The sequence below is a fragment of the Heterocephalus glaber genome, unplaced genomic scaffold, assembly GCF_053883595.1.
Source record: "Heterocephalus glaber isolate CG9 unplaced genomic scaffold, H.glaber_assembly_v1.0 deba00001004, whole genome shotgun sequence".
Lineage (NCBI taxonomy): Eukaryota > Metazoa > Chordata > Mammalia > Rodentia > Bathyergidae > Heterocephalus > Heterocephalus glaber.
Genome location: NW_028258179.1, coordinates 10,590,308 through 10,732,964, shown reverse-complemented (window position 1 = coordinate 10,732,964; position 142,657 = coordinate 10,590,308). Strand labels below are relative to the sequence as shown.

General features: G+C 44.9%; 4 protein-coding genes and 2 long non-coding RNA genes across 9 annotated transcripts; 5 read left to right on the top strand and 1 right to left on the bottom strand.

Annotated features, from left to right (window-relative positions):
• The first annotated feature begins 8,744 nt into the window (after positions 1-8,744).
• Positions 8,745-35,019, top strand: LOC106008016 (uncharacterized). The gene is made up of 2 exons (XR_015450628.1): positions 8,745-9,099; positions 34,488-35,019. It is a non-coding gene; the product is annotated as an uncharacterized LOC106008016 (long non-coding RNA).
• Positions 24,241-29,257, bottom strand: LOC101703018 (olfactory receptor 9S13-like). Its single transcript, XM_087209568.1, has 3 exons — positions 28,131-29,257; positions 27,729-27,865; positions 24,241-27,172 (listed from the first exon to the last, which is right to left on the bottom strand). Exon 3 carries the CDS (start codon positions 27,000-27,002, stop codon positions 26,082-26,084), a length of 921 nt encoding a protein of 306 aa, XP_087065694.1. The 5' UTR covers positions 27,003-27,172; positions 27,729-27,865; positions 28,131-29,257; the 3' UTR covers positions 24,241-26,081.
• Positions 35,020-74,820: 39,801 nt separating the features above from the next.
• On the top strand, positions 74,821-101,337 carry LOC147828590 (uncharacterized). The gene is made up of 3 exons (XR_015450629.1): positions 74,821-75,862; positions 100,225-100,334; positions 101,206-101,337. It is a non-coding gene; the product is annotated as an uncharacterized LOC147828590 (long non-coding RNA).
• LOC147828592 (olfactory receptor 6B2-like) lies at positions 78,190-82,864 on the top strand. Its single transcript, XM_087209566.1, has one exon. The coding sequence runs from the start codon at positions 81,926-81,928 to the stop codon at positions 82,862-82,864; it is 939 nt and encodes a 312-aa protein (XP_087065692.1). The 5' UTR covers positions 78,190-81,925.
• On the top strand, positions 91,803-93,158 carry Or6b2 (olfactory receptor family 6 subfamily B member 2). Its single transcript, XM_087209567.1, has one exon. It carries the CDS (start codon positions 91,839-91,841, stop codon positions 92,775-92,777), a length of 939 nt encoding a protein of 312 aa, XP_087065693.1. The 5' UTR covers positions 91,803-91,838; the 3' UTR covers positions 92,778-93,158.
• A 185-nt stretch (positions 101,338-101,522) lies between the features above and the next one.
• On the top strand, positions 101,523-141,755 carry Ndufa10 (NADH:ubiquinone oxidoreductase subunit A10). Of its 4 annotated transcripts, XR_002390429.2 has the most exons (11): positions 101,523-101,691; positions 105,282-105,450; positions 106,054-106,269; positions 108,435-108,521; positions 108,952-109,073; positions 111,700-111,779; positions 115,507-115,561; positions 117,153-117,238; positions 122,862-122,970; positions 138,793-138,915; positions 141,504-141,755. XR_002390429.2 is itself a non-coding variant. In XM_004868426.4 (10 exons), exons 1-10 carry the CDS (start codon positions 101,617-101,619, stop codon positions 141,570-141,572), a joined length of 1,068 nt encoding a protein of 355 aa, XP_004868483.1. In that variant the 5' UTR covers positions 101,523-101,616; the 3' UTR covers positions 141,573-141,755. The 4 variants fall into 4 exon arrangements, 3 of the variants coding, with proteins under 3 accessions (XP_004868483.1, XP_087065691.1, XP_004868482.2); XM_004868426.4 differs by lacking the exon at positions 138,793-138,915; XM_087209565.1 differs by lacking the exons at positions 138,793-138,915; positions 141,504-141,755 and adding an exon at positions 124,629-124,679.
• The last annotated feature ends 902 nt before the right edge of the window (positions 141,756-142,657 follow it).

Below are 142,657 nucleotides of genomic sequence, written 5' to 3'. Positions count from 1 at the left end.
AAACCAGGCTTCATTGGCTCCTGCCCAGTGCCAAGTGGCCATTCCTGATCATTGTCTTTTCTCCTTCCTGGTTTTTGTCACTCACCAACAACACAGCAGTGCCCTGTGCAGGGCTGTGTCTGTCACCAGGCTGGTTGTCAGGAGGAAGTCATGATGGCACTGTGAGGTCTGTTCTGCATCCTCTCATAGGGACTCGGGGGACCCTGGGCTGGGTGAACTGGCCGCTGTTCCCCACAACCTCTGCAGGGCCCACCCTCATGGAGCAGGGCTATGGTGCCTCGAGCCCCCACCACTAAGTGGCAGACTTTTTCCCTGTGGGCTTAAAGGGTTCAGATGAAGTGGTTCCGTGTTCCTATGTTTGGCAGTTTCTCTTAACAAACGCAACTGGTGATTGCAGTAATGATCACGGCCTCTTCTTTCTGATAAACTGAAAACACGTGGCATGTCGTCCCCAAGGCCACATGTGTCGCTTCACTTCATAAGAGGGAACAGCTGTGTGATGTCTGCAGCCTGCTGAGGGCGCAGGCTTATCCTCTGGTACCAGGGTAAGCAGCTGGCTGTGGGCTGCGGAAGGCGCTGTGCTGCTGGGGAGCTGGCAGAAATGCAGGCGCTGCAGCCCAGGCACCTGCAGCATTGAAACTGCATGATCTGAGGGGCATCCAGGGTTCTGTCAAGAGGATCACAGGCACTGCTCTCATTGACTCAGTGCTTGCCAGGGCTGGGCCGCACCGGACAGAGGTCACCACCTTACCTGCTACAGCAAGCCCTGAGCGCTTTCTGTGCACACAGACTTGCTGCCCCCTGTGCACATGGTCCTCTCTGCTCCTGGCAGCTTCATGCTGCCCTTACCTTCTCCAGGTGAGAGTTAGGGATTACCCAAGACCACACAGGCAGCACCTGGGTTCCCAGGCTCCCTGCTCCTGGGCCTGATCTGTGCAGAGGATGGTGAGGTAGACACTGGGGCCTCCGGCTCCTCCACAGTTCAGCTCTGGGTCCTGAGCAGTGGTGTGGGGACGGAGAGGGGACAGGGGGACACCTGAGTTCTGTGAGGTTAGATGCACAGGTTGTCCTGCACCAGTCAGAAGGCTGGGTCCTTCTCCCTGGCCTCCTTGCCTGTCCCCGTCAGTCAGGCAGCAGGTAGAGGGCCCTGCCTTTGGGGTCACTCTGCTGGGGAGGCTTCTGTCCACCTACTGTAGCTGTGCTGCGATTAGGGGCCTCCGATGGCCAATTATGGAGGCTCTAGGCTTCCGCAGCCTCTGGGACTTCGACTCCAGGGCCCTAGACGCTGCAGCACTGTTTCTGATCTTTGTGCCATCATCGGGGTTGGCAGGAAGCTTGAATTCCTCAGGGACCCCTGGAGAGACTGTGATGAGCATGGCAGAGACAGCTCAGAGGGACCCTGTGTCCTGTGTCCCTCATTGGAGGGGTCACCCTGCAGTGGGGTGCAAGTGAGACTTCCATGCCAACAGCCCTTCCACCTCAGTGCTGCAACCTGGCCATGTTGTGTGAGGAAGATATTTTCACACCTAACAGATTGGGTGGCTAATTTTAGAGAATACATCTTTACCTCCTACAGTGAGGCTGACCATCTTTTTATATCTTTTTGGCCATTGGCATTTCTATTTCTGGGACTTGTGTCCTCAATGACGCTGATGTTCTTGACTCCAGCTGTGAGAGTTTCTGGATGTTCTGAATTCCACGTGGATTAAATAAAGGCTCCTCCCAGCGGGGGAGGGGGGCAGCTGAGCCCGACCTGGGGCAGCCTTCTGCCCCAGACAGTGCCCCAGGGCTCTGTGAAGGTTAGCCAAGGAATCCCAGCCTCCAGCAATCTCAGCAATTTGGGACTTGCAGTGTGGGGTCATGGACATGTTCCTCTTTTGCCCTCAAAGGATGGCCCCTTCTTTAATTCAGCCCAGGGCTTTCATGTCCATCAGCACTTCCCAGAAGGACCAGAGTACTCCTTCTGCGAGGCCCATTGTTCCAGTGACCATGAGCTCTTGAAGTATTCTCATGGACTGAGACACTGCATTCATGATTTTATCTCTAGAGGCACTTAACCTTACATTTCCACCCGTGGCCTGATCCTCTGGCTGGGCAGCTCAGGCAGGAATTTGGACACATGTGGTCTGAGTTTTCCTCCATGCACCAATGTTTCTGCTTCCCATCTCTGTTTCTCCTTTTAGCTCTGCTCTTTTCCCTGCTCTTTGCTTTGTTGTATTAACATTTCTTAGTTCTTCATGTATTACAAACACTTCATAGTTTAGGGTGTTTCAAATCTGTTTTCTAGTCCTTCATTTCCATTCAACTTTGGAAGGACATATTTTTCACTTAATTATTTGACTGATCTCTGAGACCTTCCTTGGTGACTTCTGGATTGGAGCCAGCCTTCCACCTGCACACTGAGAAGAGACGCAACACAACAAATGAATTAGAATCCCTTCTGCATTCTCTTTCCATACTGTGCATGCTTATTGTTCATTTCAACAATTACATGAGCAAAACATGTTGCGTTAGTCAGCTTTGTATTTTGCTGGGACAAAATAACCAGTGCTCACAACTTGAAATGAAAAGAGGTTTATTTAGGCTCACAATTTCAGTCGGTTTAGTCCATGGTCAGGCAGCTTCCAGACAGAAGTAGCATGATGAAAGAGTGTGGCGGAGAAAAGCTGTTCATGTCACGGCTGCCAGAAAACGAAAGCTGAGAGGAGGAGCAAGGACAATAACATGCCTTGCAGCTCACAGCCCCGTTACCTACCTCCTCCCAGATGCCTTCTTCAGCCTTTCTGTGACATTCTCCACTGCCCCAGCACAGTAGGCTGAGAAGAAAATATTCCCTCTACCATGTGTATTCTGGGATAACATATTTTAATTTGGTGTTCACACCCTGAACTCTGTCCAGCTTGAGAGTGAAATGGAGGCCCAGTGTACTGATGTAGCATGGAAGGAGTTGAAATACTCTTCTGTTTCAGCAAATGAGTTTCACATCATTTCTTATTTGTAGAATTCCATTGGAAGGAAGAATCACCATCCATTTAATTCTCTGGATGTTATTATTGGATATGTGGGTAGTGTCCTTGTTTATCATAAAGGATTCCATAATATATATTTGTTCAGCTGATTTGCCATTTATTGATTAGATTGCTTGTTCTTTTGGTGGTTTTTTTATTTCTTTATGTATTCTGGATATTAATAATCTGTCAGATGAGTAGCTTGCAAAGACTTACTCTCATTCTGTAGGTTGTCTTTTTACTCTGTTGATTACTTCCTTGGCTGTGCAAAAGCTCTTTATTTTATTTTATTTTTTTGCAAAAACTTTTTTTTTTTATGTTTATACCCGATTTATTAGAGATCTCTTCAATGTAAAAAGAGGGGGTGTGGTGGGAATGGGGCAGGTGGGGCCTGGACAACATACGGTATTCTGTGGGGCCAGTGGCAGCTGTACTGTCAGAGGGGCCCACAGGTCTGGGCTGGAAGGACATGGCCAGGCTACTGGTGCCACAGGAAGCCGTGCTCCGGATTGTCACACACCAGAACACAGGGACTGGTGATGAGGGACTCCCAGTGGGGTAAGACACGAGGTTTGCAGTTTTTTGTTCTGAAATGGTTCAGCTACATGGAGACTGAGCTGGCCTGGGCAATGGAACTTGTAATCACTGGAGAGGAGGAGGTGTGTGTGGAGGGGATGCTCAACCTGGCCAGGTGGGGCGACAGAGGGGCTGTGGCGACAGTACCCTGGCAATGGACCCCGCAGGGACGGGAGTATTGCACTGAGCCAGGTGTGGAGGTGAATGAGGACAGCTGGGATGGCCTGAGGGGAGGAGGACAGGCTGGAAGGGGACACATGGAAATTTCCATCTTTTTTTGCAAAAACTTTTTAATTTGATGCAATACCTTTGTCAGTCCTTGCTGTTATTTCCTATTTGAGTCCTATTCAGGAAATTGTTGCCTGGCCTATATAGTATGTTGAAATGCTTCCTCTATGTTTTCTTCTGGCAGTTTCAAAGTTTCAGCCCTTATATTTCAGTCTTTGATCCACTTGGAGTGGGTTTTTAAACAGGGTAAGAGATAGGGATGTCATTTCAATCCTCTACATGTAGATATTCAGTTTTTCCAGTACCATTTGCTAAAGAGGCTGACTTTTATTCAGCAGTACCTTTTGTCAAGAATTAGACGTAGCTGTGTAAGTTTATTTGTAGATTTTCTTTTCTATCCTATTGGTGTACATTTCTGTTTATATGCCAGTACCATGCTGTTTTTGTTATTTTGGCTCTAGAATATATTTTGAAATTGGGAATTGTGATTCTGCCAGCATTGCTTCTTTTGCTCACAGGATTGCTTTGGCTTTAGGGATCTTTTGTGATTTCATATGAATTTTAGGAAATGACTTTAATGGAGATTATATTAAATCTGTACATTTCTTTCACTAATCTGGCCATTTTAATAATATTAATTCTGCTGATCCATGAATATGAGAGGTTAGGGTTATGAGAGGTTAGGTTTTTCCATCTTTAGTGTCTCCTTCAATTATTTGTTCATTGTTTTATAATTTTCCTTGTAGAGGTCTTTCACTTCCCGGTTAATTTTATTCCTATGCATTTTTTCAAACTTAGGAGTTATTTTGCTGATTTCATTCTCAATGGGTTACTTATTGGTTTTGCAGAAAAGCCATTGATGTTTTAATGTTGATTTTGTAGCCTGTATTTTGAATTTATGAAATCTAAAGTCTTCTGGTAGAGTCTTTAGGGTCTTCTAAGGAAATGAGCATATCATCTGCAAAGAGAGATGATTTGACTTCTTTTCTCATTTTTTGTTTCTTTTTATTTTGACTAATTGCTCCGGCTAAAATTTCAAGTACTATATTGGATGAGTGGTAAGAGCAAACATTCTTGTCTCATATCTAATTTTAGAGGAAGTGCTTTTAGTTTTTCCTGATTCAGCTTGACATTGGATATAGGTTTGTCATGTATAGAGTTTATTATGTTGAGGTAAAATCCTTCTTTATCTAGTTTGTTTAGGACTTTTATCATAAAGGGATGCTGGACTTTGCTGAAAGCATTTTTGAAAATGGGAATTGCATCCATTCAGATGATCATGTAATTTTCATCTTTGATTCTATTTCAATTTATGTATTGTGTTGTGTATACTGACTTGCATACACTGAATCCTCCTTACACTCCTGAAATGAAATCAACTTAATCATGATGTATGATCTTTTTAATGTGTTGTTGCATTTGATTTATAAATATTTTATTGAAGATTTTTTGCCCCTGTGTTCATTATAGACATTGGTCTATATTTGTGTGTGTGTGTGTGAGTGTGCATGTGTGTATCCTTATCTTGTTTTTATTTTGGGGTCGTACTGTCTTCATGGAATAAGTTTGAAAGTTTCCTTCCCTTTCTATTAAATAATTTGAAGAGCAATGGTGTTCATTCTTAACAAGATATAATAAAAGTCAACAGTGAATATGTATGAACCTGGGGTTTTCTTTGTTGGGAAAGTTTTCATTACTGCTTCAATCTCATTGCTTGTTATTAATTAATTTAACTTTTATATTTTATTGGTTCTATTTTGGTATGTCATAGATGTCTAAAAATTTATCTATTTCTTCTAGGTTTTCCAATTTATTGTCATATGAGTTTTCAAGTTAGTCTCTAATGACCCTCTGGATTTCAGTGGTATCTGTTGTAATATCCTCCTTTTCATGTCTAATTTCATTTTTTAGAGATGCCTTTGTTTTGATTAGTTTAACTAAGGGCTTATAAATCTTGTTATCTTTTCAAAGAGCCAACTCTTTCTTTCATTGATCCTTAGCATTATTCTTTTAGTCTCTATTTCATTCATTTTGGTTCTAATATTTATTATTTATCCTATTGGTTGGGGACGTGGCTTGTTCTCTATTTTCTAAGACCTTTAGATCCATTAGTAGGTTATTTATTTGAGAAATGATTTTTTTTTCAGTTGGTAAACTCATCTTTATTTATTTTTTCCATTAAGTTTATTGGTACATTTTAGGTATGCAACACAGTTACATTCATCATTGGGATCTTGTACCTGTACACGATATATCTTGGTTCTTATTTTTTCCCCATCCCCATGCCGTCACCCTTCCCTATTTACAAAGACTTTGTTTCCATTTTTTCCTTTTCTCATATTTTTTCTTTTCCCTTCTTTCCTTTCCCCTACCCATTCACTTCCCCTACTCCTTTAGACCTTTTCTTCCTATTTCACATTATGAATTTTATATTTTCATCCTTATTTACACTTTTAGTTTTTCACACCAGAGAAACTATTCAGTATTTACACGTGTGTCCTATTTATTTCACTTAAGGGTATGGTCTCAATGTGCATCCATTTAGCTAGAAATATCTCTAGTTTCTCATTCTTTATGGCTGAGTAGTACTCCATTTTATAAAAAAAAAACCCCACATCTTCTTTATCCAATCTCCAGTTGATGAGCAATTGGGGTGTTTCCAAGTTTTGGCTATTACACACTGTGCTGATATGAACATGGGTGCATAGATACCACTGTTGTATGATTCTTTTAATTCATTTGGGAAGATACCCAGCAGAGGAGTAGCTGAGTCAAATGGGACCTCTAATCCTAGTTTTTTAAAGTATCTCCGTGTTGATTTCCAAAGTGTTTGCACCAGTATGCACTCCAACAAACAATGGAGAAAGGTTCCTTTCTCCCCACAACCCCACCAACATTTATTATTGGTTGATTTCTTGATAGCAGCCATTCTTTCTGGGGTGAAGTGGAATCTCAATGTTGTTTTCATCTGCATCTCTTGAATGACCAGTGATGTTGAATATTTTTTCATGTTTATTTGCTGCTTTTACTTCTTTGTCTGAGAAATGTCTGTTCATTTCAGATGCCCATTTTTGGGTTGGGTCTTTAAATTTGGGGGGTCTGATTTTTTTCAATTCTTTATATATTCTAGATAGTAGTCCTTTGTCTGAGGAACAGCTGCTAAAATTTTTTTCCCACATTGTAGTTTGCGAGAAATGATTTTTTAAGGTCAGCATGCTTAGCTATAAACCTCTCCTTAGAACTGCCTTCATTGTATCTCAGAAATTCTGGTATGTTTTCTTTTCATTTACACTTGATTATAGGAATTGTGTAATTTTCCCAGTTTTTTCAATGATCTACTGATTGTTCAGTGTATTGCTCAATCTTCATGTTTGCCTATATTCTGTAGTTTTTCTTACTATTGATTTCTAGTTTTATTCAATTATTATTTGATAAGATGCAAAAAACTTTTCATTTGTACATTTGTTAAGACTTGCTTTATGACCTAAAATATGATCTATTTTGGAGAAAATTTCGTGAACTGCTGAAAAAAAGATTATTCTGCAGTTGTGGATTCAATATTCTGTAGATGTCTGTTAAGTTCATTTGCTCCAGAGTGTAGTTTAATTCATATTTCTTTGTTGATATTTTGAGATGACCAATCTAGTGATAAGAGGGGGTTCCAATATCACCCACTATTATGGTATTGGAGTCTATCTGCCCTTCCATGTTCATTAGTATTTGTTTTATAAAATTGAATGCACCCTGCGCAAGTGCAAGGACCTGAGTTCGATCCCTGGTACCAAAAAAAAAAAATTGAATGCACCAATATTTGTGCATATATATTTATAATAGTTATATCTTCTTAGTTCCTTTTATCAATATTAAGTGATTTTTGTGTTTTCAACTAATTTTAGCTTGAAGTCTATTTTCTCAGATATTAATATAATTACTCTTGCTTGCTTAGAAGGTACTTTCCCATTCTTTGACTTTCAATCTGTGTATGTCTTTACCAATGAGGTGTGTTTTCTTGCAGGCACAGAACAGTTAGGTATTATTTTTAAGTTTGATCCAACAATCTGTGTATTTTAATTTGATAACTAAGACCATTTATGCTCAGATTTGCCAATGACAGGTATGTAATAATTTCTGTCATTTTGTTATTTTTCTAAGTTTTAGCCTTTCCTAATTCTCAATTGATTATCTACTCTTCTAGTAAGATTTATTGTTTCTCATGGTTTTGTTTGTTTTCATTTTCTTTCTGTAGTTTTCTTCAAGTGTCTTCTGTAATATTGGCTTAGTGGTCATGAATCCCATTAGCTTATGCCTATCTTGGAAGATTTTATTTCTCCTTCAATTCTGCAGAATTGCTTTTGCTGTCTGTAGTAATCTACAGTGGCAGTTATTTCCTTTCAGAACTTGAACATCATCACTCGGTGCCCCTTGTTCTTTATAATTTCTGCCAAGGAATCTGCATTATTTTGATATGTTTGCTTTTATGATGTTTCTCTCTTGCATATTTCAAGATTCTTTCTTTATTCTGTACTCTTGGTATGATGTATGGAGGTTCCCTTCTGGTCATCTATTTGAGTTTATAAAAGCCTTCTTTACCTGGATGTCTATATCTTTCCTCAGATTTGGGAAATTTTCCATTATTATTTCATTAGATAATTTTTCTGTGGCTTTAGTCTGTATCTTGATTCCCTTTTCTACACTAAAATTTCATTACTTTGTGCTTTTAATTGTGTCCAAGACTCTTGAATGTTTTGTTTGTAATTTTTATTTTTTTCTTTATTACCATCTGAATGTAATAATTCATCAAATTTATCTTTAAGGCATTGTGAGACCAAGATGAACCTAAGAAACACCATCTTGGCCTGTAGATGAACTCCCCTCATACCCCTCCCCTTATAAAGTAGATTTTTTGTAACTGCTCGTTCTGCTTCTGTAAACTGACTTCATCACTTCTCAGAAATGGTTGGTGCTTGGTGCCTCCTTTTAACCACAAAACATCCTAATCTGACAAGGCAACAAGATAAGATAGCTGAGTGGTGAGCAACTATGTTAACCTCCCCTTGAACTTCTCTTCTTTAAATAGCACCTATAAAAGCTATGCTGTTATAACACCCTATGAAAACCGTGCTGTTCCTGGACTCAGGGCTTCACTTCGCTTAGGGAGTGGAGTCCATGCGAGTGAATAAACTCCTTTCAGTTTTAACTTTGTCGTTTGTCCCAGTGTTTGGTGATCTACTGGCTTGCTTGGCACAGCAGGCATAACATGCTATCATCATCTCTACTTAGTATATTGGTAAGGCTTTCTACTGAGCTTTTTATTTGACTTATTCAGTTTGTTTAATACTAAATTGAATCACTTTTAATATATTATATTAATTACTCATTATCAAATTTTGCTATTATATATTTTAATTCTGTTTGGTTCTTTTTCAGAATCTCTTGCTTTTTATTTAAATGTTATTTCATATCTTGTTTTGTCTGTCTTAATTCATTCAGCTTTAATTGTTTCCTTTTTGAAGTCATTGATCACATTTTAAATTGATTGAACTCTTTGTCTAGCATTTAAGTTACTTCAGTATCTTTAGATGCAGGTACTGAAGAGTTATGGACATTTGAGTGAAACACATTGCCTTGATTTTCACATTTATTGTGTTTCTGTGTTGAGAGGTGTGCCTCTGTTGGGAGGAGTATCTCTTCCACTTCTATGTGAGGGTCTTTCTAGTGAGCAGCCTTCTTTTGAGGACTTGATCCCCAGTGCCACTCAGAGAGGAGAAAACAAACATCAGTAATACCACAGCAAGACAATTCAGATATAAAAATTGAGTAAAAACCAATTAAAACCAACAACTACATCATCAATAACAATGGAAAAGAAAGGAAGAAAAATAATCATAGTAAACTAAAAGGTTAAAACTTAATAAAATTAAAAGTAATAGCAATAAACCAAGAATTTAAAAAAGGGGTGAAAGAAAGAGAAAACTTGAAGAAGAAAGATTTAAAAGATAAATAAATAATCTTGGTGTGATGGTGTCCACCTGTAATCCCAGCACTCTGCAGGCTGAGGCAGGAAGATCAAAAGGTTGATCCCAGTCTGGACAACTCAGTGACTTAATGAGAACCTCTTACAAAAAAACAAACAAAAAAGAAGGGGCATGGGTGCTGGTGATATATCTCAGTGCAAAAGCCCTGGATTTAATCTCCAGTACAGTACAATAAATAAATAAATAAATGTAGAGAAGAAACAGCGGGGGGGAGGGAGAGAGGAACTAATAGTCCAACAGTCCAAAAAATTCCTCCATGGTGTTGTTTGGGTTATATTGAGTTGCTCTTGGGCCTGTTGTACTTCCTCTTTGTTTTCACCAATATGTTGCTGCTATCTGTAGGTTTGGCCTTGTTCCACTTTCCCCACTGAGTCTGGGCCAGTTAATGGTGTCATCTGCCTCAGTACTACATTCACTCCAGAGGCTTTTGGTTTGGTTCCTTCTACACATTCATTTTTAATTGGCTTTAAACCAAACCTACTTTTCTTTTTGTACTGGGGATTGAATTCAGGACCTTGCATTTGTAAGGCAGGCACAGTGCCACTGAGTTAAATCTCCACCCCCTTTCTGCACACTCATAACCATGCTAACCCCAGACAGCTTCCTAGCACGTGAGCTGGATACATGCTGCACTCATTCCAGAGAATGCCCTCCTGTACAGGTGAGGGCATGGCAAATGGCCAAGCATAGTTATGTTCCTGAATGCATCGGAGAGAGAAGGAAACAGACTCTGAGTTCTGTGCTGGAGAGGGGCAACTGCAGGAGCCCAGAAATCCAGTGAGTGGGCTTTCAGACCCAGGCCCTCAGAAAACCACACCTGATGAGTCTCCTTCCTCACCACCTCAGCACAGCCTCTACAGCCCAGACTCCACACTGCTTACAGTTCTCAGCAGATCTTCAACCAAACCTTCCCTTCTCCATGACTGTCCCTCGTGGCTGCCTCACACCTAATTGCTGTGGCAGGGTGCCCCTAGTGACCCTAAATTGAGGCATTCTGTGACATAGGATCTCCAGTGCAGCTTAGTTTCAAATAAGCCCCCTCTCCAGATGGCTCCTAGTTATAGCACAGGAAGATATGACAAGCACCGTTGTGCATTTTATTCGCCAAACGTAACCTGCCAGCAGGAGTCACATTCAGACCAAATCCCTACAGTGAGTTTCCAGCTTACACTATGTAAGTTTTCCTGTGACCAGGACTGGTGGTTTGTGGGCTATCAGCATTATCTGGACTTCCCTTGTGCTTGTGGAGTTAGGTTCCTCTCCAGCTGGGGAGCTGAAGTTGGTGTTGCGGACTACTTCATACTTTTCTCTATGTTGCCTTTCTGCTTTTCCATCACCTCTTTCTTGGTATAAAGAGCTCTTCATATCTTTCTCTCCTTGAAATGTAGTTACTCTTTCTAACTCTAACTCTGCTCACTTGGAAAGTCATGTTACTTCTAGTCCATCATCTTACCTGGAAGTCACTCCTGTTTTATTCTTTTTGATGTTATTGTAAATAGAATTTTTTTCTTAATGTCTTCCTTGAATAGTTCATTGCCAGTGCACAGAGATACAACTGATTTTTATATCTGAATTTGTGTGTTAGTTCTAATGCTTTTTTGTCAAGTCTTGAGAATTTGCTCTATATATGATCCTGTTATCTGAACAAAAGAGATGATTTAACATCTTCCTTTCTAATTTGGATGCCTTTTAATTTTTCTTTTGTCTAAATTCTCTGGCTAGAATGTCTAGTACTACTTTGAGTAAAAGGGCAAGAGCAGGTATATTTGTCTCATTCCTGATCCAAAAGGAAAAATTTTAAACATTTTGTTACTGAGTATGGTGTCAGGTGTAGGCTTGATATGTATGGCCTTATTGTGTTGAGACACATTCTTTCTACACTAATTTGTTGTGACTTTTGAATCATTAAATGATGTTTAATTTTGTCAAAACATTTTTCTGCTTCTATTAAATGGTCCTATGATTTATATTCTTTTTTCTGTAGAACGATCACGGCATCCACAGGTAAATCTGCACTTGATTGTGGGTGGCGATCTCTGCAGTTTGCTGTTGAGTGAGGTTTGCCAGTATTTTGAAAGTATTTTTACACCTGTCTTCATCAGGGATTTAACCTATAATTTTCTTTTCTTGTGTCTTTGTATGGTTTTCTTTTCAGGGTAATTTTGGACTCATGCTTTTGGAAGTATTCCTCTTTATGTTTTGGAAAAGTTTTTAAAGCATCAACCTAAATAACAATCAGAGAAAGATTTTCTAAAGAATAATGACATTTATTTGGAAATATTGGAGCAGTGTAATTGGAATGTGTGTCATAGTATACTATGAGTATGTTCAAGGAGGTTAAGTTAGGGAACATTTTCAAAAGTTAAATGAAGAGTATCAAAAGATATTTTGAAAATGATCTTTGGCTGCAAGGATTCATAACAAGAGTGGTGCCAGTAGGAAGCTGAACAGGAAGTGGTGGGCAGACATCCTCTCAGAAGTATCTTCTCTCCAAGGTTGTGGTTCTGGAGTTCTTTACGAATAGTTCTTGTTATCATGCAATGTGCATAAAATTCCTGTTTCACAATGTCCCAGCTTTATTTATTTATTTTTGTTAGAGCTGGACAAACTAATTCTATGTTTTAAACTTTCATGAAAGAATTAGTATTTATTCTTCATTAAATATTTACTGAATTTGCCTGCCATGTGGTTCTATAATTCTATTTATTTGAAGATTTTTTATTCATGATAAACATCCTTATTCATTGTTAGTTTGTTCAGATTTTCTATTTCTTCATTTTTCAGTCTTTTATGTATATATTTATGGGATTCATCCATCTCCTCCAGGTTATCCAATATGTTAGTATATAATTGCTCATAGTTGTTTCTTATGATTCTTTGTATTTCTGTGGTATCAGTTGTAATGTCTCCTTTTCTATTTCTGATTTTATTTATTTGAATCTTCTCTTTTTTCTTAATATAGATGAAAGTTTGTCAGTTTTCATTTAGCTTTTAAAATCATCCCATACTTGTTGATTTTCTGTTGTTTTTCTATGCTTTATTTCAGTTCATTCTGCTCTGATTTTGTTATTTCCCTCTTTGTGAAAACTTTGGGCTTAGTTTTAATTGAATTCTTTTTTCATTCTTTATATTCCTTGCTATTCATTGCTATAAACTTGCCTCTTAGAATTTCTTTTGCTACATCTCATAGAGTTTGGTATATTACATTTCTATTTTGTCTGTCTCAATGTATTTTTTAATTTCTTTCCATTTATTTTTAGAATACAATGGTTATTCAAGAATGTGTTAGTTAATTTCCACATACTCATGGATTTTCAAGGTTTTATTCCTATTGTTGATTTCTCATTTCACATCATTCCTGCTGAAATGGATACTGGGTATAGTTTCCCATTGTGGGTGTCATTTTCCCTTGATTTTTCCATGTTCGGTCAAGACTTGCATTGATCTCTTCACTTTTCAAGAAGTGTTCACCTTCTATAGATTTTGCTGACTGGCTTCAGGAGAGATAAAAGTCCATCCTTCAGCCTGGCTTGGGATTCTGAAACTCTCCCAGAGTTTGTTTTCTGTTGTTGAACATTCTCTTGTTTCCTTCTGTGAGGGAATTCTTAAGATTGTATGCCCTCTCTTGATCTCATAAGACCAAGCCTATGAGATGGGAGCCACCTGTTTCTGAAATTCTCATGTCTGTGTCTTCTCCCAGCCTCACAGTCAGGCTGGAAATCTGCACATGCCCAAAAAGTTGTCTCTGAGGGCAGGACATGGCAAAGGGTTTGAGGCATGTGATGAATTAGCAGTGCCCATGGGCCAGATGAGAGGCCATAGACAAGCATTCTAAGTGGCCCAGGGGCTGGTTTTCTGGAGTCCAAATAGCAGCAAGTAGAAGCAATGGACACATTTTTGCGCTCCACTTGCTTGCTGTAGTGAATCCCTTCCCCTCTTTCCTGCTGTCATCCTTTCCCAGGTGCTCATGGTGATCACATCAGCATTCTGAGTGGAGTGAGAGAGAAGTGGGCCTCTTGGCAACAGCAAGACAAGAGCTTCCCGGACAGCGTCCTTCACAGCTGGGGAAGATGGATGCTCCTTCTTTAGGCTCTCACTTTCTCTCGCGGGTGTTTGCAGGTTGAGGGTTTCTTCCGGGGTACTGGTCTGTGCTGCTTTGAGGAAGGGGACACAGGGGTAAAATGAATCTGTTCTCCCCCCCTTGATGTGTCTTGTTTTTAGGATTTATTTATTTATTCTTTCATTCATACTGTTTTATTCTGATGATGCGCTGGAATTTTTCTGCTGTATTCCTGTTGCTCTTGTGGGCATACGAACATAGAAACCTCTTATTCTGCTATTTTAGGGATATCTTTTCCCCTCCGTGTCTTTCATGACTTCATAGCTCATCTTTTTAAACACTGAATAATATTCTAATCTCTAAATATACCATATTTATTTATATATTCACCTACTGAAGGATCTCTAATTTTGGCAATTACGAATAAAGCTGCTGCCTTGGTCAGCTTTCCCATCGCTGAGATACAATACCCAACAGTCACAGTTTGAGGGGGGAGCGGTTTAATTTAGCTCACAGGGTCAAGTAACTCAGTTCCTGATTGGCTGGATCCAAGGCAGAGATATTCTGGTGGCCAGGAATCAGAGCTGAGGAACAGCACCAGGGAGGAAGGGGAGAGGGTCCAGACAGAGCCCATCACCATAACCCACACAGACACGCTGAGAAGTGTGCTTCACCAATGCCCAGGCCAGATCCCAATGCTAATTAAATTGACATTCCACCCAAACCACCATATTATTTACACATGCTATCAAGTCTGTGCGCAAGATTTTACATGTACATAGTTTTGAGTACAGACCAGCAGTGCAATTGCTCAGTCACACGGTGAGAGTATGTTTAGTTTTGTAAAAACTGTCAGGTCATCTTCCAAAGCAGATGATGTACTATTTCACTTCAGACCAACAGTGAGTGAAAGCTCCTATTGGCCTACATCAGTGTCAACAATGCTAGATTATGGCCATGCTGATAGGAATGTGGTGCATCTCATTGTTGTTTACTCTGCATAACTCAGATGTCATGTAGTTTGAGCACTATTTTCAATGTTTCTTTGCCATCCACGTCTCTTCCTTGGTGAAATTCTGTTAGGTCTTTGGTCAAGTTTTTAGTCAGGTTGTTTGTTTTCCTACTGTTGAGTTTCAGAGACCTATTTTGGGCAGAAATCCTTGATCAGAAATCCCTTTTGCAAATATTTTTCTTAGTCTATGGCTTGACTCCTCATCCTCTTGACAATGTTTTTTGAAGAACAGCAATTTTCGTTTTAATAAAACCCAACTTATCTATTATTACTTTTACAAACTGTGATGTTGATGTTCCATCTAAAGTCATCACCGAGGGTCATTTAGGTTTTCTACCATGTTATCCCCTGGGAGTTTTCTTTCTGGCATTTTGCCTTCATATTTATGATGCACTTTGAGTTAGTGTTTGTGAGGTGGTTAAGGCATGAGTGTTTACAGACTCATTATTTACATGTGCATGACAGTTATTCCAACACTATTGCTGAAAAGACCGTATTTACTCCGTCTTATCACCTTGGCTCCCTTTCCAAACATCCCTTCACTATATGTGAGTTTCTGTTTCTGAATTCTATTTTATCTCATTCAATCATTCCTTCACCAACCACATTGCCATGCTTACTGTATCTTTGCAGAGAGCGTCAGTTGTTGAATTCTGTTATTCTCATTTTAAACTACAGTTACGTTGGGTGTTCTGGGTCTTTTTCCTTTCTACACATTTTAGGATAAGTTTGTCAGTGTCTACTGTGTTAGTCAGCTTTTTATTGCCATAACAAAATACCAGGAAAAAAATCAACTTGAACAGGGAAAGATTCATTTTGGCTCATAGCTTTGGGGGACTTGGTCCATGGTTGATGAGCTCCATTGCTTTGGGGCCTGTAGTGATGAAGTATGTCATGGCAGGAGCACATGGAGAGGGAGATGCTCCCCTCATGGCAGCCAGGAAGCAAACAGCACAAGGGTCAAGGCTACACAATCAATGGCATTCAAAGGCACACCCCAGTGACTGAATTTCCTCCCACTAGGATCTGCCTTCCAAAGGCTGTGGCCCTTCTTGATAGTGCTAGGACCTGAGGGCCAGGCCTCCAACACACGACCACGGAGAAGATTCCAGATCAAGGATAGCATCCACAAAGTACCTTCTGGGATTGTGTCTGGGATTGTAGTGAATCTATAGATCAAGATAGAAAGCTCTCATTCTGACAATATTTGTCTTCCTTCCATAAACATGGATTGCATCTCCATTTACTTAATTCCTCTTTTTTTCATCTTAGGACTATTTTTAATTCTTTTTAAAACTATATTTTATTAGTGCATGTTCATATTATATGATGATGGGGTTTATTTTGGGAGACTGGTGGATGCATTTAACATATCTTGGGTAACTTCAATCCCCTGTCTCTCCTCCCCAATCCTGCTTATCCCTTCGCCATCTCCAAAAGTCACCTCCTGGCTTCCTATTTTCTTTACTCTTTGATTTCTTTCAGTACTATTTTGCAGTTTTCCTCCTATAGATCTTATACGTATTTTGTTAGATTCACAATTCATGATTTCATTTTGTGTAGTACTAGTTTAATTGGTATTGTGATTTTAATTTCAAACAGTACTTATTCATTTTTGGTACATAGAAAAATGATCAAAATTTTGCATATTAACATTGTATTCTGCAACCTTACTGTAATGGTTTATTAGATCAAGGAGGCTTTTTTGTCAAGTCTTTAAATTTTCTACACAGATGACTATGTCCTCTGTGAAAAAGGGCTCTATTTTTCTTCCATTCCAAACTAAATACTTTCCTTTGCTGTCTTATTGTATTAGCTATGAATTCCAATGTGATGTAGAAAAGAATTGATGAAAGGAGATATACTTGTCTCCTTGTTCCTGATTTTTGTGTAAAAGCTGTTTTCTATTAAGTATAATTTAGGAAATTGTGGAAATTCTATATTAAGTTAAGAAAGGTTTTATTGATGCTTAATTTGCTGAAAATGTTTATAATAAATGAGTGTTGTATTTTGTCAAATAGTTTTCCTGCGTATATTGGTGTGATATTTCTATTTTAGCCTGTTGATGTGATAGATCATATTAACTGATTTTCAAATGTTGAACTAGCCTTGCCTACATAGAATAATGTACAACTTGGTTGTATTGTACACCTGACTGCATTTTTGCATTTGGTTTGATATTTTGTTGATGATTTTTGTGGTTTTGTTCATGAGAGATATTAGTTTGTCATTTTCTTTTCTTGAAATATCTTTGTGTGGTATTAGGGTGGTGCTGATTTCATAGAATCTGTTAGTATTCTCTCTCCTTCTGTCTTCTGAAAGAAGTTACAGAGAACTTGTGTAATTGCTTCCTGAAATATGTGGTAGAATTCGCCAGTGAGCCCACATGAGCCTGAGCTATCTGGTTTGGAAAGTCATTAATTACTGTGTCAACTGCTTTAATAAATTAAAGACCACTGAGATCATCTGGTGTTGTTTTTGTGTGTTTTCTCAAATTTTGTTTTTCATCTAGGTTACCCATTTCAAAGAGTTGCTCTTTATGCTCCTTTAGTATCAATTTAATTCTCATGGGGTGTATAGTAATGTGCCCTCGTTAGTGCCTACTCTTTATAATAGGTGTCCTGATTCTTTGCTTCTCTGTTAGTCTAAGGGTTATCAATTTTATTAATGTAAGGGTTATCAATTTTATCAGTCTTTTCAAAGAATCATCTTTGGTTTTCTTGATTTCTCTACTGGTTTCCTATGTTAAGATTTGTTTATATATACACTTTTGAATTGTTTCTTCTCTGCATTCTTTAGATTTAATTTCTCTTCTTTAACTAGTTTCCTAGGCTTAGATGATTGACTTTAGGTCATTTGCTTTTGTAAAGTGCATATTAAATACTTTAAATTTCCTTCTAATCTCTGCCTGCACTGCATTCCAGAGGTTTGATTAACGTATTGTTATTTCACTTAGTTCAACATAGTGTTTAATTTATCTTAAGAAATTATTTGACTCATAAGAAATGTGTTTTTTAATCACCATGTAGTTTGGAATTTTCTAGTTCTTTTTATCTTACTGACTTATAGTTTTATTTTATTAGGTCTGAGAATAAGCCTTGTATTATTTCTATTTTTAAAATTTGAACAGTGTTCTTAATGATTTTCTACAGGCTGTATCTGTCCATTTTTTATAGCGAGATGTTGAGCTCTCCAACTGTACTAAAAACTGCTCTTTTTAAAATTAATGTAGCTGCTCCTTTCTTTTATTTAATTTTAGACAAATAATTCTTGTCTATTCTTTTACTTTTAATCTCTCTGTGACTTTAAATTGATAGTATGCTAATGTATGTTTATGTATATATGTATTTACATTGGAACAACATGCATGAATTCAACTATTCAAAATAATAACAGCAATGTGTTCAAATATATATGCTCCTGTTCCTTTCTATAAATGAATACAATGCTATTTTTAAAACAAATTCCTATCTATTAGGTCTATTAAAGTGAAAAAATAAAATTTTAATTTGACCTTCAGTATTCCTTCACATCTTTGCATATTCAATACCAATTTTGTACAGTTTTCCTATTTATAAAAGAGAAGGAAACACTTTGAATTTCCTTCATGGACCTAGTATTACCCCCATTGAAACCAGGTAAAAAGAGTAGCAAAATTAAAGCAACATTGCACGTGAATTTAGACACCAGAATCCTCAACAATACATGAGTAAATGGATCCAGCATGTATAGAAATAATTAAACACTGTTATGATTAAGTGGGGCTTATTCTTGGTGTTCAAGGCTGGTTCAATATTCAAAAACTGACCAATGTAATCCACACATCAACAGGATAGAGAAGGATAATCATAAATTGATGCAAAAGAGTCAGTGGACAAAATTTTAACACGCATTCATGATAAATATTCCCAGCAAACAAGGAATAGAGAATTTTCTCAGCTTGCACAGGGGACCTACAGAAAAAGATTTATGGCTGTAGTTGCACTTACTAGTGAGAGGTAGAACGCATCCCTCTAAAATGGAAACAATCTGCTTTCATGACCCTTATCTAATATAGTTCTGAGAACTCCAGCCATTGCAATTAGTCAAGAAATAGGAATAAAGGCATCCACTTTGAATGTAAGGGAAAACAACCCTCTATGTAGAGGACATAACTGTTGACCTAGAAAAATTATCTTCAAAACTCAATAGAATTAGTGAGTCCATCAAGACTGCAAGATCAAATAAAATATTACCTTTCTCTGTATTATGGTTCCTCCAGGCCAAACAATAACACACATATACATAACAATTTGTATGGATTTCAAGGGAATTCTGCTAACTGAAATAGGCCAGTCTCAAAGCATGACATACTGTGTGCTTCTATGTAGGCAGCATAGATGAAATGTGAACCGTTGTTCAAATGAACACAAGATTAGTAGCTGTTGGGAGTTAGAGAGGGGAAAGAGGATAGCTATGGCTCCCGAGGAAAGACCAAGGTGTCTTTGTGATAGAAATGTTCTGCATCTTCATTGTTTTGAGGTCACATAAATCCACAATAGTTTGTAAATTGCTTAGAGCCACGTTCAAATACATATCACAAAAATAATGCATATGAAACTCAATTACTAAGGTTGGTGGATATTAATAGTGTCATTTTCTGTGTGTGACAATGTACTTTAGTGTTCTGAGATTTATTGAAGAAAATAGGTGAAGACTATATTAGATCCTTCTGCATTACAGTACAGAGTTGCATGTAAATCTATTATTATAAATTTAAGAATAAAATAAGACTCATCACCATGGTACTCTCCAAAATAAATTCCATTAAATTTTTAGTATGTTATTCAAAACATTCAAAAGTTAAAGGAACAGTATGTATCAGAAAAGTCACAGCCAAAGACTTAACTCATAGAATAAAATCTTGAAAAATACATCATTGGTAGTAGGATTTTTAAATACCCAAATGGAGGTTAATGTGCATCAAAATCAAATGCATATGGAAATCAAATAATACAATCCATTATAAAAGCAACTCACCTATTATTTGAAATATAAAATCAATGAGAAGGATAATATTTTTAAAGACATAACATAATTTTCCTGCAGTGAATGAGAACATTAATTGCAATTGAAAAGACAGTGTAATTTTGAAGGTGAGAGAATTATGAAGAGAATTTTTTTTTGCTTAAATTCTTTTATTGGTACATTTTAGGTATACAATACGTTTACTTTTATTTTTGGGTGCTTGTACCTGTACATGATGTATCTTGGTTCTTATTTTTTCTCCATTACCTGTGCGCCCTTCACCCCCTTCTTCCTTCCCTATTTACATAGTCTTTGATTCCATTTTTTTCTTTTCTCATAATTTTTCCTTTCCCTTCCTTCCTTTCCCCTTCCCCTCCCACTTCCCCTCCCCCTTTGGACCTTTTCTTATGAAGAGAATTTAACACTAAGATATATCCTAGTTAAACTGTTTTCATGGCAATTTTTAAATATTGAAAAAAGTTGAAAGAATAGTATGATGAATCTCAGATACCCACCACCCAGTAGTAAGAGCAATCAACTCATGACCAAATTAATACAATTATTCATTTCCCCCACTCTCAAACCATTTACCGTTGTACCTCAAGTATCAAATATAAGTCCTTCCACACATTTCAGGTTGCATCTCTAAAATATATGAACTTTTATTCCCCAAAATATGTGCACAGTGCCATTGTTGTACTTAAATGGATATAGCTCCCTAACACCAAATGTTTATTGGTATTCAAAGGTCCAACAGCCACACATAGAATGTCTTTTTTAAAATGATGGTATTGAACCAGTGTCCAAAAATTATTTCCTTCATCTTTTCTTCCTTCCTTTTCTTTTTTCATAATAAATGTTTTGCAAAACAAAATGAATATATTTATTATGAAAAGTTGCTATCGCATCATATTCTTTTTACTTCCCCTTGCTTTCCCTGCTCTCCCTTCTCCCTACATTCCCAGACCCCTCATCTGCAAAAGTATACCTCACTGTTTCCTATCATTTATCTTTTATTTTGTTCTTTAAATTATATATACTTTAGGTTCCTCATACAAGAGAAACCTTGTGATATTTAACTCTGTATCTGAAATACTTTCTTTTAAGAGGTTCACTGAGATTGTATTTAAGTCTGCAGGTACCCATTCCATTCTTATTGATATTAGTATCTATTTAAAGATTGGGTCTTTGTCCTGTTGAATTTCCTATAGACTGGGCTTGATCATTTCACCCACTGGTGCTCTTTACTATGTTCTTCTGTCCTATTCTATTATCAGAAGTCAGATCTAGCACCCTGTTTAGAATCCAGTTGTGATGATGATGATTATATTATTGTCACTGTTACTGACCAGACGATATATCATGGGAGGGATTGTGCTCTTCTCCCAAGACAAATGTGATGATCATATCATTGATTTATTCACTGGGTTCGGCAAAATGCTGACACTCTAGCCGCAGTGCTTTGCTTAGCTGCAGTGGTTTCTGAAGACAGACTTTACCTGCCAGATAACTGCTGCTCTGCTTTTGAGAAACAGCTTTTGCTCACTGAGAGTTGGTACAGAGGGAATGTTTATCTGCAGTCCACCATGTACTCAGCGGCACTCACACAAGAAAGGCAAGATAAATGCTCGATTTTTCTCTTTATAAACCATTTCAAAATGTGGAGCAGCTTCCCAGGATGAACATTTTTATATAGTATAAGTCCATTACATTCAAACATTGTTGTGTACGTCAGTCTGTCATTGTCATGGTGCTTGCTGATGCTAACACATGCCTTCTCTAATCACTGAAATCCTCAAGTTGGGACTGTACTCAGTTAAATATGTCTATTATAACAAAATATTGTAAACACATATATAAATCCAAGATCAAAATATAAGAGATTACTTTTGATCTAAAAATATAGAAAATATTAAAATAAGTGACAAAGTAATTTATAGCATGGATGCTTATGAAAAAGAAATGTATGATCATATGAATATCAACAAATAAAATATTATATTTAAAAGTTTATTTATAAAAGGACATTTTAAAATAAGTATTTTGAATCCAAGCAAATGATATGAAATTTTAACATTTTATGTAGTAAAGATTTAGAACATATAAAGCAGAATCATAGATTTTAAAATAAAATATACACATCCAAATCACTAGAGGATATAAATTAAATGCAAGAGAGCTGAAATTATACCACAGCTCTCTTAGTAACTGAGCAAAGAGACAATTAACACTCAAATTTTAGAAGTGAATAAAAAATATTGGGCATGGGAATGAATTGATATGTACTGAACTTTGCATTCACAACTACTGAATATAATTCCCTTGAAGCGCATGAAACATGAAGGAATCACCTCACCCCACCACTGTTCTTGTAGACGAGAAAAGGACATAACGCAGAGGGAAGAAGGGCAAGTAGAGACAAGGTGCCAGGTTGAGTGATGAGAATTCAAGGTGAGAAGCACTAGAAGGTGCTACAAGCTGTGGACAGACAAGGAAGAAGTTAACAACTTGGTTTTGAACGTCTGTCTCCCAGATCTGTCAGTGAATATATCTCTGTCCTTTTTGTGACAGTTTCTTTAGGTAATGAATAGAATATGACAGGGAAGCAATTTGGTTTTGCTGGGAAGGTCAGCAGTATACCCTCACTGTTCTGGTTTACAGGTACTTGAATTCTCTAGCTCTAAGTCAAAATTGAGCCTACAGGGATCTTGATCACCTCTCAGGATCCTTCCGTATTCTACTTCATTTATTTCTACTATTTTAGACATCATATAGATATATCCCCCATTTATTTGTGGACTCTTCTATACTGGGGGCTGCACAACCCCTCAACCCCCTGACTAAGGGTATGGCGAGGATAAAGAATAATACAAGAGACAAAGGTTTGCATAATGGGGTCTGGGACTGTCAGACCCCAAGACTCTGAACTTGCCACTATTTATTGATCATACAACATTGCAGGGGGGTAAAGGCAGATACAGGGAGTACCAGGGACTGAGGCACTGATGAGAGCCAGGCTTGTAAAAGGGAGGAGCGATGCATTCCTATGAAAGAGAGGTCACAATTAATGAGTGACCTGCTTGTTTTCTTTAGCTAACATTTGTTCTGGGAGCATGGCTCCACAAGAATCATAAAGCTCTCAGCTGCAGTGTTTTATTTCTATCAGAGGAGACGCAATGTCACCAACCTTTGAGGCCTCAACCATGGCCGTTGGCCAGCTGAATGCTCATCTAGCAAGTCACGTAGGCCTAGGACAGACTCACAATTTAATCAGTAGCCAATTCATAAGCCAACTCAATAATATTTTATAGTCTGCTCAGAGTGGTTTCAAGCTGGTCTCCTGCACTTCTGCTGAAGAACAATAGGGTTAATTTCTTTTTTTCCCCTAGAGTTTCCTAATATAGCGTGATTTTTCCCACCAAGTTTTTCGTGTAGACATGCACTGCACGGTAGAAAGCCAAACCCCAGGAGCAGTCTGTAATTTACTTGGGTGACCATCGTGAGGGCAAACTCCAGGGACACAGGTTATTCTGTCCTGACCCTTGGCTTTTCCACTCTCCTTTCTTCACCAAATCTTTGTGTGTTTGCCTGTCTGCACTCATACATTCCATAAAAAGAGAACGCTGGACCCTTTTTGTTATAAATTGTTGTGGGTTTGACTGTTCCTGGTGAGAAACTACATGGCATTCAATTCTTCTTTCTTTGTTTACTTATCTGGATAAACTTCTCTCAGAATAGCTGAACCAGCGAACAAACAGCACCCTCCGGGTCCCTGTTTTCTCTGTCCGTTCTCATTTGGGGAGTGTGTTAAATCTGTACCATTCAAAACTTCAAACCCTCGTCGCTGTGGACTTCCAGTGACTTTTCAGGGTTTTTCCACCACTTGAGAACCTGATGTACTTCCCATAGATATATGCCAACACTTTTGATTACTATAGTTTTGAAAAGAGTCTTTAATTATCTCAGGACAGGTTCCTTCCTCTTGCTTACACCTTTCAGTCCTTTGACTATTTTTCATCATGGTCCATACAATTTAAATCAGTTTCTTCAGGGTTAGAAAAATCTGGTCACGTAGGAAAACAATGAGTTTACAAATTAAGTTTAAAAATAAAAATATTTATGGTGTTGACCCCTGTCACTCATTAACATGGGATATAGTATTTATTCAGGACTCCTTTGATGCCCATCAATAACATTTAAAATTTATATTTCTCCTCTATATTTTAGGAAAGTGCACATCTTTTTTTGTATTTACTCTAAACTGTTTTATAGTCATGATTGTTTTATATTTTTTGACAGAGAGACTTCCTGGGTTTTTCTAGATTGTATTTTTTATGTAGCATGTTTTGATTGTTACATTTAATAATATATCACGACAGTGTCAGGATATACAATAGTCTAGTGGGAGAATATGGAGCCTAGAAACACATCCACATGGACATGGACACTTGGCTTATGAGAAAGTGGCTTCATATTGTTCTCATATAGTGGAAAGTGCGGTTTCCTCTGCAGATGATCAATAGATAAGTGGCCAAAAACAAAAAGAAAAATGGAACTTGACATTACTTCAATTCAGTCGTGAAAATTAATTTCAAATGAATTGAGGTTGATTACAGGAAACAATAAGCAATCTAACTTCTTAAAGACAAAGTTAGATTCTGTGACTGGAGTAGGCACAGATTTTTCTTAACATGAGACATAATTCACTAACCATAAAGAGGCAAACTGGTGAACTTAAAACATTAAATGTAAGAACGTCTGCTGAACAGGTGGCACGAGACCATTAGACAGTGGGGGAAAAGCTACAAATGAAAGGAGATATTTGAAAAATCAGCTAATCAACAAACTGCTCGTATCCAGGATATGTGAACAACTCTTACAAGGAAAAGACAGAGAACAGTCCCCAAAATGTAAACCATAAAACTACCCCAAACAGGACATCTGAATGGCTCCTAATATATGAAAAGAGGTGAGCATTCACTAGCCAGTAGGGAAATATAAATTAAACCTAAGAAAGTGTCAGCAGAAGTGATTGAAATTAAATTTTGGCAGCTATACAAAATGCCCACTTATGTCTACCCCATTACCAATCAATTACACTCCTAGAAATTTCCATCAGAATTCCATTTTGTGTACACTGAGAGATATGTGAAGGATGTAATAGCAGTATTGTTTTAAAGGCAATAACTGGAAACAGTGCACACGTCCCTCAGGAGGGGGACAGATGGTATCTTCCTATGCAGTGAGAAAAATCAAGGAAATCTTATAGACAATCACATGGACTTGTCTCACAAAGATGATGTTGTCCCACAGGCAGGGGCAACTGTGGTCAGGGTCTGGTCAGGGGCTGGGTGGGTTGGAAGAGGATGAAGCATGAATGGGAGTAATTGTGGGATTGGGCACCTTTTTCTTAACTTGAGTGGGGCTGGTCTCCCCAGACTGTGCAGTTATGACTTTGTGATTCGACCATACGTATGTAATTGCCCCCATGTTCACCCCAGACTCACTCCTTCCCCAGAGAGGCTCTGTCTGTCAGATCAGCTACTGATGACCAACTCCTCACAGGAAACGCTTGGCCATATAGTGAAATTGTTGTTTTAAGTGGGTCTCTTTGACAGTGATGTGGAATATGAGCTGAGAGAGTGAAGGGAAGAAGCCAGGAGGGCTTCCAGACGGCACTCATGGACGGCCACAAGAACAGGGGTCCATGCAGCTGGGCGAGGTCTGGAAGGGGGACTGGCATGGAATGTAATTAGAGATTTTAATTTTCTTTTTCAAAACTAGATATGTGAAGCCCAAATGTCAACTCTCTTTCATAGAGAAAATCCCTTTGAATGCCAACAAAGGTAAGTATTTCTGCCTTGTACCGTAACAGAAAGTGACTTGCTCTATCTCTGCACCATTTATTTTCTGGAAGGAAAAAACATGATTGATTCCTCTTAGTAAATATCTGCTCCATGATATGCTCTCAAGAAGTGCTGCCTAAATGGATGGATGGATGAAAGAAAGCTAGAAAGAGGGAAAAGAGAAAGAAATGAGGGAGGCCGGGAGGGTACAAAAGAAAGGAAGGAAGGAAATCAATGTCCTCAACTCACACAGTGGTCCCTTGGAGCCATGTTCCTGCCCCAGGACACTGTCTCTCACGGACCACCCCTTCACAGGGCCGCCTGCCTCTGTCCCAGCCTCCGCAGGGCGTCCTTCACATCCTTGTTCCGCAGACTGTAGATGAGGGGGTTGAGCATCGGGATGACCAGGGTGTAGAAGATGGAGACCACCTTGCCCTGCTCCATGGACTCCACAGCCCCTGGCTGTGCATACATGACAAACACTGTCCCGATGAACAAGGACATGGCTGTCATGTGGGAGCCACAGGTGGAGATGACCTTTTGTCTCCCTGACCCTGAACGCATCCTGAGGATGGTCACTGTGATGTAGCCATAGGAGATGAGGACCACAAGAGTGGTGCCCACAATGATGAGTCCACAGATAGCAAACATGACCAGCTCATTGAGAGCCGTGTCGTCGCAGAAGAAGTGGTTGATGCGGTTGGAGCTGCAGAAGGGGAGCTGGAAGGTGAGGCTGGTCTGCACAATGGAGTTGAAGCAGCCTCCACAGTAGGTTCCCATCACCAGACGGGTACATCTTGTGGGGCACATGGTCATGGCATAGCTCAGGGGGCTGCAGATGGCCACGAAGTGGTCATAGGCCATTACTCCCAGGAGGAATCCCTCAGTGGTGATGAGTAAAGAGAAAAAGAAGAGCTGGGTGGCACAGCCAGTAAAGCTGATGACCTTGGAAAAGGAGAAGAAGTTAACCAGGGCATTGGGGGTGATGACAGATGAGTAGCAGAGGTCCAGGAAGGACAGGTTCTTGAGGAAGAAGTACATGGGCGAGTGCAGGCGGGCATCCAGGCTGATGACTGAAATCATGGTGAGGTTGCCCATGACGGTCACCACGTACAGGGCCAGGAAGATGGCAAAGAGCAAGGCCTGGGTCTCCACGCCTCCCCTGAATCCCTCCAGCACAAACTCCTGAAAGGGCATTGCTGAGAGGTTCCCATGTCTGTGAGTTGTCATGGCCCTGAGATGGGACAGCTGTGCAGAGAGGCCGGTGGAGGCAGGAAAGGGAGAAGGTCATAGTCTCATGATCACACATCCCATGGGTCACAGGAACCTGTCAGTGCCATGCTGCCCATCACCAGGAGCTGCTGCTTCCTGAGTCCCCTTCCAGGTGAGCTCACTGTGTCCTGAAAGGGGAAATGTGCTCTGAGTTACTTAGTCCATGAGTCAGGCCTGAGCCCTGTACATGGTGACCATCACATAGTCCTGTGTAAGGGACTTTGCTTTGTGGAATGCAAAGACCTGTCCAGAGCTGCATGTCTCTCAGCGCTAGGACAGTGTTCTGGGTTGGCACCATCTCTACACCATGTCTGCCTCTGAGCAGCTGCCCTGCTACCCTGAGGGAGGCTCCTCAGCAGCACCAGTGTGCATGGTCCCATCCCGCACTGCCCAGGTCTCAGCTCCTCTCTCCTCAATCAGGAAATGGCTGTGAGGACCTCCTGTGCACCAGGCCTCTGGCCGAGTGATCACACCCGCTCAGGAGTGGTGCTGCTGACTCACTCTGTGCTGCACACTGGCCCGCTTCCCCTCCTGTAAAGCCTGGAACATCCATGAATCCCCCAGGAGGCCTCTGCTGATGACAGTGTCCCACCTCTCTGGGTTCCTAGCTATCCAGGGAAGACTTTTCCTGACTCCAACAACTTGCCCCTGAGGTGTGAACCTTGGTGAGCAGTAAGCACTGACCTGAGCTCAGTAACCAGTGGTGTGACGTGGAGAGGGAGGTGTCTCTCGGCTGTAGACCGCGATCTGTGCCAGACCGGATATTTGGGCACAGGCGAGGACCAAGGCCAGGACAGACTGTAGGCAGGCTGATGCCTAGGCTGGAAGCAGAGGGACATGGCTGGAGCTGAGCTGCCCTTGCAGGGTCCCTGGGTCCCGGGCCTAATACCTGGGTGCAGTTTACCCAGGGAGTGGAGTGGGCATGGGGCAGGGGCTGCTCTGCACATCTTGGACAGCAGCTCGGGTGACACCCCAGCTTTCCTCAGGTCCCCAGCCACTGCCCCCACCGACCTCTGCACCCCCACCCTGTTGTCCCCCACAGGAGGGACCCCTGTCACCAGGGCGGCCCGTCTTCTCACTACCCACCTGCAAGTCCCACAAGCTTCTCAGCTTCATGCCTCTGGCCGGTTCCCAGGACAGCCTCGTCAGGCTCTCGGGTCATCCACTGCGACCACCGAGAAAGCCTGTGCCAGTGTCCCAGGGGACCCTGGCCCTTCTACCTGCAGAGCAAGTTTGCCCTTTGTTTTGGAACAAGAGGCACACACAGCGCCTGCTGGTGCTCAGGTGATGGGGCTGCAGCAGGGCCTTCAGTAAACTGGTCCACTCCCTGGGCTGATGACCATCATGCTGGGCGGTGCAGGAGGAGCTGTATCCTCCTTGCCTGCAATGGCTCTGTCCTGCCTGCCTGCACTGTAAACTCTTACACCGGCCGTGGCATGGCCATCACCCAGAGCTGACTGCAGTAACCCACACTCCACTGCCCCCAGATCTCTTCCTCCCACACGGAGCCATGAAAGGGAGAGCTGGGTGCTGCCAGGTGCATCCCCAAGAACGGTCTGTCAGTGCTGACCACGCCCACACTCTGGCCCCTGTCGGCGGGGGCGGGGGGCTGGACTCACCGAGGCCTGTGTGCTTGGGGTTCGTGCTCCCCATCCTGGTCTGTGCTGAAGGTGGTGAGGGGGAGGGGAGGCCTCTGGGCTCCAGCACAGGTCGGTCCTGGGTCCCGAGCAGTGCAGTGGTGTGGGCAGCAGCCAGGGTCCACACTGGGGTCCCAGCCGCAACAAGCTGTAGGTCCTGGGGAGGGGGCACGCGGGGCTCCTTCACCCTGCTCAGCTCCTGTCCCCCTCAGGCAGGCAGTGTGCCGAGGCTCCTGCCTCGGGGTCGCTGCTGGGCCGGGTCCTCTGCACCTGGCAGCGCGGGGACTCGGGCCTCTGATGGCCAATTAGGGAAGCTCTCCTGGGTCCCCCGCCACCACCTGGTCTGGCTCCCTCTCTCCTGCGCCACTGGGACCAAGCCCAGACAGAAGTCCCTCGGGCCTGGAGGGGAGGCGGGAGACGTGCCCTTCGCAGACCGTGCAAGTGTCTCTCTCCCCAGAGGTGGGCAGTTACCCAGAGCTTACCCTGTGTGCACTCTGACGCTGGTCTCAGTATTTCCTGGCCGAAAATCAACACTGAGCCCTGGGACTGTCAAGTTGCTTTCAGTTTTAACCCTAGCGTCTTAATATAGAAAAAGCACAAGGATAATAAAGTAATGATTCACAATTCCATGCACAGACTTTAAAATCATAAAATAAATGGTCAAAGCAACCAATTTCAACAGCAGTAAAAATGTAAAATGGGAAGGAAGGGCCATCCAAGGCCTCACCCCAGCCCGGCTTGCCCAGGGACGGCGTGTGAGCTCCACATCCTGCCCGGCTCACCCACACCTTGTGGATGACACTGCTGTTTGGGCCTCCGCCTCCCCACTCATTCACCCTCCGCCCGCACCCACGTCGCCTCCCAGAACAATCCCGCTCTGAGCCTCTGCTGGGTGCTCTCGGACACGAGTGGGAACGGAGCCTGGGCCAGCACGTGTCACCAGTGTCACCAGTGAGCGGGTGGACACGGGGCCGCGACCTCCCCCCGAGAGCGCCTCTGCCCGGAGTGCCCTCCTCTGCAGGGCTGCACTTCATTTCCCTGCCTTCTTTGCGCCGTCCTGCCTGGCCTGGTCCCTGTTCACACGTCTGCCTCCCGACTCTGCTCGGCCACTGCTGTCATTGCCGGTGTGCACCGGAGCTCGCCCAAGAGGGCAGCGCCCTCGAGAAACGCTCAGCAAGCACGGGATCCAACACACCACACCCCTCCCCCGGGTGTGTGAGGTCACTCTGGGTGTGGCTACTCTGTGGGCCTTGACCAACGTCCAGTGACTCATCCACCCCGAGAGTCACACAGCCGCCATGCTGCCTGGCATGCACTGTGGGGGTGTGGGCTTCCCTGGAGAGGTCGCCAGCGTCCACCGCCCCCCGCAGGACCTCGCCAAGGCCATGCACATCAGGTGCGGTTTTATCATTATTGCTACAGACAGCACTTTGGCGAACATTCCTGGTCTATGCTTTTGATGTAGTTTTATGAGTACACCTATTGGGTAAATGCTTAACAGTGGATTTGTTAGAATGTAAGAACTTTAGCATTTTGGCAAGCAGCACGAAAATCCCTTCAACAGTGCTTTGTCCACCAATTACCACTTTCTCCAAAAGTACTGCTTCTACCCTCCAGGAAATGGTGGAAAACTTATAATCTTTTAATCCGATGGGTGAGAAGTTCTGTTATTATTTTGGTTTGCATGTTAAAATTTTGAGTACATTAAATAAATACCATCATATCATCATAGCCTATCACATTGCTATAACAAAACACCTGACGCTGGCTCATTTGTAAACCGTGGCAACTGATTTCTCACAGTCCTGGAGGCCGGAGGTTCACCATCGGTGATCGGGCTCTGGTGAGAGTCGGTTCCTCACAGATGGCACTGTCTAGGTGTCCTCAGAGAGCCAGAGGACAGAAGGGCACAGAGGTAGGCAAGGTCCCACACACCTTCTCCGGGCTTCACACTCAGGACTCTGCTTCCAAAAGGCCTCCTCTCTTCATGCCACCATGAAGAAAATGAAGCCAGCACTTGGATTTCAGAGCAGTTGTAAACATCCGAGCCACGGCAGCTGATCATCTGTGCTTCTTATTCATGGAACTACTTGGGAAATTTTTAACTTAACACCCCTTTCATTTCATTTTACGAAAGCACCTTTATTTTATTCATTTATACATTAATTCAACCGTCTTAAGGTGTTAGTACTGGGATTTTTGTTCGGTAATTTCTCATCACACAGCTTTTTCACACAGCTCTTACCCATGATGGTACATAATGGCTCCCAAGCTCCCCCTTCCTTGGCGATGCTCTTTCTTCATAGAGTAAACACTGCCACGGATAAATATGGAGGCTTCCCTTTGTCTGGAAACTGGTAAAGGAAATGTGAATTTGCCTACAGAAAGCATCTCAAAACCTCTTTACCGATGATGCTGGTTTGACAGATGGCTTCAGAGCTGGGAGGACAATAAGGAGGGGCAGGCCTGGGGAGAATGTCAAATAAAGGCTCTAACCACTGCTCAGCTCCAGTGGCTATCGCTGGAGAGAAACGCAGGTGCAGTGTTACCAACCCTCCTGCATTTCCAGAGGAAGCGGGGCCCAGAGCTGCAGCTACCCGTGCCAGCGGCAGGCGAGCCAAAGTCATAGAAAAGCTGGCCAGAGCCCACAGAGCAACGCACTCTTTAAAATAACAGAAACTGTGAACTTTAAATCATGTAAGAATGGTTTCTAATTTTAAAAATTTTAAAATAAAAAGGAAGGAGGATGAAATAAGAATATTTACCAAAAAAGTAAAACAGTGAGAATGTGGGACCAGCAGGAGTCCACTAGAGGAGACACTAGAGTTGGTCTTCAGGTAGCAGAAAGCTGACCCTGGTGGGTGGAAGCAGAGAGGACCCAAGTGTGTGTATCAAGGAGGGATGGAGGCAAACAGTGCACCTGTAAAGGACCTGAGAGGTCAAGGAAAATGTCCTGAAAGTTTGATGCAGAAATCTATAAATACAGACCAGGCTTAATCATTGTGTTGTTCATTTTTCTGTGTTTTAATACAATTACCCTTAATAGCTTAACCCATAAATAATTGTTTAAATCTACTATTATGATGGTGGAATTACAAGAATCTCCCTACTTATGACTACTTTGAAGCTATTTTTTTATATTCTTACATGTTTAAAACTGTTTTATCTTATTGTAAATTGCATCTTTTTTCCCCCAATACTGGGGATCAAACTCAGGACCCTGTACTTGTGAGGCAGGAGTGGCAACACTGAGCTACATTGCCGGCCCTGCAAATTGAATCTTTTAGCACTGTACAGAAGCCTTCTTTGTCCAGAGTACGGTGTTTTGTCTTAAAGTTTAGGGTTTCTCCCAAAATATATACCGTTTGCCAGACTTTTTGGTTGCTAATTGCCTGAAATACATTCTTCTATTTCTTTAAACCTTTCCATGGCCTAATGGTTTAAGAATATTTCTCATGCATATCATGTAGCTGGATTTGCCCTTCTTGGTAACTATTTTACAATTTCTGGTATTGCTACATTCATGTGAATATAAATATAGTCAGAATTGCATAACGAGTTTACTTCTTGGTTTACTGTTTAATACCTCTGAACTCACGGGTGAGGTCTGGGATAGGCCCACTCCATCTTCTCACTTCCTAAGTCTGTGGAGTCCTACTTCCTTGCATTCAGGTGGATCCTGCATTTCAGTCTCATGAAATGTGGGACACGGTTATTACCAGACTCCCACTAACCAACAACTCATCCTTTCCAAGGCTTCTCAACTCATGGAGCCGACACACTCACTGCAGAATCTTGGGGCAGCTCGCCATCCGCCCCACCCAGTGTCCAACCTGTCTTCCACGGCCCGCTCCTAAGTTCCCACACATATCCCCAGCTCTGGGTAATATAAGGTAGTGGAGCGTGGGTCACCTCCTCCTAGGTGAGGTGTTGAACTTGTACCTCAAGGACACTGACTATAGCTTTGGACCCAGAGGACAACAGTCAGCCCCCTCTGGCCACGGCCTTGGGTGTGGTGCCTCCCAACCCTGCTGCAAGCAAAGCCTGGGAAGCTGTCTTCTACTGTTGTGGAGGTGCAGGGAGATTTGGGTTAAGTTCTTCAGCTTAATCCACATCCACCCACATATTCCCATTTCAAGTTTGAGCACCAGATTCCTTCCCAAACAATCCCCCGTGTAAGACTCTCGCTGAAGCCATAAATTCAACTTACATGGCATTTCTACAGAATGTGTGTTTAGACTTAGGGGCATATTTGCAGTGACTTTTGCCCTGTGACTTCAAGAAAAACAGGAACTCTGAGGGGCTGGGTAGACCCTGTTCCACTCCCTGCCCTGGCCCTCTCTGAGCACACGAAGCCCTGAGCTACACTACTACTGCAAGGCAAACTTGCCAGTGTTCTTCCACCTTTGCTTCAGGGTTTTCTCCACAATGGCAGTCTAGGATTTTTCCATATGTAAAACTTTTAACTTCAGATACCGTGACTTTAACCTGTGTACATTCAGTTGACTTTTTACTTTTGTTCCACACTGGCTTTATCATGGTTGCACACTGTAGGAATGTGTTTCCTGTGCATCTAAATTTTAGGTGGCATGGTTTTTCATGCTGCCCTCTTGTCATTTTCATTAGCCTTTAGGAAGAACAAATTCTTAATGTAGTTGATCCTTTTTACTGGATATTCCTTTCCTATTTCACTAATTTCTATTCTTGTCTTTACTCCTTTTCTTTTACTTTCTTTGGGTTACATTTGCTTTTCTAGTAATTTCTTGAGATGCCTTTCATTATTTTCACCAAAAAATGCAAATAATTGTCTTGTGAAGATATGGGGTTTTTTCCTATGGCTGCCTTTACAGTTTCCTTTTTAATCTTATGTTAATGATCTTAACTGTGTCATGAATATCTAGTTTATTAAAAAATATTCTACTTGACGTTTCAACAATTATGGAAAGATCTTATCTGTGACTTCCTCAAATATTCTCCTCATCCAACCTCTTAGTCCTTCATTCAAGAATTCAAGTCATATATATATATTGACCTAATTACCTGATCTCCTAGGTCTTTTTTATTCCTTTCTAGCATTTTTATTGTTGTGTTAGTTGACAACTGAAAGGAAGAAAGTTTGTTCTGGCTTACAGTTTCTGAAGTTTCAGTCCATGGTCAGCTGGCTCCATTGCTAGGGTCTGTTGTGAGGCAGAAACATCATGGCAGAAGGATGTGGTGGAGCAAAGCAGCTCAGCTCATGGCAGGAAGGAAGCAAAGAGCAGAGGAAGACCAGAGAGGAGGGGGCTGGGGACTAGATCTACCCTTCAAGGGCACAACCCTGTGACCTGAGTCCTCCAGCTGGCCCACCTCCTAATAGCCTATCCAGCTATGAACTTGTCAGTGGATAAATCTGTCCATGAGGTTAGTGTCATCGTGGCCCAAACATCTCTGTAGGCCCCACTTCTGAACACTGCTGCACTGGGGATCAAGCCCTCACTCTATGAGTCTTTAAGGGACACTTCATAAACCATTAACAATTATTTTGTTATTTCATACGTAGATATATTTTGATCTGTATTCCACTTTACTAATTCTCTCTTCAGCTATATCAAATTGGTCATTAAGCCCATCCACTTACTTTTCCAGCAATTATTTTACTTTTTAATTCATAATATTAATTCCTCAAATGTTCTATTAATTCCTTGAACATACTGATACTTGTGTTGAAGCCTAGGATATCTTTTTGTCTGTGTTTCTAATGTCTACTTTTCTCCTTCTTTTCTGTCTTGCTTTTCTGAATGACTGGTTCCTTTTGATTAATTAACAGGCAGTACATATGTTTACATGCGTGGATGATTTGAGGCTCTGGATGATGCTAACCACCCTGCACTCACTTCGGCAGGAATTACCTTTGCTTCTAGTCAGCTGTCAGATCAGAAACTCCTGACCACATGAATCAAAACAGAAACTAGAAGATTGGAATCTGGGAGACGGAGCAAGACCCCATGAACTCTGCTCTCCTTCCATGTTATTGCTCTCTCCAGCACACTGTCATCCAAATGTCTCCTGCTAGGGGCCAGTTTTGTCATCCCAGGTCCACGAGTGCCAATCACTCCAGCATCTCGGCATCAGCCCTGGCAGATGACAATGTCCTCAAGGGAAGAAGGCCAGGGAGCTTTCATCTCACCACCGTGGCCTCAGCTGTGTCCCCACCTTAGCTCCAAACTCTCGCTGCCCTAGCAGCTGTCTAATGCTTGGAGACAATTGAAAAAATATTGAAAATTGTTTTATAGTTCAGAAGAAAAGTTTGTGTGAAGTGGTTTCCCCACTGTCAAAAATAAAATTCTCCCTGTATCGTGTTCCTTTCTTTTCTTTCTGAATTTCCAGAGTCATTTTGTTTTAGCTGTATGTTGTCTATGAAGTATCAAAGATCATGTAGGATTTTTTCTTACCATTTTGAGACCCATTTTCTTGAATACAATAGCTTCCTTCATTCCATTTATCTTTGTTGTGCCTTTTCAATACGTTAAAATTCATGACTCATATTTTCTCATATTTTATGTTCATGGTTTTTCTTAAATTTTCTCTTATTAAGTTTTGTACAAATAATTGAAAATATTTCTTCTACTTTTTCAGAATTTGTGAGCTACACATTTTTCATTTATTTTTTTTCTCATTAAGTTTATTGGTACATTTTAGGTATAAAATACAGTTACATTCATCATTGGGATCTTGTACCTTTACATGAGTATCTTGGTTCTTTTTTTTCCCCCTTCCCTTGCCCTCCCTTCACACCCTCCACCCTTCCCTATTTGCAAAGATTTTGTTTCCTTTTTTTTCCTTTTCTCATATTTTTCTTTTCCCTTTTTTCCTTTCCCCTACCCCTCCCACTTCCCCTGCACCTTTAGACCTTTTCTTCCTGTTACACAATATCAATTATATATTTTAAAATTACAATATCAAGATCTATGAGACATTACCACAGATTTTACAGAATTTAAAAGGATAAAGAAAGCATATTACAAAAATCTTTTTTGAAATAAATTTGACAATTTCTAAGAAGTACCTTGGAAGATAAATTAATGAAACTAACTCTGGAGGAAATACAAAATTTGGGTAGCAACTATTTCTTTTTTTTTGGTACCGGGGATTGAACTTGGGTCCTTCCGCTTGCAAGGCAGGTGGCAGAACCACTGAGCTAAATCCCCAGCAAAGTAGCACCTATTAAAGAAAGTATATTCCTAACTTGAAAACCTACCTGTATGACAACAGCAGGCTCATATACATTTTAACTGATAAGTTATATCAAACAATTAAAGCAGAAAAAAGAAGGAACACTTCTCCCATCATTTTAGGAAATCAACATTGTGCTAATCCTAAAACTTGATAAAGATAATAGAAGAAAAAAGTATGATCATGGATAGAAATTTGTTTAACAAAAGAAACTATCTGACTAAAGTCAGATCTGGCAGTATGTAGAAAGTGGTTTTGTTATAGGGATGGCAGTGTTGGTTCAGCATTGGAAGATCCACCCCCAAAAGTCATCATTTTAACAGAGGAAAGGAAAAAGCCATATGATCCTGTCACTAGTTGGAGAAAAAGTATTGGACTAAATTCTACAGCTGTTCATGGTAAAAGCTATCAGGAGTCTAGAAGTAGAACAGAACCTTCTCAACAGATCAAAGACATGTACTCCATACTTCCAGTGAGAACACCTTATATGAATGGAGAAGATACAATGCTTTCTCCTTAAGGTTGGGAACAAGGGCAGATATGCTTACTCTTTATCTGTCCATTAAACTTTGAAACCTAGGCCCCACCAAAATAGTCTGTCAATAAAATGACACAATTAGGATAGGATTGGCAAGGTAGAAGCAAAATCTTTATATGTAGATGAAATGATCATCTACAGAGAAAATACTAAGAAATCTCTAGAAGCCCCTGGAACTTGTATTTGAATTTAGCAGGATTAGAAAACACAAGGTATATATAAAAATTCAGGTCAGTGCATACTTGCTATAAATGAAGAACTGGATACTGAAATTTAAAAGTTATGTAGGAGCACAAAGGACCTAGAAAAGTTTTTAAAAAACAAAAAAAAAACAGTTTTGGAAAACGTTTAGTACCTAATTTTAAGACTTCTTCTAAAGCTACAATAATCAAGGCAGTGTTGGTGTAAAGAAAGACATATAGATCATTGGAATAAAACAGAGAATCTAGAAATAGAACCACACATATATGGTCCACTGAGTTTTGAAAGATTATTTACCATTAGCATTTTATAGAATATAAACTCAATTCAAGAGCCAAGAAAGAGATAGTGTTTTCAGCAAATGGCACTAGAATGCCTGGTATCCATACATAAAAAATTAACCTCAACCCTTTATTTCCATACATGAAAATTACCTGAAGGGATCTATGAACCTAAATATGAAAGCCTAAAAGTATAAAACTTTACGAAGAAATTGTAAGGGAAAATGTTTACGAATTCAGGGTAGGCAAGAACTACCTAGTATACAAAAGACATGATGTATAAAAGAAAAAAATTGATAAATGAGATTCCATCAAAATTTAGAACTTTAAACGACATCATTAAAATGAAAAGTAGTCCTTAAACAGACCATATTTACAATGCATATAACCTATGACCAGAATATATAAAGAATTCTTAGAGCTCATTAATAGACAACCCATTTAAAAAGTAGACATAAGAAGATGATAAATAGCCAGTAAAGCACAAGGAAAGGTGTGCAACTCTAGAATCAGAAAAATACTAATCAGTACAATAACAAGATTGAATTGTACACTCATTAGGGAGATGAAGTTAAAAGTTTTAAAAGCCTTGTCATGACTTTTTCCTTTTGTTGGATTCTTCCCCTTTGCATTTAATTTGTCATGCCCAATGGATTCATTCTGCTGGGTTTCCTGGGGTTGTGATCCTCATTGTCTTTTCCTAGAATATTGTCTAAAATTTTTTGGAGTTCTGGTTTGATATTCATGAAGTTCCTGAGGTGCTCTTTATCATGAAAGTATCTTATTTCTCCATGAATTTTGAAAGATAGTTTTGCAGGGTACATCATTCTGGGATGGAGGCTGTTGTCCTTTAGGGCTTGAAATACATCACTGCAAGCTCTTCTTGCCTTGAGGGTTTGCATTGAGAAGTCTGCTGTGATTCTGATGGGCTTTCCTTTGTATGTGATTTGTTTCTTTTCTCTCACTGCTTGTAGAATTTTGTTCTTCTGTTGGATTTCTGGAATCCTAACTATTATATGCCTATGTGTAGATATTTTTTGATTCAGGCTATTTGGAGTGCTATATGCCTCACTTATCTGTATGTGAAGTTCTTTTCCCCTGCTTAGGAAGTTTTCTGCCATCGCTTCTGTGAACAGTTTTTTTTATGTCATCTGCACTCTCTCCTCTTTCTTCATTGACTCCAATCAGTCTTATGTTATTCTTCTTTGCATTGTCTAGCAGCTGCTGGATTGATTTCTTGTGTTCCTTTACAATTTTAAAACAATTTTTCTTTTCCTGGTCACTAATTGCAATCTTTTCTTCTATATCTGAAATTCTATCCTCACATTGGTTCATTCTGCTGCGCAGACTTTCAATGGAGTTTTTAATCTCCTGGAAATCTGTTTGCATCTGTTTTATGGATTCCATTTGTTTCCTATGTTGGGATTCCATCATGTTCCTCAGATCTTCTATTTTTTTATCTGTGTCCTCTCTAGATTTATTAATCATGTCTTGCACCATGAGCAAAATCTTTGCTGTTATCTGAGTAATTATTTCTGATTTCATTTTTCCCAGATCCTCTTTTGTTGCCAGTTCAGAGAGTCCAGGTAGTTGAGTATCAGAGTGTTCCATCTCGTTTCCCTTTGGGGTTGCTGTAGGTGATCCAGAAGTCTGTTTTTGAGGCTTGTTTACGTGTCTTCTCATTTCCATGTGGGGTGGGTGGTGCTTCTGGCGCCCTCGAGGCTCACCTTCTCTGCCCTAGGAGCTTGGGATGGCAGCGGGGGGAGCTTCCTTCTGGGTGCTGGGACTGGCTCAGCTTCTCTGCCCTCGGAGCCTGGGATGGAGGTGGGGAGCTTCCTTCCGGTGCTGGGACCAGCTCACCTTCTCTGCCCTAGGAGCTTGGGATGGCAGAGGGGGAGCTTCCTTCTGAGTGCTGGGATCAGGTCAGCTTCTCTGCCCTAGGAGCTTAAGATGGCGGCTGTGAACTACACATTTATTCCCATTCTCCTACCTACATTTTAAATGCATGTTATGTTTTGTATTTATGAGTTTTCTTTCCTCAAGAACAGAAGACATTCCCACACTCTTTCCATTAACCCAGCACTCAAATGCTAATATCATTTCAGAACTAATTTCATTTAAAAACAACACTGTGTTACATTCCTTATCAAAAGTCATGAGGGCTCAAAATATATTTTGCTTTCTTATTTTTTTCCAAGACTTCTTTTGTCCCTTGTCTTTTTGTTTTGTTTTGGAGCCATTTGTTTTTCTGCACTACGTAATGTACAATTATCCCATTGTTCACATGATGAACAGGATGTAGCAGAGTCTACTCTTTTGGAATCTGAGCTGCCTACATCTGACCACACCTCTCTGGCTCCATTTTTTATGAAAGACCCCTTTAACCTGAAGACAGACACTGCTGTGGACCATGGGGGCACCAGTGAGGGCTGATTGGTCTGCACTGGTCACTCTGCCTTGTGGACCTCCATGGATCCATCTCCTGTACACTCAGCCACTGGGCTGCACCATATTGGTTACTGCACACATCTTTTCCTTTCTGAAGAATTCTTCAAACTGCCCACCTGCCAATGACATTCTTTCTTGGTTCTCCAAATTGTTGTGCATCTCTTACTTTTCACACACTATCTTTTGTATTATGTGATGAGATTTGGGTCTGGGAAGAAAAGAGACTCATGTGCTTTTTCAGCTCTTAAACCAGTACAGCTTTAAATTGAATAGCAGTGTATTAGAGGACACCGACGTCAGCCAGGTGTGAAGTTTTGTTGTAATTTTCATTAGCTTTCCAATTAATTAATTGTCTGAGTAAGGAGTATTCAGAAAGAGGCAAATGTTACCAGTGCTTCACGATGCTCCCTGTCTGTCTAGAGACGACACAGCCACCTGGGCCCCAGCACAGGTTCTCTGGCCCACCCTGTGCCGACTCCAACAGAAACCACCATGGGCCACTCACTTCCATTCCAGCCCTGTCGCACACGAGTCAGCGCCACCTTGGACTGAAGCTTGTTTTTCCTATCCCTGAAGTAGCTGCTCCCCTGGGCTCTACCTTCACATCACCCCTGCCGCTAATAGTCTGGAAATGCCCGCCTTGTTACAGAGTTTCTAATGAGCTCATCAAAACGGTGAGCTGGACAAGGAGAGGGCCTGAGGACTCAGCCTGGACACCCTGAGGAACCTAACGAGGCTCGGCTGGCAGCAGCTCCCAGGGCGCACACCCAGCTGAACTGCAGGCACTAATGAGCCCTGGCTTCCAGCCCTGCCTCAGGCAGCCAGTTTAGCGAGCTGCATCCCCAAAGGATTTCAGACTGCGAGCATCTGCAGAGTTAGGCCTCAGCATGTGCAGACCAGGTGAGCAACCTGCCCTTCTGAGAAGTCCGCCACCTGTCTAACCTGTCAGAACCCTGGGGTCTAAATAGCTCAGTGTCACAGGAGACTCAAATCAGAGACTTGGACCCTCCATATAGGGAGGAGGCATGGACAGAGTGAAATTTGATAAGCTGTGTAAACTCCGATGATGTCAATTATAAAGAGAAAAGACAAAAATGAATAAAACAATGTGAAGGGACACTAACATGTATTATAGAAATAATGGTATCTGGTGCTCTTGGTGCCTAGTGAAACATCCACTCCCTGTCTTATCTGGGTATTATTTGCCTGCCATGGCAGAGACTGAGGGCAGATTCTCCCTCCAGCTTCCCATGCAGCTGGGGCACCTCTATTCAGTACAGCTGAGCCCAAGGAGACCAAGGGACATACCTGGGAGAAACTTTCCTCAGGATAAGAAGTGAGAGGGTGCAAGAGACACTTTACAGGACCAGTAATCACTCCGTCCTCCATTGCCTTTTATTGTGCTGCACCGGATCCCAGTTATGAGCTGCTCCCAAGGTCCCACAGAACAAAGACAGTGACTTCCAACCCGTCTTGAAGTAGTTGTGGCCATGTACTAAGTTCTGATGGATGCAACACAACAGGAAGTGTCACTCAACAGCCTCCCAGAAACTTCCTTCAGAGCAGCACACATATCCCTGTCCTCTTATTTTCTCCTTCTCCACCCTGAACTCATGATGCAGGTGCTGCCATCTTGGACCAGGATCTCAAGCTCAGCTGTGGCAGAGCAGAAAGGCAGACAAGCATCAGTTACTGTCACATACCAGCCCTGCACTTCCTGCATTACACGTCACATAAAAATAAAGGACACTTTTGTCTTATTTAAACCACTGGTGTTCTGAGGTTTCTAACATTCACAGCTACTGCAATCCTAAAGAATATGGGCTCCTCTCCAGGATACATTTTCAGGAGGATGCAATATCTGGAGTTGCAGCAGCCATCCTGATACCATGAGCCAACAATCCTGAAAATATAAGTCAGCACTCTGACAAATGGTGGGAAGGAGGACGGAAACATCTGCATCTGTGAGCAACTTCCAGTCCAACTACTCCTGGACTTGTGCCTGGCAGTAAAAATACTGTTGTTCAAGCTACTTTGAGTAAAGTATTTGTATTTTCAGCCAAAACCATCCTATGTGAATCAAATACATTAGTTAACACTGAATTGTTGGCAAGACTACATAACAGATCAGTGGGACAAACTCTAGAGTCCAAAACAGACCGGTGAGACAGTAGGTTTGGGACAACAGGCCCTTCATTTGGTGGGAAAGTTAGGATCCTGTCTCACAAAATGGAAAAAAATTCCAGGTGAATTAAAACTGAAAAATACCATAAATAATTGAAGATAATAGAGAAGAATATTTACTCAAACTAGATTGTTCCCATTTAAGATGAAAATTTTAATCATTAGAACAGCCACTAAGAAACTTATTCTAGAACTATAAGAAAGAAAAGGAACTAAAGGGCACATTAGGAAATATCTATCAGTATAGAAGAAGGTGGTAATGGAGAAAGAGATGGACAAAAAGACACAAGACATATAGAAAACCAATGAGTAGGCATGAGCCTGGCCATAGTGATGTTACTGTAAGTGTGGATGTATTAAGCACTCCAATCAAAAGACAAAGATTAGCGAATGGATTTTTAAGGGACAGGATCCAATGAATATGTGGTCTGCATCACACACATTTGAGAACACTTGTGGATTGAAAATTAAAGAATGAAAAAAATGAAACATTCAAATAGTAACCGAAAGAGAGGTGGATTAGCTATGTTACTATCAAACAAATAGACTTTAAAAATCAAAACTGTACCTAAAAAGAACATTTAATATTTTAAAATTAATTTCATTGGTACATTTTAGATATACATGATGATAACATTCATCATAGGGAATTTGTACCTGAACTTGATACATCTTCCTTCATCTTTTTTTCCATTTGCCTACCCTTTCTTCAACCCTTCCTCCCCTCCTTATTTACAAAAGCTTTGTTTCCATTTTTCCTTTTATTCTGTTTTTTCCTTTTCCCTTTCTTCCTTTCTCCCTCTTCCCTCCCTTGTTCCCCTTCCCATTTGAACATTTTCTTTTTATTTCACAATATCTATTATACATTTTAGTCCTTATTTATGCTTTCAGTTTCTCACACCAGGGAAACAATACTGTATTTGAATATGTGTGTCTGATTTATTTCACTTAAGAGAATGGTCTCAAGGTGGATACATTTACCTAGCAAGTCTCAAGTTTATCCTTCCTTAAGACAGAGTAGTACTCCATTGCATTAAAAAAAATCTTCTTTATCATTGATTGGTTGCTCGGCATTTGGGCTATTTCCAGGATTCAGCTAATACAAACTGTGTGGCTATAAACGTGGATGTGCATATATCACTGTGGTATGATTCTTTTAATTCTTTTGGGAAGATACCAAGAAGGGGAATTGCCGGGTCAAATGGAGCCTCTAGTTTTAGTTTTTTGAGGAATCTCCATACTGATTTCCACAGTGGTTGCACCAGTCTACACTCCCACCAGTAGTGGAGTAGGGTTCCTCTTTCCCTACAGCCCTTGCAGCATTTGTTATTGGTTGATTTTTTGATAACAGCCATTTTTTTTCTGGAGTGAGATAGAATCTCAGCATTGTTTTAATTTGCAACTCTTGAATGACCAGTGATGTGAATACTTTTTCATACATTTATTTGCCATTTCTACTTCTTCATCTGAGAAGTATCTGTTCATTTCAAATTCCCATTTTTGTATTGGGTCTTTAAATTTGGGGGGGGTCTGATTTTTTGAGTTCTTTATATATTCTGGGTATTAGTCCTTTGTCTGAGGAACAGCTGGCAAGACTTTTTTCCACACTGTAGGTTGTTTCTTCACTCTGTTGGTTGTTCTTTTTGCTGTGCAAAAGCTTTTTTAATAAGAAGATCCCACTTGTTGATTGTCTGGGATATTTTCTGTTCAATCAGCATTTTGTTCATAAAGTCACCAATGTGTTCAAGGGTTCTACCTATTCTGTGTCCTAGCAGGCTTAGTGTTTCTGTTTTAAAATGTATATTTTTCATCCATTTCTATTTTCTTTTAGTGTATGGTAAAAGATATGGGTCTAATTTTAATCTTCAGGGTATGGAAAGCCAGTTTTCCCAGCACCATTTATTGAAGAAGCTATCTTTCCTCCAGTGAGGTGTTTGGCTCCTTTCTTAAAGATAAGGTGGCTGAGTGTGTTTGGAGTTGTTTGTGCATCTTCTAATCTGTTCTATTGGTCCTTGGGTCTGTTTTCTTGCCAGTACCATGCTGTTTTTATCATTGTAGCTTTGTCGTAGAATTTAAAGTCAGGGATTGTGATGCCCACTGCCTTGTCTTCATTGCCCAGAATTGCTTTTGCTATTCTAGGTCTCTTCTGGTTCCAAATGAATTTTAGGATTGATTTCTCTAATTCTGTGAGGTATGCTATTGTTATTTTGATAAGGATTGCATTAAATCTATATAAGAATTTTGAGAGTATGACCATTTTCACTATATTGGTTCTTCCTACCCAAGAACAAGGGTTATCTTTCTATTTCTGATCTCTTTTATCTCCTTTTTCAGAGTGCCGTAGCTTTCAATGGAAAGGTCTTGTACTTCCTTCAATAGATTGAGTTCTAAGTATTTCATTTTTAGGATGCTATTGTGAAAGGTATAGTTTCCCTAATTTCTCTCTCAATGAGTTTGTTATTTGTATACAAGAATGCTATTGATTTTTTGAGTGTTGACTTCGTATCCAGCTATGCTACTGAAATTGGTTATAAAGTCTAGAAATCTTTTGGTGGAGTTTTTTTGAGTCTTCTGTGTAGAGTGTCATGTCATCCACAAATAATGGTAATTTACCTTCTTCCTTTTCTATCCTTATTTCTTTTATTTCTTTCTCTTGTCTAATTGCTGTGGCTAATGTTTCCAGAAGTATATTCAATAGGAATGGTGATAGTGGACATCCTTGTCTTGTTCCTGATTTTAGAGTGAATGCTTTTAGTTTTTGTATCTTTAGTATTATGTTGCCTGTTGGTTTGTCATAGATGGCTTTTATCAGACTGAGATAAAGACCATCTAATCCGATTTTCAGTAGGGTTTAAACATAAATGAGTATTGGACTTTGTCAAATGCTTTTTCTGCATCTATTGAGATGATCATGTGGGTTTTGTCCTTGGCTCTATTAATATTATTGATTTGCATATGTTGAACCATCCCTGCATCCTTGGGATGAATCCTACCTGGTCATGGTATATAATCTTGATGATTTGCTGCATTTTTTGCCAGTATCTTATTTAAGATTTTTTCATCTATGTTCATTAGGGAAATTGGCCTGTGGCTTTCTTTTTGGTTGGATCCTTCTCTGGTTTTGGTATCAGGGTAATGCTTGCTTCTAGAAATGAGATTGGGAGTGTTGCTTTCAATTTCATTAAAGTGTTTGAGAAGTACTGGCATTAAATCTTCTCTAAATTTCTTGTAGAATTTGGCAGTGAATCCATCAGGACCTGGGATTTTCTTTGTTGGTAGGTTTTTAATTACATCTTCAATTTCATTGACTAATATTAGAATACTTAGAATATTTATACCTTTTTAATTCAGTGTTAGTAAATCATATGTATCTAGGAATCTATCCATTTCTTCTATGTTTTCCATCTTATTAAAATACAGGTTCTTAAAGTAGGTATTAATGATCTGGATTTTTGCAGGATTCATTGTGATTTCACCCTTTTCATCCTTTTCTTTTTTTTTTTTCCCTTAAATTCTTTTATTGGTACATCTTAGGTATGCAGTATGTTTACATTTATCATTGGGTGCTCATACCTGTACCTGATGTATTTTGGTTCTTATTTTTTCCCCATTACCTGTGCTCCTTTAACCCCCTCCACCCTTCCCTATTTACACAGACTTTGTTTCCATTATTTTTCTTTTCTCATGATTTTTCCTTTCCCTTCTTTCCTTTCCCCTTCCCCTCCCACCACCCCTACACCTTTGGACCTTTTCCTATTTCAAATTATCAATTATTCATTTTAATCGTTTTAATCCTTATTTACCCTTTCAGTTTCCCACACTAGAAAAACTATTCGGTATTTACACATGTATGTCCTATTTATTTCAGTTAAGAGTATGGCCTCAATATGCATCCATTTAGCTATAAATGTCTCTAATTTCTCATTTTTTATGGCTGAGTAGAATGCCATTTTATAAAAAAACCCCACAACTTCTTTATCCAGTTTCCAGTTGATGGGCACTGGGGCTGTTTCCAAGATTTAGCTATTACTAGCTGTGCCGCTATAAACATGGATGAACACATATGGCTGTGGTATGATTCTTTTAATTCTTTGGGAAGATACCCAGCAGGGGAATAGCTTGGTCAAATGGGACCTCTAGTCCTAGTTCTTTGATATCTCCATACTGATTTCCATAGTGGTTGCACCAGTCTGCACTTCCACCAACAATGGAGAAGGGTTCCTTTCTCCCCAACCCCGCCAGCATTTGTTATTGGTTGATTTCTCGATGGCAGCCATTCTTTCTGGGATGAGGTGGAATCTCAGTGTTGTTTTCATCTGCATCTCTCAAATGAACAGTGATGTTGAACATTTTTTCATATATTTATTTGCTGCTTTTACTTCTTTGAGAAAAATCTGTTCATTTCAGATGCCCATTTTTCAATTGGGTCTTTGAATTTGGGGTCTGATTTTTTCAGTTCTTTATATATTCTCGATAGTAGACTTTTGTCTGAGGTACAGCTGCTAAAAAATTTTTCCCACATTGTAGGTTGTCTCTTAGCTCTGTTGGTGGTTTCTCTTGGTTTTTAATAAGATGAGATCCCAGTTGTTGATACTTTGTGCTAGTTCCTGTGCTACTGAAGTTTTGTTCATAAAGTCTTTTCCTATGCCAGTGTCTTCAAGAGGTCTACCTAACTTATCTTTCAGCAAGTTTAGTGTTTCTGTCTTAATATTTAGATCTTTAATGCACTTTGATCTTAGTTTAGTGCATGGTGATACATATGGGTCTAGTTTTAATCTTTGGCAGGTTGAAATCCAGTTTTTCCAACACCATTTATTAAATAGGCTATCTTCCCTCCAATGAGAGTGGTTAGATCCTTTGTCAAAGATGAGGTGACTGAGTATGTCTGAAGTTGTTTCTGCATCTTCTAATCTATTTCACTGATCCATGGGTCTGTTTCTTTGCCAGTACCATGCTGTTTTTATCACAGTAGCTTTGTAGTATAATTTCAAGTTGGGGATTGTGATACCCCCAGCCATATCTCTGTTGCCTAGAATTGCTTTTGCTATTCTAGGTTTCTTCTGCTTCCAAATGAATTTTTGGATTGCTTTCTCTAGTTCTGTGAAATATATTGTTGGAATTTCAATTAGCATTGCATTAAATCTATATAGTAGTTTTGGAAGTATGACCATTTTCACTATATTGGTTCTGCCTACCTGGGAACAAGGGATGTCTTTCCATTTTCTTATATCTTCCTTGATCTCCTTTTTCAGAGTGCTATAGTTTTCAGTGTAGAGGTCTTTTGCTTTTTTTGTTAGATTGATTCCTAGATATTTCTCTTTTTTTTGGATCCTATTGTAAAAGGAATTGTTTCCCTAATTTCTCTCTCAGTGAGTCTGCTATTTGTGTATAAGAAGGCTATTGTTTTTTGAGTGTTGACCTTGTATCCAGCTACTCTACTGAATTTGTCAATTAAGTCTAGAAGTCTTTTGGCTGAGTTTTTTGAGTCTTCTATGTAAAGTATCATATCATCAGCAAATAATGACTGTTTCACTTCTTCCTTTCTTATCTTTATTCCTTTGATTTCTTTCTCTTTTCTAATTGCTGTGGCTAATGTTTCCAGAGCTATATTGAACAGGAGTGGTGATAGTGGGCATCCTTGTCTTGTTCCTGATTTTAGAGTGAAAGTTTTCAGTTTTTGACCATTTAGTATTATGTTGGCTGTTGGTTTTTCATAGATAGCCTTAATCAGGTTGAGATAAAGATTTTCTATTCCAATTTTATGTAGGTTTTTTATTTACCATGAATGGGTGTTGGATTTTGTCAAATGCCTTTTCTACATCTATTGAGATGATCATATGGTTTCTGTCCCTGACTCTGTTAATATAGTGTATTACATTTATTGATTTACGAATGTTGAACCATCCTTGCATCCCTGGGATAAATCTGCCTTGATCGTGGTGTATGATCTTCGTGATGACCCTCTGTATTCTGTTTGCCAGTATCTTGTTGAGGATTTTTGCATCTATGTTCATTAGGGAGATTGGCCTGTAGTTCTCTTTTTTGGGTTGGGTCTTTCCCTGGTTTTGGAATCAAAGTAACACTTGCTTCCAGGAATGAATTTGGAAGTATTGCTTCCCTTTCAATTTCCTTGAATGTCTTGTAGAATTCAGCAGTGAAGCCATAAGGACCTGGGCTTTCCTTTGTTGGTAAATTTTTTATTACATTTTCATTTTCACTCATTGTAATTGGGGTGTTTAGAATTTCTATATCTTCTTCATTTAGCTTTGGTAATTTGTTTGTATCTAGGAATCTGTCCATTTCTTCTGTGTTTTCCATTTTATTAGAGTGTAGGTTCTCAAAGAAGGTATTGATGATCCTCTGGATTTCTGCTGGGTCTGTTGTGACTTCACCTTTTTTGTTCTTAATTGCATGATTTGAGCCTTTTCTTTCCTTTTTTTAAAAAGTTGGCTAAAGGTTTATCAATTTTATTTATTCTTTTGAAAAACAAACTCTTTGATTCATTAATTTTTTGTATCATTCTCTTAATCTCCATTGCATTGATTTCTGATCTGATCTTTATAATTTCCTCTCTTGTATGAGCTTTGGGTTTGTTATGCTCTTCTTTTTCTAGGTGCTTGAGGTTCTGCATTAGATTGGTTATTTGAGCTCTCTGTTTTCCTAATAAGGGCATTGACTGCTATGAATTTCCTGCATAGAACTGCTTTCATTGTGTCTCATAGATTCCTGTATGTTGTACTGGCATTATCATTTACTTGTAGAAACTGTCCAATTTTTTCTTTAATTTCCTTTGTGATCCATTGGTTGTTCAGGAGGGTGTTATACAATTTTCATGTGTTTTGGGGAGTTTTGCAGTTTCTTATGTTATTGATCTCCAATTTTATTGCACTATGGTCTGATAATATACAGGGTGTAACTTCAATTCTTTTACATTTACTTAGATGTATCCTATGAGCTAGCATGTGGTCTATTTTGGAGAATGACCTGTGTGCAGCCAAAAAGAATGTGTATTCTGATTTTGTGGGGTGGAACACTCTGCAAATGTCTATTAAGTCCTTTTGTTCAATAACTTGGTTCAGTTCTAGAATTTCATTGTTAATTTGTTGTCTGGATGATCTGTCTATTTGTGATAATGGGGTATTGAGGTCCCCCACTACAATTGTATTAGAGCTTATTTGGTTTTTCATGTCCATTAATATTTGTTTTGTATAGTTGGGGGCATTCGTATTTGGTGCATATATATTTAGGGTTGTCATCTCTTCTTCTTGGTTTGTTCCCTTCACAAGAATGTAGTGACCATCTCTGTCTCTCTTAGTTAGATTTGGTTTGAAATCTACTTTGTCTGTAAATAAGATTTCTACCCCTGCTTTTTTCTTGGTTCCTGTTGCATGGAGAACTATTTTCCATCCTTTAACTTTCAGTCTATGAATTTCTTTTTGAGTTAGGTGTGTTTCTTGTATACAGCATATTGCTGGATTTTGCTTCTTAATCCATTCTGTTGGTCTATTTCTTTTAATTGGTGAATTGAGGCCATTAACATTCATAGTTATAATAGATAGATATGGACTCATCCTTGTCATGATGTTTTGCTCTTGTTGGCTCTTTTATTTCTTATTTTTCCCCCCTTTCACTGTAGTTTCTTACCTTGCCTGATGGCTTCCCTCTGTTGGGGCTCATGGAATTTTTCATTGCCTTTTTCTAGGATATTGCTTACTATTATTGTTTGGAGTGCTGGTTTGGTATTCATGAAATTTCTCAGGTGTTCTTTGTCATGAAAGTATCTAATTTCCCCACTGATTTTGAAAGATAATTTTGCAGGGTACAACAGTCTAGGTTGGAAGTTATTTTCTTTTAGGGCTTGAAATACTTGACTCCAGGCTCTCCTTGACTTGAGGGTTTGTTTTGAAAAATCTTCCGTGATTCTGATGGGCTTTCTTTTATAGGTGATTTGTTTCTTTTCTCTAACTGCCTGTAGGATTTTGTTCTTCTGTTGGGTTTCTGGGATCTTGAGTATTATATGTCTATGTGTAGATTCTTTTTGATCATGGCTAGTTTGAGTTCTATATGCCATATATGTCTGTATGTCCAGTTCTCCACCTCTGTCTGGGAAGTTTTCTACTATTACTTCTGTGAACAGTTTTTTTTATGTCAGTTGTACTTTCTCCTGTTTTCTCATGGACTCCTATCAGTCATATGTTATTCTTTGCATCATCTTGCAGCTGCTGGATTGATTTCTTGTGGTCTCTTACTATTTTGAAGAAGTCTCTGTTGTCATGGTCCTTAACTGCAATCCTGTCTTCCATATCTGATATTCTATCTTCAGATTCCCTTAATCTGCTCTGCATGCTTTCAATGGAGATTTTAGTCTTCTGAATATCTCTTTGAATTGGTTTCATGGATGCCATTTCTTTCTTATGTTGAGCGATCATGGTTTCCATTTCTTTCTTATGCTGGGCATTCATGGCTTCCAGCATGTTTCTGAGCTCATCTATTTTTTATCTGTTTCTGTTCTAGAGTCTCTAATCATGTCTTTCACTCTGCTCACCATCTCTGTAGTTATCTGGGAAATTATTTCTGCTTTGAATTTTTCTAAAGCCTCATTCATCTGTTTTGTTACTTCCTGTGCTATCAGTTCAGGGTGTCCAGGTGGTTGATTATCAGACTTTTCCACCTCGTTTCCCCCAGAATTTGCCTTTTGTGGTGTAGAAGTCTGAGTTTGTGCCTTACTGAAATGTCTTCTCATTTTTTTTTTTGGTACAGTCCTTGGTTTAGTTCCTGGGTTGATACTTTGAAGTTGCTTATTGTAAGTATCTTTGTTGATGTATTTAGAACCCTTATGGAATGATTGGTTCTCAGAGGTGTCTTCCAGATATAGCTGGTCTTTAGGTTTTGAGTCTGTAATGGCTCTAAGGCTATCTCATTTTCATTATACCAGGAAGGACAACTGATTAGATCAATCAGAACATCTTAGCCCGAGTGATACAATCAGCAACACAGTAGCTTCAAGTACCTCTTAGAAAATGACAATTTGTGGTAGTTATTAATCTATCACCTTTAACTGTGTGAATTAAATCAAAATCAAGGACCAACCCAACATATGTTTATAGTGAATAAACTCTTCAATATAGCAACTTTACGTTTTAGTATGGGGAGTTAGAAGGAGTTGGGGAGGGAGGAATAGGTAAGTAGTAGAATAGGGGAAGGTTAGCATTGAGGCCAGAGGGCACAAGCAAGAGAAGAAAAGAGAAGAAAAGACAAATGAAGAAGAAATCCAAATTAGGGCCAGAACAGGAACACAAAGGGAGATGAAGAACAATTGAGACAGCAAGGGAGCAAGGGAGAGAGAGAGAGAGAGAGAGAGAGAGAGAGAGAGAGAGGAGAAAAGAAAGAAAAAAAGAAAAATTAAAATTTTAAAAGAAGTAGCAAAGAAGAAAAAAATTAAAAACAAGAGCAAAAAAATAGTGACAATTTTAAAAATAACAATTAAAAGATAAAAATGAAAGGCCTCCTGCAGGGTATGACTCTGCTTTCACAATAGACAATGTGGGCAGCAGTGTGCAGTTATAAGTCATTGAGTCTCAGTAAGCCATTCTCAGACCTGTGAGAGTCAGGCAGATTTCTGGCTGCAAGTCCCAAGTTGAGCTCCCTGTCTTCCTGCAGGGTTGAACTCTGCCAGGTTCTGTTGCAGGTTTCAGCTGCCTTTCCCCTGAAGATAGTCCAGGTTCCGATGTGAGGTGATGATCCCTCCAACTTACCAAGTAGAGTGGTCTGGTGTGCCTTTATTGCAGAGATTCTCTTCACTTTTCCAGTGGGCTTCAGTTTTCTTCAGGGAGCCTGAGAGAGGCCCTCTCTCTGTTGTTCACTTCTGCAGCTCAGGACAATGGCCTTTATGCCCCCCTGTGGCTCTGTACTGTGGAACCAATTAGCTGCACAGCCAAGAGGCATGAGGCTGGCGGGGGAGGAGCTATTGTTGCAGGCGCTTGAGCAGCTAAGCTGTTGTCTGGTGGGCATGCCCGGGGGGTCCTCATCATCTCCTGGTCACAAGTGGGCAGAGCGAGCCAGACTGAGAAGGGCGCCATCAGCCCACAACCGCTCTTCCTGGGTGGCTAAGCTGGTGGCTGGTGGGTGTCACTCTTTTCATTCTTAATTGCATGGATTTGAATCTTTTCTTTCCATTTATTGATAAAGTTGGCTAAGAGTTTGTCAATCTTATTTAATCTTTTAAAGAAATATCTCTTCAATTCCTTGATTCTTTGCATTGTTTTCTGTCTCAATTGCATTAATTTCTACTCTAATCTTTATAATTTCCTCCTTTATACAAGCTTTGGGTTTGAATTGCTCTTCTTCTTCTAGAAGTTTGAGGTTCAACCTAAGATCATTTATTTGAGTTTATTCTGTTTGTCTGATGTGGGAGTTTATTGTTATAAATTTCCCTCATAGGACTGCTTTCATTGTGTCCCATAAGTTCTGGTATGTTGTATCAGCATTATTGTTCAGTTGTAGAAACTAATTCCTTCTTTAATTTCATCTGTGACCCATTGGTTGTTCAGTAGGGTGTTAATTACTTTCCATGCATTTATGAAGTTTTTGTGGTTTCCCTTGTCATTGATTCCAATTTCACTGCACTATGGTCTGATAATATGCATGGGATAATTTCAATTGCTTTGTATTTATTTAAGCATGTTCTATGAGCTATTGTATGGTCCATTTTGGAGAACATCCCATGTGCAGCTGAGAAGAGTATGTACTCTGATGTTGTGGGAGGGAACACTCTATAGACATCTGTTTAAGTCCATTTGTTCAAAAATTTGTTTCAGTTCTGATATTTCTTTGTTCATTTTTTTCATCTAGTTGATCCATTTATTTGTGACAGTGGGGCATTAAGGTCCCCCATTACAAATGTGTTAGTGCTTATTTAAAATTTCACATCCATTAATATTTGTTTTATATAGTTGGGTGTGCTGGTATTTGGTGCATATATATTTATTATTATTATCCCTTCCTCTTGGATTGTTCCTTTAATAAGGATGTACTGACCTTCTTTGTCTCTCTGGATCGGTCTGGGCTTGAAATCCACTTTGCCTGCCAATAGAATACCTACCCCTGCTTTTTTCCAGGTTCCTCTTGGATGCAGTATTGTTTTCCATCCTTTGACTTTCAGTCTATGAATTTCTTTTTGAATTAAATGTATTTCTTGTATGCAGCAAATTGTTGGATCTTGTTTCTTGATCTATTCTACTAGTCTGTTTCTCCTGATTAGTGAATTGAGACCATTTACATTGATGGTTATAACTGATACATATTGACTTATCCTTGTTATGTTATTTTCCTCTTGTTAGTTATCTTTCTTTCCCCTCTGTTTAATTATTTGCCTTGCCTAGTGGGTTCATTTTATTGGGGTTCATGTAGTTGTAGTCTTTATTATCTCTTTCTAGAATGTCCTTCCGAACATTTTGGAATGCTGGTTTGGTGGTCATGAATTTCTTCATGTGTTCTTTGTCATGGAAGTATCTTATTTCTCCATCAATTTTGAAATATAATTTTGTGGGATGATTGTTTTCTTTTGAGGCTTGAAATACTTCACTCCAAGCTCTCCTTTACTTAAAGGTTTGTGTTGTGAAGTTTGCTGTAATTCTGATAGGCTTTCCTTTATAGGTGATTTGTTTCTTTTCTCTAACAGCTTCTAATATTCTGTTCTTGTATTGAAATTTTGGAATCCTGACTATTATATGCCTTGAGGTAGATTTTTTTTAAAATCATGGCTAATTGGAGTTCTATGTGCCTCATTTATCTGTATGTCAAATTCTTTTTCCATGCTTGGGAAATTTTCTGCCATTGCTTCTGTGAACAGATTTTGTTTATGTCACTTGTGTATCTTCTGCTTTTTCATTGACTGTGATGAATCTTATGTTATTCTTTGCATCATCTAGCAGTTGTTGGATTGATTTTTCATGGCCCCTTGTTATTTTTAAGAAATCTTTCTTTTCTTGATTGCTAACAACAATCCTATGTTCTATATCTGATATTCTGTCCTCATATTGGCTTATTCTGCTGAATATAATTTCAATGGAATTTTAAATTTCCTGGGTGCCTGTTTGATTTTGTTTCGTAGATACCATTTCTTTGCTATGTTGGGCATTTGTGGTTTCCACCACTTTTTTAAGCTCCTCTTTTTCATCTGTACCTGCTCCATAGTCACCAGCTATGTCTTTCATTATGGTCACCATCTCTTTACTTGTCTGAGAAATTATTTTTGATTTGATTTTTTTCTAGAGCCTCATTCATGTGCTTTATTTCTTCTGCTGTTACCACTCCAGGTGTGTGTCTTTCAAATTGTTCCATCTCTTTGCCCCCTGGGTTGTTGTTGGTGAGCTGGAAGTATGGAGTTTCATCTTGCTTCTGTGTTTTCTCATTTTCTTCTTTTTTTTTAGTTTAGTTTCTGTGTCGATGCTTGTAAATTGTTTATGGTAGATATCTTATTGCTTGTATCAGGATCCCCTAGGAAATGACTAGTCAGAAATGTCTTCCAGGTATAGCTGGCTTTTGAGTTTTGAGTCTGTTGCAAGATCCTGCCTCCTCAATTTATTGAGGAAAAGAACTTGCTGCCTAGCCCCTGGTTCTCTCACATTTCCCTATAGTATTATGACTCAAGCAGTCTCAGTCAGCCACTGAAGTCTGAGGCATCTACTGCTCCACTACACTGGTGCATTTTTTTGTGGAGGCCTCTAGGGATGTCAGTAGTCACTATGCCTCTGATGATTCCAGCTGCTGCTCTTACACTGAGAGCTGGGGCTCAGGTAGAAAGCACCACTTGCCACCTCCCGCTTCTTCTGTCATAGTCCCTTTCTTTGCTCTCCCAGAGGGCGCCAATTCTTTTTTTTTCCCATTAAGCTTATTGGTACATTTTAGGTATAAAATACAGTTACAAACATCACTGGGATCTTATACCATTACATGAGTATCTTGGTTCTTTTATTTTTCCCCTTCCCCTGCCCTCCCTTCCCTATTTGCAAAGAATTTGTTTCCATTGTTTTCCTTTTCTCATATTTTTTCTTTTCCCTTTTTTCCTTTCCCCTACCCCTCCCACTTCCCCTGATCCTTTAGAACTTTTCTTCCTGTTACACAATATCAATTATACATTTTTTAAATTACAATATCAAGACCTAGGAGACATTATCACAGATTTTACAGAATTTAAAAGGATATAGAAAGCATATTTCAAAAATCTGTTTTGAAATAAATTTGACAACTTCTAAGAAGTACCTTGGAAGACAAATTAATGAAACTAACTCTGGAGGAAATATAAAATTTGAATAGCGCCTATTAAAGAAAGTATATTCCTAGCTTGAAAACCTACCTATATGACAACAGCAGGCTCATATACATTTTAACTATAAATTATATCAAACAATTGAAGCAGAAAAAAGAAGGAACACTTCTCTCATCATTTTAGGAAATCAACATTGTGCTAATCCTAAAACTTGATAAAGATAATAGAAGAAAACAGTATGAACATAGATAGAAATTTGTTTAACAAAACAAACTATTAGAGGTCAGATCTGGCAGTATGTAGAAAGTGGTTTTATTATAGGGATAGCCGTGTTGGTTCAGCATTGGAAGATCCACCCCCAAAAGTCATCATTTTAACAGAGGAAAGGAAAAAGCCATATGATCCTGTCACTAGTTGGAGAAAAAGTATTGGACTAAATTCTACAGCTGTTCATGGTAAAAGCTATCAGGAGACTAGAAGTAGAACAGAACCTTCTCAACAGATTAAAGACATGTACTCCATACTTCCAGTGAGAACACCTTATATGAATGGAGAAGATACAATGCTTTCTCCTTAAGGTTGGGAACAAGGGCAGATATGCTTACTCTTTATCTGTCCATTAAACTTTGAAACCTAGGCCCCACCAAAATAGTCTGTCAATAAAATGACACAATTAGGATAGGATTGGCAAGGTAGAAGCAAAATCTTTATATGTAGATGAAATGATCATCTACAGAGAAAATACTAAGAAATCTCTAGAAGCCCCTAGAACTTGTATTTGAATTTAGCAGGATTAGAAAACACAAGGTATATATAAAAACTCAGGTCTGTGTATACTTGCTATAAATGAAGAATTGGATATTGAAATTTAAAAGTTATGTAGGAGCACAAAGGACCTAGAAAAGTTAAAAAAAAAGCAACAACAAAAAAACAGTGTTGGAAGATGTTTAGTACCTAATTTTAAGACTTCTTCTAAAGCTACAATAATCAAGGCAGTGTTGGTGTAAAGAAAGACATATAGATCATTGGAATAAAACAGAGAATCTAGAAATAGAACCACACATATATGGTCCACTGAGTTTTGAAAGATTATTTACCATTAGCATTTTATAGAATATAAACTCAATTCAAGAGCCAAGGAAAAGACAGTGTTTTCAGCAAATGGCACTAGAACACCTGGTATCCGTACATAAAAAATTAACCTCAACCCTTTATTTCCATACATAAAAATAACTTGAAGGGATCTATGAACCTAAATATGAAAGCCTAAAAGTATAAAACTTTACGAAGAAATTATAAGGGAAAATGTTTATGAATTCAGGGTAGGCAAGAACTACCTAGTATACAAAAGACATGATGTATAAAAGAAAAAAATTGATAAATGAGATTCCATCAAAATTTAGAACTTTAAACGACATCATTAAAATGAAAAGTAGTCCTTAAACAGATCATATTTACAATGCATATAACCTATGACCAGAATATATAAAGAATTCTTAGAGCTCATTAATAGACAACCCATTTAAAAAGTAGACATAAGAAGATGATAAATAGCCAGTAAAGCACAAGGAAAGGTGTGCAACTCTAGAATCAGAAAAATACTAATCAGTACAATAGCAAGATTGAATTATACACTCATTAGGGAGATGAAGTTAAAAGTTTTAAAAGCCTTGTCATGACTTTTTCCTTTTGTTGGATTCTCCCCCTTTACATTTAATTTGTCACGCCCAATGGATTCATTCTGCTGGGTTTCCTGGGGTTGTGATCCTCATTGTCTTTTCCTAGAATATTGTCTAAAATTTTTTGGAGTGCTGGTTTGGTATTCATGAAGTTCCTGAGGTGCTCTTTATCATGAAAGTATCTTATTTCTCCATGAATTTTGAAAGATAGTTTTGCAGGGTACATCATTCTGGGATGGAGGCTGTTGTCCTTTAGGGCTTGAAATACATCACTGCAAGCTCTTCTTGCCTTGAGGGTTTGCATTGAGAAGTCTGCTGTGATTCTGATGGGCTTTCCTTTGTATGTGATTTGTTTCTTTTCTCTCACTGCTTGTAGAATTTTGTTCTTCTGTTGGGTTTCTGGAATCCTAACTATTATATGCCTATGTGTAGATTTTTTTTGATCCAGGCTAGATGGAGTCCTATATGCCTCACTTATCTGTATGTCAAGTTCTTTTCCCCTCCTTGGGAAGTTTTCTGCCATCACTTCTGTGAACAGTTTTTTTATGTCATCTGGACTCTCTCCTGTTTTTTCCTTGACTCTAGTCAGTCATGTGTTATTCTTCTTTGCATTGTCAAGCAGCTGCTGGATTGATTTCTCGTGTTCCCTTACAATTTTAAAGCAATTTTTCTTTTCCTGATCACTAATTGCAATCTTTTCTTCTGTCTGAAATTCTATCCTCACATTGGTTCATTCTGCTGCACAGACTTTCAATGGAGTTTTTAATCTCCTGGAAATCTGTTTGCATCTGTTTTAATTTGTTTCCTATGTTGGGATTCCATCATGTTCCTCAGATCCTCTATTTTTTTTATCTGTGTCCTCTCTAGATTCATTAATCTTGTTTTGCACCATGAGCAAAATCTTTGCTGTTATCTGAGTAATCATTTCTGATTTCATTTTTCCCAGATCCTCTTTTGTTGCCAGTTCAGAGAGTCCAGGTTGTTGAGTATCAGATTGTTTCATCTCATTTCCCTTTGGGGTTGCTGTAGGTGATCCAGAAGTCTTTTTTTGAGGCTTGTTTATGTGTCTTCTCATTTCCACAGCGGGAGGTGCTTCTGGCGCCCACACAGTTCACCTTCTCTGCTCTAGGAGCCTGGGATGGCGGTGGGGGAGCTTCCTTCCGGGTTCTGGTACTGGCTCACTTTCTCTGCCCTAGAAGCCTGGGATGGCGGCTGGGGAGCTTCCTTCTGGGTGCTAGAACTGGCTCAGCTTCTCTGATCTGGCAGCTTGGGATGGCGGTGGGGGAGCTTCCTTCTGGGTGCTGGCCAGAGGGCTCTAATTCTCACTTCAGATCCTTTCTGAGTCCTCAGGACCCATTTCCCTCCTCTTCCTCTTCCTCATGTTACTATATTCCAGTGTCTGGATTCCAAATATCAGAGAGGCTGTTTCTCTGCTGCTCACCATTCCACCATCTTTGTAGATATCCCATTTAGTATTATTAAAAGAGTCACTTCAACATAAGATGTAATATAAGTATTATGCACATAAGCACTGAGCCCTGAAATACATTAAGCAAAAAAATGACAGAATTGAATAAAGACAGAGACATATCAACAATAATAGTTGGAGATGTCAGTACTCTCAATAGTTGGTAGAAAAACTATGCATAAAATTAGCAAACTCATTGCTGTGGTTTGAATGTGTCCCCTAATGGGTAATGTCCTGGTCCTCAATGTGGCAAAGTTATGGAGCCTTTAAAAGGCTGTGAGGTAATAGGTCACTGGGAGTGCTACCTGCAGAAGGAATCACGCTAATCTTGTGGAGCTAGTTTTCGAGAGTGCAGGTCAGGATAGTCTGGACCGACAAGGTTGCTTGGTCTTGAACCTTCAACCTTCTAAACTGTGAGCTAAATAAACTTTTTGAAAAGTACCAAGCTTCCCATATTTTGTTACAGCAACAGAAATCACACTGACACGGATATAGAACACTTGAACCACACTGTTATCCAGGACTCATCCCAACAGACGTGTATAAAATCCTAAACCCAGTAACAGCAGAGTAAATAGTCTTCTCAAGCCTGCCTCAAGTGCTCTCCAATATTGACCATATGTAGCCATAAAATGAGTCTTAATAAATTCAAAAGATTTGAAATAATAAAAAAAGTACTCTGCCACCATAAAAATAAGCTAGAAATCAATAACAGATGGAAAATTTGGAAATCTACAAATATTTGGAAGTTAACATCCTAATTATAAATAATTTATATGCCAAAAAAGAAATTAGAAGAGAAATTAGAATTTTGAACTTGATAAAATAAACAACAATCCATATCAAAATTTAAAGAATGCAGGCAAAGTGGTGTTACATGAAAATTATAGCTTTCAATATTAGAAAGGAAAGAAGATTCCATAGGAGTAATCTTAAACTTTTACTTTAAAAACATGAGAGGGAAAGGAAAGGAAATTTAACTGAAGGCAAAAAAGGAAAGAAATAATGCAGATTAGAGAAGAAATCAATGGACTAGAAACAATAACAAAAAAATTGAATTAAATAAAAATTTGGGTCTTTGAGATGAACAATAACACTGTGATATCTTTAGATAGATAAACAGCAAAGAAAGGGTAGGATCTTCAGATCACAAAAGGATGGATGTGCGTGTGTGTGAAATATTGTGTATCACTATTGTCCACTTGGAAACCAAAAGGATTATGAAGAAATACTATGAACAACATGATGCAAGCAAAATTTGACAATTTACAGAAAATGGACAAATTCCTACAAAATGACAATTTATCAAATAGACTCCATAAAAATATATCTAAATAGACCTTTAAGTAAAAAAATTGGATTGATAATTTAATATGTCCCCACTAATAAAAGCTAAGGCAGGACTTTGTGGCTTCGATCATTGATCCCATCAAACATTCAAAGAAAAAAATAATGCCAATTCTTTAATAACCAACGTGCCATTGGTGATATAACCAACTGATTTTTAACAGAGGTGCAAAAGCATTTTTTTAAAATTAATTTTATTGGTACATTTTAGATATACATAATAACATTCATCATAGGAAATCTGTACCTATACCTGATATGTCTGATTCTTTTTTTTCTCATTTCCTTCCCCTCCCTTCAACCTCTCTTTCCTTCCTTATTTACAAAAGCTTTGTTTCCATTTTTCCTTCTATTCACTTTCTTCTTTTCTATTCCTTCCTTTCCCCTCCCCGCCCCTTGTTCCCCTTCCCATTTGAACATTTTCTTCCTATTTCACAAAATTTATTACACATTTTAGTCCTTATTTACCCTTTTAGTTTCTTACACCAGAGAAACAATGTGGCATTTAAATATGTGGCCAATTTATTTCACTGAAGAGTATGGTATCAAGGTGCATCCATTTATCTAGTAATGTCTTAATATTATCCTTCTTTATGGCAGAGTAGTACTCCATTGTATAACAAAAACACATTTTCTTTATCCATTGTTTGGTTTGTGGGCATTTGGGCTGTTCCCAAGATTTAGCCATTACAAACTGGGCCACTACAAACATGGGTGTGCATATATCACTGTGGTATGATGCTTTTAATTCTTTTAGGAAGATACCAAGAAAGGGAATAGCTGGGTCAAATAGAACCTCTAGATTTAGGTTTTTGAGGAATCTCCACACTGATTTCCACAGTGGTCGCACCAGTCTACACTACCACCAACAGTGGAGAAGTGTTCCTTTTTCCCCACAGCCCTGCCAGCATTTGCTATTGGTTGATTTCTTGATGTTAGCCATTCTTTCTGGAGCAAGATGGAATGTAAAAGCATTTTGGCAGCAGGGAGAACAGTCTTTTCAACAAGTAGTTCTGGAGCAGTTGGACATCCATAAACAAAAACTAACCAACAGCAAGCCCAAAACATAAAGCTTCAACCTCAATTTCTTACCCTATATACAATTAACACAAAATGAATTGTGAACTTCACTGTAAAAATAAAGCTATGGAACTCTCTGTATTATTTCTTACAACTACATGTAAACCTAAAATTATCTCAAAATAAAAATTTAATTAAAGAAAAATCTTTAAAAGAAACCTAAATGAACTAAGTTCTATAAAGTACCAAACATCTCATAAAACTAAGAAAAACTCCATGGCTGCTTCCTTCTTTGGCATAGCTATATATCTCTACCTCTGTATCTCTATATCTATCTACCTATCTATCGCTATCCTTTTACTAGTCTCATTGTGCTAGCATGAGAGAATGGAACTTAGCAGAGTGGAATTGTAGTCACCTGAAAAATTTCAATCATGGGTCTCCATGAATACCAATGATGAGGGACAGGGAATGGAAGTTGACAAAGATGCCTGCTAAGGCAAGCAGAGCCTCTCTTGAGTCCTCCAACACTAGTCATGTGGGGTGGTGGGAGGGGCTGAGAGAAGTGCATCAAAGGCCCTTCAGGCTCTCAGCTGTGAATGGCTCAGAGTCTCTTGGCTAAAACCCTGTATTTCCTCTAAGGAAAACTGAGGATGAGGCAGGGCAGGGCAGGGAATGGAGAGACCCCCTTCCAAAGATGTCAAGGTCAAGGCCTTCCAAGGTTTGCAGAGGACAGCATGGCTAAGGAATACAGAAAACAAGTATGGACTCAGGGGCAAAGAGGACCCCAGCCCAGAGCATCAGGAGTCCTGGGTGCTCTGCTCTGAAGTATATGGAGGACCCCAGTTTCTGCATGAGGTGGCCCAGGTTTCAGACCCCTGACTCTCACTAAAGCTCAGATTTCAGCACTAAAGCTCAGACTTCAGCATAATCTAGGGAAAGTTGTGGTGGGTGCCACTCTCAAAACCCTCAGTGCCAGTGGTAAAACAGGGGAAACCAAAGCTGTTACAAAGACCATGCCCAGCCCAACAACAGCCAGGCTGACTCAGGATTTCCTCTAATGCAAAGAAAACCATGCTTGACCCCCAGCCCCAAGGAGCACAGCTGCCCCCAGTGCAGAGGAGTTGAACCTTCTGGGCTGCCTTACCACTGCCCCCAGTGCAGAGGAGCAGAACTGCTCCAATGCACAGGAGGTGAACCTTCCAGGCTACTCTACCACCATCTGCAGTGCCAAGGAGGTGAGCTTCATGGGTACCAGGAAAACAAACCCCCAACCCCACCCCCTGTTGAAATGAAAAGACACCTAAAAAATTCTCAAAACCAGACTTCCAGATCACCTAAAGCAACCCCAAAAGGAAACAAAATGGAAAAATCTGATACTCAACCACCTGGACTCCCTGAACTGGCAATGAAAGAGGATTTGGAAAAAATTAAATCAGAAATAATTTCTCAGATAACAGCAGAGATTGTGACCATAATGCAAGAAATGAATAATAAATTTAGAGAGGACACAGATAAAAAAATGGAGGAGCTGAGGAACATGATGGAATCCCAACATAGGAAACAAATGGAATCCATAAAACAGATGCAAACAGATTTCCAGATTAAAAACTCCATCAAAATTCTATGCAGCAGAATGAACCAATGTGAGGACAGAATTTCAGATATAGGAGATAAGATTGCAATTAGTGTCCAGGAAAAGAAAAATTCCTTTAAAATTGTAAGAGACCACAAGAAATCAATCCAGCAGCTACTAGACAATGCAAAGAAGAATAACATAAGACTGATCAGAGTCAATGAAGAAACAGGAGAGAGTGTGGATGACATTTGATGGCAGAAAACTTCCCAAGGAGGGGAAAAGAACTTCACATACAGATAAGTGAGGCATATAGGACTCCATCTAGCCTGGATCAAAAAAAATCTACACATAGGCATATAATAGTTAGGATCCCAGAAACTCAACAGAAGAACAAAATTCTACAAGCAATTAGAGAAAAGAAACAAATCACATACAAAGGAAAGCCCATCAGAATCACAGCAGACTTCTCAATGCAAACCCTCAAGGCAAGAAGAGCTTGGAGTGATGTATTGCAAGCCCTAATGGAAAACAGCCTCCAACCCAGATTGATGTACCCTGCAAAACTATCTTTCAAAATTCATGGAGAAATAAGATACTTTCATGACAAAGAGCACCTTAAGAACTTCATGAATACCAAACCAGCACTCCAAAAAATTTTAGACGATATCCTAGGAAAAGACAATAAGGATCACAACACCAGGAAGCCCAGCAAAATGAATCCATCAGGCACAACAAGAAATTAAATGCAAAGGGGGAGAATCCAACAAAAAGAAAAAGTCACAACAATGAAAGGTCAATATGTATCAGTTATAACCACCACTGTTAATGGTCTCAATTCACCAATCAAAACAAGTAGACTGGAAGCAAGATCCAACAATATGCTGCATACATGAAACACACTTAATTCAAAAAGAAACTCATAGACTGAAAGCTAAAGGGTGGAAAACAATACTCCATGTGACAGGAACCTGAAAAAAAGCAGGAGTAGCTATCCTCTTTGCACATCAAGTGGATTTCAAACCAACACTGATTAAGAGAGACAAAGAAGGACACTACATCCTTGTAAAGGGAACAATTCAAGAGGAAGAGATGGCAATGATAAACATATGTGCACCAAACACTAGTGTGCCCAACTATATAAAACAAACACTAATGGACATGAAAAATCAAATAAGCACTAATACAATAGTAGCAGGGGACCTCAATACCAGACTGTCACAAATAGATAGATCAACTAGATGAAAAATAAGCAACGAAATACTAGAACTCAATCAAACTCTTAAACAAATGAACTTAACAGATGATTACAGAGTGTTCCACCATACAAAATCAGAATACACATTCTTTCCAGATGCACACTGGTCATTCTCCAAAATAGACCACAGACTCGCTCACTGAACATATTTAGGTAAGTGCAAAGGAATTGAAGTTATCCCCTGTATATTATCAGACCATAGTGCGATGAAATTGGAGATCAATAGCAAAAGAAAGCACAAAAACTTCATAAACACATGGAAATTGAACAACACACTTCTGAATACCCAATGGGTCACAGAGAAAATTAAAGAAGAAATCAGACAGTTCCTTCAATTAAATGACAATGGTAATACAACATATCAGAATCTATGGGACACAATGAAAGCTATCTTATGAAGGAAATTCATGGCAGTGAATACTCATATTAGGAAAACAGAACGAGCCCAATTAAACAACCTGATGCTGAACCTCAAGCTTCTAGAAAAAGAAGACCAGGACAAACTCATACAAGGGAGGAAATTATAAAGATCAGCGCAGAAATCAATGCAATGGACAATGCAATGGAGACTAAGAGAATGATACAAAAAAAAAATCAATGAAGCCAAAAGTTGGTTCTTTGAAAGAATAAAAAAACTGACAAACCCTTAGCCAACCTTATCAAAACAAGGAAAGAAAAGGCCCAAATTCACGGAATTAGGAATGAAAAGGATGAAATTGCAATGGACCCAGCAGAAATCCAGAGGACCATCAATACCTACTCCGAGAACCCATACGTCAATAAGATGGAATACACAGAAGAAATGGATAGATTCCTAGATACATATGAGTTACCAAAGTTGAACGAAGAAGATCTAAAAAATTCTAAATGACCCAATGTCAATCAATGAAATTGAAAATGTAATTAAAAACTTACCAACTAAGAAAAGCCCAGGTCCTGATGGCTTCACTGCTGAATTCTAGAAGACATTTAGAGAGGAACTACTGCCACTACTGTTTAAACTCTTCAATGAAATTGAAAGGGAAGCAATACTCCCAAATTCATTCCTGGAAGCAAGCATCACCTTGATCCCCAAGCAGAGAAAGACCCAACTGAAAAAGAGAACTACAGGCCAATCACACTAATGAACATAGATGCAAAATTCCTTAATAAGATAATGGCAAACAGAATGCAGAAGATCATCAAGAAGATCATACACCCTGATCAAGTGGGATTCATCCCAGGGATGCAGGGATGGTTCAAGATACGCAAATCAATCCATGTAATACACTATATCAACAGAGCCAAGGACAAAACCATATGATCATTTCAATAGATGCAGAAAAAGCATTTGACAAAATCCAACATGCATTCATGATAAAAACCCTATAAAAATTGGACTAGATGGTCTCTACCTCAATCTGATAAAAGCCATCTATGAAACAGCAGATATCATAGTAAGTGGTCAAAAGCTGAAATCCTTCACACTAAAATCAGGAACAAGACAAGGATGTTCACTATCACCACTCCTGTTCAATATAGTTTTGGAAACATTAGCCACAGCAATTAGACAAAAGAAAAAAACAAAAGGAATAGAGATAGGAAATGAAGAAGTCAAATTGTCATTATTTACAGATGACATGTTACTGTACATAGAAGACCCCAAGAACTCCACCAAAAGTCTTCTAGACCAAATTCAGTAAAGTAGCTGGATACAAGGTCAACACACAAAAATCAATAGCTTTCCTTTATCTGAACAACAGACTCACTGAGAGAGAAATAGGGAAACAATTCCTTTCACAATAGCTTCCAAAACACTGAAATACCTGGGAGTCAACCCAACAAAAGAAATCAAAGACCTGTACTCTGAAAACTATAGCACTCTAGAAAGAGATATTGAAGATGATATCAGAAAATGAAAAGACATCCCTTGCTCCTGGGTAAGAAGAATCAACATAGTGAAAATGCTCATGCTTCCAAAACTTCTATATAGAGTCAGTGCAATCCCAATTGAAATTCCAACCGCATACTTCATGGACTTTGAGAAAACAATCCAAAAATTCACTGGGAACAAGAAGAGACCCAGAATAGCAAAAGCAATTCTAGGCAGCAGAGACATGGCAAGGGGGCATCACAATCCCCAACTTGAAACTATACTACAAAGCTACTACTAGGACCAGTGGAACAGATTAGAAGATGCAGAAACAACTCCAGACACACTCAGTCGTCTCATCTTCGACAAAGGACCCAAACACCCTCACTGGAGGAGAGATCGCCTCTTCAATGAATGGTGCTGGGAAAATGGGGTTTCAACTTGCCAAAGATTAAAACTAGACCTATATCTCTCACCATACACTGAACTAAAATTGAAATGGATTAAAGATCTAAATATTAAAACAAAAACACTGAACCAGCTGGAACAGAGGTTAGGTAGAACTCTTGAAGACATTGGTGTAGGAAAAGATTTTATGAACAAAACCGCAGTTGCCTGTGAACTAGCACAAACAATCAACAAGCGGGATCTCTTCTTATTAGAAAGCTTCTGCACAGCAAGAGAAGCCACCAGCAGTGTGAAGAGACAACCCACAATGTGGGAAAAATAATTTCACCTGCTGTTCCTCAGACAAAGGTCTACTATCTCGAATCTATAAAGAACTTAAAAAAATCAGACCTCCCACATTTAAAGAACCAATCCAAAAATGGGCATCTGAAATGAATAGACATTTCTCAGGCAAAGAAGTAGAAATAGCAAATAAACATATGAAAAAAATGTTCAACACCACTGGTCATATGAGAGATGCAAATGAAAACAATGCTGAGATTCCACCTCACCCCAGAAAGAATGGCTATCATGAAATCAACCAATAACAAATGTTGGCCGGGCTGTGGGGAAGGAGGAACCCTGTTCCATTGCTGGTGGGAGTGTAGACTGGTGCAACCACTGTGGAAATCAGTATGGAGATACCTCAAAGAACTAGGACTGGAAGTCCCAGTTGACCAAGCTATTCCCCTGCTGGGTATCTTCTCAAAAGAATTAAAAGAATCATACCACAGTGATATATGTACATCCATGTTCATAGTAGTGCAGTTTGTAATAGCTAAAATTTGGAAGCAGCCCAATTGCCCTTCAACTACAGACTGGATAAAGAAAATGTGGATTTTTTAATAAAATGGATTACTACTCAGCGATAAAAAATGAGAAACTAGAGACATTTATAGCTAAATGGATGCACATTGAGGTGACACTCTTAAGTGAAATACACAGGACACACATGTGTAAATACTGAATAATTTGTCTAGTGTGAGAAACAGAAAGTGTAAATAAGGACTAAAAGGTATAATAGATAATGTGAAATAGGAAGAAAAGGGGCAAAAGGGAAGTGGGGGCGGGTAGAGGAAAGGAAAGAAGGGAATGGAATTAATATGAGAAAATGAAAACAAAGTCTTTGTAAATAGGGAGGGATGGTAGGGGAATGGGGAAAAATAAGAACCAAGAGAGATGATGTAAAGGTGCAAATGTCCAATGATGAATGTCATTATATTGTATACCTAAAATGTACCAATAAAATTAATTTTTTAAAAAAGAAAATCATGCTTCTTCACATCATAGTCAGACTGTCAAGAAATGAAAATTAAGACCAGATGTTGAAAGAAGCATGAGAGAAAAAGGACCCGTTACCTGGTCCATTCAGTGTGTCTGACTTTTCCTTGTAAACAATGGAGGCTGGAAGACAATGGCACAGCATCCTCACAGGGTAGAAAGGAAGACCTTGTCCATGCAGACTTCTATATCCAGCAAAAATGTCCTTCCAAACGAGTTCAAAGATAAAGATTTGGGGAGGGAGAGAGAAGCTGAGGACCTTTGGAGGCTGTGAGCCTGCGCTATGAGCAATATCAAAGACAGACGGCAGAAGGAGAGTGAACTGATCAGGTCCCACGCCCTCCATGGAGGAGTAAAGAGGGCCTGAGTGAATGTGGAGCCAAATAATTTTTTAAAAGAACATTTTTAGAAAATAAAAGAAGAAAATTCCAGGAAGGGAGTAAAGGAAATCATCCCAATGTAACATGCTAATATGGTTCACCTCATAATAACTGATGATCTAGTTCCACTTCTGGACTAACCCCTGAAACACACTATTGTTGCTGTAATAAATTACCACAAATGTAGCAGCTCAGACAACACAAATCCATTATCTCACAATTCTGAAGGTCAAGAAGAAAAAAATGGGTCTTGTGGAAGGAGTTGGCGGCTCCAGGAGAGCTTCAGCCCCCGCCTTTTCCTGCCCCAGAGGAGCCATCCAGGGCCGGCCTCCTACCTGAGACCCTGGCTGTGGATGCAGGCAGAGGCCCTCTGACTTGTTGAGTGACATTCACAGACCCCAAGTGAACATGTTTGCGGGGATCTCTCTGGCTACGTTTCACCCAATGAGGTAGCTAAACGATCAATGTGGAAAATAAATGGAAAAGCGAAGTGTATAAATCATCCACAGGAGGAAAGCAAAAGAGAAACAGAGTAGAGGAATGGTTAGAAAACTGATACCAGGCTGGGAGGCTTAAAACAAAACATGTCAAGTAAAATAAATCAGGCACACAAGCGTAAGCACTGTGTGCTTTCTCCTACATGAGAAACACAAATTATAAATAAAGAGCAAAATAAAAGACAGATAATAGATTGAGGGAGGCAGGTGTTTCTCAAACGGGAAGGGGATCGAGAGAATGAAGGAGGGAAGAAGGAGGGAAGAAGGGGATGAAAAGAGGAATTAAGCTGTGTCATGTGCCTGTACCCACTCCACCCAAGCAATGTAAATAGTGTATTCTGCCAACATGTGCTAATAAAAATGTAAAAAAACCCCACATCATTATTTACATTAGGTGTAAATGGAATAAATGCTGCAAATGAAAGACACAGTTGCCTTTGTTTCTAAAATGTGTTCTGGTTTTAAAATTCATAGCTTTGCTTTACAAAGAGATTGTTTTGGAAACGCTCTTGGCTCAGCATCGCCCTGGTGCTTGTCCAAGAATTCAAAGAGGCGGCTTCGCTCCCTTAGTGGCTTCCTGAGCTCCGGTAGATAGGACCAAGCACCTTTCTCCTCAAATACCCATGGCAAATGCCAGAGTATTAAATCAGTATTCTTCTCTTTGCCAAGAAGTGGGGCTGGGGCATTGTGAGCCAAGTAAAATAGAAGCTTTTTCCAAAAATCCTTGACTGTGCAAGAGCCCAACACTCTTGAAAAGTCAAAACAACTCTCATCCTGTAATGAGCTCGAGCACACGAAGACTAAATAGCCAAGCCTCAGGTGCCCTTGGTGACAAGTATTAGTACTGCACTGCTTAGAAAAATGTCCAGTGGGAGAACATTCATTCTAACAGCATTCTCTCTTCTTCTAAGTACCAGGAACCTAATAAGGATACAGGGAACATTTAAGGTTAGCTGAGAATTATTTCAAGAGTGAGCAGAAAGTATGGTCAGTGGACAGTAATCCATCCCGGATGTTTTTTGCAGAGAACAGCTGTATTGCAGCCTTCCCATTCTGAGACAACCCCCCCCCACACACACACACGGTCTGGGGGCTCGCTGCCGTCCTCTTTCCTGCTCAGAGTGGTGGTTGCGCTCCTGCTGTCAGGGGAAGGCGCCTCCCAGACAGCAGGACTCAGCAGGCAGCCAGAGAGGAGCTCACCACGCCCTGCAGAGCAGACAAAGAGCACGTGGGGCCAGGGCCCACCGGACAGAGGGGGACAGGTGGAAGGGGGCTCAGGCATCCCGGGACTGCCCACACCACAGCCAGCTGCCACCTGCTCTGCCCCACCCTCCCCTCCCAGGAAGTTCCCACTTTCTTCTCCGAGTGCATCCATTTTCCTCCAGGCCACGAACCGCTTCTCCCCACCTCAGCAGTGATTCTCCTCCACGCACTTAGCTGCTCCTCCAGGAAAAGCAGTGACCCTGCTGGGACCGCCTCTCTGATGGGCGTCACCTCCTGGCCTCTCAGTGGCCCCGGGACCTCTAGACATGCAAACACTGTCCTGTGGGCTCCCCGATTAAGCAGTTAGAAAAAGTGGGGTCAATTAAAATGCATTTTGTCTGCGTCAGAGGCAACTTTTCCTGAAGGAGCTATAATAGTAGGACAATAAAGTCAACATTAGATGAAAATGCAAATGCTTAAAAACTCAAATCTGAAATGGGGTATCATGGAAAACCTAAATCCATGTATCTATTAAGTGGGGTTTGTAAACAAAGTATTTCTACCTAGAAAATTCAGAGCCCATATGGCTTCATGGAAATCACTATTAAAATGTAATGCAAAAATGCTAATCTTACAGAAACTTTTCAGGAAATGGAGAAAGACACTACTTTCCAGCATGTGGTAGACGCTCATGAGACCCTGCTCTCAAACACGAAGAAGTCGTTACAAGAGGAATACATTCTTCTTTAGTCGCACACAGAATCTCTAAAAGGTTAACGAGCAAATCTAGCAGCAGGACACGGCTACCACGGCATGATGGAGTGTGCTTTATTACATGGATTCCACATTCAGAGTGAACGAAAAATTAACCACTGTAATCTACCACATTAATAGAATGAAACAGGAGGACCTGAATAACTGTGGGAAGAAAAAAAAACTGACAAAATTTCAGCATTCAAATTAAATAACCCGGGAAGAATTGAAACAAAAACAAAAAGGAAACTTCCTCACTCTGAAAAAGGGAATCTGCAAAAACTCAACGGCTAAAAACATCCGTGAGAGTGCAAAGCTAAATGATTTCGCACTTGACAGGCAGCTTCACCTGGAGTCCATAGCCAGCTGAAGCCCTGCTGCCCCGGTCCCCGGAATACAGCACACACACAGCACGGGCGGCTGCGGTGCTGGACGTTTGAGGGCGCACACTGCACCCCTGCGCGTCGTCAGCTGCTGTCCACAGACTGCCAGGGAGGAGGCCAGCACAGCCGGCACAGCGGGACAAAGCAGTGGCCCCTCAGCAGCCCTGGGGTAGCGCTTCTGACCCACAGCATGTGATTTCCAAGGCTGCAACTCAGACGCAGCTGTGGCCAAAGCCCACGGGCGCCACCCAGTGGGCAACCTGGGCTCTGGGCCCAGACAATGTGCAGAGTGAGAAACAACGGGGCGCTGCCCGGCGCTAACTGCCCTAGGAGTGAAAGACATAAAACAGTCTCAAAGCCCGAAGTGCCCATGATGTCCTGGGTGATGCCGGCTAAGCAGTCTCTGCACATCAGTGCCCAGGAGAGCTCCAGACAAATGGAAATGGGCACCTTGGGCCAGGCGGCTGGGGGACCGCAGGGAGCTGTCACCCTGCTCACAGTCAGGTGCCGCCTTCCTCCATGGCCCAGGGACGGGGCTGGCCTCCGCAGAGCCATGGACCTTGCTGCCGGGTGGGCCATGTCCTGCGGCAGCTCTTCAGCTCTTGCGAGCGTATGCGTGGGGCCTCGGTGGTGCCCAAGGCCTGGGCTGTGTGGCCAGCAGGTGGGTAAGGGGAACCTGGGCTGTCCAGGGTGCCCGCCATGGGGTGAAGCCCTGCTGTGCTGGAATATGGTTTGTCCCCAGCAACATCCTACCGAGGCTCAATTCCTCAGGCAGCATCCAGAAGTCGGGCCGTGGACAGTGGTGGGTCACGGGGCAGAGGCCATGAGGCAGCTGTGTCCTCGGGAGGGAGTGACCCTCCCTGTCCCGAGCCCGGGTTCTTGTGAGGTGAGCGGCCCCTCCCCTCACTCCTGTGCACGCACTCTTCCACCTGCACCTGCTTCCATGCTCACACATGCTCCTGCCGTGTGATGCCATGGACATCTCAGGACCCACAGCATGAGTCCTTGCCGAACACAGCGGCCTGGTCCTGGACTGCACAGCCACCAGGACCAGGAGCTAAGTAAACCTCCTTTCTGTATAAAGTCCCCTGCCTCAGGTACTCTGCCACGGCAACTGAAAATAGTGGTCCCCGTGGAAGTCAGTGCAGCCTCTGAAGAGCCCTTGAAGTGGAAATGCTGGGGTCCATCAGGGCGGGAAGGAGGCTGGAAGCAGTGAGTGGCATCCAGTGCCCTTGCCTACGGTGGGCACCAGGACCCGTGGGTGAGTAGGCAGAGCATCTGCGGGCCCTGCCCAGGGCTGGGATGAGACACACTGGGCCCCACCATCACTTGGGGGCAGAGGCTCCTGGAACCAGCTGTGCACTCCTGCTGGGCGCTGCCAGTGCCCCGCGATGCGGAGACACGGGAACAAGGCTGCTGCAGCAGCCTGCACCACCGAGCTGTATTTCTCAAAGGCAAGGAACACGCGCTGCAACCCTGGGGCCCAGCAGTGGGCACAGAGCTGACGTGCCAAGTGCACAGGGTGCGTCGTGAGCCACCTCGGGACTGCGGTCTAACGGACAGTTGGCCTGGGCAGGGGAGGCTGGCTCACACTGCTGAGTGTGTGCTCACACTCAACATGGGGTGTGAAGGGCTGGGAAGGGGTGGGCGGAGAGGCCGGTGCTGCCACACGGCTCTTCCCACACCTGCACGCCTCTTCCTGGGACTGCAGCCCGAGAGGCCACTGCTGGAAGCAGGATGAACCCCAGTGATAGAGCACAGAGCGCCACTGCCGCTGTGCCACGTGCCTCTGTGCCTCAGGTGCTGACAGCCCAGGGTGGACGGGGTCTTCATGCCGTCTGGGAAAACGGGAATGCAGGAAAGCGCTGGGTGCCTGGGTTGGGGCCAGCCACTCGCTTGGTCGCCGGCCACCCCACTGTGTGTGGGGAATGGGACACAGGCTAGAAGGGACACCCTTCCAAAGGGGGGAGCTCAGGTTCAGCTCAGTGGCAGGGTGGCTAAGGGCAGGGCGCACAGCAGGCTTTGCGGAGAGGGAAAGCCACACAGCTTCTAGGACAAAGCAGAGCGCCGTCCTCACAGCGCTCCTGAAGCAGGGTGCTAGAAGTGCTAACCTACAGGGAGGTGGTCGGTGAGCATGAGTCCGCATCTCTGCATCCACAGGGAGGGCCCTTCCCGCCTGGGCCAGGCCACCTGAGGCTGGTACCGGTTTCTGGGCAGTGCCCCGAGCGCTGTCCTGAACTCTGAAGGCCCAATGGGCCTGGAGCCACCTCGGTGTGCAGAGCGAGCAGTGTTCTCCCCAGACCTGGAGCGGTCGCCTGGTCCGGATGCTGCAGACGCGGGAGGCTGGGTGTCCGGTCTACGCAGAAGGGTGTGCACGGAGGCAAGGACTCGTGAATGGGGCGGGGAGTGGGCTCACGAGACTGGGAATGATGAAGCCGTAGCTCGCGGCTGTACGAAGGGCCCCGCCAAACCAGTGAGCACCGCAGCGAGCCCAGTCCACACCAGAGGCCTGCGCAGCCGCCTCTCCGGGAGGAAACCGCGCGCACGTAAACAGGGTCCAATTTCGGCAACCAGAGGGGTGGACAGACCTGAGATGTCCAAGTGGGTGAGTGATGCAGAGGCGTTTATCTGTGGAGGGACAGCTGCGACAGCCCCAGTGTGGACAGACCACGGACAGAGCTGCCACACACATTTGTTAACTCTATGACTCTAAGAAATCGTGGTGTCGCCGCGCATCAGCCCGCAGTGCCGAGCCTCCGAGTCCCTGCTGGCCCCAGGGAGCCCTGTGTCCTGTGGTGGCTGCCCTGCTAGGGGTGTGGGGCCTCGTTGTGTCTCGTACTCGGGCTCACACCGGCCAACAGCACTTCCCTTCTCTCCAAGCGCTTGTCTTGGAGGAAGCGACTGCCCGTCCCTGTGACTCCCCGGTACGATGTCCTTTGTGCTACCCGGAGGTCTTGCTGAAGGGGGACATTGGCAGTGGGGTACTCATTTACCAGAGCAATGCCCTGCCCGCCTGCTGGCTCTCCTTCTCTGGCTGGGCTCAGTGGTGCCCCAGAAAGCACAGCTCCTGGGCTCCTGCCCCCAGAAAGCCACCTTTGGGAAACAGCAGCAAGACGGCCTGAGCGGCCAAGGTGCAGGACAGAGAATGGCATTAGTGTCGGTCATTGGCGGAGAAAAAGGAAGTCCGAGCCTTATCCCAGGGACTCAGATTACCTGTCTCTTTGCGGGTAACAACCCTCGAGAACTCTGGGACTGAGCCCTTCCTGCCCCTGGACCAGAGCTGCTCAGAGCATTTGGAAATGTTGACTGCCCCAGGCAGGAGTCACAGCCCTGCCTGGCCCTGAAGGGAGGCAGTGGAAGTGCTGGCAGGGACAGGGCTGCGGGCCAGAGACTGGCAGCCAGGGCCCTGGGAGTGGACAGCAGTGGCTACCCGGCCAGGCTCCTCACCGCCATGCCGGCTGCCCCTCAGCCTGGCGCCACCAAGCACATGAGAGCCATGCTAATTGGCCAAGTGGGGCAGCACCACCTTCATGGCAGGGTAATTGGACCCTGGAGTCCCCGTTCTCTGGGCAAGGGGAGGAGGCCACTGTCCCTCTTCCAGTGCTCCCTTTAAACCAGCGCCGCTCAGGCAAGGCCAGCTGCTCCAGGACTGGCCGGGCTGTATCGGAGGTGCCACTCAGGGCCCAGCAGCGGGGAGAAGCCGACCTCGGGGCTACCCCAGGCTGAGGCCGCCACGGGCCTCCTGCAGCCCCCACGGTAGGTTCCCATGCATCCTTCACACACCATATGGTGACCATGGCCAGAGACCGGTCACAGCCCGTGAGGCGCCCCTCCCCGCACCCTGCCTCCACCCCAGACCCACACCCCCAGGACCCTCCTCTGCAGTCTGAGATCTCCCGGGCACCATTGCCACTGCACACTTGTCCCCCGCTGCCTGGCTGGCCTCAGGAGGTGTCCCCCTGACTCCCCACTCTAGAATAGTGGGAGGTCTGCTAGACCGGTCTAGCAGAGGGCAGGTCTGCTCCCTGGGATTCCGTGCCTGGACAGGGTGTCCTGCTCCGCACGTCCTCGCCCTGCCTGCTGGCCAGTGCAGTGCGCCTTCCCTCCAGCCCCGGTGTGCTCAGGGCCACAAGCAGGACCCCTGGACCCCGCCTTCGCTGTGGCCTGCTGTGGAGGTGCAGATGGACCAGAACCAAGGGCACCCAGGAGGATGTGGCCCCTACACGCGTGCGCGCGCGCACACGCACACACACACACACACACACACACGGCTCATTCTCACTCATTCTAACTTCCACTCACCCGGCCTTTGGTAACGACAAAAGGGCCACACACCTTCCTCACAGGGGAAGTTCAGGGGCTGCAAGCAATGCGCAGGGGCTCATTCACACTGAGAATGGTGTCCCCGGATACTCTGCTCCTGCCTGATGAAGGAAGGGACATAGGGTGGGGTCCATTCAGAAGCAAGACAGCACCCTCCCCTGACCCTGCCCTGAGTGTGGCCTCCCTGTGCTGGGTGAAGGTCCAGATTCAAAGAGAGCCCAAACTGTGCCACAGAGCGCCCTCCTCCTCTGAGGCCAGTCTGGGCTGGACTAGGGCAGTGCAGGTCTCCAAGGAGGGGTGGCTGGGGAATGCTCTAAGCTCCCCTCTGCCCCAGCTAACTTGGGGGTGGGCTAGTTTCCCAGGTGTTGCTGAGAACTGACCTTCCCCAAAACATTCTGGAAGACTTGTATTTGGTGTTAAAACTTGGGATTCTTGCCCTGTATACTTTCCATTGTGATCGTTAACCCCCCAGAACTGAGGTCCAGAACGCTTCCAGGTAAAATACCTAGTTATCCCTCCTTCAAGAGAACAGAAAAAATATGAAGATGCAGTTCATTGGGAAATGGTAAATTACGTAAGCGTTCCACGTTGTGCAATGAATTTTGTTTCTTCTTGGAGCATTCTGCCGTTTCTGGCTTCCTATTACTGCATTCTACTTTCTGATCTCTGTCTACAGTGTGTTTGCTGGTGTCGCCTTGACTCCCGGAGGCTCTGCCAGGGAAGCGGGTCAGTGTGACTGTGGGACGTGACAGGACCCTGCCCCGTGTCCTGGGATGAGCCCAGCCTCTGTCCCCGGCTGCCCCTCCTTGCTCCCCACCTTTAGCTCGCTGTCACGCAGAGCCAGTCATTCTTCCGTCTACTCCGTGGGCTGGGTCCTGGTGACCTCCTCCCCTCCAGGCTGAAGCCGCTTCCTGCTGCCCTGCCCTTCGCTGTTCTGGCAGGACCGGTCCCCAGCTGCCTCTCACACCTCCGGGTCCCCAGTGTGGCCTTGGCCCTTCCTTCCCCTCACTCCGCCTGCGTGCCCAGAAAGCCATGTGTTTCGTTCTCACCTGCCTCAGACTTCGCCCAAGGGGCACCTGCTCCTTGGTGCTGCCCCTACCCTGGTCACCAGCCACGCCCACTCGGACCTCCTCAGCCCTGCCACTTACTACTCTTCATGTTCTGAATCATTTACTTACATATTATGAACATTATTTATGTTCAAGCTTCTGCCCTGCCTGCACTAGAATCTGTACTGCACTTCATGGAAGGGGCTGGGTTTTTTACTGATCTACCCCAGTTGTCTGAAGCAATGGCCCCGCAGAGCGGTGCTCCGTAGAAGACCCTTGATTCCACGGTGATGGTGCCTCTCCCCTGAGCTTGGCACCCAACCCCAGCCTCCAGGCCAGCCCCACCGTCCCGAGCTTCCTCTGGATGCTATCTGCACAGTGCCCCAGCAAACCCAGCAAGTCCTTAGCTAAGTTCTTCGTCTTCCTGTCACTCCGCAGTGCATTTTCCCTTCTGGACTCAAACCCTGCAGAAGGTGGAAGACACTGCAAAGGCCCCGTCTCCAGACATCTGAGACCAGTGCTGGGAGCCCGGTAAGGCCTGGCTTTGGTTCCCCATCTCCCATACCGTGCCTATATTCTGCCATGGGTCAATGGTGCTACTCATTATTTTCAGTCTGTATTTTATTAAATGATCATTTCAACTTTTATTATATTTCCTCTGATACAAAATAGCAAGTCTTTCTCATGATCTTCTCTCTTCTTCCTGAATGGACTTGGCCATTCCCATCTGTTCATACCTCTAGATGACTGTAAAAATTATTTCATCCTATTTCAAGAAAAACAAAACTTGATGGGATTTCAATTAGAGCTGAGTTAAATTTCAAGGTGTGTGTGGAGACACTGACTTCACAGTATTCTTTACTTTCACTCGAGAAGGTTCTAATTAGTGATCACTGGCACAGAGGAGCTACATTTTTACGTCCTTTCTGAAATTCCTTAATCAGGATAGTGTTCTGGATTTTCTAGGCTGAGAATCATGTGGGAGTAACACCAGTTTTCCTATTTCTCTCTCCCTTTGAGGTCGGTGGCACAGTGGAGCAGGATTACACAGCAGCAGTTGCAGTGCAGAGCCTGCCCGAGCCTGGTCTGGGTGGGAAGAGAGTGGTCCTGATATTTATAGTGGCCCCATAGGCTGTTGCTTAAGACACATGATTTATACCATTAGGAGAAACCGATTTTTACAGGGGATAGATTTTAGGCACAGCCTTTTCAGCGTGACCAGACTCGAAGATCCCTGCGGTGGATGTGCTGACCTTGAAGCCTCGTGCCCTTGCCCTGCTGCTGGGGGGCCTGGGCTCCCAGTGTGTGGCAGGGCTCTGGCCTCGGATTTAACTGTGACCACGGGGGCAGAACTAGACGCTGCTGGACATGCTGTTCCCTGTGTGCATGTCTGTGGGCTTTGCCTTAGGAGTTGGCTGTCTTGTAGAGTGAGCTGGGAGGACCTCCGGGTGCTCTGAGACAGGGCTGGCCCTGCCCAGGCAGGAGGTCTGCAGGCTGAGGCCCGGACGCATCCTTGCACTCCATCCTGGGGAGGTCCGCTTCTGTTATCACCTCCGTCAGTCTCCTCCAAAAGAGCCCTTCTACTGAGACTTTAGTGCTCACCCTGACAGACTGCACTGCTGAGCCCCAGCTCTCCATGCCCCTTTGTGCTCATCTGTAAGGGAACGCTCTGTGAGGCCGCTGAACAGCCCCTTCGAGGTGTGGGGCCCGAGCCAGGCACCCCGTGCCTTGTCAGCCTCCACCTGCAGGTCAGCTTTGTCCTTCACCGCCCAGACCCTGTTTGCACATTTATTGTTTCCAGTTCTCCTGTTACGCAGTTAGGCAGGGGCTGCTTATCTTACTCTTCACCAGTTAGCCTATTGCTGCTTTTCATCAATGTATTCCTAAGTCATTAAATTGATTTTGCTTTCCCTTTTTCCTACCCCTTCTGCTTTCCTCATATTTGCTTTATGATACTTTTTTGTGTGAATTCTTATTTTTTCCTTCTTTCTGATTAAACAATGAAAACATTTAGTGCTAAGTTTGCCAGTGACACCAAGGATTGCAAATCCAGCCCAGTCACATGTGTGCAGTGTTGTCATTTCTGTTATTTCCTTGCTGGCCAGGGGACAGGAGGGTGTGTCCTTCCATTTCCATGTAGCCAGGAGTTGGATCTACTCTGGTTGAGCTGATTTCAATTTTTTATCCCATTGCATATATAAAAAAGGGGAATCTATGATTTCTATTTTGGAGAAATAGTGAACTTTGTAGATGTTATTATGATTATTTCTCCAAATTTTCTATGGGCCCAACTAAAAAAAAGGATGACTTCAAGATACTGGGTTTAGTAGCCCTGAAAGCAACATTCTAAATTATCCCAGGGATTTAGCTCAGTGGCACCGTGCCTGTCTCGCAAGCATGAGGCCCTGAGTTTGATCCCCGTACCAAAAAAAAATTATCCTGTTGGTGAACTACGTCTTTATTTGCTTTGACTTGTGAGAGATGACAAGGAGAGAGATGTGTATTGAAGTCTGCCTTTATTTCTACCTATTTCTCCCACGATTGTCTGATTTTCTGATTCTATGTTGAGGTTATGCTGTTCAGTAAAAGACATATAAGTGCGACTCCCCATTTGAGGCCTTGAATTTGACTTCATCAGACATAAATTATGAAATCATGCTGAACCTAAGCTTATAATTTCAACCTGAGTTGAAGTTTTTAGTTCTTCATCTTATACATTTTGTCTAATAGATTATATTTTTTCATAAGTTGGGAGTCTTTTCCTTTTGCCTTTCAATTTTAACCAAGTGATATTTTTCTTACTCTAGTCAGTTTTATGCTTAATTTTAAGTGGTTTTTTTTTTTTTTTTTTTTTTGGTACCGGGGATCGAACTCTGATCCTTCTGCTTGCAAGGCAGGCACAGAATCACTGAGCTAAATCCCCGGCCTCAATTTTAAGTGTTTTTATTGTTTATTTCTACATTCTTTTATTGTTCTCTCATACTTGTAGGATCCACATCCTTTTAAACACTGTTGTTCACATTTTTTCAAGAACTTATGTTACTTGAACTAAACACTTTAAGGATAAAATCTAGGTCTTTCTTTTCCTCCTCTGAAAATGAAACAAGACACAGTTTGCGTGTAATAGTCTTGGCCTCTCCAAGGTTTTTTCTGTGAATTTAAACCCAGTCTTTCTTTTCCTCCAAATCGGTATTATTATTTTCCATTCTATGTCTTCTTAGGTGACAAGGGCTGACATTTGCATTTTGTTCTGTAACAGATGAGACCCGGCAGGACTGAGTGTGGGTTTGTGCAGGCTGTTTTCCTTCAGGGCACTTCTCTCCTGCATTGATGTCCTCTGCAGGGAGTGGGGCCTGCTGCTGTATCCCAGGTTGCTGGCTGTGACATCTGAGTGTCACATTGAGGGCGGGCTTGTAAGCGCCCCCTCTGGACAGGTGATCCCAAGCCAGTCTCGCCGCACCCCCTGGGTTGGCTCAAGTCTGGCATGAGCTCTGATCACATCCTGCTTGCCGGCCACAGCCATGTCTCTGCTGTTCCCTGGACTCTCGTTTGTTTGCTGAAAGCAAACACTAACCCAGTTGACCTTCCACTTTATAAAATACGCTTTATTGCCTCTAGACCCTTTAGGATGTTTTCCTCTTGAAGCTGTAGAACCACCCTGGCCTCCCCTGGCACCTGGCAAGGCCTTTGTCCTGCTCAGAATGCCCCACATCCCTGGCCCCTCCTGTGCTATGGGAGTCCCTGGGCAGGAGTTTGGAGACATCTTCCTTACTCTTGGAGCTCGGCGAGTCCTTCACTAGCTTTCTGTGTCAGGAGCATCACCCTCTTTTTCTATGTTTCTTAAGTAATTTCTGTGGGACTTGAGAACTAACAAGAGGGGGCAGATACCAGTGCGAGTTCCCGATCTGTCGCTGTTTGCTGGGCCAGCGTAGTGCTGGCAGACTCCTCCTCTCTGTGTGTGTCCCACCCAGGGTCTGTGGGATCCTACAGTGCCCTGGGAGCTGCTGTCGGGGCTCTGGGCTGTGGTGATGGAGGCACAGTTCTGCCCTCAGAGTGTGCAGCTGGCTCTTCGGGTGCCAGACACAGCCAGCAGAAATGGAAGCAGGAGCTCTGTGGTGGAGGTTGGAGTGGGGGACGGGAGCTGCAGTGGAAGTAGCCAGAGATAGAGGGGCTGTGGGAGCATCCAGCTGTCAGGAGAGAAGAGCAGGGCCAGGTGTGCACTTGCTGCAGCTCCGTGGCAGACGCTGTTAGCGATGAAACTGCTTTGTGTGCAATCAACGCCCTGACAAGAACAGCTGTGTGGACTGCTTCATTAATCCAGCACCCGTGCACACCGTTGCTTCCATTCCAGGAGGCCTGCTCCATGCAGCATGGCCAGGTGCCTGACAGTTCCTGCGTCCACACTGTCCCCAGCCTCTGCTACCTCCATCTTGGTCCCTCGGATTCCTAATACTTTTCCTACTTGTTCATGCTCTAACACACACCAACAATATATTTCTATTTCATCTTTTGGGTTTTCTTTCTGTATTGTCATTTCTACACTATTTGGAGAAGACAAATGCTTTCATTATTTTTCTGAGTTTGTCTTTCAACTCTTCGTTTTCAGGTTGTTCTGTGCAATATCACAGTTGGAATTTTGGCCACATTACAGGCATATCTTAGTGCAACACAACTGATTCCCCTTTATTCACTTAAGCTATGCGTGTTCAGTATAGATTTGGAATGATGGTTTAAGAAAATGTTGACCTTTTGAATCCAGCCCATAACTTTTTCTTTTTAAAGGAGAATTTGCTATTTAAAAATAAGTCACAAATCACTTCTCAGCCTTTTGGCTAAGATCAAGTGTAAAAATAAGTCACAGATCAACAGTTTGAATAAATAATACATTCACATGAAGCAAAATTCAAAAAGTAGGGAGGGTTTACCATGCAAAGGTCTCCTCCACACCTGTGTCCCAGGCACCCCTCTCCCACGGGGCGGCTGCTCCTGGTTGGGGCTATGCTTGAGGCCCAAGTGCAGTGCTGTGTCGCCCTTTACTGTGCACTGCTCTGGGCTCTTGCACCTTCGCTATGTATTTCGGAAGACCCTGCACACCTGTAGAGCCCCAGTGCCCCCTAAGGCGAGTATGGCAAGGCATTGTCACCAGCTTGGGGGGCACTGGGAAGCTGGCTGCCATGAGGTGAACAGGCTCCTCCACCATGATCTCCAGCCGAGGGTCACACCAACAGAGCCAAACAGAGCCAAAATAAACCTGTGCTCTTTTGAGTGGATTCTCTTGGTCATGTTGTCACAGTGACAGAGCCGACTGACACAGATCTGCCGTTTCTTTTCAGTGCCCTAAGTGTTCTGTGGGACAAGTGTGACAAAATTACTCAGCCAGTCCCAGTAGATGGCTTACTCATTTAAATATCCCTATATTCCTTCCTTAGAGAGCATTCTCTGCCTGCGTTTTTTACAGCCAGTTGGTGTCTGAAGGCACCATCCACTGTACCTGTCTCAGTGATTCCTAATGTGCAGCCGGCACTGGGGGGTTCATGTCCTCTGTTGTTGCTGTCTCCTGAGGAAAGTGGTGGCCTTAGTGTTAGAAGACCCAGGTGTGCCCAGTGCAGCTATGACTTTGCTTGAGTCCTTGAGCCTTTCCCTTCCAGTCTCAGAGTCTCCCTGTGAGAATGGAAGCAGGAACCTCCAGGGCTGTGGTAAAGGTGGAGGCGGCAACTCCTGTTACAGCGCTAAGCACACGTGGTGAGCAGGGATGGCCTCTAGCCCATGGAGCCTGGCGCTGGAGACCTCTGCTTGATGCTCCTGACATGCACTGAGCGGGCCAGGCTCCCACGCCTTCTCGCCCGACCCATCACACTAGTCCTGTGTGGGTGGGACGGAGGCTCCTGCTCAGCTCGAGGCCTGGAGAAGGCTCCACAGTCCTCCACTCGGCTTTGCCAGGCAGCTGTCGGTGTCACTTTCTCTCTTCTGGAACAGTGTTTGAGCCTCTCCCTTGCTTGATGTTCCCTCTGATCTGCAGAGTGAGGACAGGGCCACCTCCCTGCTGTTCTTGAAGATGCAGCCCTGGGGAGAGCCTGATTGTGAGGTCTGGCTGAACTGGACCTACTCCCTATCTTCCTAGAAATCCCACTGATCTCACATCCCCTATTTTAAAAAATCAGAATCCAGACCAAAGGTGAACTATCTGCTTAAGTAGGAAGAATGGTCAGATGCGCAACAGTAACCCAGGTGGCAGGGGGCAGTCACAACTCATGACCTGGCGAAAACCAGGTGAGATTGCTAGGCGTTCCCTATGTGAACCGCTTTTTCAGGGTTCCAGTTTGTACTCGAGCTGCAGTTTCACCACCAGCATGTCATGCTGCTAGGGCAGGAAGCGGGTATGGGGCTGAGTCCGAGCACAGAGTGAGCGAGAACCTGCACATCTCATGTCCGGTGCTCCACAGGAGAACTGTTGTTCTTCTCCCCTGCTGCCCATGGGAGCCAGGTGGCCCCTCGCTGGCCAGAGCTTGCCTGCAGGGCTCACCCTGCATTCTCCCGCTCTGCTGCCCTTCAGCCCATCACCCTTGCTCACCGATCTTTTGCAGGTGCACAAGGATGAGGGGGGAGAATGTCACCAAGGTCAGCACGTTCGTCCTGCTGGGCTTCCCCACGGCCCCCAGGCTGCAGTACGCACTCTTTCTCCTCTTCCTGGTCACCTACCTCTTTGTCCTGGTGGAGAACATGGCCATCATCCTCACCGTCTGGAGCAGCACCTCCCTCCACAGGCCCATGTACTACTTTCTGGGCTCCCTATCCTTTCTAGAGATCTGGTACGTGTCTGACATCATCCCCAAGATGCTGGACGGCTTCCTCCTGCAGCACAAATGCATCTCTTTTGTGCGGTGCATGACTCAGCTCTACTTCTTCAGCTCCCTGGTGTGCACTGAGTGTGTGCTCCTGGCCTCCATGGCCTATGACCGCTACGTGGCCATCTGCCACCCGCTGCACTACCAAGTCATCATGACCACGGGGCTGTGTGTGCAGCTAGTGGTCTTGTCCTTTGCCTGTGGCTTCACCATCTCTGTGATCAAGGTCTACTTCATCTCCAGTGCCACATTCTGTGGCTCCAATGTCTTGAACCACTTCTTCTGTGACATTTCCCCCATCCTCAAGCTGGCCTGCACAGACTTCTCCACCGCAGAGCTGGTGGACTTCATCCTGGCCTTCCTCATCCTGGTGTTCCCACTCCTGGCCACCATTCTGTCCTACGGACACATCAGCCTGGCTGTGCTTCACATCCCCTCGGCCACAGGGCGCTGGAGAGCCTTCTCCACCTGCACCTCCCACCTCACTGTCGTCACCATCTTCTATACAGCTTTGCTTTTCATGTACGTCCGGCCCCAGGCCATTGATACTTGGAGCTCCAACAAGCTCATTTCTGTTCTGTACACCGTCCTCACACCGATCTTGAACCCCCTGATCTACTGCCTGAGGAACAAAGAATTTAAGGACGCCTTGAGAAAGGCTTTGGGCTTGGGTCGAGTGCCACTGTAGGCGAACATACCTTCTGCTCTTTTGGAACATCATTTGAGACTATGCAGCCTGTAATGAGGCTGTTTTTATTTTCTCTATGGAAATTCTTTGACTTGTAGTGCAGCATTTATTTAAAAAATTACTTCCACACTTGTTTTTCTCCTTCAGCTCATGAAAGTTAATATGATGGATATTATTGGTATTATAATTCCATGATCTTTATTTTATATACAAGCAAAGCAAGACTTGGTCAAGTTTAATAAAATTTTCTGACCTTTAAAATTACCATGCAATTTTAGAAGACAGCAAAACATGCCAAGTCATGTGAGGTGTGATAGTCTTCAATATGTTTCACTTGACTTTAAGGGCTGCAGTATTGATCCATGTGCCAAAATAAGCTTGAAGATGCCCAAAAGCAAAGTGTGTCTGGGAATTGTAACAGCACATAAACTTCTGTTTCAAACATAGAAAGCCTGCTCTCTGATAGTTCTCAGAGATGCCAGCCTCTGCTTTTTCCCTATCCTACAGCCAGTCAGCTGCTGAGAAAGCACGTTTTATTACTGTTTGAGGGGGTCTTGGCTCGCCTTTGATGCACGCAGATTCCCAGGCAGGTGGGGGACCATCCTTTCAAGCCCAAGTTTTCCATCCATCACTTAGGATGGCTGCAAACTGCTAGTTGCTGCTGTTAACACATCATATTCCTTTCTCTTGAGAAATTTCCTCAGTGTGTTTGGTATCAGTGTCTAAAGAAGCAGCGGCATCAGTCACCGTTTAAGTTTTCCGTAGTAGCAAAGTCAGGGTAGAGATCAAGAGAGAGACAGACAGGGCAGACTGTCTGTTCAATGCCAAACACAAGACCAACCTGAGCAGAAAGGTGATCTAACGCTGCACAATGGAGTGTTTCTGTGGAACATGCACTTTGTCCATCTCAGAAAGTGCCCTCTCTGTCTGAATCCCTGGGGGTCTGGTTGGCTAAAAAAATCCAAAGGTTTTCCCCTCAACTTATATGCTAGTTTCAAACTCCACACTACAGGTAACTCCACCACTTCCAAAAGTAAGCCCTCGAGAGTCTTACTGAATTTTTTTCTCATTGGTAACTATCTTATCTTTTCTATTTTAAGTTGGTTTTAATGTGCATTATTGATGATGTGGGACTCTGATCATGTGTACTATTTTAAAGACTTTCAGAGGAAGCTATCAAAAAAAGTAGAAGTGAGCCAGGCCAAATAACTGCATTTGAGGCAGGGAACACGCAAAGCTGAGCAGGCAAATTCTCTGCAGGCCCAGTACAAGCCCTTGCGGGTTGGAACAGGGGGCCACTTCCAGGTGTTCAAGAAGGTATCTGTTAAGGTTGTTCACCCATAAGTCTGCATAACTCCCGAGTAAGATCCAGTGGGGAAATTACTTTTTTGTGGTCTCTAAGCATGCTATAAGGATGCAGAACCACATTCAGTGAAAAATGAGCCTATTGGGTTTAATCCGGTGACAGTATACACAGAATTATCTGTGTCCACATAGTTCTGAGGTTTTCAGTGTACAATACCTGCAAGCTAAATATGCCTCTTGTTGACTTCACTGAAGCAGGTTTTCTGTATTTGGTAACGATTAGGTTATTAACTGGAAATGTGCGGGTGTTGATCCTCTGAATTGAGGAAAGTGAGTATCAGTGATGTCTGTAACATCAAGAACAGTTTTCCACTCTTCCTTTGGGTTTTCAGAGTGTCTCTCATTGGGAACATGGAGAGGCATTGGCATGTGGGGAGCTGCTTCCTGACTTTTTGGTGTCAGCTACAGTAGCTTTCAAGTTAAAGCTACCCACTGACACAATGCTATGAATTGCCCCATAGGGAAAACAAAAGGATCAGGACAGCAGGAAATGAGGGGAAAAGAATAAGGCTTTCAAGATGGCAGAGAAGTCTTGATCTTTGACCTTCTGAAAACCGCCTGGGATGCCATCTGCTTCTACAGAGAAGCTTCCTGTTTTAGTCATTTTCTAATCACTGAGAAATGATACCCAACACCCACAAAATAAAGGATAAGTCTTTTACTTTGTCTCATAGTTACCATCCCTAGTTAGCTGGCTTCAAGGCAGAAAGGGCATGGTGGAAGGGTCTGGGCAGAGGAAAGGTGCTCGCATCATGGTGGTCAGGGAGCAGAGAAAGAAGGGAAGAGCCAGGAAGAAAGGTATAACCTCCTAGGTCACAGCCCCTGGGAACCACCACCCACCAGGCCCATCTGCTACCAGCACATTGAGCTCTGAACCCATTTGTGGATTAATCTACTGGTGACTAAAGTGCCACCACAGTCCAATCACCTTCAAAAGAGCAACTACTGAGCACATGAGGCCTTTGAGGATATTCTATATCTAAATTGTAACATTTCATCCCTGGCCCCCAAAACGCTTATGCCCATCTCTATGCAAAATGCATTTAATCCATCTCTAAGAATGGCCAAAATTTTAACAGTTCAAGCATTGCTGAAAAGTCCAAGTCTAAAGTCTTCTCTGAGACTCAAGGCAAACTGTTAGCTGTGAGAACCTGTAAAAATCAAAAGAAAGATAAATATTGTTGATGTGCAATGGCACAGGGTAAATATTCCCCTTCCAAAAGGGAGGGACAGGAAGATAGAAAGAAATTGGACCAAAGCAAGACCAAAACCCAGCAGAGCAAATATTAGGTCTCATGGCTTTATGTCTAGCACCTGGGGCAAGTTTGTGTGAACCTTGATTGGCTTGGTCTGCCCCGACCCTATGGCACTGCTGGTTGAAGCTCTCATGGCTCCTCTTTTGTGGTGGCTCTGCTCACTGCCTGTGGCCCTCCTCAGCAGAGATTTCGTGCTCCTGACAACTCCAACTTCCTGGAGTTCCACTGCACTTTTGGTTTCTCTCTCATGGCTTCATTCACTGCTATCTTCAGGGCACATTTCCTGGTTTTTCAGGCCTTCATATGAAATCTGGGTGAAAGCTTCTCAAACCCCACAACTCTTGCATTCTGCATGCCTGTAAAACCAGCACCACATGGATGATGCCAAGGTCTACTGCCCACTTCAGCAGTAGCTAGGCCCCTTGGATTCGGGATGCAGAAGTCTTTAAGTGCCTGGATGGCTCAACACTGAGAACCAAATCCCAGGGAACCAATTCACCAGGTTACCCTTTTTGAGCAGGATACCCTAGGGTTCTCTTATCAAAGCAAAGTCTTTGAATTTTGTGCTCTTGAACCTGTGAAGGACAAGATCTTGCTGATTCTTGAGATGCCCTCAAGCCAGCTCTCCTATTATCCTGATGTAAAGTACCTGGCTTCACTTTCATACGAATTTTTTAAATAATCAAACTCTCTTCTGCTCCAACTTTACAGGTGCTTTCTCTTTGGGCAACCTGAAAACTTTTTAAGTGAGATTTTTGGTTTTGATTTTTAGTATAAAGCTGGCTAAAAGTCACCATCAGTTCCCATGCCACAGCCTGAACACTGTGCTACCTTGAAATTTCCTCTACCAGACTCATTTGTCTTCCACCTTTAATCTCAGTCTCTTTCCAAGTCTCAGGACTTGGACAAAATGTAGGCACATTTTCTGCCAGAGCATAACATGCATGGTCTCCAGCCCAACTTCCAATGGAATCATTGTTCCCAACTAAAACCCCATGAGCCTGGTATTTGCTGTCTGCATTTCTATGAGCTTTCTGGTCTTCTGAGCTCACATAAATCTCCCAATGAGCTTTGCTTACAGCTCTAGGGCTTTTTTAGATGGTATTTCCATACCTTTCCAAACTCACCCCATGAGTCAGTTCCGAAGGCTTCCACCCCACATGGTCAGGTAGTCACAACAATGACCCCACTTGTCTGGTACCAAAATCTGTCTAAGTTATTTTTTTAATCACTGGGACAAAATACTCAACATCCACATCTTAAAGAAGGAGAGGTTTATTTGGGGGTTCACAGTTTTTAGAGGTTTTAATCTATAGTCAGCTGGCTCCAAGGCAGAAACAGCATGGTGGAACATCTACCAGGCTCTACCTCCTAACAAGTTATCTATAGCACCCCATGATCCAACCACCTTTCCAAAGCCTTGGCTCTGAGCATATACCACTTCCCCACTCAGCTTTGCCTCAAGGGCTCCAGCAGGTGTACAGATCTAGGGTTTTTGAGTGGACTTATGAATTGTGAGTTTTCAGGTTGTGAACTTTTACTCAAGTATAAGTGGCTGAAAATTCCTGAATTTGATAGCATTTCCACAGCACAAAGAACTTGTAAGCAAAGTTGATGCCCTAAAATCCAGTGAAGCTTCTGCTAATTTTCCCGTTGCTGCTACTGCTTGTAAACAGGATAAGCCTGGGCTGCTGGGTTTATTTGCAGAACACAATATGTGATGTGCCTATGTTGTGTCCCCATGTTCTTGAGTTCCATTCATAATAAACAAGGTGAAAGGTTTTGTGTAATTTAGGAAGCCCTATGGCTGAGTAATGAAAGGCCACTCATTTGGCTAAAAGCGTGCCCGTGGCTGTCTTCCCAAGGTAAGGCCTCTGGTCCTGCACCTCTAGGGAGCTCATACAGTCATGAGGCCCTTAAAGAAAAATTCAGGACCCAGCATTTGAAGTACAAGAAAACTTCTTAATTGTCTTTTGATTGCAGGTCAGGGAAGACTTAAAAAGCTTTTATTCTCTCAAATGATATAGAAATCCCTCAACAGTCCATTCATGTCCCAAATGTGCACTTTTAAAATTGTTTTCCCATTGATGCCATGTGACCTTTACATAAGAGTTGGTGTAAAAGGTAAACGGAGCCAAATTCCAGGCACTCCTTGGTGAGGGAATGTAACAATTGGTCAACTACATACCGATAAGAGCGAAATTTACTGGAAACTGTTGGGTTGTAAAATCTTGATGCAGTGCTTCTGAAAAAATGGGAAGTGGCTTCAGTAAACCCTACAGCTTTGCATTTCTAGATCAGTTGTTGATTTTTCCAAATAAAAGCAGACAAGGTTCAGCACTCTTTTGTCCACTGGAAGGCTAAAGATGGCTGGGCAGAGGTCCATCACTAGAAATCACTTTGAATCAGCGGGAGCATTAAATGGTAAGGGATTAGGTCCCAGCACTAACAGAACCCTTGGCATCACTGCTTTACTAATTGCCTATAAATCTTAAACAAATCTCCAACCTTCATTTGCTTTGTTTAACTGGTAAGTCTGGAGTGTTACCACAACTGGTATGTAGAATTGTAAGTCCTTGTTTAATTAAATCTTCTACCATTGACAAGAAGTCTAGAATTCCCTCATTCTTTAATGGATATTAGGGGCATTTGGGCAAAGGTTGAGAACAATCTATTTGGACTTCTAAATAGTCTACATTTTTAAATCTTCCTCTCTCAGTTGAGGCATAGGCCCATAACAATGAAGGGTTTTGGAAAATAAGGGCACAGCTGGGTCAGGACGAGAGAACCCTCCCCTGTCAACACCCTTCTCTGGTCACAACTAATTGAGTTGCTCATTCATTCATTCATTGATGCCTTCATTAATCTAGGCTCTAGAGTTACAAGGAACAAAACAGACAAAAATCTCTGTTCTCAAGCAGTGTACATTCTACTAGGAGAGAGAAAGATACTCAAAATAGGTACGTAAAAAGCTCAGAGTGAGGTTCAGAGACACGTGCTAAGGAAGAGAACTGGAAGAGCTGAAATCAGCTGAAGAAGGTCCCCAAAAGATACGCCTGTGAAATCTGAAATTTGTGACTGTGCCTGTGTTTGGGCAACAGTCTTTGCAGATGTTATCAAGGATCAGAGGACGAGAGGTTGCTGTGGGTATCGCAGTGGCCCTGTGTAGTGACAAGGCAGGAGGGGAGTGTGGGTGTGCAGAGGGCAGGGCCCTGTGACCAGGAGGCAGACGTCAGAGCGAAGCCACCACAGGCCAGGGAGCCACAGAACCTGGGAGAAGCGGGAGGCAGGTTCTCCCCTGCAGCCCAGGAGACTAATCCAGGGTGGGCATGGGGACTGAAGGAAGGGAGGGGGAGAAGGAGGGAGAGGGGCTGACATGTGGAGGAATTGCTGCAGAGGGAGCAGCGAGGGCAAAGGCCAAGGGAGACGAAGGGGACCAGCTTGAGGAGCATGGTGCATGGAGGGCCCCTGGATGGAATTAGGCTAGAGAGAACAGAGGGGCGGGGCCACTGAGACCAAGGAGAAACTGAGGCCAGATGGAGACCAGCCTTGTGGTCCGTCAAGTCCTTCCCTCTGAGTGCGGGGCTGAAGAGTCTGAGCAGGGTCAGGCCTGGGCCTCCAGGGCTCAGAATGACCTCAAGTGCTCTGACTTGACCCCCACCTCCAGCCCACTGAGCCAGGAGGCAGACACTGGCCTGGTTCTCCACACCAGCTTCCATGACTCTTGCTGAGCATGGGCCTGAAGATGACCAGGGAACAGGGCGTCCTCCTGTGGGGCCTGCCGGAGTCACTACCAAGGTGGTCGTGAAGCACTAGCCAGGGCACCAGCATCAGCTCTGCTGGCTTCTGGGTGTTGCTGCCAGGGGGCAGTGGCCCTAGGGGTGCAGACCAGCTAATTGGCAGTGTGGGCAGCTTCCGCAGCAGCTCGGGGTAATTGGGCCCTGGAGTCCCTGGGCTCCAGCAGAAAAACCCACAACTCTCCCTCCCTGGCACCTGGGGAGCCCACTTCTCAAGAGCCTGCTCAACCTCACCTTGTCACCGTGGCCTGCTTGGGAGTTGCTGGACACGGGCAGGAGCCACTCCTCCCTCCTGCAGCCCACTACAGCCTTCAGAAGGGAGGCTGACCCTCCAGGTAGGGCCCAGCACCTTCTGTGCACCAGAAAAGGGCTCATTTCCCTGTGATCTTAGAGTCTGTTGTACACTTGGTCCCATGCAGGTGTATGTGTGGTGCTGTATGACACCCCACTAACCCGCTCCCCAAATCCAGTGAGGGGCAGAGACTCACCTCTGTGGTCTTATTGCCAGCACCCAACATGATGGCTCAGAGTGCTTTATAAATGGCCCTTACATCTGTAAGTACTGTGCTGAGGTGCATCGCCATAAATGATAGAATGCATCCCTGGGTACTGTGCTGAGTACTTATTCATAGGTACTGTGCTGAGTGTGCATCTCCTTCCTGTACTGAGTGTGTGTGTCTGGGCACTGTGTTGGTGAACATCTATGGGACCTGTCTTGAGTACACATCTGCGAGTATTGTGTCCAGTGAATGTTTATGGATACTGTGCTATGCTCTCGTGTCCAGCGTTACATGTAGCCTTAGCCAGCATCCTTGCTGCACTGAGCTCCCCTTGTAGTGAGGGTTCCTTCCCTGTAGGAGCCACGCATCAGAGCAAACCGCTGCGGGTATAAAGGCCCAGGAGAGGGGTGCAGGACCCTCCCACAGACCCCAACTCAAATCCCCTGGGGTTTCTTAAAGGACTTGAGTTTGAATTCCTGGGGACACATGTATGAGGAGAGGCTGCTGGGCTCTCTCATCAGAACCAGCTGGCCTGTTGTCTCTCTCCAGGAGCCAGGGAGGTGCGACCCGGCAGGGAGACCACTGTAGTCAAAGCAGTGTCAGACTCTGGGCGAGGAGGCCCGGAGGACAGAGGTGAAGTCACATGTGTGGCTCAGGGCACAGTGCCACCTCGCACCTGGGCAGCCTCCCTGGCTAGTAAGCCGTTCGCCTCAGGGGAGCTGGACAAAGGGTCCCCGCGAGCTCTGCACACTATCTCTGCAGCTTCTCTGTCAGCCTGAAATTATGCCGTGGGGCACCCAAGTGTGTCTCTGCCAGTGCTGCCTGGGCCCCATCCTCTGTCCATCTGCCCATGTGCTCCCCTCCAGGGAGCATCTATTTCTGCTTGGCCTCCCTTTGTTGGTCCATCTGCCAGCCTGTTCCTATATGTAATGTTTAAGGTCAGGACACTCAAGCCACCCACCCTGGTCTTGTGTTTGTTCTTATCTCTGCTTCAGTACCAGGAACCCTGGCTGGGCTGTGCTGGTCTTTGCCCACCCACCTGCCACCTGCAGGAGCCAAGACCAGGCAGTCAAGCTGGGAAGGCTCCACCCTCGCCGCCCAGGGCCCAGCTGTGCCCGCCCTACTGCCACTGCAGCTGCAGCCTGACCTGTGCTCACCTGATGCTGTGTTCCTGAACAGGCCTGCCCTGGGCTTCCCTCCCTGAGTCTGCATGGGTGGCCTTGCCTCATCTGTGCCCACTGCAGCTGTGGCCCCCCAGGGGTGTGCCGTTTCCTGCTGCAACACCAGCCCTCCCTGTAGCACTTCCCCAGGTGTTGCCCAGGCCTTCTCTGCCCTCAGTGTTCCCATGGCTGACTTGAGCTGGCTTCCCACCGGCCACTCTCCTCTCTGGGCAGACAGTGATGTCACCATGAATTGTGAGTGTGTGTGAGTGCACGTGTGTGTGCATGCACATGTGGGTGCAGGGGCAGCAGCTGGCCACACAGACCACAGCACTCTGCAGTGGCTTCTCAGGCCCTCACGCTCATCAGGAGGCGATGGGCACAGCCCCCAGCCATCCTGCTTGCCTTCTCCATGGAGACCTTCCCATGAGCCAACACCACGGCTGAGAGCAAATCCTGGTCTTGCCATTTCTAAATTAAATTACATAAGCATTGTCATGATTGTGATGATTGAACTGGCAGCTGGAGTGGATTGTGGTCACAGCTGGGAACCATGGCATGCCTTGTTTGGAAAATAAAGCCCAAACCCACACCAGAGACAGAAACTAGTCCTTGTTCCCACTGGCCATGAAGACAGACTGAAATCCTGCACGCTTCTCCCTCAGCAGACCTTCTTCTCCTGTCCTGCTTCCTTGTTACATCCAAACCACACACACAGGGCCTTCTCACTTTGAGACCTGGAAGATGAGCAAATTATTACTTTTCCCTGCTGCCCATGGGAGCCAGGTGGCCCCTCGCTGGCCAGAGCTTGCCTGCAGGGCTCACCCTGCATTCTCCCGCTCTGCTGCCCTTCAGCCCATCACCCTTGCTCACCGATCTTTTGCAGGTGCACAAGGATGAGGGGGGAGAATGTCACCAAGGTCAGCACATTCGTCCTGCTGGGCTTCCCCACGGCCCCCAGGCTGCAGTACGCACTCTTTCTCCTCTTCCTGGTCACCTACCTCTTTGTCCTGGTGGAGAACATGGCCATCATCCTCACCGTCTGGAGCAGCACCTCCCTCCACAGGCCCATGTACTACTTTCTGGGCTCCCTATCCTTTCTAGAGATCTGGTACGTGTCTGACATCATCCCCAAGATGCTGGACGGCTTCCTCCTGCAGCACAAATGCATCTCTTTTGTGCGGTGCATGACTCAGCTCTACTTCTTCAGCTCCCTGGTGTGCACTGAGTGTGTGCTCCTGGCCTCCATGGCCTATGACCGCTACGTGGCCATCTGCCACCCGCTGCACTACCAAGTCATCATGACCACGGGGCTGTGTGTGCAGCTAGTGGTCTTGTCCTTTGCTTGTGGCTTCACCATCTCTGTGATCAAGGTCTACTTCATCTCCAGTGCCACATTCTGTGGCTCCAATGTCTTGAACCACTTCTTCTGTGACATTTCCCCCATCCTCAAGCTGGCCTGCACAGACTTCTCCACCGCAGAGCTGGTGGACTTCATCCTGGCCTTCCTCATCCTGGTGTTCCCACTCCTGGCCACCATTCTGTCCTACGGACACATCAGCCTGGCTGTGCTTCACATCCCCTCGGCCACGGGGTGCTGGAGAGCCTTCTCCACCTGCGCCTCCCACCTCACTGTCGTCACTATCTTTTACGTGGCCATGATTTTCATGTACGTCCGGCCCCAGGCCATTGATACACAGAGCTCCAACAAGCTCATTTCTGCCGTGTACACAGTCCTCACACCCATCTTGAACCCCTTGATCTACTGCCTGAGGAACAAAGAATTTAAGGACGCCTTGAGAAAGGCTTTGGGCTTGGGTCAAGTGCCACTGTAGGACAGTTACCTGTCCTAGAATCTAATTAGTGGTGACACATCTTCTATGGACACTGATGCTCTTTAACTTTTTAAATGAAATTTTTAAAACCTACAGAACTGTCCACCATAAAACCCTTCATCTGGATAGGTTTTTCGAAAAGGACCTTACTCATGGAACCACCTCTCAGATGGATCAGGAAACAGGAGCTTCTTTCTTACTTCTCTGGTTGCCTTAAAAGAACCACTGTCCTGACAGAAGGCCAGATCAGAGTTCAGTGTTTTGAGGATTTTGTGAATGTAATGTAATCATGAAGCCTTTATACTTTTATGCTTAGCTTTGTTGGTTCAACATGATGCGTAGGGACATCCCTGCTGATTTTGCATGTGGCAATAATTCATGTCTTCTCTCTGCTGTGTAATGTGCATATACATCAACATACGTTTTTGTACTTTATTGTTGATGGACTGTATTACAGATGCTGTCTATTGTGAATAATGCTGCTGTAAGCATTATAGTTAGTGTCTTCTGATTAGTATGCACACAGTTTGGGAAGCTACATAAAACTGTACCTTGGCTAGACATAAGCACATTTGGGCTATGCCTAAAATTGCTTCAGTGTAAGGTAGGTGAACAATCAGGCTCAGTAGAAACTGCAAAACTGTTATTCAAAGCAGCTGCACTACTTTTCAGCCTCACTAGCAGTACTGGAGAATCCAGTAGCTCCACAACCTTAGCAACACTGAGTATTGTAAATGTAGCTCTGTTCAGCCACTGGTCCTGGGTTGTGACGATGTCTCGTGGCTCTCATTTGGTTTCCCTCAGGAACAAGTGATACTGACTACCTTTCTCACATTTAGTGGCCTGTTGTCCTTTCAGATGTCCCTGCTCTGAAGTACCTGTTCACATCTTCTTTTCACACATAGGAGTTCTTATTTATGCTGGACCCAAGCCCTCCACTGGCTTTATTTATGCAAAAACCTTGTTCCATAGGTGGGATTGTCTTTCATTCTCCTAATGGTGTCTTTTGATGAAGAGAAGTTCTTTTATTTTGATGTCCAATATGTACATCTTCCCCCCTTATAGTTGTTTATTTTCCACTTAGGGAATGTCTGCCTCTCTAGAGGTCACAAAGATCTCCTGTTTCATGCTAGAAGCACTATTGTTTTACCTTTTGTGTTTAAATCTGCGTCCTATCTGAAATTAACTTTCATTTTTGGTATGAGCTGCTCCATTTGTTTTATGTGGACATCAGATTGACCCAGTACCCACACACTGTTCATCGAACAGTTCATATTATTCTTCTGCAGTGTCAGAGACCAGATGGCAAACCTGCGCGGTTCCTGTGTGTGGACCCTGCCTGGATCCAGGGTTGCTCGCCCATGCCTGCTCAGCTCCTCGGGGCTGCAGCAGTGTCGGTCAGCTTGCTGTGCATCCACATCCTGTCCAAGGTCACTTTGGCTGCTGTTAGCACTGCCTGAGTGGACAGATAAACACTGCAGAGTCCACTTGTCAACAAAAGAATAACTTGTTGGGTTATTGTTGGAATTGTGCTGGATCTATAGGTCAATTTGAAGATAAATGTCATCACAATTATGAGAATTTTCATCTGAAAACAAGACGTATCCCTGTCTTCATGTACAATTCCTTCATATTCAGTGCCTCAATATTATTTTGTAGTTTTTTGGTGTAGGAGTCTTTCACATTTTTCTGATATTTTAATTGCTAAAAATGAATTATAATGCAAATAGTATCTTTTAAATTTTAAATGTGTATGTTTTACTCCCCCCCATTAAGTTTATTGGTACATTTTAGGAATAAAATACATTCACACACATCATTGGGATCTTGTACCTTTACATGATGTATCTTGGTTCTTTTTTTTCCCCTTCCCCTGCCCTCTCTTCACCCCCTCCACCCTTCCCTATTTGCAAAGATTTTGTTTCCATTTTTTTCATTTTCTCATATTTTTTCCCTTCTTTCTTTCCCCTACCCCTCCCACTTCCCCTGCTCTTCTAGACCTTTACTTCCTATTATACAATATCAATTATACATTTTTAAATTAAAATATCAAGACCTAGGACACATTACCACAGATTTTACAGAATTTAAAAGGATATAGAAAGCATATTTCAAAAGTCTGTTTTGAAATAAATTTGACAACTTCTAAGAAGTACCTTGGAAGACAAATTAATGAAACTAACTCTGGAGGAAATATAAAATTTGAATAGCACCTATTAAAGAAAGTATATTCCTAGCTTGAAAACCTACCTATATGACAACAGGCTCATATACATTTTAACTATAAATTATATCAAACAATTAAAGCAGAAAAAAGAAGGAACATTTCTCCTCTCATTTTAGGAAATCAACATTGTGCTAACCCTAAAACTGGATAAAGATAATAGAAGAAAAAAGTATGACCATGGATAGAAATTTGTTTAACAAAACAAACTATTAGAAGCCAGCTCTGGCAGTAAGTAGAAAGTGGTTTTGTTATAAGGATGGCAGTGTTGGTTCAGCATTGGAAGATCCACCCCCAAAAGTCATCATTTTAACAGAGGAAAGGAAAAAGCCATATGCTCCTGTCACTAGTTGGAGAAAAAGTATTGGACTAAATTCTAGAGCTGTTCATGGTAAAAGCTATCAGGAGACTAGAAGTAGAACAGAACCTTCTCAACAGATCAAAGACATGTACTCCATACTTCCAATGAGAACGCCTTATATGAATGGAGAAGATACAATGCTTTCTCCTTAAGGTGGGGAACAAGGGCAGATATGCTTACTCTTTATCTGTCCATTAAACTTTGAAACCTAGGCCCCACCAAAATAGTCTGGCAATAAAATGACACAATTAAGATAGGATTGGCAAGGTAGAAGCAAAATCTTTATATGTACATGAAATGATCGTCTACAGAGAAAATACTAAGAAATCTCTAGGAGCCCCTAGAACTTGTATTTGAATTTAGCAGGATTAGAAAACGCAAGGTATATATAAAAATTCAGGTCTGTGTATACTTGCTATAAATGAAGAATTGGACATTGAAATTTAAAGTTATGTAAGAGTACAAAGGACCTAGAAAAGTTAAAAAAAAAAGCAACAACAAAAAATGTGTTGGAAGACATTTAGTGCCTAATTTTAAGACTTCTTCTAAAGCTACAATAATCAAGACAGTGTTGGTGTAAAGAAAGACACATAGATCATTGGAATAAAACCGAGAATCTAGAAATAGAACCACACATATATGGTCCACTGAGTTTTGAAAGATTATTTACCATTAGCATTTTATAGAATATAAACTCAATTCAAGAGCCAAGGAAAAGACAGTGTTTTCAGCAAACGGCACTAGAACACCTGGTATCCATATATAAAAAATTAACCTCAACCCTTTATTTCCATACATAAAAATAACTTGAAGGGATCTATAAACCTAAATATGAAAGCTTAAAAGTATAAAACTTTAAGAAGAAATTATAAGGGAAAATGTTTATGAATTCAGGGTAGGCCAGAACTACCTAGGATACAAAATTCATGATGTATAAAAGAAAAAAATTGATAAATGAGATTCCATCAAAATTTAGAACTTTAAATGACATCATTAAAATGAAAAGCAGTCCTTAAACAGACCATATTTACAATACATATAACCTATGACCAGAATATATAAAAAACTCTTACAGCTCATTAATAGACAACTCAATCAAAAAGTAGACATAAGAAGATGATAGCCAGTAGAGCACAAGGAAAGGTGTGCAACTGTAGAATCAGAAAAATACTAATCAGTACAATAACAAGATTGAATTGTACACTCATTAGGGAGATGAAGTTAAAAGTTTTGAAAGCCTTGTCATGACTTTTTCTTTTATGGATTCTCCCGCTTTGCATTTAATTTGTCACCCCCAATGGATTCATTCTGCTGGTCTTCCTGGGGTTGTGATCCTCATTGTCTTTTCCGAGGATATTGTCTAAAAGTTTTTTGAGTGCTGGTTTGGTATTCATGAAGTTCCTGAGGTGCTCTTTATCATGAAAGTATCTTATTTCTCCATCAATTTTGAAAGATAGTTTTGGAGGGCATCTTAATCTGGGTTGGAGGCTGTTTTCCTTTAGGGCTTGAAATACATTACTCCAAGCTCTTTTTGCCTTGAGGGTTTGCATGGAGAAGTCTGCTGTGATTCTGATGGGCTTTCTTTTGTATGTGATTTGTTTCTTTTCTCTCACTGCTTGTAGAATTTTGTTCTTCTGTTGGGTTTCTGGAATCCTAACTATTATATGCCTATGTGTAGATTTTTTAAATCAAGGCTAGCTAGAGTCCTATATGCCTCACTTATCTGTATGTCAAGTTCTTTCCCCCTCCTTGGGAAGTTTTCTGCCATCACTTCTGTGAACAGTTTTTTTTATGTCATCTGTACTCTCTCCTGTTTCTTCATTGACTCCAGTCAGTCTTATGTTATTCTTTTTTGCATTGTCTAGCAGCTGCTGGATTGATTTCTTGTGTTCCCTTACAATTTTAAAGCAATTTTTCTTTCCCTCCTCACTAATTGCAATCTTATCTTCTATATCTGAAATTTTATCCTCACATTGGTTCATTCCGCTGTGCAGACTTTTGATGGAGTTTTTAATCTCCTGGAAATCTATTTGCATCTGTTTTATGGATTCCATTTTTTTCTTATGTTGGGATTCCATCATGTTCCTCAGATCCTCTATTTTTTTATCTGTGTCCTCTCTAGATTTATTAATCATGTCTTGCACCATGAGCAAAATCTTTGCTGTTATCTGAGTAATTATTTCTGATTTCATTTTTCCCAGATCCTCTTTTGTTGCCAGTTCTGAGAGTCCAGGTGGTTGAGTATCAGATTGTTCCATCTCATTTCCCTTTGGGGTTGCTGTAGGTGATCCAGAAGTCTGTTTATGAGGCTTGTTTATGTGTCTTCTCATTTCCACGGTGAGGGGGTGCTTCTGGTGCCTGTGCAGCTCACCTTCTCTGCCCTAGGAGCGTGGGATGGTGGTGGGGGAGCTTCCTTCTGGGTGCTGGGACCGGCTCAGCTTCTCTGCCTGTTTTACTCTTTTATGTTTGTGCTGTAGTATAATTTTTTTAACTTTCTTTGGGAAATAATTATAGATTTATAAGAAAATGTAAACTATATACATGGGGGGGCCTGTGTGCCCACCTTCCTGTCCCCCGAGCAGTACCATCTTGCCTGACTAAGGTGCAGTGTCAACACCAAGAAATCAACTCTGTTACAACATGCAGAACTTGTTGGGTTTCCACCAATTACACATGCATTTGTTTGTGTGTGGGTGAGCGTGTCCATAGCTCTAAGAAATATATCACCTGTAGGCCCAGGGATTTAGCTCAGTGGTTCCACTGCCTGCTCTGCAGGTGCAAGGACCTGAGTTCGATCCCTGGTACCAAAAAAAAAAAAAGAAAGAAAGAAATTTATCACCTGTGCAGGAAGCCTCATGGCTATCACCATAGTCACGGTGAGAGCATTTCCATCACCAACAGACCCCCTCATGTTATTGTTTTGTAGCCACAGCCCTTCTTTCCCAGCCTTTAGCAGCCACTAGCTTGCTCTCCATTCACCATAATTTTGTTATTTCAAGGATATTGAATGCAAAGAAACATGGTATGTTAGCCTTTTGACTTTGGTTTATTTCCATTCCACATAAATCCCTTCAGACCCATCCAGGTTGCTATCTGCATCCAAGGTACTTTCTTGGAGTTGTGGCATGTATCGATTTCTCGTTCTCTTTTATTCCTGAGTAGTTTACCTCCTAAATGTGCTTCTCAGCTTGTTTAACCATTTGGCCTTGGAAGGACATCGGATTTGACTCCGGTTTTTGCTTATTATAAATAATTGATTGTAAGTAAAGCTATGATGACATTCATGTACAGGCTTTTGTGTAGACAGAAGTTTCCAGGGAGGCAGCAAGAAAAGTAGCACCAAAGAAGGTGATTGAACAACATTAAGGTCTAGATCAAGCCACACCTGCAGCCAGTTATGTGATAAATCTCTATTGCTATGAGAGTTACATTGTTTGGCTTGTATTTCTAACTACTACTAACATAGCAAGTATTTTGTGATACCTCAAATGAAGACTTGAAAGGAACATGCTTAGGGGATTTTTATACATGTACATTATATAAATATAGATTTACTACTAAATTTTTACATTGTATGTGATTCAGGATAATGCATGTAGAATATTTATATTATTGCACTTGAAAAATGACTTCTATTGATGCAAAAACGCCAAACTTTGTCTCTCTTATGAACTAGTATTGAATTTTCTCGTTTTCCTTACTATAGTTGAGATTACAGAATTGCTCAAGTCAAAGCATGAGGATTATGCTTCTTAGGACATGAATTTCTCATGGAGCTCAGTTAGAAGAGAATCTCCTGTGTTGCTTTCTCTGCTAGGATGGGGTGAGGACAATGTTTGGGTTGTGGCCTGCTCTCAAGGCCCCGTGGCAGGAACTTCAGAGGGAGCTGGACATGAGTGGTCTCACTTCTAGCAAGATTTCAAACATGGTTCACTTCTGTGGGCCAATAGCTCGATTCACAGTAAAGAGATTATGTTTAAATGCAGCTTTTTGGTTTTAAAAAAGTTTTGGGTGTCGGTTAGTAAATTTAACCTTTGGGTTTTTACCCTACACAAGGAACTCCTCAGACCCAGCACTTTGGCTAGACTGACAGGAATCCATGAAGTGCTACCTGGCCAACTCGAGTGGATTCTTTTTCCTCGGCTCTCCTTTCCCTGAGGACTTCTTATTTCATTGTCCCTGCTTCTAAATCAGCTCTCTTTTGATTTGTGGATGTTGAGGTTTGTTGAGAAGGAGGGTGAAGCAAAGTTTGAAGAATGAAATTATAGTGTGTTAGAGTGTGGGGGAAAATGAATCATATTCTTCCCTACATAGGGTACAACACTGTGAGGTTCAGTCTTCAATCGAAGGCACTGCAGTTCTAAAACAGTTCTTCGTTTCTTTCTTGAACAAAATGTAAGCTAGTGTTAAGAAATTAAAGAGAAATTGCTTGTCTGTCTACTTCAGCTTTGTTTTCTGCCCATTTCATACTGCTGTCTTCTGTGCTGTAATTCAGTTTTTATACCATTTCTGTAAAATTGGTTGTCTTGTAAATATCTTATAAAGAGTTCAATTGTAAATAAACTATTGTGGCTGTTTACAAAAAGTAGCTTGGGAAATATTACCCCTCACAATATTTACAGATATTGTCAGTGCTCTGAGGAGACCTGCCCCAGCAGACTTTGCTCCATCAGCCTTTCTGGTGCAGCTGGGCTCTGGACGAGGGGTCTAGGAAGGAGGGGAGGCAAGGTGTGCACAGTGCAGGGTGGGTGGAGCTCCCAAATACAGCAGTGGATAATAGTTCCATTGGGTTGAGATATTGGGCATACTTTATGACAGAGGTGCCTGATACTTAATTCAAAGTTATTTTCTGTTTCCTACAGAAAACAAAGATCCCTTTCTTCATCATGTGATGTGTAAAAGCTGTCACTCATGAGAACCTTGTCATGTGACAGAGATAAGGGACAACTGAAGGAAGATGCAAATGGAAATGGTAATGAGGCAATCTCAAGGGGTGGTCCTTCTCCCATTATCAGAATTCTTGGAAGTGCTGGAAAGGACAGTGGCTTTCCAGAGACACAGAGATGTGGGGGAGGCTTTGTGTTATCTGATTTGGACAGTGAGTGGTGACTCTAGGGGCTGGAGGATTTAGGCTACCTTGTTACACCTGTGCACAAAGGCAGATCTACAGAGCTCTGCGACCACTGTGGTGCATCGGGAGCTTTGCGCGGGCTGGGACACAACTAGTGTCTGAATCATTTTCTTGTTACTGGGACAAAACACCAGACACCCACAATTTAAGTAAGGAGAGGTTTATTCCGACTCACGCTGCAGTTCAGAGGCTCTGAGGCTGGACGCCATGGCACAGGGCCAGGCAGAGGAAGAGCTGCTCACCTCATGGTACACAGGGAGCAGAGAGGAGAGGAGCTGGGAAGGGAGATACAGCCCACAGCGAAGTGACCCTTTTCTCTCCACCTCCAACAGCAAGTCACAGTCCAAAGTCCCGCCTCTGAGTGTCTGAGGCTGTGGAGGGACATCCAGAAATAAACCATAACAGCCAGACAGGATGAACGGAGGCCCTCGGCCCTCAAAGTGTAGTAGCAAGGACAGTGTTTCTCCCTTTGTGCCCATCTGCATGACAATTAGCTGGAAGCTTCTGGGGGCCACCCAAGGTGAACCCGAAGCCTTGCAGGTGCTAAGCAAGTGCTCTACCATTGAGCTACACCCGGCCCTGGGAATCTGTATTTTTAACAAGCTGTCCTTCTCCAGTTAGAGAAACAGGCATGGAATCAACCTTAGTTGTCACAACTGCATCCCCGCTGTTCTACAATTCTGTGCTCATTCTGAGATTTTGAAAATCGCAGGTTAAATGGAAGAAAAATCCTGAGGAACACGAAGATTTGTAGAAACTCTTGCAAACAGAAGGCCTTGGAGGAAAGAAGCCTGGGTGGGGAGCAGGTTCCCCCAGGGCCCACTCCGTAGCCCTCATCCCACTGGATACCATCCCAAACTCTGGGGGGGCCCCGCCCCGCCCCCGCCCCCGCCCCGCCCCGCCCCCGCCCCCGCCCCGCCCCGCCCCGCCCCGCCCCGCCCCGCCCCGCGGCCCGTCCCGCCCCGCCCCGCCCCGCGGCCCGTCCCGCCCATCACTGAAGGTTCCGGGCAGGCGCCGCGGGCACCCCGGATGTGACGTCACGGGGCGCGCCGGTCGCAGGAGAGGACCCCGTGGCGCGGGCGTCTCCTCGGGTCCTTGAGCCTGATCCGGCAGCGGAGCAGCCATGTCCTTGAGACTCCTCACTCTGGCGCCGGCCTGCGCGTCTGCGAGCGGGCTTGTGTCGGGCGCCCGGCGCGTGGTGAGGGAAGGCGCGCGGCGGGGGCCGCAGGCGGGAGCTGGCTCTGCCCCTCCTGCGGTCGGGTTTCTGGGCTGCGGCTCCGGCTCCCTGAGAAATGGACCCTCCCGCTCCGGGATTGTCTGCCCCTCAGTCTTCGGGACAGCTGCAGCACCGAGTTAGTGGCTCGCCTAGCTGCAAGTTGGGAAACTAGAGTAGTGTGTAGGCCCTGAGCTTAGGGCAGTTGTTGGCTTAGTAGGAGCCCAGAACGTGCTGGTGTTCCGAGTACGCCTTCATTCAGTAGCTCATTCAGCTGCGTTCTTAAGCGTCTTTAAGAAGGTTCAGGCCCTGCCAGGTGCCAGTGATGTCATGTTAAGCAGTAACGGAAGAGACCTTGGGTTAGACTTGGGAGAGACAATGCAGGGAGATGACTTTAGATGCGGAGAGCCGCACAGGAACCGTGGGTGGAAACACTGAAGAAACCGTTTTATGACAGTGGCTAGTGAGTGGCTATAACTACATGGTATAGGGATTATAAAGGGGCTTGGCCTCCAAGCTGAAGATTTTGATTTTGAACGTAAGCGTGTCTTATGTAAAAGTCGCTTAAGTGTTTTTAGGAGATAATCCGAATTGCAAAAGAGAGAATGTGTTTTTTCTCTTTAATACCTGCTGACCCGGGCCCTAAGTAAAAGTCCCAGAAGAGCTCTAACTAGATAGGCACTGCAGACTGCCTGTAGCAGCACATTAGGCTCAGAGAAAAACTAACGAGATGAAACAGGTGTAGACCTCGTGACTTAAGAATTGGAAATGTGCCACAGAACATCATTTATTCTCTGTGATTCTGGACAGCGTAAGAATGGGATCAAGGATAGGAAACTTGAGCGAAGACTAATGTATTTCGATAAAGAAGCACTTTCCTCTGTCTCCTTCAGTGACGTTATTTTATATGTTTGTAACATAGTTGGATTGTTCTGTGACAGTCTGCATTCCATCCTGGGATCTTTTGATCTCAATAGGCTTTTACACATTTGCACATACTGAATTCATTCTTCGTGCTGCAAAGTCTGGTGAATTTTGACAGGTATAATAGTATGGCTCCACCTTTACAGAACCATACCGGACTAGTTCCACTGCCCTAAAAAATGCAGTGTTTTAGCCCTTTTCTTTATTCCACAAACCCCAGACAGCCAACAATCTCTACCATTTCTGTCATTTTGCCTTTTCTAGAAAGTCACATATTTGGATTCATATGATACGTTGCCCTTCAGACTCCTTCTTTCACTTAGAAATATCCTTTTAAGATTCACTCCTCTCTTTGTACTTGATTGTCATTTCTTCTTGTCTGAGTAACACTGCATTGTGTGATACACCATCATTTAACCAGCTGCTGAGGGCAGGCTGGCTGCTTCCTGCTTGGGGCAGTGCTGAGTAATGAGCTGCTGTAGTGGTGTGCATGCGATTCGTTGTGGAAGTGTGTTTTATACTGTTGGGTATGATTACTGGATTATATGAGACTGTAGTTCTATGATTCGTTGTGGAAGTGTGTTTTATACTGTTGGGTATGATTGTTGGATTATATGAGACTGTAGTTCTATGATTCGTTGTGGAAGTGTGTTTTATACTGTTGGGTATGATTGCTGGATTATATGAGACTGTAGTTCTCTGATTCGTTGTGGAAGTGTGTTTTATACTGTTGAGTATGATTGCTGGTTTATATGAGACTGTAGTTCTATAAGAACCCCCCCCCCATGCCTTCCACAGTGACTCCCATTTGCTTTCCCCTCAGCAGTTTGAGGGCACCCCGCTGCTCTGTGTTCCTGCCAGCATTTGCTGGTGCTGGTTATTCAGATCTTTAGCTATTCTAGCAAGTGTACAGAGGTAACCCTTTGTTGTTTTCTCTGTGATTTCCAAATGAACATCTTTTCCTGTTTTTATTTGCCATCTGCACATCTTCTTTTGTGAGCTCTTTTGAGATCTTCAGCCCACTTTTCTTTTATTTTATCTCATTTTGGTCCTGGGGATGGAACTCAGGACCTTGCGCTTGTGAGGCAGGCACAGTGCCACTGAGCTAATCACCAGCCCTCAGCCCACTTTTAAATAAGGTTGTTTGCTCTTCGTTCTTCTTTGCAACCTGCTCATTTGTCACCCTTCAGTAGTCAGATAAACCAAGAATGAAAAGAATTTTATTATTTTACATTCTTATGTATTGCTTTTTCCATGAGTGCTTAGTATTCCATAATAAGGAGTTGATTTTTTAAGCTAGTCCTCTGTTGTTGGACATTGAAGGATTTTATTTACATGCTTGATATTCTGAACCACACGTCGTTGAGCACCTGCAGGCGGTTATTTACACAGATTCCCTTGCGATGGGCTCTTGGTCCAGGACCTGTGCCTCCCAGGTTTAGTCGTCATCGCCAGCTTATGAGCATATCTGTGGTCTTTTCGTGGCACTGCATGGCATCTTTTTTTAAGAAAATCTAGTGTTTCCCACTTTGATGAGTATTTGTTCTTGTTAATAGTTTTTGTTGGCTTTTTAAAGCCATGTTAAACATTTTTATGTAGTTATTGGCATCTTTAATACTTTTTAAGTGAGCTGTGTGTGCCTGTCATCAGCTTTTAATTTTTGTTTTTACTAGTGTATGTCTGCAGTGCATAACAATTGTGTGCGTCCCGGGAGCTGGTCCATGTGCATCACGCATCTCAGTCCTTTTTACATTGGTGTCCTTTCTTCTGCCCACCACTTTCCCTTGTCTCTTGTTGGTCTGTGCACCCCCTTGATACTAATGTTATTATTTTGTCACATATGGTGGCCTTTTCCAGTTGTTTGCCTGTTAGTTATGTTTCCTTCACCCTGGGTGATTTTCTTGGGAGATTATTTTGGCTTTGGAGCGGAGAATCAGTGAGGGTACTGGGGACAGGAGACGAGAAGATGCTTCCCTTGAGGATGAGAAACATGAGGGCAGTCACAGAGCAAGTGCAGCAGGGGAGCAGAGTGCTGCTTCATCTGGAGAGGTGGGGGGTTAGGGTCTGGTGAGGGGTATGCAGTTGGGGAAAGGAAGGAGATGGCAAAAATAGTGCTCACATTTGGTCTCTATGCTTGTTGTATAGTTGTTCCCTGTTGTGAGGGAAAGCAGAGTTGGGGCTCAGGGTATGAATGTTATAGTTTGGTTTTAGGTCTGTTACCTTTCGGGTCACTTCAGGACATCTATCTGAAACCGTTTAACAGGCTGTAGGGTAAGTAGTTCAGAGGCTCAGGGCAGGAACCGAGACTGGAAATCTTTCCCTCCCCTGTCTCTCCAGCCCCTTCTCTCTCCATTTTTCCACCCACCCACCCATCCGTCCGTCTATCCATGCATCGTCCCTCTGTCCATCCACTTATCCCTCCAGTCTTCATGGAGCCTAGCAAGCATACTCACCCCAGGCCATGAGGACTCAGCAGTGAACAGAGAAACAGCAGGTCAGCATTAGGGGACTTGTATGGGGGAGGAAGCCAGTCAGAGCATCAGACAGTGAACGGGCAGTGAAGATGTTGATGCTGATATTTTTACCTCATGTTTCCTAATGCCTACAGTAACCAGAATGGTCACGTTGTGTTGTGTGATGTTGTCTTTCAGGGACGAATTCATGCCAGTGTACAGTGCAAGCTGTGGTATGGGCTTTTGGCGAACTTTCTTGGTGACAAGGCATCCAAAAAACTGACTAAAGACAGCAAAGTGATAACCGTGGATGGCAACATATGTTCTGGGAAGGGCAGGGTCGCAAAAACAATAGCGGAGAGTCTAGGTATGAATTCATGTCATGCAGAATGGCACCTTTTTCTCAGATACATGTTTGTTTATCTCACTTTGATTTTACTTAAGTATCTACTAGGTAGGATTGGGCCTAAGGCAGGTAGTTTACATTTCTGAAATGTTTATTGGAAAAGTTTTTTTTCGTTTTTCAGATTTGGGGGGTGGGGAACCCATGCCAGATGTCAGTTTGCCTTGGATTTGACCTGGGCTGCAAATTTGCAGGCGGGGCACTTCCATGGGGGCAGTTGTTGGTGAGCTTCGTGAGAGGCCCCGACACAGACTGAGATGTGCTGTCAGTCTTTCGGGCACCTGGGCAGACTGGAGGGACGAGTCCCTCCCAGGTCCTCCCATGGGTGTTTGTTCACTGCCTTTCTGTGGCATCTGGTGGCGGCTGGTGCTTGCACAGTGGGGCTCCCATGGTTACGAGATCCTGTGGGTTTGGGGTGAGTTTGCACAAGGGCCCTCAAGTTCCTTCCGCCCTCAGGCGGGCTGTCTCCAGTGAAGCACGGTGTGAGGGGCTTCCCCATTCAGGAAGGCTGCCCTCGGTGAGGGGGCACGGGCTGCTCCTGCTTCATCCAGACGTTCTTCTTCCCAGGCCTGAAGCACTTTCCCGAAGCAGGGATCCATTATGCAGCCAGCGTCACGGGAGACGGAAAACCCCTGGATGAAGAGTTCACTGGCAGCTGTAGCTTGGAGAAGTTCTACGATAATCCACAAAGCAATGATGGCAATAGCTACCGCCTGCAGTCCTGGCTGTACGCCAGTCGCCTCCTGCAGTACTCAGATGCCCTGGAGCACCTGCTGAGCACAGGTGAGTACTGGGGCTCAGCTGGCTGTCGAGTGTTTGAGCGCAAGCTTGTGTAGAATTCAGCTGTTTCAAATTGCTGTAAGTAGAGCTGTTCTGTGAGGGTTCCCAGTGAGGCATGTGCTCTCCAGTAAGATCATACATTCCTCGGAAGCCATGTTATTGTTGCTTCATCCTGTAATTAATGAAATACTGTTTCATTGTGTGTATCGGAGTGAGAGATATGGATTGTGTGATATTTCTATGCCACTTGTTAAGCATATAAATGAAATGTGTCAAAGTAACGGAGGAAAGAGAGGACATGTAAGGGACTGGGAGGGAAGATGTGGGAGAGGACGTGTAAGGGACTGTTGAAGAGGAAGTGTGGGTCCTGAGACATACATCGACAATAGACTGGGATTGTTCTGGAGGGCTGAGAGCTCCACTGGAATTCACCATAAAGCTGCAGGCAGTAGTTAGGACTTGCAAAGGTAGTGGAAGTGGGGAGAGGCAGAATGTGCAGGTCTTGTGGGCCCCTGTGGGAAGCCATCGACAAGAACTGTGTTTTGAGGTAGCCCACTCTCAGCCTGGGAGAAGGGCAGCAAGGAAATGAAATCTGGAGTGAAGAGAGGTGGACAGAGGGCAGGGACATAGGTTGTACATGTGCACACCAGGTCAGAATCCAGCAGGGACTGTGTCAGTCCCATGGGAAACAGCAGTGTGTGTTCCACTGGGGCTGACCCCAGGACACCCTGAGAATCAGTGCTCAGCCAAAGCTACCATGCCACACTGCTTCTGATTTCACAGATGGAAGCCAATGGCCTGTCTGTGTGTGGGAAAGGTGGAGAGGGGTGATTATTACGACTTTGTGTCCACTTGATGTAGCATGGTTGCCACGGGTGACATCAGAGCCCCCGAGAAGTGTGCACACACAGAAGCTCAGCTGTCAAGGGAGAATTGGCCCCATGGGGTCCCATGGCAGTGGGGTTCCCCTGCATGCAGTGTGCGTCCGTGGAACACAGGGTGACCCTTTCCTGAGCAGCCGTGCCGGCAGCTCTTGGGCTTTCCCACATTTTCTGAGTGATTCTCTTTTCTTTGCTTAGTGTCCCCCTAAGGAGATGTGTGCTCTGTGTCCTACCTGCTGGGGTTCTGCACCAGGCAGTCCCTGACTTGGGGACTGTGCAGCAGCTTGGGTACGATGCTGGCATTCAGGCCACTCTGGTTTCTTTTTGAAGTATACTTCACTCAGTTTTCTGACTGCACTTTTAAAATACTAAATAGACACATTTTGCTTGTTACATGAAACTGGTTTGGTTTCTTTTATGCTATATTAGTTTATTTATTAAATATTGATGAGTGTCTAGTATGTGCTGGGCCCATTCCAGGAACCTGGGAGGTGGCTTTTATTTTAGTAGGGAGATAAAAGCTGAACATGGAAACAAGCATAACAGGTAGTGAGTGAATGGTGGGTACTCTAGGGAGGGGACGGGACTGGGGTTCACTTTTCAAGATGTGAGGGTTTAAGAGGCTTCTGCCCAGGTCCAACAGGGCTGATGGTAAGGACCTTGTGCCCCGAGCAGTGTGTCTCTTGTCAGGAGACCACTGTGGCCAGGCTGGGAGTGGCTGGAAGTGAGGTCAGAGAAGGCTAGGAGAGACACTGGAGCCTTGGGAGCCCTACAGGGACCGTGATGTCTCCCAAAGGAGAGTGCAGCTGTCGAGAGCTGGAGCACAGGGCCCGATTTGGAGCCAGCCAGGAGCTGGCAAGGGTGGAGGCAGTGAAGGGAGGCTGGGCGGAAGTGGTGCGTGGGAGAGCACGGGTGGTTTGTGGTGGTCCCGAGGTACAGGAGCAGGAGCCCTAGGCCATTCTGGAGTCTGAGCAGCGTGTTTGGGGCGGGACGGGCCAGGACCAGGATGGGCACAGTGAGGGGAAGTGACTTCTTTGAAAGCAGAGGTGCCTTTTCGTTAGCTGGAGGCTGTGGCAGCCGACTGCGGGAACAGAACGGAACCAGAACTGAAAAGGCATTTGTTTCTGCCAGTGATTTCCCCCTTATGAATACACATATGGTCTTTTTAATATAATTGGTATGGAAATGGAACTGTAGATGACTGCTTTATCCATTTCTGAAATGAAGTTACTAGTTCTGGTGCTTTTTATCTGTGGTTTTTAATTTTGTTTACCTGTGTTTAAACAGGACAAGGTGTAGTCTTGGAGCGCTCCATCTACAGTGACTTTGTCTTCCTGGAGGCGATGTACAACCAGGGCTACATCCGGAAGCAGTGTGAGTGGTGCTGTGGATGGGCCAGGCAGTGGCATAACAGGGAATGTGCTGCGCTTGCGTGTTTGGTGAAGGGCATTTGCCTCACTTGGTGCCTTTCTCCTCAAGGCTTGTGCTTTAGGGACCTGTCAGCTCAAGGTCAAATCCTGGTGTTGTAGCCTCTCTGAGCTGAGCACTTTCCTGGGCTTGTGTGTGCAGACACGGTGGTGGGCAGCACCGCTGGCTGTGTGAGCTGCGGTAAGCCCCAGCCCTGCTGCATGCACGGGCTCTGTGGCCGTGCCCTGTGTGCTGCCAATGGCTTCTGCTCCCCCTCTTATATGACGATCACAGATTGGTTCATTGGTCAGAACTGCAGGAAGCTTTGCCCTCTCTTTTGGGAGGAGCACGTGGGAGAAGCCTGTCTGGGTCAGATGACTGGTGTCCCTTGTTCCAGGCGTGAACCACTACAACGAGGTGAAGAAACTTACCATCCCCGAGTACCTACCTCCCCATGTGGTGGTCTACATCGACATGTCTGTGCCAGAGATCCAGGAGCAGATCCAGAAGAAGGGAGATGTAAGTTGGCTTTTACGTCAAAGGACACAGCGTTCTTTTGTATGTCCTTGTTATTTTTAACATAGATCCACACTTACAAGTCAGGCAGGACTCGGTGGTCTCCATGAAGCTGAAGAGAGTGTGAGTGGTTGGCCTGGAGGCCCAGGGCTCAGCCTGCCACCGTCTCTGGGGAGGAGCTGCTTTCCCAGCGCTGCCAGTCCCACTGTCGTCCCCGGTCCCCTGAGCTGCCCCATAAAGAGGGGAAGGCTCCTGACCATCCCCTGTGGGTGGGTGGTTCCCTTCTGGGCGTCTCATGGCGTGTCTTCTGCAGATGGAAAGCAGTTTCTGAGTCCTTCACTTGCTGCAGGGAACAAACCTCTTCCTTGCTTACAGGCGCCACAGTGGACAGTAGAGCATTGGTCTCTCACACCCTACCACCCTGACCTTTAGGGGACAGGTTTGCTAGGGTGGCACATGCCACACTGGAGGCTGGTGGCCAGTGCAGAGATCAGCACAGGCTGTGCTGCCCTAGCGCCTGCCCACAGTGCGCAGGGCAGGGCCGGTGGGGATTGCTGGGGATAACTGCTGGCCTCGGGGCTGGCTAGGTTCCATGCTACAGAGCTGGCCTGGAGGAAACACGGTCTTTTTGGCCTTGTGGTGCAGATGCAGGCTGCCTGCTGGTCCATTCACTGCCGTCTCAGTGCTCAGGTGCCCGCGGGTGCCAGGAAGTACTTTTCCAAATGGCAGGCTCCGCCGTCCTTTACTGCCCCTCGGGGTCTAGTGAGACCAACTCTCTTCTCCGGGCAAGCTCATATGAGAGGTGCAGTGGTCTCTGTTTAAGCCTCCCCAGTCCCTTCCCTCATGTTTAAGAGTTTGCTCTAAAGTGGTGAGTAATTCAGACTCTCAGGAACATTCCATCATGTGGGAAGAGGAAACTGCGAGTTTAAAATATTTATTTGCCAGTGGAATAACTTTTCACACCTTTGTTTTTAACACTGATATTTACTGATAAAACTAAAGGCATATATGTTGAATTTTCTAGATAACTATTTTGTTAGCAAAACTTGAAAACCAATTCTGAGGTTCAAAGCTGAGCTATCCAACATTCTTTCTCCCAAGTAGTCTTAGATGAATACTGTCAGCAGCTAGAAATTGGCTGTGGGAGACGGGAGGCATTGGACCAAGGAGACAGTGTGTTATTAGTAAGTCCCACTTTCACTTCTCTTCCGATCCATCCTGCCACTGAGCAACCTCTGGGAATAACTGATGGGAATACCTGAAAATCACTTCTGAACTTGGAAGGCAAGGACAGAGTTATGATGCTGAAGATTTTATCTAGTCTTTGTGGGTCAGATTTCTGTGATGGTTGAGAGTGCCCTGGGGTCCTTTGGCCATCCAAAGTCTGCAGTGCTGTTCCTCGGACCCTCCCACCCTTTATAACCAGTGCTGAGCCCCACTAGTACTTCGCGCCTCCCACACACTGCTAGTTGGGCACGTAGACATGCACCGATACCTCCCCCGAGCCTAGTCCTTGCTGGAAATCCAGCAGCTCCCGATCCTGGTGGTTTTCCTTCAGGCATGGTCCCCTTGGGGGACGGCATGTGAAAGTGTCATCGCTGAGTCTTACAGTCCCTGTGTCTGGTCTCATTGCTGGGATTGCAGACTCTCAGGAAATACTCTGCCGATGGGAGGTGGGAATTTTTGTCTGTTCTGAACAGCTTTTTCGAGTTGTAACATACCTCATTAAACTCACCCAGTTTTAGGGAACAACTCAGTGACTGAGCAATTTACCACATTGTGATAACTACCACCACAATGCAGTTCTAGAATGTTTTCATCATTTTGTAAGTAAAATGGTTGGCCCAGTCCCACAGTGCTTACTGAGCACCCCTGCCCTGGACACCAGGGTGCTGGGGCCGAGTGTGGGGCAAGGTGGGAGAGTTCCTCACTCCAGGAGCTGATGCTTCCCAGGAGAGCTGGAGCAAGCAGGACATAAAGAAATGCTGTGCATCAGTTAGAGGCTCAGGCCACGAAGATCAACCAGGACGAAAAGTTAGTGCCACTTAGCCTCTGGCATCGCTAAGGTGTACGAAGTTTTAAATTTAAACTAAAACTTGCCTCTCATAATTGGGTTTTAAGTTTTCTGAATTTGGCTTAGCACACTGTAGATGATAAAGGGGTGAGTTAGAACAGGGGACAAGGTAGAGGAGAGGGAAAGGATGGAGAGAGGAGGGGAGGGCCTGTCACGAAGAGGAGGAAGCCAAGAGCAGAAGAGAGCAGATGAGGGGGCCGGTCCCCCCAAGTCAGGGATTCTGTGGTCTTTTTTTGCCTGCCCTTGGCCACGTAAACGTGAAAGACAGGAAGCAGTGCCTTTCAAAGGAGGTATCTCTCCAGCCCTGCTCTGGGGTGCCCGGAGGCCCTGGAGGGAAGCGGGGCTGTGGCTTCCCGGCCAGCTGGCACGTTCACCATCCTTTGGCCCATTCCAGCTGGTGCCAAGGGCCACATCTCATCCCGAAGTCCCCACAGTGCTCAGCTCGTCAGAAGAAAGCAGTGCACCTTTGAGTGTGTTTGCATGGTGCATGTGCGCACGTAGAAAGCAAGAGGCTGTTTAAATGTCCCCCAGTTTGGTCTTTGTGCTTATGTTTAGCCACATGAAATGAAGATCCCCTCCGCCTATCTCCAGGACATCGAGGACGCCTACAAGAAGACCTTCCTGCGTGAGATGAGGTGAGCACAGATTTATGGGCCAAGGCTTCTTGGCAGGCAGATTGTTTCTCTCATCTAGTGCCGTGGGTGTTGTAAACAAGGATGATAGGAACGTTTCAGTTCGATTTTTGCAGTTTTTTGGTTTGCTTATTTCTCACTTTTCTGTTTTGTTATATTCTTAAAGTTTCTTAGTGCCAAACACAAACCTGAGCTCTAATCTGTGTCTAGTTTCAGTACTAGAGTATTCGTGTACTTTTACTGAAGTGGCAAGTAAAACTCATGTCTATCTCGAAGGATGGCTCGAGATACTCAGTGTGACCTGTAGAGGCAATTCACAGGGTATCAGTCTCCATGGGCACTTTTCCTGACACCCTTCAGAGCTGTTAGTTGGAGACGCCCTGCCAGGACCTTTTTTCAGCCTTCCCTGTCCGTCCTTTTCTTATTGGGAACTGTGTTTTCATCCACACTCCAGCTTGTCGTTCTGTGACCCTTGGGGGTATTGGTGTGTGAGGGAAGTCATTACTGTGTGAGGGAAGTCATTACTGCTGTCGCTCAAGTCCAGTTAGTGAGACTGTATGAATAATGCTTTTCTTTTCAGTGGTGTCTCTCACACTTCTTTTAAATTTAAGCTTCTTCTCATGCCTTCTTTGAAATGTCAAAGTAACCTAAAATTGTGAATAAAAATGAGATACTAATTTTATAGGAAAGTTTTGTTTTTAAGTTGAAAATTTATTTTTTTACCATTAGCATCAATGCTTGTTTGTGGTGAGCTCTTCTTTCTTCAGTAGGAAAGACCAGGAGAACGATGGGTTCCTTTTAACCCATCCTACTGTTCTGTTTTTAAGACTAGGAGTGCAGAGAAAAGCAATTTTGCAGATCTGTGCCCAGGTGAATACACGGAGCTATGGAATAAATTGCGTAAGCAGAGATAGTTGATTGTAGAAGTTCTGTTCCAAAAATCCCTCTTGCAGATCTCCTGGCTATAAAGACATCCCTGAGCAGGAGCTTCCTTCTAAATGCTCCGTTGGGAATGGGCTGTCTGGGTTTAGCCTGCACACGGGCTGAGACTGAGTGCCGGTACCATGTGGTTACTTTCTGGACCTTGCCCTGCAAGCTCCCTGATGCGAGGCACACCGAGAGGCAGCTCTAGCGTCCCCCACTTCCTTGGGCCGTATGCACTTGGCCGAGTTCGTATTTAGCTCCTGAGGTCTCAGGTTCGGTATCACTGAGCTGAAGGTGGCTCCGAGATCCAGGGAGGTGTCACCTCCCACAGTGCCCAAACTGGCAGCTTCCGCCTCACCACGCATGTTCAGATGATAGTGCAGAACTCTCTCCTCACTGACTGCGACAGTTGGGTTCAGGCTGTACTGACGGCCAGGTGGCGTTTGGAAGCCTCTGCTGGGTCCTGCCAGGCTAAGTGGTTCCTGAGGACGGTTTCACTAGATCTTTGTGACACCAGCCATGCTGAGTCCAGCTGCCACACACCCCAGCACACTGGCCTGGTTTCGTGTGCTGTCCTTGATGAGTGTCAGCATGTTGTCACCAATGGGCCAGCCTTGGTGTGCAGCTGAGGTTTGAAAAGGACGAGTCTCAGCATCGTTGCCCACATGTCATCAGAAGTCACAGAGGAAGTCTCCTGTGGCTCCACAGACTTGGCACCAGGGTCCCTGCAAAGGATGGCTGGCTGGCAGTGTCCCAAGGGGACCTTGTTCATGGGGGCTGCTCATGGTCACTGCTGGCTCCTGGTTGTGCAGTGCCATAGTTTATTTGTAAAGAGCAGAGAATCCACACTTGTGGAGTAAGTATCCTGATTTCCGAGCTTGTGTATCTTTTCCCTGAATCGATAGACTTACAAAGCATCGGGGAAATGGGCCTTTTGTTTTTGTTTTCGTAGTATAAATCCTGTCAAGTTTCCAGGTTGATGGGTTGGTTTCTTTATTCTCAGTTTCAGCCACTGCAAATGGAAAATGCACCAGGAGTGTGGGCCCACTCTGACACGGAAAGGTCGTTCATTTGGCATTTGTCTTCATTCTCTTGCGGGTTTCTGGCACCATTAACACCTTCTCAGGCCCACGCGCAGCACTTTTCCTCTGCAAATCCTCTTTTCCAGTGTACTGGGCAAACCAAAATGAAATTTTAAAAGGGGTTTTTCTTTATACTTGTTTGTAGAACATTACAGTTGCTATAAACTAAAAGTTTAGGGCTGGGTGTGCTCTACTGGTATAAAACTTGTATAGCGTCCATGAGTCTTGGGTTCAATTCCCAGCACCAAAAGCGGTATTAATAACAAAAATGAGAGCTTAAGAGTATGCATCCATTCATCTTAAAGAAGGAAACGCTTGCACTGTTTCTGGTTGCATGGCAGAGCCCTGGTGCACACATACTGGGCACCACGCTCACTGTCACTGTCTTCTGCAGGAGCGCGCGGTGAGAGTAGTAGAAGTAGGCAGTGCTTGGCACACAGGCAGATACATGAATGTTCATGCCTGGGTTCTAATTTGTTAGTTTCCCAAATGAATGTCACAGTATATACTTGTTTTGTTATTACAGCCCTTGACCTTTGCTGCATTTGAGCAGATAGATTCTGTCCATTGGTGAAGTGAATTCTGCCTGGCATCTCAAGCCGAATAGATTAACGGCAGCCACTGAGCTTGTGGGACATTTGTCTCATTGAGATGAACAGTTGCCAAAAGCCCACAGTGCGATGTGTACATGCTAGGTGTGGAGTCCCAGGCTGCCCTGTGATAGGCATGGCCGTGTGTGGGGTCTCAGCCTGCGGTCATGCTACAGCCTTGTGGGCTGGGATCTCAAGGCCTTCTCCGAAATGCACTACAAGATTTGACTTTGTCTTATCAAGTTTCAAGAAACCTATAACAAGTAGATGTAATTGATTTTTTTATATATATTGCTGGGAATTGAACCCAGGACTTCATTGGAATTTCTCCATTATCTGGCTCTAGAAGGTGGAAGGTGTTTTCCAACAAATCTAAGTCTTCTGGGCTTACTGACTGAGGGCCTGCATCTCAGCATGACGGGCACCCCAACAGGCCCCCTGGGCTGGCTCACCTGATGGCCGGGAGGTGTGGCAGAGGCAGCTCCTTCGTGTGGGAGGTCCAGACATACTGCCTGTGGGTCAGTCATCTCCCAGCTGCCCCACCCTGTCCATCGTGGTCACTCTAAACCTTTGAGAAGAAGGACAAAACGCGGGGATGGGGAGAGGGGTCCAGTTGTGATTTTCTAGTGTCCAGACTGAGGACTGAGGAGTGAGAGAACTGAGTGGCCACTCCTCTTTTGCACAGTTCAGTTGAAATGGGTTATCTCTGTCCCTGAATGCTGGATTTTGGCAGCTCCATCACTGTGTGTCCTGCCTGCCATCCTCTGTGCCCTGTCCCAGGAGATGCAGGTGCCCTGTCCCGTGATGGGAGTTGCAGTTGTGGAACACAGGTGTGGCAGTTAGGTGGCCATGTACCTAGTCCCCTGTCAGTGGCAGCTGTGTTCTTTCACACCTGTGACAGTATGGGTCAGGGCGGTGTAGTCAGGGAAGGGGAGCTAGGAAACAGACCTGTGGTCCTCCCTGCCTGCCTGAGCACACCGCCACTACTGTAGTCCATCTCCTCAGGAGCATTGTGCTCCACCCAAAGATGGTGTCCTTGGAGTGGTCAGGGGGGCTGGAGTGGCCTGTGTTTATCTGACAAGAACTTCAGCCTAGAAAGGTTTACGTTGAACTTTGCTTTGCTTTTTCTTACAGTGAGAAAAGTGAGGTTTTGGTGTACAGTGCAAGGGAAATCCAAGATACAGAAAAGGTAAGAAAAGGGATGACAAGGCGATAAATGTTCTTCAGTTTGATTCATATATAATGTTCTTGGAAATCTGATGATCAGTTCCATTTGTACTGGTTTTAGGGACATTATTTCATAGTCCAAAAGCAGTATCTACTCAGCTCATTACCATCACCTAGCTTTAATGCTTTTTACACTGGCTTCCTATGTTTAGCTGCTTTTTTTGGTTATGATTCTTTTTAAATGACTTAAGTTGCCGTGATCTTAAATTATAGATGGTAATGATACAAAGAGCCTTAGATCATCTGCTTCAACCTTTGTATTAAATGTGTGATAAAGTTGAAACCTGGATTAATTAATGGGAAGGATTTACTTATTTAAAGATAATAGCTTTTCTCAAGTCTGCATTTTGTGAAATTCTAGTCAGTCTCAGGGGAATTTTCAGGAAACTTTTAATGAATAATAGCCAAAATTTCTGAGAAAGAATAAATAATTCAGGACCTTTGCCCTCCCAAATACAAAAGCGTATTATAAAATACAGCCATAAAGGCCCTGTGGTATCAGTGCAGGAATTAATAAATGTCCTTGTGGAACAGGACAGTTCAGAAGCAGGGCTGTGTGTGTCTTACTTAGGTTTGGCAAAGTCAAAAATGAAGTAGGGGATGGATTGTTTCTTAGAGGGTACGGTGGCAACTGCACATCCATTTGATAAAAGCAGGTCTGTATTATACATAAGCATAAATTAGTAAAGAACATTCGAAACACTAAGAGGCATAGGAATTCTGGAGGACTGTGCGGGGTGCAGGCTCCTCTGCCTTGGAGCCACCAGTGTGCAGAGTGGCCCTGGCCCAGCAGGCCCCTCGCCGCCTCTCTGCAGGGAGGCCTGGAGCCAGTGCAGGCTGAGCACTTCCAGCAGGGGGCAGGCTTCTCCTTTCCATGGAGCCTGCTCCAAACCATCTGCTGCTTCTCACTGTGGGAATTCATTTGAGACCTTGGCTTGTTCTCCTTGGACTGAGTGAATTACATTTTACTCCTTTGCCACGCTGTTTCTGTGATGCTGATGTTTGTTTTTGGATTATTTCTGTACCTCTTGACAGAATGTTTAGAAGGATGTATCTTAGAGGAATAATGCATTTTGTATCTAAGACTTGATACTCAAGTTCGTTATTGAATGTGCTCACGTTCTTGAAACTAGAGAGAGGTCAGTGTTGGGTGTCTCGGGAAAGAAGGTAAAGTTTGCCTCTCTGGAAGGTCAGCCTGGAGCCTGAGACTGTCGAGTCTCTGGAAAGTGCTGATGTTCCAGTGCTGCATTTTGTGAGGCTCAGCCTTGCCTCCTAGCACGAGCTTGCCTGGGAAGAGGCAAGTAGCCCATCCTGAACACAACCTTCTTGGATTCCTTTTCCACTCTGTCCTCCTTCTCCAGGTCAAAAGGTGATCTCTGCACCACTCCACGGTCCTGGAGCGTTGTCAGCCCTCCATCCTGCCATTTCTTCAGGGTTGCGACTGTAGCATTCTCTTTGACTTTAGTGTGTGCCTGATGCTTATGACCTATGGTGTGGCCTCGTTTAAATCTCTAGAGTGGGGCTGTTGTTTAAATTGAACCTTTCTTCCTTAGGTGGTGGAGGACATTGAATACCTCAAGATGGACAAAGGACCTTGGCCGAAGCAGGATGACCGCACCCTTCATAACCTGCAGATGCTGTGAGTTCCCTGGCGCTGGGCTCCGAGGAGGGCACGGGCACTTTCTGACTGCAGTGTGTTGGGTCTGCTTGTGTGTTGCAGAGACCTACAGGGTTCTGAAATGACTGTGGCTCAAGTTGGGTGTTACTAGCACCCACCAGTCCTGAGGTGTTTTTCCTTGTCCCTTCCAAACAGCTCTTGAATTCTCCAATCAGATCATTACTTAATTGATGGCCAGCATTCAACAAATATTTTGCGTCCAGTATGTGTTAGGCACTCTTGTAGCTTTAAAGGTTGTAGCATCAGATAAAATTCAGTTTTAATAAAGGATGTATTCTAGTGGAGAGGAGTACACACACAGAACTCTGTGGTCATAAGGGCTGTGAAGAGCAGTAGCCCCGAGTCACAAGACTGTGCATGGTCGGGGTCCAAGTGACCAAGGGCACTGAAGCCACCAGAGACCTCCCCATGAGCTGCCCAGGTGAAGCCGGGCTGGGCCTTGCATGACTGAGCAGGGTCAGGGCAGCAGCACATGGAGAGGCTCGCAGGGAGGTGGCCAGCTCATCTGTGTCCTTGTTGGTCCCTACTGCTAGGGCTGTCGGTTTCTAATAGGCTGTGAGGTCCACCTCATCAGTACCAGCTTTGCCTGTTTCTCCTTTGAGTTCTATTAGTCCTTACCCCGTGTACGTCAGTGTCAGGTGTAGGTGTGTTCGAGGGCATGTCTTCTTAGTTTGTAATGCCCTTCTGTATCCCTGATGCTTTTCTTTATTCTGAGGTCTGCTCTGTCTGAAATCATTAAAGCTGCTCCTGCTTTTGATTAATGTGGGTGTGGTGATCTTTTTCCATCTCTTTAACATTTTTGAGTCTTTATTTTCTTATAGACAGTAAGTAGTTGGGTCTTGTTTTTTTGTTTGTTTTGTTTTGTTTTTTAAATAAACTCTGACAGTCTACTAGTGGGTGTATTTGGACCTCACATTTGAAGTGAGTTTGATGTCTATGAATTCATTTTTGCCATATTTATTTCTGGTTTTGTTTTGTTTTGTTTAGTGGTGCTGGGGATTGAACGTAACTGCGTTCCCAGCCCTTTCTTGTTATTTGTTTTGAGACAGGTTCCCACTGACTTACTTACTGAGCTGCCCAGGCTGGGCTCAGACTCATGACCATAGCTCTCCAGAGTGCTGGGATTTCCGGTGTGCATCAGCACACTCAGTTACCTTCTCTCGACGCGACTGAGCATTTGAAGGAGTCCCTCTGATGTCCTCTCAGCATACGGGTTCCTTGGAGAGTGCCTGCAGTGCTGTGCCGTTGGCAGCACCACTTGCAGCTCGCCTAGGGAGCTGTGATCACTCAGCACGGTGTTCCTGTCTCGAAGAGAAGGACAGTGGCTCTCCACAGCCTCTGGGTTCGATATACCCAGACCCAACCACCTTTGGATAGAAATATTCCACAATTGTGATGGCCCAGAACATGTGAAGGCTTTTTCTTGTTGTCATTCACTAGACCATATTGTGTGACCGTTGTGTACACGGTGTTTACGTTGTGTCAGGCATCGTGGGTAATCTAGGGATTCTTGCAGAGGTACCGGAGGATGCCGTAGGTTACATGGGAATACCATGCCTTGTTTAGTAAGGGTACTTAAGCATCCTCACATTTTGGTCCCCATGGGCTCCTGGAACCAGTCCCCTGAGGATACTAAAGGATGCCTGTAATTGATTTTCAGCTTTTTCTAGTTGTGAGAACAGAAATGACAGCTTCCAAACTTTTTGTTGAAGCTGAAACTGTCGGTCTCCTCTTGTTGTTTGTCTAGACCAGTGATGGCGAACCTTCTAGAGCTTTCAATGATACAAGCAGCCTGCTGCAGCACGTGTGCTGTAGGTTTGCCACTCTGGTCTATACTCATATTTGTGTCTGTTGGTGAATTTACTGGAGTGACTCACTGTGCTCTGCCATTCTGAACCTCGCTAAGTGCCCTGCCTTTCTTGTAACTGCTGTTGGTATCCTGCCTGCTCAGCTGAGATTGTGCAGTCACCACCACACCACGTGGTTGTGTCTGGAGGATGTGCAGGAGCATTTCCTCCACTTACAGGTGAGGAGACTGCAGCTCGGGGAGCTCCCGTTTGACCACAGGCTGGTGCTCTGGAGGCCCTGGCGCCATGAGTCCCGTGCATCTGTTCAGACTTGAATCCTGGGGACCCAGACTCCTTGATCCGCTGTACCACAGCCTGAAGCCTCCTCTCCCCGAGTCACACCCTGCAGGTCACTGTGTTCCCTTTATTACTTCCCCCACTGGGTGGTCGGTGCCTCCTGATCTCTGTCTCCGGTCGCTTCCGGCTTGGCCCTGTCCATCTCATGTATGCCCCTTGGGTTACTTGTCACTAACGTCACAGTGACCTCTTTCCTTCCGGCAGAGTGGGTCGGTGGCTCATCTGGGCCTAGTCCAGATTCAGTGCCTTTCCATTGACTCAGACCTGGGGCATCTGCCCTGGTTCTGCACTTCTACCTGAGATGCCCTGGCCCCTCTGCTGGAGGTCTGCAGACCCTACTGCTCTCCAAAGCCCAGTTTAGCCCCTTTCCGCCCTCTCTCCCTGTAGCTTCCTCTTAACTCTTCTACAGTACTGTTCAAGTGAGTGTGTGTGACCCTTGTCTGTTAGTGTTGACTGCTGCTGGGCCGAGTGTGACTGTCGCATAGGAGAGGTGACTGTCCTGAAATCCTAACACACTGACTGAGACTAGAGAATGTCTTTTTGACCTCCTGGGATAATACCATATCATTTTCGAAGTACAACCTGAATGTGTGCTGATTTGATTATGCACCGTGTTCAAGATTCGTGTCTTAAAATCATAATTTTAGTAATTACTTAGTTATATGGTAGCATAGAGAAGGATCCTGTAATTCTCCCAGAGTTTATAAAGTATAGCATTCAATTAATTAGTTTGCTATGGGGTTTTCCATTTCTTTTCCTCATTTTTTATTGCCCCCACCCCCGTGTTTCATAACTTTTTACAATGGTAATTTTGATTATTTTCATTTGACTACCATTTCTTAAGTGAAAATTATAACCAATTTTCTGAGATAATTATTGTAAACATGGCATTTACCAGTTATGCTCATTTTGTGCAGAACCTGAGCAAATTACTGGTTAGAACATTTTTATACCATCTTAGTTACGTGTGTCAGTGTGTAATTATGTGTGTGTGCACGCTTACACTAAGTGGCACTGATTGTGTTCTCAGTCCTGGCAGCATTTTGTGCTCATATTCATGGCCCATGGCTGACGGGCGCCTCCGGGGGACGGGGTTCAGACCTGAGGGTCACCGATTGCCAGCTCGGTGCCCAGATGTGCAAGGCCTCACCAGAGCCGCCTCGAGGTCCCTGGCACCCACCGTCTGCGTTCCCTTCCCACAGAGGTCTCCAGACCCCTGCAGCAGCTCCACGGTCGGGGCTTCCGGTGCTGCACGCCTGCAAGCCTGGGTCCACGGTGTCTCTGACTGAACTCAGAACTCACAGTTCAGGAGGAAGTGGACAGCAGGCTGTGGGGAAGTTAGACTTTCTTTGCCCGGGCAACAGTGGAGTCATAAACCTCATTTGCCGTTTTATGTCCTCATGTCCCCCTGCCTCACTCTGTTGTTTTAAAATGCATGGCTCCACCTCACACTGTACACCAGGCTTCGGTGCCTCTTACCTTCTGGGCTGCACATGTGGCTCACGGTGACATCATTCTCAGTCTGTGTTTGAATCCCTCCTAATTAAGTGCTCTGTGAACAGAATGTTTTTTTTCACTGCTTTTTGCTTCCTGAGTCATAAAGAGCTTCCTGGTGTCTTTGTTCCTTGTTTATCTCCAGTCCAGAATACATCAGGCCAGACCTGTGGGTTTCCTAAAACCGTGCCCTAGGCTGTTCTTCTCACCTGGCACCTGCTGATACACTGAGACAGCTTGAAGGTGCTGTGCAGTCATGGCAGTAGCTTTTCCTTTTTAAACCTTCAAAACACTGAAGCCTGTGTTCAAAGAGATTCTGGGGTTGTCAATTGTAATTCTGCCGTACTCACCGTAGATGGCACTGTTACTCTGCGTGTTCCTCATACAAGCCATCAAGTTCTTTCATTTTCTAGCATTTTCTTAGGATTTTCAACTCTAGAGAAAACTAAGACATCCCCTAGCCACCTTGACACTTATGAATGTTTAAGGCATGAACCTCATTTTTAGTTGACCTTTTTGTGAGATCACTTCAAAAACTGTGTAATAACAGTATAGAATAATTGTTTGTGTTAACAATGAAGTAACTGCATACACATCACTGAAACGTGTCTGGAATATACTGCAAACAGCAAGTAGGAGAGCCGCCAGCACTTCCCTCTGGAAACATCGAGCTGGGAGGGCAGTGCCAGAGACCTCTCTTTGGTACTGTGCGGACTTTTATCAGATGCCCGCACTACATTGGTAACAACCAGAAAGAGCAGTCTAGCAAAGTGCAGTCACCGTATGGCCGTTACACACTTTACCATTTGCTTGTTTGAGTTTTTGGAAGTATTTGAGTATCTTTTGGCAGGTAAAACTAACTTGACACCAAAACTAAGAAAGCGGTCTTGTCTTGGTATTTGTTACAGCTGTTTGCTTGAGCAGGCGAGACCCCACATTTACACTAGGAACACACGAAGGCATGGCGACCCAGGCGCCTGCTCTGGGGGATGGCCCTCGGGAGTGTAGCCCTGATGGCGTGGGGGCACTTGGGAGTGCTCAGCCTGCCCCAGCCTCCATTCTCTGTGGCTCTCTGGAAGCATGACCCAGGCCTCATGGGCAGCTGTCTCTGGCCCTGGAGACCAGTCTTGGGCTCAGGCGGGCCTCCGCTCTTTCTCACAAGGCCCGGTGGAGAGCCAGGCACATCACAACCTCCGCTGGAGCCTTCACAAATGGGAAACACCTACTGCCTTTCTAACTCATGGGTGGGAAAGTGGCCATAGAAGTAGTTATTTTGTTTGTTTTGAGCCCATAAAAAAGGAAATTTTTTTAATGCTTCTTTCTAAAAGCTTAAAAATGTTTTTCATCTTCAAGTGTAAAGGTTATATTCAGATTAAATTTAAAATAAGCAAATTATGGCAAATATAAATATTTTAGCACTCATCAAAATGAAGTAGTAAAGCAAGGAGAATGTCCCTGACTTGTATTTATTAGTGCCAAGAAAATGAAGCTCAGGCCAGGCCTTGGGTCCTGTGGTCCCGGGTTCCACCGGGCCCGGTTACTTCACGCCATACAACTCTGCGTGTGCAGTGGCAGGTGCGCTGGGGGCGGCGGCTGCTCCTGGGTCTTTCCCCGGACAGGCATGAACTGCACATTCTCAGTGCACGCTCCCTGTGTGTATAGCACTGTGACGTCGCTGATCGTAGATAGCCTTTCTTCCTCTGTCCCTGTGTGTAGGGCACACTTTGGCTCCTTCGTGTCACCAGAGGCCCTGGGCTTGGGCCAGACTCACCTCAGTTCCCAAGTGGCGAGCATCTCACACAGGCCCAGGTCTTTGGCACAGAGCTTGTGCGTCCAAGAGGGAAGCTTGGGACTTAGTCGCGGTTGTCTTAGTGTGGGAATTTTTAAAACATCAGACTTAGCACTTTTCACGGTTTGGTGAGACCCGTGTGTGTCTTGTCTTTCAGGATTCAGGACAAGAGGCAAGTGCTGAATTTCACAAGCATCCCTGTCTATCTCCCAGAAATCACAGTCGGAGCTCACCAGAGTGACCGGGTCTACCGCAAATTCAGAGAGGTGAGGCCTGAGTGGAGAGCCCTGGGGAGGGACAGGTCACTGCCCCGAGGGAGAGCACACCGCCGCCCCTGGCTCTCTGCACAGAAGCAGGTGGACCCTAAAACGAGGCCTGCCTGTCGAGGTGGCGCTCTCTGCTGCCATTTCTCCATATGCTCATGCCTCTCTTCTTAGCTGGGCCCTTGCACTTGCGCGGCAGGCACCGGAACCACTGAGCTAAATCCCTGGCCCCCAGTGTCCTTTTCTTTACTGCCGTGCTCTACGCTGTGCCCCCTTACTCTTGCTCAGCCCCCCGTCCCGCTTTGAGGCTTGCATTTCTGCAGTCCCCCGACTCTGGGAGCGGGGAGGGGGACGGGCACAGCTAGGGCAGACAGTGGGAAGAGGCGCCTCCTCGTCCTCTTCTGATTCCCACACCTGCTTGCTGAATCCTTGGTTCTCCTCTGGGTGGAGAGGTTTCCAGCCAGGCTTGCTCAGGCAGGGGAGCCATGGCCTGCGCCAAGTACCCCTGAGGCAGTGGACTAGAGCGGGTCATTTCCAGCCTGCCGTGGCTGTTTGCTGCTGGCAAATGTGGATGATCACGCTGCGGTCCACACTACGTGCTGTGCAGCGAAGGCGTGGATAGATGGGCGGGTGACCTAGAGAGACCTTTCTGCAGCCCAGTTCCGAGAGGACCCTGCAGGTGCCTGCGGCACCCACCAGACATCTTGTTTTCTCCTGCTTTACTCGAGGTCCGGGTGGTTTTTCTGTGCAGACTTAGGGAGGGGCGGAGCTATACACACCTTGCCAGGCACCTTTGGCACTGGCACGTTGCTGTCCTGCGCCTCAGCTGCTCGATGCTCCTCCCACCAGCCAGGCTGTGCAGGTCTGCAGCTTTCTCAGCTGAGCTGGCTCCTCACCTGGGCCTTCCTGCAGCTGCCACCACTGCACTCAGCCTGTAGGGCAGCTTCCCCTCGCCTTCCGCCTTCCGGCGTGCAGAGGCAGCCACACCCAGGCCCTCTGCCACCTGAAATCCTGTTAGTCTTGCTTTGCTTACTACATTTTGAGGCTGTTAGGCACTTATCCTTTCGTTCATATGGCATTTTCTGCCTTGTATTTAGCAGTGGTTTTCACCTTGCTATTTTATTCAGTATTTGTGTAGTATATAAAACTTGCTTTGCTTAGTATTTGCAGAGTAGCTTTTTCTACATCTTTTAACTTCGGCCTATCTCTATCCTTGTCTGTTTGTTTGTTTGTTTGTGTGGGTCAGGTTGGCCTTGAACTCATTGTGGAGCCCAAGGTGGCCTTGAACACAAGGTGATCCTCCTGCCTCAGCCTCCCAAGTGCTGGGATTGCAGGCATATGCTGCCACGCCCAGCTATAGTTGTATTTAATGTGAATACCTTATAAACTGGAAGTATTTTTAAAGAAGTTTTGCCAGTCTGGATATCTGGAATATTTATATATTTGCATTTATTGTAATCCTTGACAGATTTGTATTGAAATAGCTTATGGTAATAAGCTGTTCCTGGCTGTTCTGTGTATTATTTTTCTTTCTTGTTTGCTTTTGTTTGGATTTTTTTTCAATTTCATTTGCACCCCCTCCCATTTGTTTGCTAGTCCTAACCCTGGTAATTAAAATGTTCATCTGTAATTTATTGAAGCCTAAATTAGTACTTTTCCAGCTCCAGAACGGTGTGAAGATTGCAGAATACTGTTAACTCTGTCGCCTGGCTCCTGTCCTTTGTGCTGTTCTGTCATGTGCCTGGATCCTGTGCATTGGAAGCCCCTCGAGACGTGGGCATGCTGTGCATTGCGGTGGGTGTGGCCGGGTCCCCCCCCCCCCCCCCGTGTGCACCCTGACTTGGCCCACACTTTCCTGTGGTTTCTGTTTGGGTCCTTGGTCTTCTGCTGGAAGAATTCTTTGTGGACAACAAATTCTCACACTTACGTTAAGTGGCCTTTCTTTATTTTTGTCTGCTTTTTATTTTGGAATATTTCAGACTTTTAAAATAACAGAAACAGGAAAATAATTTCTGAACCTATCAACAGGAAGTTAGCCCCGTGATACCCACCTGTCTTCAAACTACTGGAGCAGGTCTCCACGTGTGGTCCTCGTGTGGCACCGCAAGGCATTCTCAGGACCTGGTACAGGCCTGCGGGGTCACACGTGCTGGGCTGGGGCCGGGGAGCACGTTTGGGTGGGTCTGCCAGTCGGTGAGGTCCACTCCAGCGGGAGACCCTCTGCTCTCATTCTTACAAACAAGGACATTTCCTGAACACCCACTGTGCAGCTGTCACAGTCAGCAAGTGGGCCTTTGCACACATTGCTGCCACCCGGCCCCCAGGCCCCATGCCAAGGACCAGCTTGTGCTGCCAGTGCTGTGCTTAGAGCACAGAGCAACGGCTGCGGTCAGCACACTGTCCCTTTCGTCTTGGCATCCAGATTAGTCCTTGGGGCTGGTGTGACTCCCGAGACCTTGGCACCTCTGAAGATGTCGGGACGGTGATTCTGCTGCATGTCTCTCAGTCTGGGTGTGTTGGTGTTTCTTATAGGGGGTGTGTGTGGCCCTCTGCATCTTACCAGCCACTGTATGACTCCCATTTGTCCCAGCATTGCTTTTGTTACTTTTGATTGCTTGATTAAGATGGTATCTTTGTAACAAAGGTACTTCCTCACTTTTCCTAAGTCCTGAACATTTGGGGAAGTACCTTGAGACCACATCAAAGTACCCTCATCACATTTGCACTCACCGGTTTTCGCGCTCGTTGATTTTCATAACTACATCAGTTTTTACTACGACATTTGCCAAATTATAATTCTGCCATCCCTTACACATCATTAGTTTGTACCCTACACTAGTATTTTCCCTTCCCCTCCCTTTATTTATTCATTTATGTGTTTGTGTCATATGGATTTCCAGTTCTGTGTATCCATGTACATCTGTATTGATTTCTGTCCTCTCTGTCTGTGGTGAAATCCACAAGTTCACCCAGCTGTCTCCAGTTCCTGTGTCACACTGCAGGCTTCGTGCTAGGATCTGTTCCATGCCCATCGTGGAGCGTGGGTGACCTGGCTCCTCCCTCAGTATGTGTGGCCAGCCTCCTGTTTGCTGCCACCATTGGCCTGCCTCAGGGAGGCCACCCTCTGTCCCCAAGGAGACATGAGCCCTGCACAGCAGCTCTGGACCAAATTCTTAGAGAATACTTGCACTGGGTATGGAATTCTAAATTACCCATTTTTTCTTGCAGCATTCTTGAACTTCAGTATTTTGTGCTTCTGGCTTTCGTGTTTCTGATGAATAGGTTGCCGTCCTCTTCGGAAGATAATATGTCTTATTTCTCTGGCAGGTTCATTTTCTTTTTAAAGAGATTTTCTGACTTGGATTTGAGCATAATCTAGTGCAGTGATGGCAAACCTTGTAGAGACTGAGCGCCCAAACTGCAGCCCAGAACCCGCTTATTTATTGCAAAGTCCCAACGCTGCAATTAAATCCTAGTACTGAGGTTTTAGTCGAGAAAAAACAACTCTACATTAACATCCTTCTATAAGAAGAACACAATCTCATGCGTGCCATGGGTTCACCCCACTACTCTAGTGTGTGTGCACCCGAGTGTGCAAGTGCACAGCCTGCCCAGGCTTGCTCCGCCTCTGGAGCGATCTTCAAAGTGGTGTCTCTGCCCTTCTCTCTGCTCTCCTGCCCAGGCTGCAGCCAGTCGTGCGCTGGGCCTTCTCACCAGGCTTGTCCTGTGCTGAGGTCTCTGTGCTTTCCGCGGTTGTCTTCATTGTCCGGTTGGCCGACCCCTTTTGGTTCTGGTCGTTCCGTCATGGTATGCTTCATGGTTAGTTTTTGTTCTTTTGTTGTGGCTCTTCTCGTGTGATAGCCATTATTTTTAAGAGTGTAAAGGTAACTTGAGGCTTTGGCGAGTGTTCCTTACTCCTGAGGAGGATGTGTTGTATCATCCTGGGCAGGTGCTGCAGGGCAGACAGATCACCTGAATCCATTCAGAGACTGGGCGGCGGGTTGAGCCTCAGTGTTGTGAGGTCTGATGATTTCCAGCTTGCCCTTCCCAAGAGACCGTCTTTACTAGGTCTCTCCCTTTTTGGCTTTGAACCCTGTCCCCACAGTTCTCCACTGCTCGAGGCTCGGCTCAGTGTCTTGCTGTCCGCCACTGCTGCTGAGAGGGCGCAAGAGAGGCCGTGGCAGCAGCCGCTGGCCTTGGCGCACCAGTGCTTGCTGCCGTGTCCCCTGCTGGGTGCCTTCTGCAGGCCCTTGCTGTGCTGCCCGCACCTTGGTCGTTTGGGAGGGGAGAGTGGGTCTGCATGGCTCGTCCTCAAGAGCTGGGCGTCCTAGCCGCTTTCACCAGCTCCGTGGGAGTTAGTTCATCCAGCACTTCTTTATCGTCCTTGTGTTTTGTGTGGCTTGTCTACCCTTTAATTTGTGAGCATTAAAGAGAAAGTATGGTATTGGGCTTGTGGTTTTAATTATGGGTAAATATTTAGAAATGTTAAATTTTTAATCAGTAGATGGTTGGGGAAATCTATTTTTTTAAACTTCTGAGCATTTTTGGAAAGGAACTTCAATTTTTAGGACAGTTTTAGATTTACAGAAAGACCCTAAGGATAGCAGAGTTCTCATGTACCACACATCACTCTTGTGCGAAGCCATGGCTTCCCATAAGCCACAGCAGCGAAAGTCACCGTCTCCCTCTAGAGGGGCCACTGTGGGGTGGGATGCTGTGTACCCACACAGCTGTCCGGGCAGGTTCCTGGCTTTGTGCAGCGGGCCTGGCCAGCAGCAGGGCTTGCTTCCAGGGGTGCTTCTGCAGGCAGGAGCCCCCCTCCTTCCGGGGCTCACGCTGCCCCCGGTGCAGCACCACTTGACAACTGGCCTCACCATGGCCCTTGGGGGACAAGCGGGTGCCCCCAGCCGCCCCGAAGAGTGAGCAGGAGCGGCCTCTCCTTGTCCCATCTTTGTCCCAGGGCCACAGTCAGAAAAGGTGGCTTCTTCGCATGCAGTCATTCAGTAGGCAGGTGGTTCCAGCCACAGTTCTGTCCCACGCTGAGGGAAAACACCCACTGCTTTAAAGCACATTAAAAAAGTAAAATCCTAACTATAAAATCTATTTCTCCCACTTTTTTGATTCCCTTGGAAACTATTTAAAATCCAGTGCTAATGAGGGCAGCTGTCAGGAAAATGTAGTTCCTAAGATCCCCTCCTGTCCTCTGGGTCCCATGGCTCGGGCAGGGTTGTTAGGCCTGGAGGACAGGGAGGTGGGCAGGAAGAAAAGGCCTGAGACAGGAGCGGTTGGCCTCTCAGATAGAGAGCAGAGCATGGGCATTTGTCCCCAGAGCCCTCGCCTCAGAGGTCACCAGGAAAGGACGGGCTGTTGAGTTGCTCGTAGTTGGGTCAGAGTTCTGAGGGTTAGTGGAATCGCTGTGAATTTCTAATTGCTAAGCAAATTAAATACTGTCTTGGAGAATTACATATTACAGGAAGAAGCTGTAAATGAAGATCTAAAGAGAACAGAGCTTCTTAGAGAAGGGTTTGGGTTTTGCTGTATGTGTGTTAGAAAGGAGGAGTGACTAAGGAAACGCAGAACCAGCCTCTCATCAGAGGAAAGCCAAGCGAGTCTGAAGCGATCTGCACAAAGCTGTGTATGCACATGGGTGTGGCAGGGAATGGGAGGCATCTGTCCAGGAGCTGCAGCAGCGGTTCCTTTCAGGAGGGGAGGAGCCTGGACTAGCACAAGGTGCTTCTTAGAGCAGGGGTCCTTGATCCCCAGTACCCTGGGTGTGGTTTCTCCCTGCTAGGAAGGTGTGTGTGTGTGTGTGTGTGTGTGTGTGTGTGTGTGTGTGTGTGTGTGTGTGTGTTTGGTTTTTAAGTTGAAAATGCATGTGCTTTAGCCAGACTTCACCAACAGCGTGCAAAGTGTATATAGTACTGATTAACATTGGAAGGCTAATAAAATTCCAGAAACAACTCGCAACTTCAGAGAAACTTAAAGCGGAGTAGGACTGATGCAGCCAGGGGGTGGTGTTCTACTCGTTCCGCTGCTCTGCATCCGCTCCACACCGTGCGCCCTGTGAACTTGTTGATTCTTTGTGGGTAGAAGTTACAGGTATGGTGCTAATTCGTGGAAAGAGGAAAAGCGCTTTGACCCTAGATTGTTTTCATCGAGTTTTACAATCTCCTTTCCTCTGTTAGATCGTCCTGGCTTTTCTGTCCTTGGGCGTTTGAGTGGCAAAAGACAGGTCTGGATTTGAATCTTTTTCCTTATGCCAGTGCTTTCTGGGTCTTGTTGGGTTCCTGTTCCTTACTTGTATTTTTAACCACTTCTCTTTAATTCTATAAACACAGTTGACTGCCTTGTGTATCTGGCAGTGCCTGGTTTCTTTCTTGTTCTTACCCTTGGTGGCTCGTTTCTCCCCAGTTTTGGAGACTGAGTCCTCAGCCCTTGCTGTGTGGGCCTCATCCCTGAGCCTTTAGTGAAAATATGTCTGAGAGACCTTGGGAGGCCTGGTCCTTGAGTGAAGGGCAGATGCTTTCTAAATGGAGGAGTGTCCTGAATATTTCATTTAACTGGATGTCCTGCACCATGAGCTAACTCTAGCCACCCTGCCCAGGTCCCAAGGATCTGGGACTTAGGGGACCCTGGAGGCAGTGTGAATTTGCACCCCCCAGAGCCACGTGAGGAGAGCCTGTGTCCTGTCTCCCGACAGCTCTTAGGAAGCGCCTGGGGCAGCTGCAGCTTTAGTAGCCCCTGGTTGTCAGCATGTGTTGCATTATGAGCCCGATACTCAGCAGAGCTCGAAGTGCATCTGACAGCTTCTGGGCTTCTCATCAGAGGCCTTGCAGACCTCAGCTGGCTCCTCCATTGCCCCTTGTGATCGAGGGCTGCTTTGCTGCAGGTTCCCTCTTTATCCATTCTAGGAATATCCCTCTGAGTTGGAAATTCTGTGTCTTCTGTCTCAATAGGTATTTGCCCAAGGAACTTTCCCTGAGGATGGAGAATTCATTACATCTCCACCCTGCAGGCTCAGAAGGGAAACTGGCTGATGAGGGAGTTCTTGCCTTCTTTTAATAATCAGAATTCTGTCCTGGAGACAGCATCTTAGGAGCTCTAGGTATCCGAAGTGACAGCCTGCCCAGTCCTCGACACGATGCCCTGCCACAGGCTCCCTCAGACTCTGTCTCCTCATTTCACCATTCATTCTGCTGGGTGCTGCTTCAGCACTGAGTGAGGAGGCCTTGCTTCCAGGAGCGGGCATCCTGGTGGGAGTGGATGGTAAACAGATAGGCAGGGTGGCAAGGCTGCCAGCAGAGAGAGGGGCAGGGACCGTGGGGAGCCACTGTGAGGTTCACTGGCAGCGGGACAGGCAGGAGGGGCTGCAGGCTGCAGGGAAGACTTGCCATGCTCTCCATGCAGAGTGAGCCAGGCACAGTCCGGGCGATGTGCTGAGGGAGCCACTGTGCCTGTGTGTGGCTGACCGTGGGCCAGAGCCAAGGGCAGAGAGGTCAGGGAGCGTTCCTAGTGTTGGTGAGAGGTGCTGAGACCTGGGCTGTGACTGCTCTGTGCCTTCCGGGGACCCGTTACCAAGGTGATGTGCCCTTCCCTGGCACAGCCGAACTGGCACTTGCCTCTTGGGCTTTTTTTTCTTTGTGGTGGTGGTACTGGGAATTGACCCCAAGGCCTTTTCGCTGATCTGTGTCCACAGCCCTTTTTAATACTTTGAGACAGGATCTCCCTAAGGTGCCGTGTAGCTCAGGCTGGGCTTTAACTTAGGTTCCTCCTGCCTTAGCCTCCCAGAGTACTACGGTTACAGACGTGGGCCCCCATGCCAGGCAGTCTTTTAGAACTAAGCAAACTATCATGAAGGGTCAGTGCATCAGTGCAAGGGAAAGGTGATGAGTAGGAAGGCTGGGGGTGGCGGGGGTCATTGTCTTTCCTCACCCAGGTAGTAAATGCATGAGGAAGAGAAGTGGAAGACTGAGAGGTCACCAGAAAGTAGCACTGGGGTGGCCTGGGCATAGGGAGCTCAGAGATGGAAAATGGCTCTTTGTAGCAGTGGACTTGCATAAGGGCTTTACTCTGGGGGCCCAGGCGTGCTTCTCATGGTATCTAGTAACCTGGACTCGAAGGAACCCAGGAAGGGTTGCCCTGCAGAGCACTTCCAGGTTTGGGGCCAGCCGCGCAGAGCAGGTGTGCATGGGGAGGAGGCCCTACTCCAGCCTTCACACTGGGGAAGAGTGCATCTCTTACCATTCAGGCCAGAAATGTGGGTCATGGGTTTTTAAAAACCATCAAAACCAGTGGACGACACAGTTCCTGCCTGGCAGCAGCTCACCAGACTGAGTCCAGCAACTCGCCGTAACCTGATCCTTCGCCGGCCTTTCAGTGTAGTTTTAATAAAATAGCAGGCTTTTCTCTTCAGACTCCTACTCAACTACTTTTCATAAAATGTAATTAAGTTCTGCCCTTGTAAAGACAGTGCTTCTGAGATAGCTGTTTGTGAGTAGAAGACCATATCATAGCCCCACTCCTGGAGAGGGACAGTAGTGCCTCAGAGAGGCTCGCCTGGGCACGTCAGGTTGGAGACCTGGCATGTCAGGCCTGGGGTCAGGGCATGCACTTTTTTTTTTTTTTTTTTGCTACCGGGGATCAAACTCGGGTCCTTGCGCTTGCGCAGCAGGCGTCAAAACCACTGAGCTAAATCCCCGGCCCAGGGCATGCACTTTGGAGAGAAGGAAGGAATCGTGGAAAGAGAACCACCCATGGGGAGTGGCCAGCTTGGGGCCCAGGAACCCACAAGGAGCCACACGTGGGCCATGCCCCATCTTGGGCTCTGTGGAGGGTAATGTGGGGGGATGCAGAGAGGCCTTGGCAAGGTCTCTTTGGACTAGGGATTGTGGGGAGGAGTTGGAGTATCTTGGGTGAGCAGGACCTGCAGAGAGAGACGGACCGATGAGGGCACCGCTCTGCTGCTGCTGCTTTGCTGCTGCTGCTGCTGCTTTGCTGCTGCTGCTGCTGCTTTGCTGCTGCTGCTGCTGCTGCTGCTGCTGCCGCCACTGCTGCTGCCACAAGAAGGCATTGTCCTTATTGTTGCCAGGACGACGGAATCTTTGCTTTCTGTCCTGCTATTTTTATTTCTTTATTATCTCAGTTTGCTTTCATTTTCAGTATCAAGTTCTCCTGCACCATAAATAATGTTTTTAATAATTTTAATATGTTAGCACTATTATCTTGCCTTTATGAAGTTCTCTGTAAAAGAAAACTTGCAGTAGATGGAAAAGCACTAGATCAGTCTATCTAAACATGCTGAGGAAGAAGACGGGCTAGACTTGATTGCGTTTCCTCCTGGTATTGAGACCTCACTTAGAACTCCATTTCATATGCAGTTATGTTAAAATACAAATTCTCTCTGAGTTGAAAGTAGATGCACACTACCTTCAGTATACTCCATGCTAGTTAGGGAAGCAGGTACAGTTTGCCTATTTTTGTGCCTCTCTGTGTGCCCTGGGAATTCACCGAAACTGGTGTTAATCTGTATGTCCCAGGTGTTTATACTTCTGTGCGTGGAAAATTAGCAGAGAAGGTGAACTTCTTACCAGGTACACTGTACGTAATTGCTGGTTGTGGGTCCGTGGATACAAAGTGCTGAGGGGAATGTCTTACGGGCAGCAGCCTGCAGACCCAAAGTGCTGCTATTTCACTCAGGTATTACTTTTGTTGCATAGTTTTTAGGAAGCATACTGTTTTTGGGTATTCAAACAAGCACTTAGACTGGGAGCCTTTCTTCTCTCTGTAGCTAGTAAAAATGAAGGGAGATGAAGACAACTCGCAGTGCATATCACAGCTAAGCATGGATATTTTTGTAAATAGTGTTTATATATTAAATAGAGGCATTTATTTTCAGAAAGATGATTTTTAAAGTTGACTTTGATAAAATGAAAAGGTTTTGTTGAAAATTAACTTCAGTTTTGTTTGATTTATGCTGAACAATAATGGAAATTTGGGGAAATTCTATACAAAGAAGTGACTTTAGTAATGTCTATGATATTCCTTAAAATTAATGAAAAGTTCTTAGCAGAGTTCATTAGCATTTATATGCAATAATGGAAAATAGGAGTTGGTAATGGGAATCCCCAAATTACCCCAGAACTGTTTAGTAGTTTGAAGATTCTCGGAGCATCTGAGAGCGTACCTAATGTAACCCATTCCTCTCCCCAGCTGGGTGAAGCAGACTCAGGAGGCTTAAGCTGGGCTTCAGTCAGTTCTTTTTTTTCCTCTTTGAATTCATTTATTCACAGTAATACAACAAAGGATTTGCTGCTGGAATGTATGTATGATACTGTGTTACGTGTTTTCCAGGAAAACTATTTCAAGTAAAAACTGTATCAGTGACTCCCCACAGTGAAGCTAGGATGTGAATGTTCCCCGAGCACAGTACACTGAGCTACACATAAAGGGGCTGGAAGAGAGCAGAGACAGCTGCTCCAGGTCCAGAGTGGGTCATGGACCACCCAGCCCAGGAAACCTCTCATCTGCAGACCCAGGCAACATGGTGCTCTGCTGATGGACAGGTGCAAGGGAAATTGGAGGGGATTCAGTGCAATACAGGTAGCATAAGACACAAACAGAGCTGTTATATTACTTTCAAGTCACCACACTAAGTTGTAATTTGGTTCAGCAGTTACTTATATGGTATAGTAGAAGGTTTGGACTTGACAGTAGAAAGATCCAGCTCCAGTCACGTTGCTTAGCACCTCCTTTCTGAATAGAGACAGCGTTCGCTTGTGTTGTTGGGACCATGGGAAATCGTGGCAGACACCCCGCTTCTGTGAGCAGGAGTGCAGATGAGCACAGTGGGTGTCGGTGTAGGTGAAGCCAGACGGGAGAGTCCTGGGATGAGCTCCTCTTGGCATCAGGACACACTTCATGGTGCAGGGCAGGACTCAGTGGCAGGACGTCGAGGCAGAACCGAGAGTCTCAGAGGCAGTAGTGGGACATCCAGTGGAGGAAAGCACACCAGGGTCATGCAGGAGCTGTGCTTGTCTTTCTCCTGGGTGGCCTCTCTTGTGGATGTATCTGCCATCAGACTACTTGTCCCACTAAGATAAGTATGTGCCTTTCTACTTATTTTCCATAAAACAGCGATGGTATTTTTGCCAGCACTTACTTGATAAGCCTAACACTGCATGGGGTGGTAGGTGGGGCTGTGCAGAGCCGTCCTTGCAAGCCTAAGCTCAGGCAGAGCTTTGGTGTCAGTAGCTGCCACAGAGGGGCCTTCTCGGGTGGGCGTGGGTCCCCCAGCTGTGATGACTCTTCCTCCCTGCATTTGCCCAGGCGTGGCCAGGCTTGCTGGCTTCTGTGGGGCTGTTTTCATCCATCCTGTTGTATTTTCTTGCGGATTTACTAGCTACACTTGCCCTTCCTTCTTCAAGCAGTGGCAGTGGAGCCAGGGCCTCACAGGCGAGGCCAGCCCTGTACCTCGGAGCCACACCATCTCTGATGCACTTCATTCCTTGGGAGCTAGGTCTTGCCTGGCATCATTTTTCTTCTGGCTAAATAACCTTTGGTGATTGTTCTTCTAGCACAGATCTGGTAGCAGCGACTTCTATTAGCTCATGTTTGTCTGAAAAAAATAATATACTTACCGATAGGCACTTTGATTGGATAGAGGGCTCTGGGCCAGCAGTTTCTCCTCCTGCACGCGAGGCTCTGCTGCCCTTCCCAGGCCTGGTTTCTGGTGAGAAGTCTGCAGTTGCCTGTATCATTGGTCCCTGTACCTGTGGAGCCTCTTTGTCTCTGGCTGCTTTGTGCATTTCCTCTGGGCCTCTTTACCGTCAGTTTTACCTGGTTTAATGATGACATGCTTCTGTGTGGTTTTCTTGGTTTTTACCTGTTGTGGGATTTTTTGAGTTTCGTGAACTGAAGGGTATAGCTTTCAGAGCATTTGGAAAATGTTTGGTCATTATTATGCCAGATGTTTTCTGTCTCCCCTTCATTTTGAGGACGTCATATATGTATGCGTTAGATTGATGTCTTACAGAGCTCCCCGAGGCAGTGAGCTTTTGGCCTCTTTCTTTGCATGCCTTATTTTGGGTGCTTTCTCTAGTGCTGTCTTCAAAGTCACTGATACTTCCAGGCTGTTAGTGTGTATCTTCCCAGAAACACAAGCCCAAGGGATAAGATGTTGAAGAGCTTCTCTTCAGGGGACACAGCTGGGAAGGGTCAGGGAAAGCGCCTGAGAGGACTCTGGCAGGAATAGGAAGGACCGGTCTGGGGCACTTTGGCCAAGCAGGTGGGTGTGTGTGATCAGGGGCCAGTTGGGAGAGCCCGCGTGGCCAGGACCCTTCCTGTCCAGCTAGTGATGGTGGCCGTCTGGGAGGGCAGGGGGCGGCGTGGATCCGAGGGTCAGCATGGCAGGCCTAGTCCCGCAGTAGGCTCTTGAGCAGCACGCGCATGTGGCTGTCACACCCAGCCCATAGAGCTAAATTTCAGGAATTTCCCAGTTAACTCCAGATATTCTGCATGGTTCTCTCTGTTTCAGTGCTCTCTGTATTACTGTCATCTTTCCTTTGGCTCCTTGAGCATATTGAGCACTTTCATAACAGCCGTTTTAATGTCCTTGTTCCCTGGTTTGTCACCTTTGTCTTTCCTGAATCAGGCTGATTTTTCCTCTACTTGTGGTCACATTTTTCTCTTACCTGTTAGGAAATGTTTCCTTGGTTGCAGAACTTTGCAAATTTTATGGTTGATCTTGTTCTATTTCTGTGACAAGTGTTAGGATTTTCCTGGCAGGCAGTGAAGCTACTTGCACGTCAGCGTTAAGCCTGTGGGGACTTGTGTTTCAGCTTCTGATGAGTCCAGAGTCGCCTGTCTTCCGGGGTGATGTGTCCAGGACCAGTCTGTGGCCTAGGGTGTCTCCAGTGTGCACATGTGCCACGAGGCCAGTGGACCCACCCAGAGTTGCCCAGCCCTAGGGGAGCAGCCATTCTGCCTGAGCTCCGGAAGTGGCCCCTCCCAGCCACATCAGCTTTACCCTGCTACACAGAAGGCCCTCGGCCAAAGCCCAGAGGGTCCCCTGTGTGATTCTGCAGCTTTTTATGCTTGGGTCCCTCTCCCCGTCCCGTCTGTCCCCCAGACGCCACCTTGACCCACCCAGCATCAGATCCCGTCTGTCCACGCTGTCAAGGGTGCACATGTGGAGGGAGAGTCCAGACCTATTCCTTGCCGTGGAGAGAAGCTGCTGACATTACCTGGCATGGTTTGGTCTGGTGGGTCTCAGGTGGTTGGGCCCCTGTGCTGTAACTGGGTGCCAGGGGCACTGGAGTTCAGGGCACCCAGAGTCCAGGGTGCAGCTAGGGGACGAGTTTTGGAAGCCTGGGGTTCTGAAGGCCAGGGCTGCAGTAGGCTGCAGCTGCCCCATGCAGGCTGTGCCTTGCACTGTCTGGTGTGCTGCTCCCTCCTGCTTCCTCCTGGCTGTGCTCGTCCCTCCTCCTGTCCCTCCTCCCATCTGTCCTTGCAGGCTGTGTCCCTCCATGCTGGTGAGGTGAGATTTCTCATCCTTCCGCTCCTTCTCCAGCCCCACCCACATTCCAAGCCTGTGTTTTCTCTGTGTACCCTAGAGCTAGCGAAGGTGGGGCTGACTTTCATTCATATCTCAAAGCAGTTGGGGCTCCGTGCTTCCTGTGTAGGAGGCGTTCAGTTTCCTCCAGGAGAAGGTACAAGACGCGGGTGTTTTTCCCTCAGCTGATTCGTCCGCACAGCTGGCTGGGTGACTTGGCTGTGGTGCACGTGTGAGTTGTGTAGTGGGAGCTCAGTGTGCAGCCTTGGCCCTCGTGGCATAGATACAGCCTGACCTGAGGTATGGAGAGATGGATGCCTTTGCTAGTGTCAGCTCCTGCATGTGAACTGAGTCACAAGCTCGGGGCATCGCCTTGTCTGCACCCCTTAAGCTCCTGGCTGCTGCATCATGAGCCATCCTGTCCCTGCAGTGCCCCAATGCCCTGCACGGGACCTAGCACCCCTGGGCACTCACTGAATACTCCCGGGGTGAGTGGATCCCTGCCAAGGGTGAGTCAGCGCTCATTCTCTGTTTGCCTGCAGCCACGGTCAGTGATGCCCCCTGTAAAGGCCTCTGATGTTGGTCCTGGACTCTGCTGTTGTGGACCAGTGGCAGGATGATGCCAGCTTCCCCTCCTCTCCCTTGCAGTGGGTGGAAAGAGGCCGAGAGCTGGGTTAGGCCTTGAGGGGGAGCCGAAGCCCTGAGTCAGCCTATGTGCTGAGCACAGCGTGGTGATCCTGACCAGAGCTTCCACATGATTAAGTTGAGCCCACTCTAGTGGCTTCGTCGGCACCTGCTGCTCCATTTGTTGATTGTTTTTCCTTAAGCAGGCAGTTCCCTTTCTGGAGGTTTGTCCTAAGCAGATAAATCTGCAGGGCATTGAGTGCTGTAGCAGGGAGCACTAGGAACTGTGTGGTGCGGTAGCACAGGTCCCCACAGGCTGGAAGGGGTGGGACAAGGCAGGCAGGGCGGGGAGCAGGAGCCACCCGGGGACAGGCGCTCAGATTCTGGCCCAGTGGACCTGAGCTACGCGGCCTCAGCAAGCTGCTCGTCTTTGCCATGAAGAAAGACGTACCTGCACCTGCTGCCTGCTCAGAGGGCTGCAAAGATACAGGACGGGCGCTCCTTCTCTGTCACTCAGGAGCCAGCCTGGCTTGTGTTTCCTGTCTGCCTCCTTCCCAGGCAGCATCATGTGTAGGAGGGGCAGGGTGGAGGGAGGGGCAGGAGAGCTCCCGCTCTGTGGGGCATTAACCCCCAGACTGTAGGCCGAGATTGCTGCAGCTTTCACTGTTTAAATGTTAGCCTCAATTAAACCTGGCTCCTGGTGTGCACATTTGCACACTGTTAAGTAACTGGGGAGCAGAGATGCTTTTGCAAGCCTCCAGTGGTGTGTGGTGCAGCGCAGATGCAGGTCCAGACCCTCGAGCAAGCTGGACAGGGGTGCAAACCTGAGCTGTGCTGGAGCCACCCTTGTGGGTGCAGCTCCACCCTGTGACCAGGCTCCTGGGGATGGGATGCTGCGCCAGCCCAGGGTCATCCTGACTGGGCAGTGGGGCTCCTCAGTGCCTGGCCCGCACCTCAGGGTGGACCATTTCGCTGGCCTGGGCAGGGCGAGCTCCTCTCGGGGGCCTCCTCTCTGGAGGAGCTCTGAACACTTGTTTGTAATTTACTGTGCCTCCTTACTTTAGTAAACAAACAGCTGTTTGATTGTTAATGGGAGGTATTGGGAAGCGGCCTCCTAAAAGTACTGACTGTACTAAAACACTGTGAGCTGAGTAAGTCCAAAGCGCCTGCAGTCTAGAGACCAGTGAGGGTCTCTGGGGGCCCTCAGTCAGCCCCTCCCCAGCAGGCCGTGGAAGCTGGCAGGGTTGGATGTCCATCTTGTCAGGGCGTGTGGGCACACACCTGTGGGGAAGGCTCCTGTGCACTTCCTGAGCACGAAGATCTCACTTGGCTCTGCCCCTCGAGGCTCGACGCTGTCTTCTCTCAGGCTCCCCCCAGCATTTTGGGCTTTTCCTGGTGTGATGGGAGTGGACTGTATTTTGGAGGTTGAAGGCTTATTTTATTTTTTATTTTTTTGGTACCGGGGATCAAACTCTGGACCTTGCGCTTGTGAGGCAGGTGGCAGAACCACTGAGCTAAGTCCCTGGCCCCTGAAGGCTAATTTTAAATTAGATGCTGGTGTGAAATAGTAATGTAAAATAAGCTGATCTGCATTCTTTCTGTGTGAGATCCTCCAAATGAAAAGCCTCTCATGGGTCCCTGTTGGCTCACAGGCACTGAAGAGAGACCCCAGGACCTGAGCAGCCCCTGGATTTCAGAGTCCAGATAAACACCATCCACAAAGCCCAGAGCGTGGGTATGTGAGGCGATCAGCAGATACTGGCCAGGCTCAGCAGGTTTGACATTCCATTAGCTTTCATTTGCTCTGGTTTAAAATTCCGTTTGCAAAGGTAAAAGCAGCCACACTGCCATGTCCAGCCTGTCCTCTGAAAGGGCTACTGTGTCAGCTGTGTGGCCATGCATTTCTAGGCAGCTGCGCCTGGCTGTTGTTGATCCATGCAAAACCTTTCTGGCGATCTGTGGGCGCTGTGAGCACTCTGTTCTTGGGGTGGCAGCACTCTGCAGGTTGGTCCGGTTGGTAAATCTGCGAGGACCCCCTTCGCTGTGAGGCCACTTGAACAGCGCTTTTCCTGGCAGTTCTGGGGCGGGGCCCAGCCTTGCCTGAGGGTCTGTGCTGGCAGCAGCCTGCTCCTGCCTGTGTGTCTGTCCTGGGCTCTATCTCCTCACAGAAAGCAGACCCTCCTGGATTAGCGCCCTGTCACGGCAGTCTGAGTCCCAACGCCGAGTGACGCCCTCTGCCAGGGCTCTGGTTCCTTTCTTCTCCCAGCTCCTAGAGGCACCTGCATCCCCGGCCCCAGCCTCAGGTCACCCTGGCCATCACACCCATCGCCGCCTTCACGTCCGCCTCTGATGGAGCCCTCTCGCAGGACGTGGGGATGGCTTTGGGCCCAGCCCTCATCTGAGGTCCTTAACCCATCTGCGGCTGTCACATCCACGCTCTTTTGCCGGGCTCAGGGAAGCATGCTGTGAAAAGGCAGCCTCGCCTGCCTGTCCTCCTGTATTACTGGCTGCCTGTCACGCCACCATGGTCTCTTCTCCCACCATTCTCCTGCCCTGCTCTGGCGGGCACTTCTTGGCCACCATCTGGCCTGAGGCCCCCTGTGTCAAGTGCTGTGACCATGGCCCTCCCTGTCCCCTCCTGGGCCTGTGTACCTCCCTTTCAGCTCTCTGTCCAGACCTGTTCATCCCAGACTCCAAGTCCTCTCCACAGCATCTTCTCTATCCGTCACCTGTACTCCTCTCAGTTCTGGTGGTGCTGCCTCCCTCTTAGTCTCAGCTGCAGACGAGGTTTTCTAGTTGCCTCTTGGTCCTCTGCATAGCCAGACCTAGCCCACCCTCCTGAGCAGAGCACCTTCCTGTTATTCTGGGGGCCGTGACAGGTGTCCTGTCGCCACCCCTGTGGCACAGGGTGCACAGTGCTTCCAGCCCAAGTTTCTGCCAGCACCGGGGTCGGAAGGCTGGGAACCCAGGGCTCCCTCCTAACCCGAGTGCCCACCTCTGATGCCTGCCTGCACTCTGTTCCCTGCTGGATCCCAGTGTGATTCTGCCCCCTTCCTGGTCTCAGCCCAAGATCACCAACTCCTGGGAAGCTGGGCTTTCTCCTTTCGTGTCCCAGAATAGGCGTGGTACTCAGATAAAACTGTCATACACACCGTACGCCTGGCTGGAAGCCAGAACCAGCCCAGGTCCAGCAGGGATCACCCACTTCCAGGCTCAGAGAGCCCGTTACAGGCTTCCCCAGACTGCAGCTGGACAGCAAGGCTCTCCAAGAGAGGCGAGTGGACTTGGGCCTCTGAAGCCCCAGAGCTTGGGCTGCCTTTGTCTCTGAGCTCTTTGGCCTCAGGGACAGCCTGGGTGCTGCTGGCACTCACGGGCATGAGCTGGGGTGCTCCTGGCCCTGCGTGGTGCTCTTGCAGAGGCTGCCTGAGGCTGGTGTGCCAGCTGCCGCCACCTTCTGCTGTCAGAGGAGGAGGTCCTAGTGCTTATTCTTGCAGAGGGCAGGATTGGGAGGCAGTGTGTGCTTGTTGGGTACAAATGTGCTGCTTGTCCATATTGACTTGAAGTATGAGTGAACTCAGTTTTCCGTTCCCACTTGCTATAACTTGATAAAAGCTACAGTGCTCAATGGGCGCACACCTGTTATATCAGCACTCCGGAGGCTGGGTAGGAGGATTGCAAGTTCAAGCCTAGCCTGGGTGATTTAGAGGTTTATTGAGACTCTGGCTCAAAATAAAAAAGAGCTAGGATGTAGCTCAGTATGAAGGCCTTGGGTTCAGTCCTCTCTCCCACCTAAGAAATTATGGTAGCGGGCTTGCCTGTGCCCCACACACTGCAGCCTCTCTCCTGGAAGTCTGTCTGCAGCCCGCCGGGTCACTGCTCCGGGAGCAGGCGCCTGCCGACGCCTGCTGTGTGGAGCAACCTCTTGTTGCTGCCCTGACCTGCACCCTGTGTTTGCCTGGAGGCTGCCCTTGGGGCCCTGAAGGAGAGGCCCTATAGGGCTTGGAGGCCGCAGGGAGAGGGCTGAGGGTTACCCTCACAGCTTCAGCCCGCAGCTCATCTGTGGTTCCGCAGCTGTCCTGCTGTGGCCCCATTCCTGAATTTCTAGAGTCCACTTTCTAGGCGTGGTGGTCACAGCATGAGGATGCAGTGTTTCTGGGCCTGGCCCCGCTGTCTGCACTAGTCCCCGGCCCCTCTCCAGTGGCCCTGTGGTTATCCCCACCGCCCCTGGATCCAGGCAGAGGACCTGCACAGCAGAGCAGGCACTTGACCAGGTTGCAGAGTGGCTGAGTGGCCGAGGGGCTAGACACCCCACAGCGACCTCAACCCGTGCCTTCTCTAATCCTGTGTGCTGCCTTCCCCACAGCTGCCGGGCCGCATGTACGCCCCTGGGTACAATGCCGACGTGGGTGACAAGTGGATCTGGCTGAAGTGAACGGCACCCTCCACGCAAGCTGTGTCACCGCGACAAAAACACGTGTCTGGTCCTGGACGCCGCGGGGCTTTCCAGCTGTGGGGGGGCGTGGGTCAGAAAATCACACAGCAGAAGAAAGGGCCTAGCAAAGGCATCTTCCCTGTGGTAAATAAAGTGGCAGGAACAACTGCCGTTTAAAAGGTTTGGAACCTCCTTGCTTTATCTAGAGTCATCTGTATTCCTATGGAGAGGATATGGTCACTAGTGAAGGCCCTGGGTCATGCAGCTTCAGGCTTCCAGAAATAAAGCAGTTTCCATGGAACTTCTTACATACACACACATACGTGTCTTCACCCATGCTCCCCACGCTGTGCAGCTTCATGTGGTTCAGTTTAATTCAGGTATGCCATATTAAAGAGGTTTTCTCCAGCCCTTTTTCCTGGTTTAGCAATCTCTTAGAACAAAGAGAAAAAGTGGAGAAGAATTACAAAAAGGGGGAAAGTGGCCGTAGATTATACCACTGCGTGTATGATTTAAAAGGAATTTCAGCCCCGGGTCACATGATGCCCATCCCCATGTGGCCCTGAGCCCCGTCCTCACAGGGAGACTGAGCTAGAAGGTGGAAGGAAGGGACAGCAGCACTTGGCCTCATTGCCTGTCAGGACTCAGTGGTGAGCAGTGCGGAAGAAAATCATGTTCCTTTCTTAGAGAATTTCTTAGGACTGTTTCTTGCAGGATAGCTGTAGTTCAGCATTACTGTGCTGTCTGGGCAGCAACTTATCTATATGTTGAGATTTACATTTAAATCAATTAAAATGTGTCGTTTCTCAGTTGTACGGGACACAGTTTAAGCGTCCAGTACATGTGGCCTGTGGCTCGGTGTATGGTGCAGAAGCACACGTTTTCATCTTGCAGGAAGTCCTGTCAGGCATCGCTGCTGCGGAGCAAGCTGGAGAAGGGTACATCCCACCGCCCTCTGCCCATCCTCCCTCCAACCTTCCTTTCATGCCTTACACTATGAAAATAAAGTTTCCCAGCAAGTTTGCCTTGGGGCCCGGATATAAGTGCTAATTGCTTTAATCACAAAAAGGAAGGGCAACTTGGCG

Coding starts and splice junctions, on each gene's coding strand:
- Ndufa10 (XM_004868426.4), top strand. CDS start 101,617: ATGTCCTTGAGACTCCTCACTCTGGCGCCGGCCTGCGCGTCTGCGAGC. Junction 105,451..106,053: donor AACAATAGCGGAGAGTCTAG/GTATGAATTCAT, acceptor TCTTCTTCCCAG/GCCTGAAGCACTTTCCCGAA. Junction 115,562..117,152: donor AAATCCAAGATACAGAAAAG/GTAAGAAAAGGG, acceptor TTTCTTCCTTAG/GTGGTGGAGGACATTGAATA.
- Or6b2 (XM_087209567.1), top strand. CDS start 91,839: ATGAGGGGGGAGAATGTCACCAAGGTCAGCACATTCGTCCTGCTGGGC.
- LOC147828592 (XM_087209566.1), top strand. CDS start 81,926: ATGAGGGGGGAGAATGTCACCAAGGTCAGCACGTTCGTCCTGCTGGGC.
- LOC101703018 (XM_087209568.1), bottom strand. CDS start 27,002: ATGACAACTCACAGACATGGGAACCTCTCAGCAATGCCCTTTCAGGAG.